Raw genomic sequence first — 114,675 nt, 5'->3', positions numbered from 1 at the left:
CATTGTTAACGAATTTAGCCATTTTTCTACATTTTCAAAAACTTTAAAGGCCCAAATTTCTCACATGTATTTGATTATCTGGCAGCATCGATAGCAGAATGTTCTCTGGATGTCCAAAATATGCTTTTCTCTGCAGTGTTCTATCTACTATGTTCTTGAGCTCATCAGGCAGAAATCCAGATTCTTTTATAATGTAAAAGTATTGACTACCATATCGGCATGATGATTCAGATTTAATATCAAACCACACACATGCATATACTCTCATAATGTATTGTGTTAAAATTTTCAAACTCTCCGATGGGTGTCTTTTGGAAATGTACAACCTCAAAATTCTATTTGCTATCGTTAACCATCTAGAATAACTCATTTTTCCTGGATTCTTTCATGACATGTAAAATGAAATTTTTCTGTTTGAAATTCCAGTACAAATTTCGTTGATCTGTACTAAATTCATTAAACGCAATCTCAGGCAACATTACTTCTACTTTTTCAAAGTTAACTACAGTCATCTTTTCATGCAATTCCAGTTTTTTCCAATTTTTCCACAATACCCTTCAGTGCCTGTAGTTTTCCTGTCTAAATGTTGCAGTAAATGGTGTAGTGATAATTCATTAGTTATGTAATAAGCAAATAAACCACTCCAAAGGACGTCCAACAGAACTGACTCAATTCGTCTTATAACTCCATTTTTAAATTCTGCATTGACTACTGTTCTGTCACAGCCAATAGCTTGTAACTTAGAAATGTCAACATTTTTCTCTGAACAAATTAATATGCTTGTTTTAATGTCATTATAACTTCTAGAAACGGGAGTAACATGGTCTTTGTTACTCCCTGTTAACAGAACTTTGACTCAGGTTCTGAAACTAAAGCAATATGCTCCTCTGTTATTGTCCTTCTGACTGTCGCTTTTCCTTCCTTAATTTGAATTAAAGTCTTGCCGTTTTGATCATCAAAGTGTATTCCATATTCTCCTGATGAGGATAGCTCAACATCTTTCCTTTTCAAGTCCATGCTGTTTTTATTTCTTTTTATTTTAGTAGGATCGGCTACGTTAGAAGGATCTTCTTTCGTAATTATTCCTATTTCTTTTAAAGCAGCATTTATAAGAATGACAATAACCTATCAGACACACCTGTTTTTTCACAAGCCTCTGCTACATTTAGGAGTCTAGTTCTCATTTGAGAAGTTGAAGGAGGAATCTTAACTTATAATTTTGCTTTTCTTTTTGAGGTGTTTACAGTCAAAAACCGTATCTTCATTTTCATGTGAAGAACTTGAAGAATCCAAAATATGTTCCATATTAGAAAAGAAAAGTCTACTACTTGCGCTTTCCTCAGTTGAGTTTTTTTAGCCCTTTCTGCTGCTTTTTCTTTCCATTTCAATCTCTTTTAAATAATTTTGCTTGCTTTAATACCAACATTACCATTCTACGAAATGTTCTTGGATGAGTTAAAAATGCTCTTTCAGCTATAGGCACTTTAAATTTGCGATTACAGATTAAAAAGTCCTTGCATTTACATGGTGAAATATCAAACAGATTTTCTTCACCTAATTTTCTAAAGGACACAGTAATTTTTGAAGAATTTAGTACACCTTCTCTTTTTAAATGTCTCATAACATTCACATGGTACTCTCTTACCTCATGATTTGTTTGTTGATCCGTTACAGTAGGAAGGGAACATTCCCCCCCCCCCATAAGCATTTAAGTTCTTCCATGAAATGGGAATACATATCAGCAAAAGGAGGTTCCTTTCTAATTTCTTTTTAAAAATTCCCAAGGTATATATAAGTAATGTCTTATAACACCTGTATACGTAGGTAGAATATTATCTTTAAAGATTTCAAGAGCTCCAAACACTGGACAAAAATCTTGTGATCGAGTGTCAGGCATTTTGAAATGCTAAGGGACACGTAATAACTTGAAGTACTCACTAAACATGAACAAGAAAAAATAGCAATCATATATTCAATGATTGCCAATCAAGTCAATTCATATAAACTCAATAGAACTCTCTGACGATAGGAAGACAACTTGAAATAAAAAACGCAATTGATTGTAGTGAACTAAGTTAACTTAAAGCAGGCATCGCAGCGTTCCTATATTCCTATATTTTCCTATATTTCTGAAAAAGTTCCTATAATTCCTATAATTCCTATATTTTCCTATATTTTCAGTTTCCGATTCCTTTTTTTTTTTTTTTACTTTTCCCCTCGACTTTTGGCTACCGCCTTTTCCGCGATCCACGTGCAGCCGCCATTTTATCTTTCCTACTGTGCAGGGCTCCCAAATGGTTCGCTTTTCCCGCCAAAGTCCGTGTTTTATGGTAAAGTCCGCTTTAGACTTTTGACATTATGGTCTGATTAGTTCGCTTTTATATTGTTTTTACTTAAATATCAGATTTTAAAAGTTTTTCATTTCGTTAAAAGTTACTGTTCTCCCAAGCACGCCGCCGCAGCGCGTGTTAAACAAAGTTCGTACGCCCATGAAAAACCTTGAAAAGTTCTTGGGGGGGGGGGGGGAAAGGTCACACACACACATTTTCTAGTGTTTGAAAACCTTGAAAAAGTATAAAAAGTTTCTTTATTGCTTGAATTTATTTATTGTTTGGATTGTGCTTGTAATTCTTTTAAAAATATTTCATTAGTGCAATTTTCTGAACATATATATTCGATATGATTTATCGCGAAAAATTGCTTTCGTGTTTGAGGTTTCAATCCTTTTGCATCTTGTTAATATTTTGATTCTTTTTACAATCCAAAGTGATTTTGACATGTGCTTACCTTAGCTTGGCTTATTTTTCGTTTAATTTCAATAATTAATGAAGGAATTATTTTGGAAACCATGGCAACATTGAACTTACTCGGCTCGGACGCGGAAAAATGCTTCTCGCTTTTGAAATTTCAATCCTTTTGCATCTTGTAAATATGTTGATGTTTTCCACAATTAGAAGGTTTTTTAGTATATGCTACTTTAGTTTAGCTTATTTTTCGTTTGATTTTAATAACTAACGAAGGAAATATTTTGGAAACCATAACAATAACATTGAGCTTATTCGGACTTCGCTGAAAATTGCATCTCGCGTTTGAAATTTCAATCCTTTTGCATCTTGTGAACATTTTGATGTTTTTGGCAATTTGAAGTTATTTTGACGTATGTTTCTATAGATTGGCTTATTTTTCGTTTTATTTCAATAGTTAACCAAGGAAATATTTTGGAAACCATAACAATAACATTGAGCTTATTCGGACTTCGCGGAAAATTGCATCTCGCGTTTGAAATTTCAATCCTTTTGCATCTTGTGAACATTTTGATGTTTTGACAATTGGAAGTTATTTTGACATATGTTTTTATAGATTAGCTTATTTTTCGTTTAATTTCAATAATTAACGAAGGAAATATTTTGAAAACCATAACAACATTGAGCTTATTCGGAATTCGCGGAAAATAGTTTCAATCCTTTTGCACCTTGTAAACATTTTGATGTTTTTGACAATTGGGAGTTATTTTGACATATGCTACTATAGATTAGCTTACTTTTCGTTTAATTTCAATAATTAACGAAGGAATTATTTTGGAAGCCATGGCAACATTGAACTTAATCGGATTTCGCGGAAAAATGCTTCTCGCGTTGGAAATTTCAATCCTTTTGCATCTTGTAAATATTTTGATGTTTTCCACAATTGGAAGTTATTTTGACATATGCTACCTTAGTTTAGCTTATTTTTCGTTCAATTTCAATAATTAACGAAGGAAATATTTTGAAAATAATAACAACATTGAGCTTATTCGGACTTCGCGGAAAATAATTTCAATCCTTTTGCATCTTGTAAACATTTAGATGTTTTTGACAATTGGAAGTTATTTTGACATATACTACTTTAGATTAGCTTATTTTTCATTTAATTTCAATAATTAACGTAGGAATTGTTTTGGAAACCATGGTAACATTAAACTTACTCGGACTTCGCGGAAAATTGCATTTAATGTTTGAAATTTCAATCTTTTTGAATCATGTAAATATTAAAATATTTTGCCCAATCGAATGTTATTTTCCCATATTCCAACTTAGATTAGCATGTTTTAGGTTTAATTTAGTAGAAAATAAATAAATTTATTTTATAGGAAGCATGCCAACATTGAACTTGGTTCGTGAAAATTTGCTTCTCTGAGCTTTCAATCGTTTTGCATCTTATAAATATTTTTATATTTATGGCAATTAGAAGTTATTTTGACATGCTACGTCAGATTAACTCGATTAAATTTTTACTTAAATAACTAAAAAATTAATATTTTTTGTGTTGTTTAATTCAAGCTTATTTAGTTTTCCAAACATAATTTTGATTATCATTAGCTTATTTTCGGTTATTACTGTTTTTTTGTGTGGGAGGGGGAGGGGTATTAAATTTAAACAATTGAGCACATAACATTTTAAAGTAGCGTCTGTATATGAAACAAAGTTAAATTATGTAATTATATGAAGTTGAATTTGTACATCATTTCATTGTCATGATGCCTGCTGCTGTTGTTGTCGTGTGCCAAGTAGGCTGGCAATTTGAGGTGCACTGCTTCACTTTTCCAACTGTAGAGTAATTTGGTGTGAAGTCCGACTTCTACAGTACACACATGCCATAAGGACCCGTTTATAGGGGACAAGGACAGGAGAGAGAAAGTACGTCCATGCCCGAGCCGGGATTCGAACCCGGACCTTCCTATCGCAGTCAGACTTCTCTGACCACTAGACAAGGCAGGCGGCATGATGCCTGCTAAAGGGGGGAATTTGTCCCCCCCCCCATAAAAGTTCAAAGCACTCATGGCCCTGCAATCATGGATTATTTTTTTTAATGTAAGCTTTATGATTCTTGAAAATATACTTTGAATATGAAAATTGCAAAACTATGCCTCATGTGATCTGCTTCTCTTTGTGATTGAGAATTTCAGACATTTTTAGGGAAACTTTCAATACAGTAGATCTGTTTGGTGTGTGATGGATTCATATCGGTGGAGAAGGGATATAAATGCTATTAAAGAAGCATTACAATACAGAAAAACACAAAAATAATTTTAAACTATAGAAAGATGAAGCACAGCTTCATCTATCCTTCAGTGAGACTACCAGCATCCCTGATTCAATTCAAAATGTATCATTACGCCCATTTAGTTCTATGGAGGCTGCCTTAAGTGCTGCGCTAAGTGCCTCCCCCCCCCCTCCCATCCAAATGTTTGTGTAAATAATATTATTCAATGGATAAAAAGATCAGTTGTGCAGAAGGTGATAAAGGAATTGTATCATTAAAAATCAGTATTATGGTTAATTAACAAATTATTTTCAGGGATTTAGCAGCAGGCAGCTAATTTGCCTTTTGATGCTTCCTTGTGTTTAAATGAATGGTCCTCTCAAGATCCTCTTTTTAATCCTAACTGGTCCTCTTTAGTCCTCTTTTTGATTGAAATTGGTCCTCTTTTACCCTTTTCTAAAACTAAAATGTGTTGGGAGCCCTGCATTAGTTTCTAGAAAAGTGAAATTTTATCTGCACAATTGCATTCGATCCTCATTGATTTGGAGGCTTTGGTATGAACTTAAAGAAACGGTTTTGATTACTAAAATGCAGTTTCCTAACGACTTCTCATTTATTTATTTTGAAGTAATTTAAAAACCTATTTTAACTTAAATTTTCCAAAATGCATGTTTTTGTAAACAAGTGCAAGGTTCTATTTATTAATTTTTTTATGAAAGTAGTAAAAACTAACCCCCCCCCCTCACTTTTTGTACTTTAAAACTTTGGGACAGTGGTGGCCACCAAGTTTTTTAGGTCTGGATTATTTTGCTTTAATGACCAAATATTTCTAAATCAAATATATATTTTACTGGGTGTCCTTCAAAGTCATGGGAAATCGTGGATTTCAACTATGATCGAATTTGGTACTGAAAAGTCAGGATTTTCAGGGGGGGAAAATGGTCAAAAAGTATCATATCAGAGATTTTTCTGAAAAAAAAAACACAGTATACATTTAAATTTTTAATTTCCATACATTTAAATTTTTACCTGAACACTTTTTTCTAGAAAAGAAAAGGAAATTCACAATAATTTCTTTTTCACAAAAATAAAGAAAATTCACAAAAAATATTTTGCTTTTTCGCATAACGGGGACTTAAAAAATGAAACCTGGATTGACCCCTGATATTACTGTGACATGTGACTTTGATTTCAGCATAGCACATGTTTCAACAACTTATAAAACTTTAAGTTTGGCTTTTACTGCATTGTCAAGTGATAACATAAATTAGAACAGAACTTCACGAATTTCATTCTACTGTACAGCTTGCCCATCGCAGTATCGGATCATGCAAAATCTTTCATTAAAAATTAGATTAGTGACACAACTATTTTAAGAAAGATTTGTGTTCATCTACAAAAAGTTTGGTCTATTTTTTTTTATTTTTAAAGAAGTATGCCTTAATATGTTTAGTACAAATTACAGTTTTACGCTCTTTTACTGTTTGTAAAATTGATTTTGTGTGTATTTTTAGACTTATTTATGCGTATGTATTGCACTTATGTCAGGTAGTGTAATTACATGTTTTTAATCGAATAGTAGTATTGCATTTTGAAAAAAAATGTCATACTGGCGAGCTTTGTTATCGAAATTCCTGTATATCCTTTTTTTTTCAAAATATTCCTATATTATTTCGAAAAATTCCTATATTGTTTGCAGAAAATTCCTATATTTTCCATCGAATTCCTATATTTTTTTCAGAAAATTCCTATATTTTCCTATATTTTTGTTGGCAAATGTCACTTCTATCCCTGGACTGAGTCGCTGTTCTATGCTGATGATCTTGTTATTTGGTCCACTGGCTCTGACATCTCTATGTTGGAGAAAACATTAAATTTGGCTTTAGAGACTCTGACAACCTGGACCCTGGACAATGAGTTCAAAGTAAACCCGGAAAAGACAAATTTCGAACTCTTTACACTTAGTACCAAAACGTTTACTGTTGACCTGGCGTACAAAAACAGTGCATTAACTCGGACTGATTGTGCTACCTACCTAGGCATAATCTTGATACCAGACTAACTTGGAATAAGTACATTGAACAAGTGACTGACAGAGTGGTGGACCGCCTTTGCCTATTGAAACGTCTTGCTGGAATAAAGTGGGGTTCTTCTCAAAGTGTTCTTACATCCACCTGTACATCTTACATTAAGCCTGTATTGGTTTATGGCTCAGAGGTCCTTATTACTGCCTCTGACAGCACACTTTCAAAACTCGACCTCGTTTAATATAAAGCACTAAGACTCATCACTGGTGCTGCGGTGTCCACCACTATTCCTGCCATGCAGCTACAGACAAAAAATTTTAATTTAACTGACAGGCGGCAGATTCTCGTCAGACTGAGATGTACTCCATTGCTTTGGCCACAATACACGAGAGGTACCCCAATCAGGATTGGTTTAGGGTTTATACTGACGGATCGGCCACTCCTTCAGCTGGTAGAGCAGGTGCCGGTGCCTACTTCAAACATTTTAGTCTTCAGGAGCCTCTCCCCATTAAGCAAAATATCTTGCCTCAGTATTGCATAAAGGTTGACATGCAAGAAAAATCATCTTGCATTAATGCTGCCTCAATGTTGTTATGTTACTCCATTTATGCTGTCAGCAGGTTGCCACAATATTGACTGACAAGGTGTATGCAGAATAATATCAGGAAAATATCAAGGTAGGCTGCTTTTGTAATATTGCATACGTATTGATATGATAGGATAATATCAAGATGTTGTCGTGACAGCATGAAATCAAGGTCTAGGCAAGATGATCTTGCTTTTGTAATATTGCATACGTATTGATATGACAGGAAAATGTCAGGATACATTGACAGTATGAAATCAGCACGTTTGCAAGGTGTTTTATCTATTTGTTTATTTGTATTATTTTCACTTTAAACTCGAGAATTAAATTTCATTCTTTAATTATTTCTTTTATTCTTCAAGATAGTTTTCTAGCCTAAGAATATTTCCTTAAAGCTGACATCTGATCGGAAATTCATATAAAGGTATTAATAGTACTCGCAATTTAATTTAAAAAATGAAAGTTTCTTCGTTTTGCGTAATACTTGACTTATTTTTTAAATTCATGCTTTTAATTGTATTATAAAGACGTAAAATGCCTAGTTAGGAATAATTGCGGAAGTTTTTATAACACATTTAAGAGTAAAGAAAGCAAAATAATAAATAAGTAAATAAATACAATAAAGTACATTTCCAAACGGATGTCAGCATTGAAAATATCCCATGGACAAAACACATGAATTTATCTTAAAGAATAACATAAATAACCATTGAATAAAATTAATCTTATACTCATGAGATTGAAGTGATAATACGAAATTCTGGGCTTCATGTCCTTTGTTTCAAAGTCTAGGGACGAAAAAAGTTATTTTCGGCCATTTCTAACATTGATCGCACATCGTCTGCGATATGACTTGTTTAGTACTACATTAATAAACAAATGCAGTTATCAGTCATTCATAAGTTATTCCTAAAACAATACTATTCCACACTAATAACTAAGCAACCAACTTAACGAAGCCTAAAGAACGCAACGCCAACGCCACGTGCAGCTCCTCTGAACCGACTGAATCGTAGGTCGAAGGAGGAAGATGTGCCAGCAATGCGAGGGACGCTGGGTAGAAAGAACTGTGCGCATGCGCAAGTATCAACGAAGGTCCACCTGTTCTATTGTGTACTAATTACCTTGACGGCGACAGCATGAAATCAATACATCTTGACGGCGTCAACATGTATGCAATGTTGTTATTGTAAGGTAATATCAATATTGATATTTTAAGATGAATGCAATGTTGCATACGTGTTGTTATTGTAATATTGCTTTTTAATCTTTATGCAAGCTTTATGCAGTATGAATCACGTCAATATTGACGCCGTCAGTATAATATCAAGATCTGTCAAGATTGATGCAAGAAATTTTGCTAGTAGGGTCGACACTTGGGCGGATAACTTCGATGGAGAAATGAAAGCAATTTTTATGGCCATCAGATTTATTGGAGAACCAGGTGAACAAAATATTGTTCTCTTTGTTGACTCTCAGGCTGCGATTCAGAACATTACTGATTATCATCTATATCCTTCAGAACTTGAGCTTGAGTCTAAAAAATCCATTGACTCTCTTTTGCGTTCCGGAAGAGAGGTTGTCTTCCACTGGATCCCAGGTCATTGTGGCATCTATCGAAATGAACGAGCGGACATCTTGGCTAAAGAGGCTGCGTCCCAGCATCCACCTTCTCGACCGGTTCCACTTAGAAACAAAGAGTTCTATAATAGGGTAGAGGAACGACTCGTATACTGCTTCCATTGGCCGCCATGACCAAGCACGGAGACCGGTTTGAGAGAGATTAGAGTGGCAAGAACGGTAGTTTCGTTATGAAACGTACTGCGGCGATAAATGTTTTTTACTGCGTCAAATTGCTGATATTTTTCCTCAAATGCAATTTCAAATGGAAATAACGATGGAATCTGTTGGGAATTTTTGTCAAATAATTTGAGGTTAAACTGTATAAAAAGTTTTAATGAATGATGTATAAAAACATAATGCACTGACAGAATACAGTGATTTTCAACAGATAAATCGGGAAATTTTTAATCAGTACTCAAGAACAACAAAAAACTCTACATATTTTATTAAACAGATTATAAAATAGTGTTTAAATTGTTGGATCTTACTTCATAACAGGGTTGATAAAAATCAGGATTTTTAAAAATATATATATAAAAACTCGGATTTTTTTTATTTAAATAGAATTTTTGAAATTTAAATTTATTTAAATATAGTATTTGATATTAACAAGTTAAAATGCCCAAGTTAGATGTTAAATTAGATAATTCTTTTCCTATATATGGTTAAAAATTCATAAAATCTAAGTTTGAGTAATTCAGAAATCAGTAAAAAATAATTACACATCAGAGCTTGATAAAATCTTGCTACAATATAAAGTCCCATATCCATATGGGTGTATTTCCCAGACATTTTTTACAATGAAAATGAATAACACCTTTCTTTTTTATAGGAAATAACACCTTCCTTTTTTCTAAGAAAAAAAAAGGAAATATTATGGAATTACATAAACTGAGAGAGAATAAAAATAGCGCAGAACATTGAATTATTTTCCTTTTTTTTTTTTTTTTTTTTGGAAAAATAACACCTGAAATAAAATGCACGAAGAAAAAAAGGAAACCATATGCTTCTTGTATTTTAAATATTTTAATAAAACTCATCAAGGACTGAAAAGAAGACTGTTTTTTAGAATTTTCATCTTATAAAACGCATGTATATTTTTTTTTTTTCACTGTTTTGACTTACTGCAAGTTGAGAAGGATTTTATGTTTATTTTTTTGGGGAATAATTAAATAGTTTAACTAGGGTGGTTCAAAAATACATGTAAAAAAAAACGTTTCTCCTAGATAACAGGACACCCCTCAATATTTTTACACTTGTTGATAGTAATATACCGGAAGAATTTTGACTTCTTATTTCAACTGAAAGACGGTGCTCAACTCCCTCCCCCAAACATCGTAAATATGGCGATAGGCGTTAAAAATTACATTGAACTGAAAAAACAATGCTACATATTATAATATACGACAATAATATGCATATACATTGCAAGAAAAAAAAATATTTACAAAAACACAGCTAAGGAAATTTAATATTTTTAAATTTGTGACAATTTCCATGATACGACTAATGTTAAATTGAGCGCTCTCTTAAAATTTGAGTAAGAAACTAAAACTTTTACAGCATAATACTTGGACTCTAGCTAAAAAAAGATTTTTTTTTTTTTGACCACTCTAAGCTTAAGTCTTAATAGGTACATAACCAATTTAATTTATTATTTTTAATTTCATTGAAAGGTAATCTTGTTTCATATATATATATGCTTCGCAAGTTCTTTCTCTTTTAATGTTAATTGCTACTATGATTTTTTTTTCTTCAGTTTCAATTAAATTAATTTAATAACAATATGAATTTTTTTTGTTTCTTTTAGTAAGATTACTTATAATTAATATTTGTTTGTTCATTGTTTTTCTAATAAAAATATTCTGAACTTCATGTAAATCAAACTCAGCCTTTTGAACTTTTAAAAATTTTATCTTTAAAAATCATGATTTTTGTGAATCAATGAATTATTTTTAAATCAACTGATTTAAATCACTCAACCCTGCTTCATAAGAAAAAATAAATAAAACTTTTATGCATCATTTTTTATTTACAATGTCACATTTATTTTTAACAAAACAAATTTTGAAAGATGATCCACTAATTTTAATAACATGAAACAAATTTATTTGCACTATTTATTACTTCTGTATATTGTATCCAACTAGAATACTACGTTAATTTTGAGTAAACTTTGGACAGATTTACTAAATCACATCACCAATAAAAAGTTAATTGTACATATTTCACAAGCCATCTGTTATTATAGAGTTCGATAATAGTTTGAAATATATTTTTATCAAATGCAAAATTATTCATTTTTGTAAACGCACTCACAAGCATGAATAAAGTTTTTTTTTTAATTACTCATCTAAAAATTTTTAAACTTTGATTGAGTGCGGCTGCTCTGTTTGTACAACCATATGATGAACAAGATTTCACCATTTTAAAAACATAAACAAAGGCGAAAAGCAGAATTGAAATCATTTAGTCGACTCGAACTCAATACAATGTTCTGTATTCTGCCACTCTAATTTTTCCCCTTACTGGAACATGGAACTGTTGCCAGATTCAGTCTCTACCCTATTATAGAACTCTTTGCTTAGAAACGCTAAGCGACATCTCGCAAGCAAAATCCAACATGCTACAGTCTCTGCCCTGAAACAAAGCTGACGGAAAGCCCTGGGCTTGCCTTCTGGATGATGAACAGCGTACGCGCCTTTTTCTCCTTCCCAGATCCCTGGGAGTTGCCTCTTTCCGAACCACTACTGGACATGACTATCTACAGGCCCATTTACATAAAATCAACCTGGCAGATTCACTTCACCTCTCTGTGAGCTCTGTGAGGGGACTTCTCCAATGACAGGGGAGCATCTTTATAGTTACTCCTCTTTTCATGATATTCAGAATTGTGATGACTTCCAGGCCGTAACACCCTTTGAAGCCACTTCATTGTTATACTGGACAGCAAGACGTCTTATGTTTGAAAGAACGATAGTGAGCGTAATTTTTTTTAAAAAAAGGGGAGATTATCACAGCTCGAGTTTTCGATTATCAATCGCTCAAGTTCTCGATTATCAAAAGTTCTCGATAATGCCCATCACTAGTGAGGGCATCAGTTTCAACATTTGCCACAGCTCAGAAAAATTAAAGATCTGGCACTGCTCGCTTAGCACTATCCCCCCCCCTCCCAAACCAATATTAAATGACTGAATTCGAAATTTGCCTCCCTTGTCGGACTATGTTTTGTACATGCACCTTTGTGTAGTACTGCTACTATTTTGTTCTTCATTGAAAAAAAAAATGTTTCGGGATTTGGACCGTTTTTTTTTCTTTTTTTCATTTTTTTACAGCGAAACGTTTCTGATAATTACGTTTTTAAAAGCATGTATATATGCAGTATATATATGTAACTGTAAAACACCAAAATTAAAGAATGTCGACTTTTACTGGTGATTCACCAGAAATATTAAGTATATTACTGATGTCTTTGGCATATGTATGTTGATATGCACTGACTAATGTCGACAATTACCGATTTCAGACTTTCACAGTTTAACTTTTAATGGGAGTACAATGCATGTCATTGTAGGAACTTATGCAGAGGCCATGTAGCTAAGTTTGATGCATTTTGTTATTGTACCATAATACGCAAATAAATCCAATTTTAGCACATAATTAAAAAATATTAGTGAAATAGTGAACGTTAAACAAATTTACTCATTTTCAACAGTCACTTTTCTTTTTTTTTTTTTCTCAACTAGTATAGTACTAACCAGTAAAATTACAACAGTGAAGAGAATTTAATTATAATTTCTCATCACAGTCGTAATTCAACTTGTAGTGCTGCTTTTCTTCAAAACGAGGAAGTAGTATCATAACTATGCAGAATGTTATAATGCCAACAAATATTAAGTCATAACTAAAATAAGCACAGCAATTGTGGATGAAAACAAAGTAAGTTTGAAGCAAGTATCGCATATTTTGGGAAGATTTCGATAATTGGGAATCTAACGATCATTTTCTATTGGCGTCAAATCATTGGCACCAATGCATGCGCGGGGATAATTTTTCCTTTCCGAAACGTAAACAAAGGGAAAAACGTAGGGTTTTATTTACCAAAACTTGAAATGATTTTAAAGGCTCAACAAGATTTATGCAAAAGAAAGAAAACAAGATAATAATGAATTTCAATGTAATCTAAGCACTTATTATCTATAAAATCATACATCATCATTTTCCCAAGACAATTCAACAAGACGACATCTTCACATTTAAACATTTTTTTTTTAATTTTAAGTTTAAAAAGTTACAACTTTTTAAACAAAGAACATAATGACCACTGTTTACATTGCAGTAGGTCATACGAATTTGTGCTAATAATAAAATGAAAAAAAAAAATATCACCAATATTTTTGGAGAAAAAATATTTCAAATTTGGCACGGATCAAAGTCCGGATCATCATCATCTTCTTCAAAAAAGGGAATGTCTCCCTCCAAATCTTCTGTACCAGAATCTGTCGAAACTCTATATTTCGGCATCAAATTCTCAATTCCTTCAGACTCAGCAGTTAGGGGATCAATATATTGCATTTCTAACCCTTGTTTGCCGTAACCAGGATAGACAGCAGCGATGTCCCTGAGGATTCGATCAAGTCGAGCGCCATTGTTTGCCAAACCCTGAAGACGGAAACGCCGATAATAATGCAGTGCCATATATTGGCGAAGCATTGGCATCGACCTTCGCGACTTCAGGGTTGTTTTTAGGATCCTGTTTTCATTTTCAAGTGGATTGATCGTATTTGTGGGATCTTTTTTGTCTACAAACTGACCCTTGCTATGGTTCGTTTTTTTGTGAACCGCATCGGTAAACAGATTTTTAACGTTAAAATACTGTTTCGCCTCATCAGTACATATGTAGCTGGTATCTGGGTGGCAGTGCTTTTTAATAAGGGGCCACAAATCTCTCTTACTCTTTCCATTTACAAGGAAAAAAAGCCCTTCTTTATCATTCCTAGAAAGATATGGAGAAACGAATAAGCAAAACGTGCACACTACATAAAATGATCGATAGCGGAAACATCTAAAACACATACTTGCAATAGATTCCTAGTACGACCTGAGTCATATTAGGTGTAATTCTTCCTCGATTATATTTCCTAATCGTAAGGAACGTCTCGTCTAAACAAATGGTTTTTCCTACTCCCCTAGAAGTTTGGAATGGTGGGAGGAAAAGACTTCAGCAACCTCTCGCATGTAGCTGAATAAGTTGACGATGGTTTCAGTGGACATCGTAGGATTTTTGGCTTCACTTTCCCACCGAAAATCACGCACCTCCTCCAGAAATTGCGTAAGAGGAAACTTCATTAAAAATGCCACAATAACGACCAAAATCTCCTGAAAAGACAACCGCAGACCATCGAAAAAGGTGTTCTTGGCGGAAGAAATCTAAAACAAGTACACCAAATTTAGCGAGAAATCGTTAGCTACGCATTACCAGGCTTACCACTCATATAAATATTACTATTGTAAGTTTTAAGCATTTCTATAATACAATAATGTTAAAATATTCATTAAACTTTAGCTTTTTAGCGTTATTTTCTGGCAGTCTATTTAACATTAGCCTTTGGCATCCAATCACCTGGCGACAGTTAGAAAAGTCACCAAAAATCTCAGTTACCGATTTTTTTCCCCTAATAACTTGGCTACAATCTGTGTGAGAGTTTGAGATTTATGGTAAGCCCGATGATGAAGAAGTAGCAAAAAATCAAGTAAGGTAACCTACTAAAAGAGGGGAAGAAAAAGAATTACCTTCTTATTACATGGTCGACAGAAATAATAGAATCCAAATTTTCTGTTCTTGTCTTTTCTGGCATGCATTTCCTTTCCACAAGAACAAGGAGGACATTCATTAGGGTCAGGGGCAACCCCCATCTCTGTGAAAAAATTCAGGGCTACATTTTCCGATTCTAGCAGTCCGCTCCAAGAAATAATATTAAAGTGCCTTAATTTAGGATGCAAATCGTCTCGGGAACCACTAGCCATCTAGGGCCAAAATTCGATAATTAAAATAAATTCAGGAAAAATTAAAAATGAACTAAATCAACGAATATAAAAAAGTAAACTTACAAGTATATCCCAACTTCTGCAAAACGATTAAGAATTGTGCAGGAGTAACTAAGTTAAAAACTTTGAATATTAATGCTGTGAAAATTCAGCTAAGGGTAGAATTGCCACGGAAATATAAGTTCGTTGCTTGAGGCACCTGGGGCCCTGCCCCTTATCCTCTGGTGTGGTATGTTGATAGTTCCCCGGTTGGGGCCATGGCTTTATTTTGGCGCAGAAGATGGTTGCGTGGATGTACGAGAGATGTGGCTTCCTCTAACGGGAGTACCATAATGGTTAGCCGAAGGCTCTTCAAAGTAAATTTCAACTAAAAACTTCTTTATTTAAATAAGTTTAATTTTTTTTTCGCTTCCTACATATTTTTTTAAGTTTTATACTTTTTTTCCGCTACGGTAACCGGGTCAGCGGCAACTCCAACGAACTATAGGGGGCACTGCAGTCACTGTCTAATGGCCGACTTAAAAACTAAAACAAACGCATGTGGTAACGAAGAAAATGCTAAAAGTGTTGTGATTTTTGTTGTTATGTATGATTTTTTCGCTTTATTCATTTGAAAAGATTTTTCAAAGTCTTTTGGTTATTCTGACCCATATAGAAAGAGATTAGAAACCAAAAAGTATTACGAAAGTAAACAATTAATGCAGAACACACAGTAAGTTGTTCTGAAGCAGCCATTTTCACGATGTTGAATTCGGAATTCATAAATTTTTGGTTCGCTTCGAACGGCATTTTCATTTTGTACCGTTTTTTCTATACATTAGTACATATTAAGTTCAGTTTCGTGACATTTCCGGCATTTGTTGACATTTTTGTCACATAGTGCACATACGTGGCAGACTGTCAAGAGTAACGTTTAACACTAGATAATTTATTTCTATGACTATATGATTGGATATCCAAAGAAATCATGCATTTAATTCATTCGTCATGGAAATGATTTACCTGATATGCGAAATCTTGTCAAGATACATTATTCTTTCACACAATTTTAAAACCATAACCCTATAAACAGATTTTTGGCGAACTTTTATTTTTTATTGTTCAAATTCTTAACGTTCTTTCTGGATTTTTCAATCTGTTCTGCGATAAATATTTTCAAGAAAATTTATTTGCATACTGTCTATTTCAGTAGGATACTGTAGTAACAAAGGTTATTTAAATCATTTATGTGGAATTAGGTTAAGGAAAAGTGTCCAGTCAATGTTGTTAAGTTCGTTTTTTTTTCATCGAATTGAAAAACTGATATTTATTCAAATTCACTCAGAACAAAATAAATAAAATGTGTACTCACAGTTTATATATGGTGGTAGTTTTCTTTTCAGTTGATTGACCATTATTTCTTTTTACTTATCGAATTCTGTAATCTTACTATCATTTTATTCCACTCATGATAAAAATTAAAAATGGTTTAACTAAAAACGCGAAATCTCGCCAAGGCTACTTTGCTCGCACAATACTAAAACTATAACCCTAAACAAATTTGGCGAAACCTTTCAGCTGAGAATAAAAGGAATAAAGTAAATTCTTTCTCGGTTAAACATTTTTCATTTTGTTCTACGATAATAAATTCAAGAAAATATTTTGCATACTGTCCATTCCAACTAAATGCTGCTGTAAAATATGATTAGTTAAATTAATTTAAGATTAAAAAAAACTCATATTCTTACAAATTCATACAAAACAATAAAAAATTTTACCTGGTATAACGTTATCCAATTTTGTTAATCCAGAGTTTTCTTGTGCTTCCACCATTTAATACTTTTTGAAAGAAATAAGGAAAACTAACATTATTTTGAGAAGCTCTAGAATACTACTAAGGGACGAATTAATTTCTGTAGCTGAAAGCAAACTAAGACACATCGATTGCGTTAATAAATACTCAGAACAAACTGCTTGTGTTTACGTCAACAGACACACGTGGAACGCAACGTGGCAATGTTTTAGTTGCATTCGCATAAATCACCGCAAGGTAGCGTATTCGAGCGCTGGAGTTCCGAATAAATGTTTCAGATCTATAGAATCATTTTTTTAAATATCTGAAAAATGATTTTTTTTCTGAAAATTGGCAACGTAAACTGTCTTTTTTCATATTTTAGATTGTCGAAACATTTTATAAAATTTTACATCGTGGAATGTTTTTCACTCTTAATTGTTGATTTAAAAAGTAGTCATTCATATCTTATTGGATACTTTTTTTTTAGATTTTGCTCGCCGTAAGTACTTTTCTGAATGTTTTATTGTTCCATCTTTAACTTAAAGTTTATTAATTATTGCAATTATTCAGCAAGGTAAAATTAAAATTTGCAGTTATGTATATGATAACGTTCTCTGACTGGATCTTTTCGTGTTGTTTAATTTATCTAATAAATTATTTTCGTTTTACTGTTACACTTTAACTGTACTTAATGGCGTTTTCTGTTTACTTGACGATTTATTTCATACTTTAATGTCGTTTTCGATCCAACTTTTAATGTTGTTAAATTTTGTTAGAATTTATTTTACATTCTTTTCCCTTAGAATTTGTTTCAATGTTTTTCCGGTACAGTAATTTAAATTTTAATGGAGTTGTTGAATCATTTAATTAGAATGTTATTTTACATTTTAACAGAGCTTTAGCGTCATTTTGTAGCACTTTTAATTATTTAGCAATTTTTTTGAATATTAATACAATGTTAATGATACATAATGTTTCGTTTCCTTTTTGCTCATTTCGCTCATTGATAGTTATGTATTTTGTTCGAATAAAATGTGCACGCTACCCAAAAACAGCTTAAGTTATTGTTTTTTTTTTTTTTTTGCATTAAATGTTTTTGAAAACTATCAATTATCTGTTCCAAATATCCACTCCCCCACCCTGTTTTTTTCTTTCAAGTATTTAATTGTTTTCTCTCTTTAAAAAATGCTAGCTATATTCTATGATTTCCTAAATTAGGTTTAATAATGTGTTTCTATGTACATTTTGTTACATTATCATCATTTAAAAGAGGAAAAGGAATTTTAATATTTTTTTTCTTTGCGATTACGTTTAGGGAAAGAAAATAGTTAACAGGCTCTTTGTTGCCAAGGTGACAGCTTGAGTCATCGAGAGCTCCGCCCATTTTTTATTCGGGGGGGGGGGGAGTCTATTCTTATTGGTAGATTTCCTTTGTTTACATTGAAGTACTTTGTTTACATTGAGTCGTAGGTGCCAACTTTGGCTGTTTTTGAAAAAATCCGCCAACGCGACCCGGTTACCGTAATTCTACCCAGCTAAGATCAAATTAAAATAATTCTCGCTCAAAACGTAATTTATTTCACGAGTTTAATTACTCGCGACATTTACAAAAATTTAATCAAATCCTTTAGATTAATAGTAGGGAAAAAAAAGGGAAATATTTGGACTCGTGGGGTTACCATAAAGCAACAGATAGAAAGCGGGTTGCCAAAATAAATAAGTATCGCAAAAAATTTGGCGACCGCGCCAGATTCCCAATTATCGAAATATCCCCCATATTTTAAGTAAATAGAACCGATTATACTTTCAATTTAAATTGAAGGCTACTGCACAAATGCTACAGTAAACAAAAACAACAAACGAGTGTTGAATTGAGTTGCCAATTTAGAATTGAAAATTTCTAACAGCAACATTTCATTAATTCTAAAATAAACCATGCATTTAAAACAGACGCCATTGATGTTTTTCTGCACTTGCGAGGGATTTTCCAAACTTATGACAGTTCGAGAGCAATTGCAATTTTTGCGAGGGAATCGGGACTAAGGACAATCGCAATGTTACACTTGAATTCAAATTGGGGAAAGAGCGATCGCAGCGATGCATCGCGATCGGCCGTGTTTCACTTGAATCCCTGTCTATCTATACATAGACGTTATGAGTGCGTTCGACGAGCACGACCGAGAGCGACCGGTTAGTTAATCACGTGACAGCTAATGATCACGTGCTCCAATCAACTGCTTAGAATGGTAACCACTGCGGTAACCGGTTGATCATAGAACGACGCGGTAAGTAACTGGTTACTGGTTACTTACCGGTCGACCGGTGAGGTTCGTCGAACGCAACCTATGTGAACAGCATCCTTGACCGGTTACTTATACGAACACACCCTGGCCAGTATGTAACCATGTGTACCGTGATGGCAACATTGCTACATACATATTTACTGTTACTCCGGAAAGTTAAATAAGGATATATATAACGACTTGAATAAGAGATATGAATACCCAAAATCTGTCTTCGTTATTTAATGTTTTCAAATGTAATGTTAAAAATCTTACGAAAACATGCTATGCAAATTCTTACTTGTCAAAGAGCAAGGTAATATCTTAGTTGGAACACTTGTATTGAAGTTGTGTAATGTTGTCAGCGTTGCCAAATGTCCCAGCTTTTAAGGGACAGTCCCGTATTTTGAGACATTGTCCCGCGTCCCGGTGAACTTCGAGACGGGCAAAGTCTTGTATTCTGGCCAAGAGTAACTGATACTGTTGTGGAAACAGTTTGAGTATAAATGCTATGTTCTGTGTGTCTATATCATAATGTCTTTCGTAGTGAAGAGGCACGCGCATACATCTTGGTACTGGAGGATTGCAACGAGCCCTGTCGCTTTGTTGAACATTAACCGCATCCCAGAGCATCAAAAATAAGTTTAACTATTCACAGGCCGAATAGCCTTATATTGCCCTTGATTGTGGCAGATTAACGACTATCCGGTATTCGGCGAAATCAGTATTTGTTGCATCGCTACTTCATGTACATTGTCGCTAGGGTCCCAGAGCGTTCTGAGCCCTCTACCGTTAATATTAGAAGCCTGTCCCGTATCCGCAGCTTTTTAAATTCGGCAACCGCGATTATTGTGCTCACTTGCTTTGTCAAAAAATCATATTTTTGAAACTACTGCACATAGTACAATTACTGACACATGAATGTAAAGTGAAATTATAAATATTAAAGTGTTTTTTCAATTACAAATGCTATTTTCAATTGCAATTGTGAGCCGATTGTTGCAGGTCAAATGTGTAATCGTCGCATATTTATCGGCATTATTATAACGGACGGAGCTCAAGGACTGTCCCCGATCGATTTTTCTTTAATAGGTTAAATTCAATTCCTCCACCCCCTTTGCATTCGACATTGAAGTTTCAAAAACGCAATTTTAGACAAATGTTGAACATTTTATGGGAAGGAGGTTCTGAAGCTCTTCCCTGTTAAAGTTTTCAAAACTATATGGTGCTACGAACTACAGCGATGTTTTATATTCAGGGGCTATTTCACTTAAAATTTTTGTAAGTGTAGTTTAAAAAACCTAATTGCTTATGATGTTGGAGGACGGCAATATAGTGACCCTTGTCCAAATATTTTCTGAAATTCAAGTCTTAAAAACACAATATTTTGTAACATTAAGGCCAGTAATTTTTCGAAATTAAAGCTCCAAAAACACAGTTTTAAGCGATTTTCGATGTTGTTCAGTACAGTCGACTTCCGCTACAACGCGATCCGACTTACGCGAAATGGCTACAACGCGAATTTTTCCCGAGTAACGAATTTTAGAGCTAACGCGAAATTTTCGTCCAAAACACGAATTTTCTTGGAAGGAAGTATCTGTTTCGTTATTGGCTACAAAATATTTATTTCGTAAATGTTATTACATCCCTTTAAGCATCACTGACAGCGAAAGTTCTCACACCAAACTAATCTACGCATCCCGTTGTTAGTACATCAAAAAAGCACTCAGCATCTTTCATTTATTCATTTTTTTCATTCTAAATATTAAAGTGTATGAAATTTTTGGAACCTCAGTGGCACCTTTATCTAAAGCTTGTGAAGATGAGAAGAAAAAGAAAGTTTCTGATTTAAAAAAAAAGCCTTAGATTCTCGATATGCTTGAACAACTACAAAACGTCGACGGTAGCACGACATTAATCTGAGTGAATCTTCCATACGTAAAATTGAAAGTCAAAACAAAAAGATATCCGTAAAAGTTCAGAACTTAGTTTCAACATTTACGCTTGCAGAGCAGTCTAGCAAAGTAAATATTATTGAAATAGAAGCTGCTCTTGTATTGTGGATTAAAGATATAAGAAAGAGAGGGGCTGTTGCCCCAAATTGAAGCATTATAAAAGAAAAGGCGAAGGTGGATTTTTTTGGTTTAAACCAATTGGTTTTTTTGAAAAAACCATGCGGTTTTTTTAAAAAATGGTTTTTTTTTTTAAAAAAGCCAAAAAAAGAAATCCATTTTACAGGTTTACATTGATTTCCCCACACATATTGAAAAATGTAAAATTCCATTGATGCTAAGTTCCCAGCTAAGTTGCAGAAATAAATACTAAAATTGCAAAGTTGCTTCTTCAAAATGTATTACAAGCTTTAATCGAAAAAAAATATTAATATATTTTTTCTTTTATATATGTGCCATAAAGCAGGTTTCAGTCAACTTCCATCATTATGTTTAATTTGCATGATTAGTTAAGATTTACTAAGGATTGAATCTTTTATTGTAGATGCAATCCATTACATTGCTCACTCCTGTTGCAGTGGTGTGGCATTTTTGCCCATTTATTTGCATTTTCCTGGAATTTTAACTTTGACTTGTAAGGTAATCAACAGTCTAACTTAATTGTTTGCACCTAAAAATTGAGATTTGTTCTGCAGGTGAACACATATAATATTTTTTGAATCAAATTAAAAAAAAAATTATACTTCATATTATGATACATAATAGTTCCTTATATTATAATGTAAGAAGATTAAAAAACAAATTTTTAAATTCCCAGAATAATATATATGTTATTTAGTACTTTCAACAAAAAGCAAGTTTTGAAGCTTTTCCAGAGCCTAATCAATTTTTGAGTTATGAATTATATCTAAATGACGAAAATATATGCACTGCACTTTTCTGAAGCTGGTTTTAGTAATGTTGAAGACTTTTAAAGATGGTTGCATTGCATTTTTCAAATTCTTTTTCCTGGCTTTTCCACCACTCAGTCACTGTTGCAGAAGATATAATGTTTTTGGCAAAAAAAATTTCTTGAAATAGAATTTGCTACACATTTATTTGTTCTAAAGAGTTTGCATTTAATATTTTTTAAACTTCAATGCTGGATGCAACATGTATGCCAGTAAATAAGCTGTAATTTAAGCCATGTTACACCAATTTTTGTATTTTTGATTTGGTTCTTTGTTTTAGCGATAGTCGATATCTTTTCCAAGTCTTTCCAAAATAAGAACGGAGTCGAATATAGAGCAGCACTTTTTTTTAAAACTTTGTCAGTACAACAGCAATCGATTTTTTGACTGTTCAATCATGTACTGTTGTACATTTTGCTTTACTTCAATATTTGCGACATTGTGTATATAAAAATTAGCATTATGTAAGATCAGAAAGAAAAAATATGAAAATTGTTCTTTTGAAAAGATTATGCTTAAAAATATAACTTTTACCTTTATTCGATAATTATTCATATTATGTTGGTTTTATAAAGTTTTTTTTCTTGGATCTTCATTATATTTTATCTTAACCCGCATCACAACCACTTCTTGAAGTATTTCGTATCATAAAGGGTCTATATATACATGCATACTAATATGTTAATCAAGTCAAACATTTCAATCAATATTTCCCCGCAGAAAGCTATTTTAATTATTTAATTTAGTTACAAGATTTTGTTCTTATCTCTTTAATTAATCAAGAAATTAGGTATAATGTGACTATTGAATAACTGTTAATTACATGGAACCTTAATTACCTTCCGAAAATTAATTGTTTTTCTCGCAAATAGTATTTAAACCAAAAACCTTAAACCAAAAAAACCTGGTTTAAACCAAAAAAAACGTTTTTTTTTTTGGGTTTTTTGAAAAAACAGGTTTTTTTACCAACACTGCAATCTGATCATGGAGCATAAATCATCATTATCTTTATTTTTTAACTCATGAATGTACAATACCTATTATAGTTCAGCATTTTATTATTAATACATACTTTGCTTACCGTGTTGTTTTATTTTATGCCTATATCTCCCATTCATTTTGAGCATTTAAAATATTTCATGTTGAATAAAAAATTTTTTTATTTTTTAAATACGGTAAAAGTTCAGTTCTTTATTTAAGAAATTATGGTGTATAGTTAAGGAATTTTTTTTAAGCAGTTTGCGGGGTGTTTATAAGTGTCTAAAAGAATTTGGTATGCTTTAAAAAATTGTTTTACGCATATTTTTCCACAACGTGAAATTTCAACTTACGTGAGGAGTCTTGGAACGCATCCTTCACGTAAGTCGGGACTCAACTGTAATTGGGGGTATTTAACTTGGAAAATTCGCGAAATTGAAATTTAAGATGCTCCATAATGTTTCCGGTGTGTGATGGGGGGAGGCGGGGGGCTTCCGATGAGTAGTATTTGGAACACTTTCTTATTTTCAGACGAACTAAAAAAGAGAAGAAATAGGGAGGGGGGGGGGGAGGAATTAGCTGATCAACAAGCAGGTTACTTTTGGAAATTTTTAATTCAAAGATTTATTTTTAAACAAAATCAAGATCTTCCCCCAACATTACTATTAATTTCCAAAAATCACTTTTTTTTTCCAAAGACCTGTTCTTTTCTGGTTTATTCTATTTTGACACGCCTATTATATGGTTGGTTGTTCATTCATGTGAGCGCCAGTTAAAGGATTAAAAGTAAATTTTTTCCCGTCCGAGAGATTTGAGATATCGAGGTTGTACTGTAATATGTATACAACTTAAAAAGCTAGTACATTGTTGAACACCATATACACTACAGATGTATTTATCCCTTAGTAATAATTCAGTGATTTATAGAATCCTTTAAAAATAGGAATTAATAGGAAAAAACAGGATATTTTTCAAAAATTTTTAAAAAGTAGGAAAATAGGAGGTCTGCAGGATTTTTATAGGGTCCCCTGCAGGGGTCTGCCCAGGATTTTTATAAGGTCCGTTTTCTGTGAAAAATCAAATAATTTAGTGAAAAATCAATGAATTTTATGAAAAACCAATTAGTTTTGTGAAAAATTAAATAATTTTGAAAAAAAAAAAAACGAAATTTAAAGATTTGAGATCATGCAAACTGCATCGTTGAAATTCTTATTTGGGTGTTTTCCTATTTTCTGTAGAAAATATCATTCTTGAGAGTTTTCCTAGTATTTGTGTGTGGGTGGGGGGGGGGGGACCAACATTATTCTCCAGATAGGCGCCCCTCAAAGGCTTCAAGTATCAATATATACCATTCTACATTATGTTAAATTTTCAGTTAGTGCTTAACGATTAAAGTGAGATAGCAATTCCCTTCACTTTCTTGATTTTATACCTCCTCCCTCAACTGGTTCCTACAGCCCCTCAAAGAGCTCACCTTACTTAAAAGACATACTTTGTTCTTCTTTTGTAGTAAAAAGTTTACGAGCGCATAAAAGGTTAATTACTATATTTAGGGAAAAAAAAAACTAGAAAAACCGTGATGTTGTGAAGCCAAAAAGTCGAGCCAAGTAGCGAGGCGACTGTATCACATTACATTTTATTATTGTTTGAAAATAAGGTATGGATCATTTGACAAACAATTAAATAAAAATCCGGAACAAATCTGATATACCCCCCTCTTGGCGACTTTTTCCTGTTGGCGCCAAAAAAGCGTCGCCAAGAAAACTATGTATGACGTCATATGTCATACATCGTTCTTAGCGATGCTTTTTTAGCGCCAACAGGAAAAATTCAAATTATGTCATTAATTATTTAATGAAATTAATGCATTAATTTTTTTCCGTTGTTTCTCCGGGATACGAGCCCTCGGTCTCATAGTACTTTCGTAATGAGACCTCGGCTCGCCGGCCCTGCCTCGGTCTCATTACGAAAGTACTATGAGACCTCGGGCTCGCCAGGACCTCGCTGCCGCTCGGTCCGTTATCCCTCCGACTTTTAATATACATCACAGTCGGATATAAGTCACAGATCTCCTCCGTTCAGTATACAATAAAGTCACAGATTTTATGTGAAATTAACACCATTTTTGTGCTACAAAAATGCCAACCAGACCAAAATACAAACTACCAGAAACACACTAAAAACACAATAATTCAAAATATGTTCACTTACCTTTTTACTTTTCTTTTACTTCCTCACGTGAGGCAGTGCACATATGTTCCGCTCTTAGGAATATTTGTTCGGATTTTAATTCAATGTAATTTAATATTTCTTCATTAATATAATTTCGCCAATCGGCTAAAGTTTGTGATGAAAAAAAATATTGACTTTCAATATCAGCAGTTTTGGTCCCAATTAAAATCTCATATGTTATCAAAAAAATCTCCTCTATTTTCAACTTGCTAGAACTAAACCATGACCCACTCCTGATCGTTGCTTCTTTTCCACAAACAACACCCCCAATAACCTTTCTACAAAAAAAAATTAACCCATCTGAACATTTTTTAGTTTTTTTAATTTTCATAACAGAATTACATCTAGAACATAACATTTCATTCTTAAGTAAACCAATTTCCCTTAAAAATTCTAAAAAAACCTCTTTATTTTCAATTAGTTTAAATATAAAAATCTATTTAGGACTCCGGTACGTCCAAACGTTGGACGACCTGACGAAAAAGAAAAAGAAGATTCATTCAAAAATTTCAATTGATACATTTGGACAACATCACAAACCGAACTCATAATTAAAATAGAAAATTCAACTAAATTAACATTAAAAAACAACAAGAAAAAGAATACTCTAAAATAAAGTTTGAATTGAAACTTTATTTTAGAGTATTCAACTTAAAATCTCCCTAAGAGCGAACATATGAGCACCTACCTCCTACCACACATACACGTGCAAAAAGACAAACTTCGAGAAACTACTTTCCAGCGTTCAAGTTGCAAAACCAGGGTTGCCAAGTTATCGCCTTATTGGCGATTTTCGTATCGAGCGAAAAATTAAAATCTCGCCAAGAGGGGGGCATATCAGAGGAGGCCAAAAACATTTGCTTAAAAACTAGGGGGACAAAATAATAACTCTGCCCATGACTAAAAAAGTAGGGGGCGCTTCCCCCCTATGCTCTCCCCCCTAGTTAATGCCAATGATATTAGTGAAATGAACTTAAACTGCAAGTAGATAAGGGGGAAAATGTGATCGCTTCAGATAGAAATACCAGCTTTAAGATTATCACCATTCAACAGCCTCTGGCTTTAAACTATTATAGTAACTCATTTAGAAAATACTCCCATCATTTTACTAGCTTGGCAGTGTTTATGTTTTTAACGATGTTTGAATGTTAACATGGGGGAAAATGATATGGATTTGAATTTTCAATGCTAACAAGGATGATTAACTTTAATAAACTTTTTTATTTACCATTTTTATACTTTTGATGCCTTCATTTTGAAAAATGTTATCTTTTTACATCTGATAGGCGAATCATATTTTATTCTTTTTTCAAGCCAACTTCACTTTATTAGTATGCAAATAAATGAAAATCCTATTTATTTCTGACAACGCTTATTTCAAGTTTTTTAAGCAAAATTCCATTTTTTTTTACGAGTCAAAAATTAAAATACTGTATTGATAGTTTAATTTTATTTTTGCTTCAACTGTTTCGATAGATATTAATGATACGTTTATCATGATCCTCTAAAATGTAATTCAAAATTAATTTCATAAAAATAAACTCTTTTACAAGTCGTAGGCCTTCACTTTCAGGATTGCGATCTCTTTGCATTCCGCTATCTATGGGATTCAGATTTTCTATGTTTAATACGCTTTTTTAAGAAGTAAACAAAAAATATTTATTTTATTAAAATTTCAAAATTTATAAATTTTAAATGAAATTCTGAGCTCTTTAGAAGTGTTTTGGCTCACACCTGACATAATTTAATTTTAGTTTTTGTTTCTATTATTTTAAATACTATTCGCAACTCCAGCGCTCGAATACGCTACCTTGCAGTGATTTACAAAACTGCCGGAAAAGCTAAAACATTGCCACATTGCGTTTCACGTAAGTCTGTTGACTTAAACATAGGCAGTTTGTTCTGAGTATTTATTAACGCAATCGATGTGTCTTGGATTGCTTTCAGCAACAGAAAGTGTTCGAGCTTCTCAAAATAATGTTAGTTTTCATTATTTCCCTCTAAAAAGTGATTTGATTGAGAAATGGTGAAAGCGCGTTAACACCAGAAAACTCTGGATTAACAAACTTGGATAACGTTATACCAGGTAAAAATTTTATTGTTTTGTGTGAATTTGTAAGAATATGGGTTTTTTTAATCTTAAATTAATTTAACAAACCATATTTTACAGCAGCATTTAGTTGGAATAGACAGTATGCAAAATTTTTTCGTGAATATATTATCGTAGAACGAAATGAAAAATGTTTAACCGAGAAAGAATTTATTTTGTTGCTTTTATTCTCAGCTGAAAGGTTTCGCCAAATTTGTTTAGGGTTATAGTTTTAGTATTGTGCGAGCTAAGTATCCTTGGCGAGATTTCGCGTTTTTAGTTAAACCATTTTTAATTTTTATCATGAGTGGAATAAAATGGTAGTAAGATTACAGAATTCGATAAGTAAAAAGAAATAATGGTCAATCAACTGAAAAGAAAACTACCACCATATATCCGTGAGAATTTCGTTGATGATTCGCATAACATGACACAATTGAATCTAAGCTCAGAAATTAAAAAAATCAAAACAGAAAAATTTTAAATTAACCGATTCAGGAATTCGAGAGAAATAACTCAGCTACAAATGCAAAACAATAAGCGCTAACCAAGCAAGTCAAAAAAGTATCTTCTTTTGATTATAATTTGTAATGTCATATTGAATTTTCTAGCATTAATTGTTATTCTTCTCAGGCTACAATTATTATTTAGTTTTATCAAGAATTGATAAATATCGAATTCAACAACGTGGAAATAGCTGCTTAGAACTAAGAACCTCTGTAGTTTGCATTAATGTTTGACATTTAGTAATGCTTCTTGAATTCTCATTTCTTTCTACGTGGGCCAGAATATCCACAAGACTTTGAAAATTAATTTAAAAAGAATAAAGCGAAAAAATCATGCATATAAACAAAATTTACTAGACTTATTACCATTTTCATTGTTGCCACATGCGTTTGTTTTAGTTTTTTCGTTCGCCATTAGTCAGTGACTGCAGTGCCCCCTATAGTTCGTTGGAGTTGCGAATACACTTATAGAAAATTTAACAATGTAGAATGGTATATATTGATACTTGAAGCCTTTGAGGGGCGCCCATCTGGAGTACAATGTTGGTTCCCCCCCCCCCTCAAATACTAGGGAAACTCTCAAGAATGATATTCTCTACAGAAAATAGGAAAACACCCAACTAAAAATTTCAACAATGCAGTTTGCACCATCTCAAATCTTTAAATTTTGTTTTTACAATTTTTTTTTTGCAAAATTATTTAATTTTTCACAAAACTAATTGGTTTTTCACAAAATTCATTCATTTTTCACAGAAAACGGACCCTATAAAAATCCTGGGCAGACCCCTGCAGGGTCCGCAGACCTCCTATTTTCCCAATTTTTTAAAATTTTTGAAAAATATCCTGTTGTTTCCTATTAATTCCTATTTTTTTCAATGCATAATCTTGCTTCCGGCTTTTTACCCTGATTACTGTATTTTTGAGCACTTTATCTACAGGTTATCTGCTATGAAAGTGCAAAATTAATGATGCACCGATTATCTGTGCTTTTTTCCCCTCAAAGTTAAAACTATCAAACCTCAATTTACAGCAAAAAAAAAAAAAAAAGACAATGCCTGAAGGTTTTTTTTTACACAGATTTCCTTTTACTCTATTGATTGAAGATGTGTTAATTAAACAACCTTACAGATAAAAAAAAAGCTGTCTCTGTTTGCCCCACCCCCAGTAGTACAGTAAAATAAGCAAAAGGCAAACCACAAACATTCCCCCAAAAGGGTTTTAAATGTGCAAATAACTTCTTACCTTTCCAACAAGAAGGGGTAAAAGCTCCAGCATTTTGTGTGTTAGGTTTGAGGAAAGGGGGGTAAAAAAATCCTTTCTTTTTAAAATTTTATTAGTTAAAAAAGTTACTCAAAAATCGCAGAATCCACTCCATAACAGTAAAATAATAAAATCTAATAAACAAAAATGCTAATTAACCGGGGGCCGGGCGGGGAGGAGGGAAAGGGAGTTCCATGGCGCAGATTGTGCCATTGGAATTTTTAAAGAAGTTTTTTGGTAGTTTTTTTTTTTTTTTTTTTGAGGGCTTTTATTCTGGAAGGATATTTTGTAACGCTTGAGGGGTGCTCCATCGCTTTTTTTTGGGAGCGGGGGAGGTAGTTTGCATTTTAAAATCAAGTGAAGTACACAAACAAATTTCACTGATTTTTAACTTTCCTGAAATAGGTTACAATGCCTCACAAGCTCAATGACAGCTGGCGTAGCTACAGTTTCTGCTCTGCGCGGGCGATTCCCCTATTTGCCGCCCTTTCAATAAGACATATCTAATACATTAATCCGTCAAAAAATATTGAACTTAAAATTCAAAACTTTATTTAAGGAAGTGAAGAGGAAATATTTTAATCTATATTCTTCCTCCAAGACAAAAGGTTCAAGGGGGGGGGGGGGGTCAGGTGCCAATCTTAGAGAAATATTCTAAATTTACATCAAAAATTGCAGTTAAAAGTAGCATTTGGGGGGATGCGGTTCTCTCTTGAATCTTCATCAAAATTGAAGTCAGTTTTAGCCCTTGACGACTTTAGGAACTCAGGATCTTTTTTTAAATATTTTTCAAATTTAAGTTTTAAAAGTATAATTAAGTCTGTCTTAGAAGACTGTTAAGAGAATGAAGAAGGTTTAGAGGCTCATTACTTAAATATTTAAACTTTGAACGCTAAAAGCGCAATTGTATAGTCATATCAAAACCTTATATTTCGAAGGTTTTTTTTTTTTATTTTCTTCCAGTAATAAATAGATTTAAAGTATGATTCCTTTATTTAAATTTTTTCACATCAAAGGAGCTGAATTGTCGCCCCCAAAGATATGCCTCCGCCCCGCCCTAGCTACTGAGTATATAAAATCAGAAGGCTCATCCTAAAATGATCTAAGTGAGCTTAGAAACCAATTTAGTTGTGACTGGAGTTATTTAACTATTAAGAGCGCTGGAATGAGATGTCAAAAACTAAATCCCTGTGAAGCCCCCCCCCCCCAAAAAAAAGTCCAAATTAACTCCAATTTCATTTGTCCTTAATTAATTTACTTCAACTTTTGGATTGAACAAATTTGGATCTACTGGTTTTAATCCGGAATTCCCTCATTACAATCTAAATCATAGTATCGTCTTATTGTACCAGTATAGTATAGTGATGGAAGATGAAAGACATAAATATAAAAATTATTATATTTTACAAAAAGGGGGAAAGGGCGAGATTGGGTAAAACTTAAAAAGTAAGTAACATAGTCCATCCTCGACTACACTACTGTCTAAAGCTAATTTAAATCAAAATTTATCTAATTTACTTGATTAAAATGCTAGAAAAAACACAAGTAAGTTCTTTAATTCGATAGTATTGGTTTCAGAAAATGATGGTCACGGACGCAATGAAGGTCACTGCGCTCCCACCTCCCCCTAATAAATCTCCCACTGAAGCTTTTTGCTAATATATTAGTTAAACATTCTCTCAAAGCAAAACAATTTCCTGTTATTTTTATCTTGAATATAATTTCTAATTGTTTTCATTGATTGTCATATCTTTAATAAACATGGAATAGTTTTGTAGCTCTTTTTTCATAGTTACTTTTGTAATTATGATATTTCATAGTTGAAATTTTCTTCCTTTTTTAGAATATTATTTTCCTTTTTTTTTCCTATTTTTTAAAGCATAATTTTCCTATTTTTTCCTATTTATGAAATTTTTGCTCCTAGTTTTCCTATTATTTTGTTCCAAAAACTGTCTGCGGAGCCTGCCCCTTGAACTGTTTAAGAGGTGTTTCCCCCCCCCCCCTTATTTAGTAACACAATATAATGTCATAGTGTTTATAAAGAAATCTATGAATGAAAACAAGTTAATAACAAGCATTATAATAATTAAATTAGTTTAAAGTTGAAAGGACAATATTTTTTTCATAGACATTAAACTGCATACCTATAATTCATTTTTGTTTTCTAATTTAGTCAAAATTCATCTTTTGTTCTCTAGGCTATGGGCAGTTTTATCACATGATAATTGAGAAGGGCACAGTAACCTATGAACCACTTTTACACGAAACAAAGTTTACCACTTAATTCACTCCATCATTGTTCATAATACAGGGTTTCCTCCCCCCTAAGAGCGAGGGCGCATCCCTTAATATCGCAAAAAAGCAAGAGCCCTTCCAAATGACAAAAATACCCCTCATAACAACCCCCCTAAAAATTTCAATGGCGCAGTCTGCACCATGCCCCCCCCCCAGTTTTGCACCCCTGCGTAATAGTGAATGCTGTAATTTTTTTAGCCAAATATAACTGCATAAGAGGATTGATTGGTTGGGATACAACATGGGATGCACTGAATCAGGTTTTAAAATCATGATATTCCCAGCCTATTTGTGTTTTGGCCAAAGTAAATATAAAACATTCATTACCAATTGTTCCAAAAATTTCCAAACCTTTCCAAAAATACAGTCGTTTTTCTTACAATTATGGTTTATACCAAATAAACCCAGTTTTAACCAAAAAAACCTGGTTGAAACCAACCCAGCTTTTTGTCATTGCATGTTTTTTATCGTAAACCTACCAGTAGATTTCTCAGCGCATTGTAATTTATTCCAGTTTCTTAGATGCTATTAAATTTCAACGCATTCAAATGCAAAAGTAATATATTGCTGTTGTTTTTCTATGCAAAAATATGTATAATATCTGCTTCATCAACATTGTTTTTAGTATTCATTTTTTAATGCATAGTTTTATCAATTCTAGGGAACTCGCAAAGTAGAGAAAGCAAGAAAGTACAAACGACCAGAAGATTTAGAAGATCCACAGTATTATGGTATTGGACCAAAAGAAGAAGTTAAAGCTCTCTTTAAGTCACTACTTAATAAAGGGTAAACTCTTCTATAAATATATAGTATGTATAAATCCCCCCTTTTCTCCCTGTAAGCTTTTATCGTATGTTTAGTTTTCAAAATTTCAAATTTGATTTCGATAAAGTTAAATTTAATTGCGACAAAGTTACCTATTAGATCTTTTCATATCGACCCCTTTTAGTTAACTCTCATATTTGCACTGCTTGAATCACACAGTGTGCAGTTTTGAACTTTTAGCAAATTTAAGTTGCTAATTGTTAACAAATTTCTGGTATTGCACTGAAAAATTATCGCTCTTATTTTAAAAAATGTCATTGCTTGTATACCCCGAAGCAGAATGTTTTGCCATGTTCTACAACGTACTTAAAAAAGTGAAAAATGTGATAACTTACGTTGTTTAAACGGAAAGCCGGAAGGCTTAGTTTGGTAAGTCAGTCAACAATATTACGTGCTTATATAAGCAGAGATGATACCACGCAGTAGAAGATACAGAATTAATGTCAATGTGAAGAAATGAACTATGTAAACTTGTTTAAAAGTTCTCCAAAAATTTATTGGTCCATCAAAACTAAAATAAATAAATTAGTAAAAAATAAACCCTGGCCATAAGCGGAGGCAGAGTTCACAACTCCCCAACACCTACTGGACCTAACACCTAAGAGGCTGACGAAAGAAAAAGAGAAAGAACGATTGGAATCATTCACTATTTATACTTGCAAGCCTTGTTTGCATGTGATTATGCATCAAAGGATGCCAACCTTAAACTGAAACTTTACATGTGCCCGAAGGGTTGAGAAGTTAATCTCATTTTAATAAAGACGATTTTACATTACATTAGAAATGAGAACGCTGTTGAATATCGTTTACTGATGTCTATCACATCCCTCTTCTCATTCAGTAATAATATTAAACTTTAAATTTTATACAATTTTAACAGATTCAAAAATAACCCCAAAAAAATCCACAAAAGGCCTGCCCTTATCTTTTACAAAAAAAAAAAAAAAACAATAAACAAATATGGATCTAGTATCCAACAATTTTATGCAGCATTCATCAGCAGCTGCAGCTCAAAGCTCATCACTAAGAAGTTCCTATAAGTCCTTTTTTCTTTCAGGTGTCAAAAGTCTGAGATGCTATAAGTCCAGACGAACATTTCCACATCAACAATTGTCTTGTCAAACTAATTCAACGATACTCGAAACAGTATACAGTCAATTCGCGATAACTCGATGTGGGATAACTCGAATATTACCATAACTCGAACTTTTTATCAAGTCCTGACCTCTTTGTCTTTAATTAGATGCTAATTAATCTCTTCTGTTGTACTGTACTGTTTACACTTTGACATGTTGCTAGACTACGAATTTGCTTTTAAGCTGTCAAGTTATTGAGTCAACTAATTGTACCTTTATTCAAAGGCTGATCTAAGTTCAGATGCATTCCCCTTCATTCTTTAGTTTGATCAGTTGCTGATAAGTTCCTGAGAGAAAGAGTGAGTTTTCTTTACTGTTAGAGATGTCTAAGCAAATACTTTTTCAATGATATTAAAGGAAAAAGAGAAATTTCTAAAGCGGTAGAATTCATGAATTTGAATTTGAAACAAATGGAGATGTGCACCTTTCCTGAAGTAGAATCAGCTCTATTTAAGTGGTTTCAGCAGTATTGAAATCAAAACCATGCTTTTGATTTTTTTTCTCTCAGTATTTTTGATTAAACTGAGCATTTTGTGCTTAAAACTTTTAGGTTCAGTAATTTTGTCTGTTATATGTACATATTAATTAAGATATTCGATGGTTTTTAATATTAAAATGTCGAAAATCAAAACTAGGGTAAGTCGAACTTCCGATAAGTCGAAGTTTTTTGTCGGTCCGTTCAGATTCAAATTATTGTGAATTGACTGCATTTGAAAAAAAAAATGTGCACAGCAATTTAACATGAAAAAAACTTTTTTCCTCAATGACAAAATCATTTTTAACACTAAGTTTCAAACATAAAATCATTTTTTATTTAATCGAATTCCTCCATTTTAAAGATCAAACTAGTGAGAAATTTGAAAAGAAAATTTGAACTGTTACAAAAATATTTATACTTTAATGCCCCAAAATATTATGCTAAACAATTTGATACTAAAAAAATTGATGAAATATTTGTTCACAAAAACAATTCAATTCAAAACGGGTCAGCGGCTTCGTAAAAATATCGGCCCTGTTGGATTTCCTGCCTACGTGTTTTAGGGAAAAAATGTCCTGCTGAATCAAATCACAATAAAAAATAATTTTACATCGATATGTTTTGTACAGTGATTCTCAATTGGAGATTTAACAAAGTCAATGGCAGATTGATTATCAATGTACATTACAGATTTTATTTTGCTTTTTCTAACAATTCCTCAGCGTAAACATTCATTTAATACACGGTCGAACCACATAAGCTCTTTTGAAGCTTCACAAAGAAAGGACTATAAACTCGCTTTCCATAGTGGATTGGCTAATGCAACGTTCTTTGAAGGTTCGGCATTCAATCAGTGCATTATCCAACAAAATTAGCCCCCCCCCCCAAGTGAAGTTTGGTCATCCCGATCAGCTGCGTAATCGGCGTCAGAAAAAGCTATTAATTGAGTTCTATTACAATTTAAACTAAACTTTAGCTCTTTTGTTCGAAAAACATAATCCAAGAGTTTCCATAGACTGTTTCAATGAATAACATCAGGATTGCTCTGGAATTGACTTAATGTATGGACCGCATAACGAATGTCCGGTCTCATTCTGCTCGTAATGAAAGATAGACAACCTATTTAATTACCATAAAGAATCTTTGACATTTCAAAATTTTCATCTTCAGAACTAGGACAGTTGGGTTTAAAAAAAAACAGTACCTTTACAAATCAGCAATGATGAAACCAGAAAATTAAAATGTTTGAACTTTTCAAAAACTTCAATAATTTATCTAGGTTTGAAACAAATTTAAACCATTTTCAGTTTTTTCAAATTCAACACCTACAGTTTTTAGTTTTTTGAAAACTTTTAAGTCAAAATCTTTCTGAAGAAAATGTAGAACATGATTTAAATTTTCTTCTTTCTGTGCAAGCAAAACAATATCGTCAACATACAACAATATAACACATGAATTATAAATATAAACACAATTACATTCTTCAAATTTACATTCTTCAAACCAATTTTTAATAAAACACTATTTAGCTGAAAGAAACACATACGGCTACTCTGGTGCAAACTGTAAATTGCTTTATTAAGCTTACAAACTAGATTTTCTTTGCCTTTTATAGCAAAACCCGGTGGTTGCTTCATGAAAATGCATTCTTTTAGAGGTGCATATAAATAAGCTTTTTTTTACATCGCACTGCAAATCGAACCAACCCTTTGATATTTTCAAGGAAAAAAAAAATTGAACCAATGAAAAAGAAATTATCAATATGATTCAGGGGATTGTGCATATCCATGAGCTACAAGGCTCCCACGATACCGAACAGTTTTTCCAGATTCATCTCTTTTTACATTGAATGCCCATCTTGATCCGATTGGTTTTTAATTGCAGGCGAAGATGTTAAATCCCACACTTTTCTAGAAGGCATAACCTCTAATTCTTCCCTCATTGAATCTAACCACTGGTCCTTTTGCTTAGATTTAGGAACCTGCTTGTAGTTCTTAGGAATTATATTTTCACCATCTAGTCATAAGTTACATACGTTTGAATGAACAGTTTGATAAGAAATTTCACCTTGATATAAATTTTTACCATTAAAATCAAATAAATGTGGTTGAAACAAAATAGAATTTTTTGAACAATATTTTTCAACATCAATTAAAAAATGCAATCTTTCAGAAGAATGTTTTCTCATAGAAATAAGTATCAGTACAAGATTTATCTGACCTTGGGATTGCTTTTCTTACCCATTCAGTTTCACGAAGCTGGGCGTGTGGTGGGATTTCCCCGCTATCACTCAAGTCAGAATTTTAATCTGATTCATCCCCAACCATCTCACTTTCACTCTCAGAAGATGAGAATTTAGACAGCGTACTCTGGCTTTCACTTCCATGATCTGATTCAGAATTTGATTCATTTTCCAAGTTTTCTGAATGATTGAATATTTGACCATTTAAAGACAGGGACCCAGCACAGTTCCACTAGAATCGCTTTCTGATACATTTTTTAAAACTTCTTTGTAATAAACATTTTCATTAAAATTTAAATTTATACTTTCAAAAATTTTGTCATTTTCTCGAATCCAGATACGAAAACCCTTAGTGTTAAACGCATAGCCAAAAAATCCTTTTTTTGGCTTCAAGATCAAGTTTATGTCTATGTTGACAGGGTGTTCCAAGATAACACAAAATACCGACAGGTTTGACTTGCCTAGCACTTGGCCTATGTCCACCATACAACTCAAAGGGTGTTTTAGTTTGCCCCGAGTGACAAATTCTATTCAAGTATAACTGAAATAAATTATTGCATCCAGCCAAAATCTTTTACTTAGCCTTCTTTCTTCCAATAATACTGTAGCAGCAGTAACAGCTGAGCGATTGTACTCTTTGGCCAAACCATTCATCTCAGGAAGGAAAATGTTGGTTAACTCATATGTTTTATACCGTTATCCAGACAATAATTGTCAAAAACTTTATTTATAAATTCTCCCTAGTTGTCAGTTTGAAAAGCTTTTACTTTAAGGTTTAAAAACCTTTCAGCACGCTTTATGTGCCTTATGAAAATTTCTGGTACTTTGCTCTTTCATTATTTGGGTACAAAGCAGATTTACGTGAAAAATCATCAATAATTGATAAATAAAAACGTTCCCCTTTATTTCCCTTAATATTTCATGGACCCCACACATCTCCATGAAGTAATTCAAGGGGACACTTGGACCGTATTTTACCTATTGGTTTAAATGAAACGCGTTTAAATTTACCAATTCTACAATTTTCACATTCTATCTGAATTTAGTCAGGCCGTAGACACACTCAAATTCACTGCTCTTTCTTTAACTATCAGTGTTAAAATGTGCCAGCCTTCTATGCCACAATTCTAATTTTTCTACACTCGAACATTCAATTTTCTCATTTTCGAAACAATCATTCATTTGATTTTAGACTTTGTTGATACACTTTATTATATTTAAAATTTGAGGTTTTTACAAAATAAATGCCATTTCTTAAAATTGCCTTGCAAATGAACCCATTTCGACCAGATATCGTTACGGAACCGTTTCCCCCTTCAAACTTAGCACCCCCCTTATCAAACTTAGTACCCGATAACAAATTTTGACACAAGTTAGCAGAGTACATTACATCTTTTAAAACAATGATAGTATCATCAAACTTTAATTTCACAGTTCCCAACCCCAGAATGGGGAAAGTTTCATTTCTAACGGCCACAGCCATTTCTTTGTTTCGCAGTGGTTTGAAGTCATCAAAAGCACTTCCAATATTACAGAAATGTCGGGCAGAACCAATATCGAAAATAAGTTCATCTGATACTTCATTTAGATGTACTTTGGAAATGAAAAAGTTCTGGTATGTACACTCTTCCTTTTTCACATATGGGGAACTGCACCTTGCAGTTTTCTTGCTCGCTCTCTTCTTATTCCGGGCTAGAGATCTTAATTTCCTGTCTTTTCTTTCAGGAACTATGTCATCTACTTAATTTTAATTTTTACACATATTTGCTTTATGGCCAGGTTTCTTACAATTGAAACAAAGTAGTTTCCTATTTGCCCCTTTCTTGTCAAAATTACCCAGTTTCCTTACAAAGTTAGTCCCATTAATTTTATCCTCTTAATCTTTTAGTCGAATTCGTGATTCCTCGGCAATAAGTTTGCTGACTATTTTATTAAATACGAACTCCTGTGCAGTAGTGCTACGAATAGCTTAACAAATATTGTCAAATTCTGAGGGTAAATGGCGCAAAATTTGAAAAATCAAATAATTTTCAGAAAAATTTGTGTCTATATCCTTAACTCTTTCGAAAATTTGCCAAGCACGAGCAGCAAAAAGATTTATTGACTCCCCCTCTTTTATACAACATCGGGACAACTCAGAACACAAGGTCATATGCTGACATCTGTTGTCAGGAAAAAAAGTTCTTTTAAAGCCCTCCAGGCAACAGCAGCGTTGACATGATTTTCGATTATTTTTGACATTTTTCTCCAAATTTAAATAAATTATGGATAAAGCTGCATCCTGTCAATTTTGAAAATTTCAAATCTCTTGCTCAGTATCTTTTTTTTCATCAATAGGAAAAGGCCCCTTTTCGTTGCTGTTAACAATATTTCACAGACCGTGTTCCATTATGACGAACTTATGTCAGATGACCAACTAACATAGTTGTCTGACCTTAATATTTCTGTCGGAACACTCTATGATGCCATGATTGATAAAAAGACACAAAAAACGCCAAAAAAGAAAAAACCCCTGAATTCACAAAAAAAAAAAAAAATCTCAAAATATCCCTGAGAGAAAAAAAAAATCTAAATAGTGCAACTGTTACAACTTCCCCCCTGGAACAAGGCCAGGTCTTCCGCTGAATTTAGCAGCCACTATTAATGCCCCCATAAAATGCAAACGAAACTTCTGAGAAAAAATTTACACTACACCTGGATTAAAGATTCAATACTAATTTCCAAAAAGTCCAAGAAAAACTTCTATCTTCAGTTTTCAATCAATGCTGATGCTGGGAAAATAATTTCAAAACATTTAAAACCATGTGTCATCTACCGATTCATTATAAAGACAAGTTAATTACGACGTTCCATTTCATCACATAAACACGAAGCCCAATACTCTGCTCTGCTGAAACCTCAAAAACATCTTGATACATTTTTAATACTTATGATACTAAGCTTGTAGTTATTATGATACAATTTGGTATTGCTGCACCCATAACCCTTATGTTAACTTACGTTGTTTAAACGGAAAGCCGAAAAGCAAAGTTTCGTAAGTCAGTCGGCAATATTACCTGCCTATATATGCAGAGATGATACTACGCAGTAGAAGATACAGAATTAATATCAATGTGAAGAAATGAACATTGGAAACTTGTTTAAAAGCTTTCCAAAAATCTATTGGTCCATCAAAACTAAAATAAATAACCGAACAAAATGAATTAATAAAAATAAACCCTGGCCATAAGTGGAGGCGAAGTTCACAACTCCTCAATACCTACCGGACCCAGGGCCCAGTTGGCAGAGTAGGCAGCTGCCTAGGGCGGCAGATATTTCAGGGGCAGCAAATTTTGCTTTAACAACACAATTTTTAAATGAATTTTTTATAAATTAGAAATTGTGTGTTTTTGAGCTTTTGCTTCTTTTACGGGGCGGCAGATTTCAAATCTGCCTAGGAGTATCATGGAGCTAAATTGGGCCCTGACCGGACCTAATGCTTAAGAGACTGAGCAAAAAAAAAAAGAACGATTGAAATCGTTCACTATTTATTATACTTGCATGCCTCGTTTGCATATGATTGGGCATCAAAGGATGCCAACCTAAAGCTGAAACTTTACATGTGTTAGGAAATAAATATGAATCAGAATGTTTCTAAAATTATTTTCTCTTACCTGCTTGTTTGTTGTATTAGTAGAATTCATATGCGGGAAGCCATCTCAATCTTGAACTCTGAAAATCTAATAATTGAAAAGTAAATTGCACTACAATTAGAAAAGACGGCCTCACTCCTTGATATTAGAACTTACCCTTTTTTTTTAAATTTTATTAGAGAGTTACACGCTTGCGCAGCGCCATCTGTGGACTGTATACGAAACATACCGCTCCCCTTGAAACACGGAGGGGTTTCAAAATTAATAAATTAAGTTAAACATACTAAATTAATTTAATTTAACAATAAATCATACTTCTAAATAAATGAAATTAAGTAATTAGCGTTACAGATGAATAGACGACCTTAACCTTCTACAATATTAGAAAGAAAAATTAGGCATAGTTCAAGAATGCTCAAGTGTCTATAGGAAGGGGACACAGTTTTGCAATTGGTCTAACAAGTTCACCAGTGTCAGTTTTTACCTTGACCACACGAACTTTATTGTCTTTACCAGGGAACGTTTCCGTGACCTTCCCTAATTTCCACTGTAGTGGAGGTAAGTTGTCGTGTTTGATTAAAACAAGATCTCCAATGTCAAGGTTCTTTTGAGAATTGCGCCACTTCACTCTTGATTGTAGCAATGTCAAATACTCGGACGACCATCTATTCCAAAAATGTTGGATCATTCTTATAAGCAATCGCCAACGATCGCAATGACTGATGTCGTCTGGAACCGTAGGTTGAGGAACAGCTGTTAATGCTTTTCCTGTTAGAAAATGTCCTGGAGTCAGAACAGACGGATCATCTGGACTGCTAGATAATGCACATAGTGGTCTAGAATTAAGGCATGCCTCAATTTGACTTGATAGCGTGGCTAATTCTTCGAATGTGAAACTGGTGGCTCCAACAACTCTTTTCAAATGAAACTTGAACGATTTCACGGTAGCCTCCCAAATGCCTCCGAAGTGGGGAGCAGATGGAGGATTGAAGTGAAAGGTGATGTTGTCTGTTACCAGAAATTGATGTACGTCGTTTTCCTTCATTAACTGATGAAACTCCTTCCTGAGCTCTCTGCTCGCTCCATAAAAATTACTTCCTTGATCGCAGAAGAGGTCAGATGGCCTACCTCTGCGTGCCACGAATCTTTTTAAACAAGCGATAAAGGCTTTTGATGACAAGTCGTTGACGACTTCAAGATGAACTGCCTTCGTTGCGAGGCAGACGAAGACGCAGATGTAGCTTTTAGTATTGCGGCTTCCTCTTCCCTTGGAGTTCCGTATTAAGAATGGGCCTGCAAAGTCAATACCAGTTTGTTGGAAGACAGAAGAGGGGCAAACTCTGGACATTGGAAGATCTCCCATGATTTGACCAGCGAGCCTTGGACGATTTCTGAAGCACGGGATACATTTTCTTACAACTCTTCTAACTGCATCTCTGGCTGAAAGAATCCAAAATTTTTCTCCGAGAGCTGCTTGGAGAAGTTGTGGACCGGCATGAAGAAGTTTTAGATGATAATCGGCGATAATTAAATTCACAACATGGTCGGTTTTAGGAAGCAAGATGGGATGCTTCTGCGATTCTGAAAGCATTGAATTTTTTAGTCTCCCACTGACACGAATTATTCCGGAATCGTAGAACGGAGTCAAGGGATTAATCTTGTTGTTCGAAGGAAGCTGCTTTCCCGCTGACAGATAGGAGACCTCCGTCAAAAAATTATCCTGCTGGATAAATCTTACAATCCTTTTCTCGGCTTCGTGCAATTCTGTCGTTGTTAAAAAAGACTTATTTCTTTTATCCGCAGCCAGAGAACAGTTCTTCCCAAATCTTAAACAATAGGCTACAACTCTCTTCAACTTGTTCCAAGACGAAAATTTCTGAAAAAACTCTGCCTTGAAAGAAGCATCAACCACTTGCAGCATAACCAGCTTGGATGTTCCTTTAGCTTCTACAGACATGTCTTTTTGCAATTCTGGATTATCCTCAAACCCTCCATTAGGAAAAGTAGAACTCCTTAGCCAATCAGGTCCGTTGAACCACAAGTCGCACCTTTCTAGTTTAGTTGGAGGTATCCCTCTTGTTCCGCAATCAGCAGGATTCTCCAGACCGCTCACATGGTTCCAGTGCACATTAGGAGTCAGCTCTTGAATTTGTGCTACTCGATTAGCTACGAACGGTTGCCATCTTCTTGGTTCAGACTTCAGCCATGCCAGTGTGATCTTGGAATCAGACCACGCAAATGTCTCAGAGATTGGCACAGTTAGCATTGGCAGGGTAGCTTGCAACAAATTGGCAATAAGTAAAGCAGAACAGAGTTCCAATCGAGGTAAAGACTGCGGTTTTACTGGAGAGACACGCGTCTTGGATGTTAGCAGTCTGGATGTCACAGCTAGGGTTACATCCTGGGAACGAATGTATATAGCTGCGCAATAGGCCTTCCCTGAAGAGTCGCAGAATCCGTGTACTTGCACGTCTGAAGCCTGGGGAATGAGAATACAGCGTGGAATTTTGATATTTGTAAGTACAGGAAGCTGTTCTTGAAATGTTCTCCACTGCTTTGCCAGAGAATCAGGTAGCTCCTCGTCCCAGCTTAGATGATGACTCCACAGCTCTTGGAGGAAGATTTTGGAAATGATAACTGTAGGTACCAACCAGCCCAAGGGGTCAAAGATTTTAGTGACTTCAGAAAGTACCTTACGTTTAGTCCATACGTCCATCTCATTGACGGTGATGGTAAAGGTGAACTTGTCAACATCTGGAAGCCAAGCTATTCCCAGAATCTTGACAGGTTGGTCATCGTTGATCGTGTGTTTTGAATCAATTGCCTCTAATTCTTTTGAAATGGTTGCCAGTACGTCGGGATCGTTTGACACCCATTTACGTAAAGAAAAGCCTCCCCTTTTCATCATCTCCTGCAGCTCGGATACCAGTTGAATGGCTTCCTTCTTTGTCGCACTCCCACTCAGCAAATCATCTACATAAAAGTGACAACGGGTAGTTCTTGAAGCGGCTGGAAAATTCTCTTGTTCGTCTATGGCAAGCTGTCGTAAGGTTCTCGTGGAGAGGAATGGTGCTGAGGATGTTCCGTAGGTAACAGTAGTTACACGATATTCTTTTATTGGTTCGTTTGGAGACTCCCTCCAAAGAATTCTTTGCCAGTCTACGTCTTCCTCATGAACTTTAATCTGGCGGAACATCTTTTTCACATCAGCGCAAATGGCTACATTGAAAAGTCGAAACTGAATCAGGATAGGGAAAAGTTCTGGCTGTACTCTTGGTCCAACCATGAGCAAATCGTTTAAAGAAAGTCCAGACGAGGTTTTACTTGAAGCGTCGAAGACAACGCGGAGCTTAGTTGTAGAGCTAGTGTTTCTAACAACTCCGTGATGAGGGAGGTACAAACTATTGATGTTATTAATTTCAGAATCTGAAACCAGCTCCATGTGCTTTAGATCAAGGTATTCCTTCATGAATTTGCGATAGAGTTCGTATTTTTTTAGATTAGAAATGAGATGGCGTTCCACGCTGATTAGCCTACGAATTGCATTTTGTTTTGAATCACCTAACCACGTGGGAGGTGTATGAAATGGTAACCTTACTGTATATCTGCCATTCTCATCCCTAGAATGTGTCTTTGCGAAATGATCTTCACACGACTTTTCTAAAGAAGTTAAGGGTTTAGCACATGGTACAGAATCTAATTCCCAAAATTTATTGATTAGATGATCTGACACTAACTGAATATTATTTACATGAAGAAAATTTTGATCACCAAAATTAGCCTTACCGCCAATTATCCAACCCAGTTCTGAACGAATGGCAAATGGTTTATCCTTACCTAACGATTACGTTTGACCCTTTAGCAATGGCAAAGTAAGGTCAATACCGAGAAGTACATCAATCGGACCACTCTTGTAAAATGTTGGATCAGCCAGAGAAATATCCCCAAATAATTCGAAGTTGTGATGTGGTAGCATACCTACAATTTTGTCAACCACATACACGGGCACTTCAAAGGACTTTTGAAATGGAAAATGTGAGGTGAAATGAATCTCAGCAATCCCATTTGTACTTGTATCGGAAGCACCCAAACACGAAATACGAACATTGGCCTTTTTCCTGTGCAAGCCCAATTTTTCAATACACTGATTTGTAATAAGCGAAGCCTTGCTTCCGCTATCCCAAAGACATCTACAGGTTGAATCAGAGCCGTGCAGAGGAGAATTTGAACGTCTGGGCCCACATCAGAAAGACAAGATGTAACATCCACCACTCCAGAATTTTCCCTCAATTCATTAGTACTTGGAACAAGGGCAGGTGAAAACACAGGGGCGTTGATAGAAAGTCCAGTCGAATTTGACACATTTACAGGACCCTGTCTTCCCCTAGCGCTAACATTTTTGATATGAAGTAAACTGTGGTGGGGTTTTTTTTTTGCACGTTCTAAATCTAAACTTTTTTTGCAAGTTTTCACACCGTGAAATTGAACTAAGCAGTTAAAACAGACATTATTCGATTTAACGAAATTTGAATGCTCTTGTACTGACAATTTTAAGAATTTATCACACTTCGACAATGCATGCTCTCTATTAAAGAGAGGACATTGCGACTGGGCGCTAGACGCGACCAAAGTCACCTTTCTTTGAACGTTTCTCTTGGTGGTTAAACTCGGGATGGATCTCGCTTGTGTTGCAAGAAATTGCAATAGTTTGTCCAACTTTGGAATGACATCAGTTGAAAAGATTCTCTCAAACCAAGTTCTTGAATTTGTATCAAGCTTGAACAATATCATATGCATCAAAAGGGTATCTGCAGTTGGATCAATCTCATATTCCAAGGACTCTAACATCCTTACAAATTCCTTAGTAGAATCTATCAAATTCAAAATTTGTGTGGAAGATTCTCCACTTAAGGGTGTTATATTGATAAATATTTTCATTAAGGAGGACACAATTTCTCTTTTATTAAAGTATCTATCCCTTAGCAATCTCCAAGCAATTTCGAAATTATCATTGGTAATCGATAAAGAGTTTACGATTTTTAACGCATCTGACCTTAAACTCCCTTTTAAATATTGCAATTTTTGTGCTCCCGTCAAATTTTGATTGTTGGAAACTGCAGCTTCAAAAAGATCGGAAAAGGTAAACCACTCCTCAGTTGCACCGGAAAATACAGGTAGGGATAACGTAGGCAGTTTTACTTCAGCTGACTGAGCTGGGACTGAAGTTTGGCTTGAATCCTGGGTTTTAACCTGAAACTCGGAATTTACCACAGAAGGTACAAGCTGAGTATCTATAGTGACAAGTACTGCCTCTAAAGTGTCTAAAAGATCGTCCTTTTCCGTACAATAAGTTTCCTCATCTTTTTCTTCGCAAATACTTATAATAGGATACAAAATACCCTTTACCTCAGTTTTAAATTCTATGAATCTTTCCTTCCTAGCTAATAAACCCACCTTATTTAAATTCTCAATTTCCTCTTCTGTTTTCTTTTGGAGTTTTGTAATCGAAGATTTGACACTCTTTTTTTTCTTTAACAAAGCGTCCATATTCATTTGAATATAGCAAATAAAACAATTTTATTAAAGAAAAACAACGTAGCTGTGCGGGAATGAACGAATGTCTAGTCCAAAGAACGAAAGAAAATACTACCTTGGCGCGTCACCGAGACAGTGGGGAAGCGAGGGGAGAAAATCGCAACAAGAATTACCAAGGAATAAACAGTCTAAAGGGCAAAACGAAACTGAAACTTTTGTAAATTATTTGAAAAGGAACGACAATGACAGACTACCAGTAATTTACCAAATAAGAATAATCAACCAATCAAATAAAAAGAAAATAACCACTTAATTAAACAGTTTGAAACTTTTTGAATAATCTCAAATTTGAAATAACGCATTTCGTAAATTTGCATTAAATCCTAGTACGTGCACTTCGTACGCTTTAAAGTTTAACACATTTAACAAAATATACTTTTGAATGTTTCTCTAATTGAATTAAGACAATATAAAGCATTTGTTGAAACAACAAAACAAGCAAGAATTTAGAATAGAACGTTTCTCACTGGTCTCCGGCGAGCGGACCAAAAATGTTAGGAAATAAATATGAATTAGAATGTTTCTAAAATTATTTTCTCTTACCTGCTTGTTTGTTGTATTAGTAGAATTCATATGCGGGAAGCCATCTCAATCTTGAACTCTGAAAACCTAATAATTGAAAAGTAAATTGCACTACAATTAGAAAAGACGGCCTCACTCCTTGATATTAGAACTTACCCTTTTTTTTTTATTTTATTAGAGAGTTACACGCTTGCGCAGCGCCATCTGTGGACTGTATACGAAACAACATGTGCCAAATGAGTTGAGAAGTTAATCTGATTTGAATACAGAGGATTTTGCATTACATTACAAATGAGAACGAGGTTCAATATCGTTTACCGATGTTATCATAAATATCTCCCATTGCAGAGATGAAGCCATTCTCTGTTTTAGAATGTATTTTTACATTTTTAAATAATTTGCGTGCAGCTGGAATGAAGTTGCTTGGATCCTTCTCGATCCCTACTTTGATTCTTGCGACAAATGATTTTAATTCATTTACCTCTTCTGAGGCAAAGGCTAGACAGGCTCAACTCTAGTATTTCCCATCATATTGCTCTGGGATTCTTTTTCTTTAGATCCTGTGTCATGTTGAAATGACATTAGTTCTTTCTGTTACATCTTAATCTTGTAAAGGCAAAACCCAATTATCCATTGGTAGAATACCTTCAGCTACATAAAAGATTATTTCTTTTACTTTTTTGTAAACTACATTATAAGATTTTGGGGTGCTGTCTAGTTGTATTAATACTGTGGATGAGTGCTTGCATAATTCTTTGCTATTGCCTTCATTACAAAAACACATGGGTAGTTCTCAGGAAACATGACATCTTGAAAAAAAATTTTTTTCCAAATTTAAAGTCGTCAAAATAACTTATATATTTTTTTGTATATTCATTTAGTTACCTTTATTAATACCTTGCAGAGAGCAGTGAAGTTTATTGACATTTGCAGAAGAAAATAACTGAAGTAAAAATTCACCAAATTTTAAATGCCAGGAAAATGACACAGATGCCAGGAAAATGACAAAATTAACTAAGAAGTCCAGAAAACAGTTATTTTCAGCTCATGTGCCTTAAAAAAGTTAAAGATGAAAAGTAAAATTTAACGTTTTGTGTAAATAAATTTATCTCATGGCTTTGTAAAAATATATACACATCAAATAATTCATAACATAAATATTGTGAATAATTTGAACAAATTATGTCATAAAAGTTAGAGTGACACATATAATAATGAAATACTATTTAATCTGACTACTTTATAGTTTACAAAAAAACATTATACAATAAAAACAAATCATTCTTCTAAGATTTTATTAATCTTGAAGCTTTCAGAAAAAGCAAAATGTCTGGAAGAGATTGGGTAGGGAGCACACATTTTTGAAATTATGTTACTCATAGGAATTTTGACGCAATCTTTCTTTACTGGCCACTTAAAATGATTAACACTTTTTTTGCCTGCACGAGCCATGAAATTAACTACAATATCATCATTAATAACTTCAACAACTTCTCCTGGAAACCATTCATCTTCGAATTGAACTGCCACCCAACTATTAATTTGAATTGTCTCAGAATCATTAGCTTCAGTAGTGTCTGCCTCAGTTGAATATGATGCATTACCAAAATTAAGAGCTGGTACTCCGACTATGGTATATTCAGAGTAGTCTAACAAGCCAATGTCAAAATCACATTTAATGTTACTGTGGCAGTTACAGCTCATTTTACGAAAAAAGAGGCTGGTTGAATCCTTTATCCAAAACACCTGGTGTACATTCATAGATCCCTTAAAAGGAATGATTTTCTTTCCTTCAATGAATTTATCAATTTCTTCTATATCAGAAGTTTTTACTTCTTTAATTATCATATTACACTCTTTTTCTACAACAGAAATGAAAGTGTTCATATCTGGTATGTCTCCACCAAAAGCTACATATTTATCAGCAGAACGTTTTACAACGGCACCAACACCATCTGGTGCACCCTTTCCATGCCCGGCTTCTGTAAAATGCCAATGCGCAGATGTCGCATTGGGCAAAATTTGATGCAAAAAAAATTTCAAAAGATAAAATTTGTTTTATTTCTGTATTGTGTGGAAGGCGAATCACTCACAAAATGTACTTCTTTTATCTTCTCTCTTTTTGGAACACTGATTAAAATTTTCTTTATATGTGTCCAAATAGCACATGAGTCATGTCTTCGGGATTCTGATAAAGTTGCGAATGAAGAACTTATGGTTTTTTCTGCTGGTTTTTGATATAACACTCCTGTGTGTACAGTAAATTGTGTTCTTGAAGCTCCAAAGTGTACTGCCTGTGGTTCTGATGCAAACTTGATATTGTAGTTCTCACTGAAATCAATGTGAACTAAAATTGATGCTTCAGAAAGTTCTTCTTTTAATTTATTGATCATTTGAAATTGATGTTTTATTCTGGCAATATGACTCAGATGATTTTTCAATATACTTTCTAATTTTAAAGTAACACTCTCAATTCTATCTGACAAAGTCTCTTTCTTGTATTTTACTACTTTTTTTTTCCTTTTCCTTCTATTACAATATTTTCAGGTTTCCTGTTCCATTGTTGATATGATATTATTTCGTCAGAAATAATATTAAATTGTAACTCTTGACTTTCGCAGTTTTTGCACTTTCGGAAAAAGCAATCTTCTGTTACATTTGTGCAGCACATAATATTAAATATTTCATCACAATTCCTTTCTTTTATTACTTTGAGACTATGAAGTTTCTTTACTAATAAATCAACATTTTCACATTTAATGCATAAGCATGTATTACGGGCATCGATATTTGGCTGCAGAATCCAGAATGGCTTGTATCTGCAAAAAGTACTGTAACTTATTGCGTAAGGGTGCTCCTTGTTAAATTTCGGATGTAAAGTTTTTAAAGAACTGCTCAATAGTCTTCTTTGCATCTTAATCTTATTAACAGTGACAGTATCTTTTTTTCCGGGGCATAGGCGAGAATTTTCATCTTTTTCCAAAAAAATCTGTACATCACTTTTAATTTTAAAACCCTTTAAATTCATTTTTCTTTCATAAATTAAATCTGACCTTATGCGATTAGCTAAGTAAGCTTTGCGCTTCATAAACATCTTACTTTCTCTCAGCATTTTATATTTTTTTAGAATTTTGCCTCTTACAACTTTATCAAATAACTGCTTTTCCTTGTAAGTTTTCATTTTCTTATAATTTTTCTCTAATTGAAAGGATAATGTTTCTGCAAATAATAATTTCTGTTTTATCTGATGTGAGATCCTGCTACCTCCAATAATTTTTTTCACTCTTTTCCTAGGAGTATCTTCCTTGTTCTTGCTGGAACTGTTTTTCAACCTGTAATACCTCTGTCGATATTTCTGGTATTTTCTTTCTGCATTTCTCAGTTTAATTGATTGTTCTTTTAATACTCGATATGCTTTTGCTCTGTCTCTACGAACTTTTTTTCTACCTGAAGATATTCTTTCATCTGTATATGGGGTACATAAACTATCAATGGACTCTGAATCTGAAGTCCTTTCTTTTTCAGAAAGGGCATTCTTTTTCAAGCGTGCTCTGTAATTAGTAGTATTTGCTCTCCACTTCTTACGCTGCTTTCGTTTTTCTCTTTCACCCATATTTGCAATTGGTTTTACAACTCCTTTTTTTTCTGTTCAGCATACTTCAATTTTCTTTTAGATTTTTCTTTTTCACAGAGCTCTCTATCATTTTTAATTTTCTCGTACCGTTTCTTTTCAGCTTCTCGTTTTTTTCTCAGTATTTCTTCCCTTGACTGTTTTTTAGGGCCCATTTTTTGGAACAACCTAAAAATTTAATTTTATTAAAAATATATCTTACAATTTTTATTATATTTAAATTAAAAATGTTTTATAAATTTTTTATTACATTAGAATTAAAAATATTTTAAACTATTCTACTTCACATCTTCATTAGTCTTCTATTTCTTTACTCAACAGCAGATTTTAAAGATTTAATTATTTAACTATATATATACTTGATATTTATAGATTTTTCTTTATATTTTATCTACCTCGACTTTGTACAAACATACTAATTTAAAGCTTTTTATCAACTGAAGCCTTTTTATCAGAAATATGAGTAAAATATTGCAAAATTATTAACACTTCAATTGGGGACACATATTTACTATCAGCAATAAAATGATTGATGTACATTCAAAAAACAAACATACAACTCAAAATTATAAGCAAATATACAAATTCCCTCACCTAACTGTTTTGTTCCTATAATCACTGTTGTGTTGTAAAGTTTAAAAAATCTGAAACAAAATGATTTCTGTTTTTGTCATTTTCCTGGCATTTGTAAGCCAGGAAAATGACAGCCAGGATAATGACAATTTGTTATTTTATTGCATTTCACATTACTTTTCTTCAACTTTTAGGCCTAACACTTTTACTTTGTGCTGAAAACAACAGGGTTTCTAATAATAACTCAGGCTGAATTTTATAGTTTTATGTTATTAATGATTTCAAGAAGACAGGAAAATGACAGCATAAAAACCTACTCACCTTGTAAAATTTCTTTAAATAGATTTTTCTTTAGAAAATTTGCTCTTGAGCCATGCAAGAAGACATGTTCTAACAAGATGGCATTCCAATCAATCTTTTAACATAAGATGTTAAGTGCTAGCGCCATCTGTATACGTTACAGGTAACTAAAACTAAGTGGCCAGGAAATGACGTTATTTTGATGTGACAAACAAATTATTGGCACAAAACATAATTTTTAATGGTTATTTTTTAAATATTACCTTTTGCATTTTCTTTAGAAGTGCTTTCATCAGTTGAGATAAAAAAAATTAGACAGAGAAAAATGTATAGTGAATTTTGAAGCTAGTTACTACTGAAAATATTGTTTGCGACATACCAGGAAAATGACATTTTGAAATTTAATTTAATTTTTAAAATATAAATAACTGGTAATATCAGTACCAAGTCATTTTAAAATGTTAACAATAATGCTATTAATTAAAAGAAACAAAAAAAAATTTTTTTTTGTAAATATAGTATTAGATTTTGGAGTCAAAGACTGTAAATTGTCATGTTTCGTGAGAATGACCCACATATCTTGTTGAATGTCAACCAAAAAAACTTTAATTTTTTTTGAGTGGTAACAACAAACCATCCAAAATCCTTTGTTTCTCTAACGAAGTTTTCACTGATGTTTTGTGGCATCATTTTCTTTAATAATATGTTTGAATACCTTTCATTGCAGTCATGAAGCCATTCTCTGTTTTGGAATGTATTTTTACATTTTAAAAAAAATTGCATGCAGGTGGAATGAAGTTGCTTGAATCCTTCTCGATCCCTACTTTGATTCTTGTGACAAATTATTTTAATTCATTTACCTCTTCTGAGGACAAAGGCTGGACAGGTTCAACGCTAGTATTTCCCATCATATTGCTCCAGGATTCTTTTTTTTTAGATCCTGTGTCATGTTGAAATGACATTAGTTCTTACTTTTCTGTTACATATTAATCTTATAAAGGCAAAATCCAATTATCCGTTGGTAGAATACCTTCAGCTACATAAAAGATTATTTCTTTTACTTTTTTATAAACTACATTATAAGATTTGGGGGTGCTGTCTAGTTGTATTAATACTGTGGATGAGTGCTTGCATAATTCTTTGCTATTGCCTTCATTACAAGAACACATATCTTGTTGAATGTCAACCAAAAAAACTTTAATTTTTTTGAGTGGTAACAACAAACCATCCAAAATCCTTTGTTTCTCTAACGAAGTTTTCACTGATGTTTTGTGGCATCATTTTCTTTAATAATATGTTAGAATACCTCCCATTGCAAAAGTCAACTAATTTTTTCTTGCAGTACATTTCATACTGCAAAATAATGTAATCAACCAGCTGAATAACACTGAAAGTCATTACTCTCTTTTGTACAGTCTTTCAGGAGGCGAAAGATCACTTTGACATAAGTAATAGTATTATTTCCTCTCATTGGTGAATTTTCCCTGTTAATGTTCATCCACATATTTTTTTGCTTCATCAGCTTTATAACATACCAAAATAAAGTTTATGCAATTAAGCTCCATAGAAGGGTTAGTTAAATTACTCAAGTTCTGCTTTGCCTTATCTTGGTCATGGGAGTACATATTACAGTCTTCTGAAACGAAAGTATAATTTTTGTCTACCTTTTTGCGTTACTTAGTGATTTGCATCCAAGAGCCACCTCCAAACAGCTTTAAGAACATGAAAATGGCACAACAATGTAATTGAGTCAAGAAATGTTTTTTCAAGCCCAAAAGTTCTTTTAGATCATTATCAGTCAGGAAAATACAAAGGTATTCTTGTTAGGGCTGCATAATATCCGGATTGTTTCAATACTAAAAAATTACCAGGAAGGGGACATCAAACCTTTTATCCCCCTAACATCACCAGAGATTGTCTAAAACTGCGGATTTAAAACTACGATTTCGAAAATTTTCCGGGGAGAAAGCCCCGGCCCCCCTACTTAAGTGACAAAAAAAAATAAATAAATTCATATTATATAGATTTATAGTGTATAATTTTAGTAATTGCTCCATCTCAAGACAGAAAGTTGAATCCCCTCTCCCTGTAATTATTCATACGTTTGAAAAAAAAAATAATAAGGCGTAGCAAAATTTAGGGGTACCCAAAACTTGTTTATTCAAGGTCCACGTTGTAAAATTTGGGAAAGCAAGGCGGGTCAACAATCCAACAGTAATCAAATGGTATTTGATAACGCTCCCCCCCCCCTCTGTGAATTTGACAGGAAATTAAACACTCTAAAAACTATTTAACCCGATTCGAAAGCGAGAAAATTTTTGGGGGGGAATTTGCGCCATTGAGCTTGGGGGGATGGGCACCCCTGAAGAGGAGAAGGTAGAAGTACAAATATTTTTGATTTACACCAATTATTACACCAATTTGAATTCCTCTAGCAGCTGCACAAGGTGTCACAAAAAAGTAAAACCTGTTTCGATCTTTATCAACACCTCCAGAAGCATCCAGCATAGCCAACTGGCTAGTTTGAACCAATTTTTCATGTGCTCTAAGTATTTCATGGTTAGTACTACGTTTAAATTGTGCAACAGCACCCGTATCTTCAGCGTACTTGATTAAAAATTTGTCCAGAGATTCAAATATGCTTTTTTCTTTTGCAAAATGTCCATACAGGCTTGTTTAAACTCACATTCAAATAATTTATTAACTACTGAAGATGATAGCAAGTACTTATCATCTACTGCAATTTTGAAAAAGTTTTCCCCATGTTCTATCAGCAAATCAGTTTTATGACAATGCAGTGCAGATCAGGAACTGCGTCCTTGTCTAAATAATTTTAGAAATTCCATTTCTGTTTCTGAAGAAAGGTCTCGATATTTTAAGGCAGCCGTTGTCGCCAAAGTGTGATTGTACTTGTTTTTCAACACCACAATTGTTAGATGTTCTTTAATTAGTTGATTGTTGTTTCTGCTTTTAAGATTTTCACTGAATCATAAATTAAAAATGATGACTTTAAAAAATTCAGACATTATAAGTCACCTTAATTTTGATTTGTAATTTAGAATTTTGTTAAATTATTTTCCATTGTTTAAAATGCCCTTGGAAAATAAACATAATAAAACAGTTTGTAAGATTTTATTTTTGCATTTGTGTAGCTCATCTAATGTCCACTAAGCAGTTGTTTTATTCAATACTTTTCTTGCATAATTGAATGATCTTCATACATTATGATTTGTTTTTTCAACCAAACTTGAAAGACAAACTCTCTAACTGAACTTTTGTGTACAGAAGTAACTACCCTGTTGTGATTAATCTGGACGGATATAAAATTGGTTTCTTGTATAAATTCCATTATCTTTCCTTTCAATAATGAACTTGTTTGATAATCTTTAAAGTCCTCTCGCCATTGGCGGCAAGTCTCGGATGGATATGAGTTGGGATCAAATGCTGCTATTGCTAGAAGATTTCTGACCTTTTCCCCTCACATTTATCAAATGTAAAGACTCATCTATGTCAAAAAAGTTCATTTTTTTAAATTAAAGAATATGATTCCAAAAGCTTGATTTTATAAAATGGTGATAGTGATTTTATTAAAGGATGATTTTAACATGTTTTGGTAGTATAATGATTCTGTTCTTCCTGGACTGTTTTTAAAAAGTGGCTGATGTTATAATCCATTGATTTTATAAGTGGCAGATTCTGTAATAGGTAAAAATCTTCTCAACAATATCCTTTAATGTTGAACCAATCCCATAAATTAAGTTGCCCAACTGTTGCATCAAAAATATTTGTGTCTCATAATTGGCATTTAAAGTAAAGCTAACTACAAAAAATCATGATATTTTAAAAATAAAATAATTCCTATTATTTTTAGATTTGCTAAAGAACAAGTTTCATACAGCCCTCCTAAAGAACTCGAGCCAGAACTTCTTAAGATATGTAAAAAGGTATTTGGAACAGAGCTAGGTTCTGATTGGAAAAATCAAAGTTTAACTGATCCAGTAATAAAATATAAGGTATGTACTGATTTTGCATGTTTTTATTTATCATAAACTCTACTTTTTTTGTTATTATGGTTTCTATTATTGGTAGTAGTTTATAACTACTTAAATTATAAAACATAACATTAAATAGTTTCAACTATTAAATTTATTCCTAATGATCAGTCTATATAAATAAAACAGAATATATATGTGTATGTATGTTCTCTTTACAAATCCACGGCTTATGTTGGATTTTGACCAAATTTGGCAGGGAGGTACTTAGGCACCCGAGAAGGAACAAAGGGCCAAAATAAAAACTAAACCATTCAAATTTTAACTTTAGAACCTGAAAATGGTATTTTTCTAATTTGAGGGTAAAAAAATGCTAACTAAAATTAGAGTAAATATCCATGGAAACCCCAGATTTTTCTGCATCCGATAAAGTTTATTTCAATGTTTCAAGGCGATTAGAATGTGAATTATAACTGTTTTTAACTAATTAAATGCTAAAATGTAGGCAAGCCTTCAATTAGAAATTCATTGTTGATTATAGTCATTTGTTGAACAATGCTTTTATTAAAATTTGTAGCAATAAAGAAAATCAATTTATCCCATAGAGTAAAGAAATTACATAGAGGCCTCGCTATACTAAGAAATTTAAGCCAGAAGTTGCACTGATGTATCCCAAGATCCTTAGCTTCTCGCAAAATAACTTGAGATACATTTTGATTCAAAACATTCCATTACTGGATCTCAATTGGTAGTTAATTTAAACTTAGATATTGTTGCAAGTTTATGAAGCACAATTTTGAATTTGCATCAAAATGTGAATTAAAATGTAAGCCAGCTACTTTATTCAGTTTTTTCTCGAGATTGGTGATAATCATCCTTGTGAAGCGAGTACATTATCATTCCTCTGCCCATCATTGCACCGATGTATCCCATAATTTCGGCTTCAATATTATCTCCTTTCTTTACTTTATGGTGTAACTCAAGTTTCACCGACATTTAAAATTTCCTGACGGCAAAACTGGGGAGATACCAAAAAATCATAGAGAAGAAATATTCGTTGCCATTTTTTTTTCGAATATGAGCAAATAAAATTCTGGCTTTTGTTTTGAGACTTTTCTTGTACTCGGAGTAAAAAATTTTCCTTTTTGGTTATTTTCCACAATCTTTCGAGGAATTTTACTGATTTTTTTATCAAGCCTGATTGTTTTATGCGTGTCACTTGACATATCTTGTATATTTACGAGGTAGACCATGCAAATCCAGGGGACCAGCTAGTTATAAATAAAATGTAACATAGATTCTTTTTTTAGTAAGCAAAAGTTAATGAAAATCCTTTTTTTATTCATAACAATTTATTTAAAAATACAGTAGAATCTTGCAAATCCTGAACTAATTGAAATCAATGTCTGTTTGAATAGCGAAAATTTGGAATACATGAAATTTAAATACAAAAGAGAAAAATGTGAGCTTAAAAAAAGTTCAGTACTACTATCTCTTGAATTCTTTCATTTAGAAGCAATAGAAATAAGTCATGTTGATGTTTATAAACTAGTGTCGATAAAGGAAGTAACGAATGTACTTTAATGTCTAAGCAAGCAAATCAAGTAATATTCAACCCATAAAGGTATTTGGTTAAGAAAATATCTTGACATGCTTTTTTTTTTCTTTTTGACAAAATATAGAATTCTACACAAAGTAGAATGCAGTGGCGGCGCTAGGCGTCGGCGACTGCCGACGTCCTCGCTCAGATACGACCTTGCAAAATTCTCAGAAGTAAATTCTCAAAAGCTTTAAGAAATTTCCATGTTTTCAATTCGCAACTCCAACGAACTATAGAGGGCACTGTAGCCACTTTCTAATGGCGGACAAAAAAGGTAAAACAAACGCACGTGGTAACGAAGAAAATGCTAATAAGCCTAGTAAATTTTGTTTTTATGCATGACTTTTCGCTTTATTCTTTTTAAATTAATTTTCAAAGTCTTGTTGATATTCTGGCCCACGTAGAAAGAAATCAGAACCCAAGAAGCATTACTAAACTACGTAGTTCATTGTTCTAAGCAAACATTTCCAAGATGCTGAATTCGATATTTATCAATTCTTAATAAAACCAAATAATAATTTTGGCCTGACAAGAATAACAATTAATGCTAGATAATTGAATTATATGACATTAAAAATTATTATCAAAAGAAGGTGATACTGCTTTGCCTTGCTTGGGCTAGCGCTAATTGTTTTGCATTTGTAGCTGAGTTATTTTTCTCAAATTCCCGAATCGGTTACTTTAAAATTTTTCTGTTTCGAATGTTTCTAATTTCTGAGTTATGAATAAATTATGTCATGCTATGCAAATCATCAACAAAATTCTCATGGATATGTAGTGGTATTCTTTTCAGTTGATCTACCATTATTTCTTTTTACTTATCGAATTCTGTAATCTTTCTACCATTTTATTCCACTCAGGGGCGGCAAATAGGGGGTGCGAGAGGGGGCGGTTGCACCCCCAAATTTTTCACTAAGAATAATATAAAATGGTAAAATTCAATTTAGATAACTTAGAAAATCATTTGCCTGAATTTTCAGAACAGAAAAAACTGATGGAGGGTAAGTGTTTGCCTTAACTAAAGAAGTAATCTCTTCATATGGGTTAAATATTTCAAAATTGAGTGATGGAGCATCTTGTATGAGATACCCGTACAGTGTAGACTCTGTGCAATTTTTACGCGTAAATTCCATGTCATTTTACATAAATTTTTATGCTCATATTATAACTTAATGTTCAGCTAGTAAGTGTTCATTGACGCCATGTACTAGAAACACATTTTAGCAACTCGGTGTATCATATGCTTTCATGGGAACTTTTTGTAAAGATATGCTATTTTTGAAAAACATCTCACATCAAAAAATACTTTCACATCAACAAATGTATCTTGAGGCTTTTACTTGACAATCTCTGAGTGACACAAGATGTTCTTCAAGAGTTATAAAAGCCCCCTGGAAGAATTACTGGAAAGCGACCTTTTCTTTGATAAAAAATTTGATGTCATTTTAATATGTATGCCTTTGTCTGAATTTTTTGTTTACTTTATTTATACTGCGGTGCGTTTTTTTGATAAATGCTACACTGTATCATAAAAATTTTAATTCGCTAATCTTAATTCTTGGATTGACAATTGAAACTCTTAGTAATTTTCGCATTAATGCATACTTGAACCAGGTGTGGAACTTTGTGACAGAACTTTTCGTAAGTTTTTAATGTATGCCAATGTGGAAGAGGTGACAAAACCCAGATGAAGTTTAAGCCAAATTTTAAATCAATATTTTGAATAAACTGATCAATTCAGTTTCTCAAGAAATTGAGACAGGATTTAATGAGATATATTTATTATTGGTCTTAACTTCAATATTATGTAGGTCAGTTATAGAAAGTGAAAAAGAAAATATTACACTTATAAGTAATAGCATGAGGGAAGAGGAATTGTTTTGTGAATTGTGATTATACTTTTTAAAGACACAAAATAAATACTAGCCTATTTAAAAAGCTTTCTTGGTTATTTTAAAGAGAGGAATCTAAAGGAAATGTGCTTTTTTGACATAACTTTCTTGCTTCCATTGTTTTTTGACTGTTTCAATCAGGTCAGTCATTCGAAAGATGACTTCCGTGATTAAATTGAAAAACCGATGTAAATAAAGCACAAATTTACACGAAAATACAGCATATAGCTATTTCAAGGCTACAATAATGGAGCCTCTTCATCGGTGTAAAAAACTACGCACACAACCAGAAAGTTGTAGGAGAACTGAACGTCAACCAATTTTGACTTTCGTGTTTCAGGAGGTTAGAGAATTGCCTTTGAAGCACAATGAGGCAAAGCAAGACCTTCCTCTTTAGCTATTCTGGCAATAAATTAAGTCATTGGATATTGATTAACTATAGTTACAAAATTTTCTGTTCTTCCTGACTCCAAAAATAGCAGATTAAAACTTTATTAAAAAATAAAAACTAGTACCGAGATATTTTGTGAGATAACTTATAACAAAATTAATTTAAAGCTTCGGTCGAAAAAATTTTAATTGTTCTTTACAAACCTAATTATTCTTAACATTAAAACCATTTAATTATCAGTTCTTGTTAAACAATATGTATTTTATACCGTTCTGAGGAAATACATGTTCAAGAAACTCGCCTCCCCCCCCCCCAAACGAGATGCTGAAATGCCGCCCCTGATTCCACTCATGACAAAAATTAAAAATGGTTTTTAACTAACATGCGGAATCTCGCCAAGGATACTTTGCTCGCACAATACTAAAACTATAACCCTAAACAAATTTGGCGAAACCTTTCAGCTGAGAATAAAAGCAATAAAGTAAATTCTTTCTCGGTTAAACATTTTTACTTTCTTCTATATCTAATATATAGAAGAAAGTATTGGATTCGTGCAAATTTTCGAATTTCAAATTTTGATGGATTCGAACGATTTGAGGTGTGCTGAGTTCATTTCGACTATTTTTGGAAAATGTCTGTCTGTCTGTGTCCGTGTGTCACATCTGTGTGTGACCAGTTTTTTGTGACCGCTCTACAGCAAAAACTACCGCATGAAATCGAATGAAATTTGGTACACATATGTGCCCCTATGTGAACTTGTGCCCATTGGTTTTTGGCGCAAATTCCTCCAAGGGAAGTGGAGCAATGGGACGTTTTTTGAGTTACGCGTGCTTGCTATTCCTCAGGAAGTAACTGGCAGAATCAAACAAAATTTGGTCCATATGTTGCCATTAACAGGAACAGGTGCTGATTCAATTTTGGTGTCAATAACTCAAACGGGGGTTGAGCTGTAGAACGTTTTTTGTCGTCAATTGTGACTGCTGTATCTCAAAAAATAATGGACGAAATGAAAGGAAAATTTATCGGCAAGTAGCCCTTAGTGGGTATAAGTGCTGATTTTATTTTGGTGTCAACAGCTAAAAAGGGGGTAGCGCAATCGCCCGTTCTTTTTTTCCATTGTGAGTGCCTAATGCTACGTTCTGGTTGAAATTTGGAAAACATGTGAATCCATATGTAAACAGGCTTTGGTTCAATTTTGACGCCAATCGCTCCAAGAGGTGTTGATTTTTTTTTTGCGAATAAAAATAGCTTTATTAATGCAACAGTAAGAAAGATAAATCGTAATAGATTATCGTCTGCGTATTTCTCGTGATTTTAGTTGTATGGAAATGATCGGAAATATTATCTCAATGATTTCAAATTTTTAACTGTTGCCATCTTATGTTTGTTAACAAATAAAATATTTGTAATTAAATTCAAGCAAGGCTTTTAAAATAACTTTCAATTTTCGCTCTTTGCTTTGCTTTTGCAATAAGTCAGACATTGGGATGGTCATCAAGTTTTTGCGTGTAATTTTGTTTTTGTTGGGAATATTGCTTCCTCGTCAAGCATGGGGAAGGATCAGAAAAAAAAAGAAAGAAAAATATAGAAGAAAGTTTCGTGATGGCCACAACATAATAGTTTATTTTTGTTCTACGACAATATATTCAGGAAAATATTTTGCATACTGTCCATTCCAACTAAATGCTGCTGTAAAATATGGTTAGTTAAATTAATTTAAGATTTAAAAAAAAAACATATTCTTACAAATTCACACAAAACAATAAAATTTTTTTACCTGGTATAACTTTATCCAAGTTTGTTAATCCAGAGTTTTCTTGTGTTAACGCTATCACCATTTCTCAATCAACTCACTTTTTAGAAGGAAATAAGGAAAACTAACATTATTTTTAGAAGCTCGAGAATACTACTAAGGAATGAAACAATTTCTGCAGCTGAAAGCAATCTAAGACACATCGATTGCATTAATAAATACTCAGAACCAGGGCCCGATTAACCTCTGAAGTTAGGGGAAGCTCATACTCGTTTCAGGGCCCCCCTTGCTCATCGGCCGCCCCCCCACACACTTTTGCTCCATAAATTTTCCAAAATTATACACACTAAAGCAAAACTGATCAACGACACAAATATTATTCTCACTATGCACCCCGAGAAACCCATTACACATTATTTACAACAGTGCTCAGGCAAAATTCATAATTAAATCAATCTCCAGTGAAATAATGGGTTAAGCTTTTAGCAGTCTGGTTCATTTGTTTTAAAAAATTAATGCATACAAAAAATATTTCCACTAATTAACCGCAAAGAAAATTTAAAGAGTTGGAAATGATCAGCCTTCTGCATTTCAGTTTAAACCTTCAACAACATTAATATTGCCATATTTATTGCTTTAAAGATCTTTGTTTATACTTATATAAATAAACAATAAATATTGTATATATAATGCAAAAAAACTCACAGATTACATAGGTTTTTTTCTTGTTTTTCGATTTGCAAAATCTTCAATAATGTCGTCAAAATTTAATCTATTGGTGACATCACTTTCGATACCTAAAAGAGCAAGACCACTTAATTTGCTTTGTGAAAGTGATGACCTTAAACGATTCTTTATTCGCTTTAAGGCCGAAAAGGAACGCTCACCAGAGCAGTTTGTTATGGGTATTGATAGAATTATTCGTAAAGCAGTCTCTACATTTGGAAACGTATGTTCAATATTTAAGGATCTGATTATTTTAAGCTTATCAGCAAGTTTTAAATGACTCGTAAACTTGTGAAACTGCAGGAATTCATCAGCAAACTCTTCTTCAATGTCATCTGAATATGTACTTTAAAAAGCTGTGGCCCGTTCTCGAATTGTGTCTTCAGTCATAGACTTACTAAACATAAATCCAAATCTTGAGTCCAAGAAAGCATAAGCAGATTTTCTTTTATTTAATTCTGTAATGATAGAGTCACAAATTACATTGTGAACTTGATATAAAAAGCGTTCTCTATCAGAAAAAACAGCAGCAGCACTTGAACTTTCATCAAGCATTTTGCTTCTGGCAATTTTTCTCGCACGAAAAACTGTATACTCTCTTGTGCCAACTAAAATTTCTGCTTCATTTTCATATTCTGCAAAATTATTTCTCACCGTGCTCATGAAATCTATCAAGGATGAATACAATGACAAAATAGCAGTCATTTCGCAATCAACAGACTGAAGTGATTTGCTAACACTATGCATTCGCTGCAAGATGCTATTCCAAATGATCGTCATCAGTGCAGATTCAAATTTTTTTAAATTCAACATTAATGAGCTAGCTTCATGTCTAGTAGCAGCACTTTCATTATCATTCTCTGAGAGAAGAGATAAAGTACTCAAAATACTGTTGTAATTTTTTTTTAATGCTTTTACTGCATCTGCATTTGCAGACCATCTTGTGCCAGAGAGAGATTTTAAAGTTAAATTACCAGATATAGCAGTAAAGTTCTCTATCAGCATTTCCCAGCGATGAGCAGACGCAGAAAAAAAATTAAATAAAGTTTGCAGCAGTCCAAAGAAAGATACTGCTTGAGAGTTACACTCTGCCGCACTGGTCCCAACAAGATTTAAGGAGTGTGCAGAGCACGGCACAAAGTCTATCAAGGGAAAATCATTTTTCAAACGTGCTTGAAGGCCGAAATATTTGCCAGACATATTAGATGCATTATCATAGGACTGTCCCCGGCAATACTTCAACTCAATTTGGGCATTCTGCAGAAAATCAACAATAACTTCGTGCAAATGTTCAGATCTATGGCCATGAATTGGGATAAATTTTAAAAATCGCTCTACACATTCACCATCCTTATCCACATAGCGCAAGACTATGGCAAGTTGATCAACATGACTAATGTCAGGTGTTGAATCAACAATAATACCGAAGTATCTAGCTTTCTTTACTTCAGATATTATTTCTGCAAATACTTTATGTGACATAATTTCTATCAGTTCTGTCACAATGGTTGAAGATAAATAGTTAACACTACCTTTGCCTTTGTTCCCATGTGATTGTATATGCTCCGCTAAAAACGGATCATAAGAGCTTATTAATTCCACGAGTCCAAGAAAATTTCCATTCTGCAATGAGCCAAAAGTCTCATTGTCTCCAAAACATGCGAGTCCACGTTGAGAAATGAACTTAATAATGGAAACTACTCTGTGCAAAACTTTTTTCCAATAGTCACATTCAGACTTATACTGATTTACTAGATTACTGTCAATGCGATTTGCTGTAATGGATCGCTGAGAAAAGCAATGCACAGACTTCCTATGAAAATCGGAATTTTCATGAGATGATAATCTTTTTGCAATGTTTCTCCAGTCCGAATATCCATCTCTACATAAGGCTTGCTCACTTGAATTGACTTGGGCAACACCATAAAGTTTGCAAATGTAACAAAACACTGCTTTGCTGCTAGTAGAATAAACTAACCAGTCTCTTTTGACTACTTCTCCATTTTTCTTTTTGCGAAAAAAATTAGACGCATTGCACATTCTCTCATTTTTTCCAAAAATTCTTTTAGAGTTCTGCAGAGAATTCATATTTTGCTTTGCTTCATTGTACACAAAGTACTCTCTAAAATCATCAGTTATTGGCAAGGGCCACAATGCAGGATCGCTGTAATCAAATTCATGATTGTTGAATGTAGAACTTATATCAAGTTTGAAATCCATATTTTGTGATGGAATTGTACTATTTCTGATTGATTCAGTATCATAACTCTCCCTTGAATTTTCAGACATCGATTCGGAATTTTCTTCGTCAATTATCGAGCTAACATTTACTTCATTTGAAGATGTTGATTCAACATTCACTATGTTCGATATCGATCTGGAATTTTCTTCATTGTTCGATTCAAAACTTAATTTTGATCTGTCATTTTCACTGATCGATGTCGCTTCAGAATTTTCACTGGTTGATATCGATCCAGTATTTTCTTCATTGTTTGATACTTCATCCGATTTTTCAGAACTTAATTTTGATCTGTACTTTTCACTGGTTGATATCGATCCAGAATTTTCATCTTTTGAGTTTGATGCTAACTCACAATTTTCTTTTTGTATTTTAACGCTTTCATTTTGAATGATAAAGCTCTTCATCGCAAGAGAAAGCTTTTTATTGCTTTGCTCTAGTAAGGCTTTGCGTTTTCGCTTTTTGGAACCTGAGGGTTGAGCAGACATTGCTTTTTTCCCTCTCTGGACACGAAAGGAACAACTAATGTTTAGAAAGAAAACTCCGATAAATAAAGCAACATCTAACGTTTGTCACGTGCGGCCGACCTGCGACGATGACGAGTTTATCAAAACATAAGTTCATGCAAAGTTGAAGTTGAAGTTTCTTTTTTTGCCGCATGTCAAAAAATGGATTGCTAGGTTTAACTTGTGTTCGACGATTACGACTGGTACAAACCGGTGCTTAACCGTGAATGCAATGACTTCAGCTAATGCTAAAGCATTGGGGGGTGACGTCATTATTTTAACCGGTAAGCTACCGATAACTCTTCGCATATTGTATTGCACAAATTTTTCTAATAAAAAAATATAAATAGAGCAAAATGCATTTATAAACAAACTGGAATTTTTAATCAGTTTTTTAGTCATTTTCAGGCCCCTGAAAATTTGGAGGGGAAGCTCAAGCTTCCCGAGCCTTTCGGGTAATTAGGCCCTGCTCAGAACAAACTGCCTGTGTTTACGTCAACAGACACATGTGGAGCGCAATGTGGCAATGTTTTAGGTTTTTCGGCAGTTTTGTAAATCACCGCAAGGTAGCGTATTCGAGCGCTGGAGTTGCGACTTAAAGCTCTTATTAAATGCAACAGACACAAAAGTAATCAAAATAGTTCGTGCAGCGGAGACAGCACAGAGCCAGCCTTAGCAAATTCGGGGCCCAATTCTGTCGGGGCCTGAATTTAAAATGTTCAGTAGCTACAGCTTATTGATCAGCTAACTCTATTCCCCCACCTGCGTCCTATTTCTTTTATTTTTCTCGTTTCCTAAGTTCGTCTAAAAATAAGAAAATATTCAAAATGCTACTCCTGAACACACACCCCTCCATACACACATACACCGAAAGCATTATGGATCATCTGAAATTTCGTTTCCAGATTGTAAATTTCGCGATATTTCCAGCTTAAAGCCCCCAAATACTAAAAAACATCGAAAATTGCTTAAAGTTGTTTTCGCAGCTTGAATTTCAAAAATTACCGAGCCTAATGTTACAAAATATGGCCTTACAATCACATTTTTAAGGCTTGAATTTCAGAAAATATTCGGACAAGGGTCCCCATAACGCCTTTCTTTTATATCATTAGCAATTAGGTTTTTTAAACTACATTAACAAAAAGTTTAAGTGGACTGGCTCCTGAATATAAAATATTGCTAAAGTTTTTAGGACCATAATTTTCAAAATTTTTCGAGTGAAGAACTCCCTTCCTTCCCGTAAAATCTTCAAAGTTTGTGTAAAATTCTGTTTTTGAAACTTTAATTTTAAAGAATTTGCAGGGGATTGATTTTGACCTATTATTTTAAACAAAGAATCGATCTGGGACAGTCTCTGACCCTAAAGTCAATAAATATGGCCTATAATTGTGTTTTTAAGGCTTCAATTTCTAGAAATTTCCACTGAGACCTCTGCAAATTTTTTCCCCTAACATCAGCAAATAAAGCCTAAAATGGCGTTTTAAAACTACAAATTTTAAAATTTTTCCGGGGGAGGACCCCCCTTTCTATCAGGTCATTTTTACCCCTTCAATGTGCCACCCCCTCCCTCCACCACCAAAAGAACTTTTGGATTGCACTACTAGTCACGAAATGTTTTTTTCCTACCAATTATGTGAATTGGGGACTCTAAGTGCCAATAGTTAGTACAAAAAATAATTCCATGAATTCAATGATTTGTCTGAAAGTATTTTATGATTAATTAGGGCCTCGCAAAACTGCATCGCCGACGTCTACTTTTACTCTCGCGCCGCTACTGGTAGAATGTCACTGAAAAGGAAAAGGATAACCAAACTTGATAACATAGCAGAATGTTCTTGTAACTTTTTTTTTGAATTCATTCCACCCCCCCCCCCCTCCCTTCCCATTCATTTAGATAAAATAATTTTATTTGTTTTTTTGTTGTGAAAATAATTCAGGGGCCAGAAAGAGAAATGTCTTTTTTTCCCCTCCTTCAAACAAATATTTTTTTAACCAAGATTTAGTTTTTAATCAATGAGGTAATTAACTAATTACCAACATTTTTTTCTTCCTAATGGGCAAATGCCCAATCCCAGTTTGATAAAAATCAACTGGTTTTGGAACAAAATATCTAGAGATGGCATTTTGGATATCAGCCAAATTTTCAAGTTTTTGTCATTAGAAAGTGTGATAACATGGGAAAAATAATAAATGTAGGTGGGTTCCCTCTCTCAGCTGATGTTGCGTAACAGTTTCTTTATTCCAATCCCAGGATTGGTATGTGACAAAAATAATATAGCAAATATCTAGATATTTTGCTCCAAAACTGATTTTTACTGACATAAGTTTGAATATTTGTGTACTATGTGGCAAAAGGTAATTGACAATAAGGGAAAATATGTTTAAAATTTTTTTGAAAAAAACATTATTTTTTAGTTTTAATAATATATATATTTTTTATTTTAGAAATAGTGATTTTTCTGATGCAAGAAAATTATCATATATGCTGCATTGCTTTATCTTGTTCATTTTCAATTAAATAATACTCAACTTAGAATTTTCTTTATCCTTCAGCTTTTAACAAAAGCCATCCAACAATTTAAAAAAGATGTTCCAAACTCTGAACTTCATAAAATGAAGGAAGTTGGGGACCTCCTTTCCTTCTTAAGTATGCCTGTTGACGGATGTTACCACTATGACCGTTTGGCTCGAGACAGTGAGCAGTTGCCTCCAAATCTCCATATAATGCCTGATACTCCAGAATTTAATCCTGAAACTGACACTTTCTTTAACGGCATTACTGCCTATCCTGGGCGTAAAAGGTTAATTCATACAAAACTTGGAGAAAAGTTTGAAAAAACAATAGAGTGGCCTCACATATAACGAAAAAGTATTTTCATTACTATAGTTTGGATTGGATCATTCTTATGTTTCCAATGTACATTATGTAAGTCATTTTTTGTATTTCATTCTTTTGAAAAATGTATAAATAAAATATTTACTTGCTATGTTTTAACTATTTCTTTTTATTTCAACAATGAAGGTTCCATAGTAGATTTTCTACAAAAAAAAAATGCAATAAAAAAATTGCTCTTTTTTCCTTCCAAGGTAAAAATAATTCCAACTTGTCCTACGTCTAAAAAATTCAAGTTGCTTAAACATAGAAGAGATTCAAAATAGGTTCTTAAAACATTAACATTTTTGTGAAAAAAAAAATTTTTTTTTCACATTAAAATATAGCACACTTGTGAAATGCGTTTTTTAAAGATAGAAATAATTGCAGTTAGATTGCCAAATATTAAGTATGCAATAAATAAACTATAGTGATTCAGTAAGCTTTAGTCAAAATTGCACAAAATATTGTGATATAATGACAAGTAAAACAGCTAATTCAGATGCTGAAAAAAGTTTTATTTGTTTAAATTCCATTTAAAACAATCAAGATATTTTAAAGTAAAAGTAAATCAACTACTACATTCATAAGCCCCAGTAAACATTTCAAAATCAACTATAATATAAGCAATTCAAAAAATACTAAGAACAATTCTACACAAGAAAAATTAGAAGCACAATATAATTAAGTGCTTAAACTTTAAAAGTTCAGCACAAAAGAGTGGTTAATGTAATAAGAACAAAATTCATACCACAAAAAACGATTTGTACCATTTAAACAAGTTTTATTACACTTGAAATATAACTTACAATTTCACAAAATTGAAAAATTATCAGAGGAAGGGGCTTTAATTCATTTAAATGTCTTCATTCAAAAATAGAAGTATTTCAATTCATCAAAAAGTTTTAAAAAGAAAGAAAATTCCTAAATTGAATATTTAAGAAAAGATATCAATTTTTCATAGTAAAGTTAATAAATAACAATAAAATACAAAGAATAATTTGTCAACACAAAATAATAAGTTTATATTTTAAATATCACAGATACAAACTGGCATTGAAGAAATCCAAGAAGAAGCATTGCTTTGTCAAAACTGTCTAACATGCATCTATACAATGGATAAGTAGAATTTTAGCATGAATATAGATCACAGAAAAGTTAATACTTTTGAAATTTGCAAGCTTAAAAGTCAAAACAAAATTTGATGAGAAGAAAACAATTTTCAATAAAAAGTCAATAATTTAGATCACAAATAACCTATGTATTTTATGGCATTTAAAATTTTAAGTAAGAATCAAATACATTTCCTTTTAATAATATTTAAATGCATTCTTAAAATGAAACTTACATTTGCATGTGTAATTTACTTTATGATACTCAACTTACTTGAGGAAATAAAAATTAACTGCTTTAAAAATGCAAACTGTCAAATTCAGCAGGAATTAGAAAAAATGGCTATACCTGCATTTATAATGATTGCAAACAGCTGTTTTAAAGCGCTGGAACCCTTTGTTCAGCGAGACCTTATAACTCTCAAAGACTTCAATACAGCTTTATGTAGATTAAAAATTTCTACTTAAAAGACATGTGTTATGAAAGTGTCAAATACAACAGTGACTGATCTTACTCTAATTTGTTATTTTCGTGTGGTTCATTTAAACTTAATTTATAGGAAAAAAACTCAAGAAATGAAATTAAGTACATTATACACAAACAAACTCACCAGAAACAAACATGCATCACCACTGATGCTGCTAGTCATAAATTAATCGATCCCAGTTTACAGATGTTAATTTATATTAAAAAAAAAAAAATTAACGAACGGTAAAACTTCTAGTAATTGAGTAACAGTAACTCAACACTATAAGTATTTTTTAAATGATTTTGAAGAGCATTTTTATGATTCAGTTAATGAAGAACAGATACCTGAATTGCACTCAAAAATATTGTTTAATATAGTGTAAATAAAGTAATGCATAAGATGTGAAATTAAAAATTCATTGGTTTCTATGTATTAAATGATTATGCAAGAAGAAATCCACTGAATATTTAAGTGAAAACAAAAATTTAATTTTTACTGAGTAAAATGTTATCCAATTTTTATATATTTTTTTCAAAACAGAATATTATTTTTAAGATTAAAGGTAGAACAACTAGTGATTGGACACCTTCCAGTGGATGAACAGCCCATCTGGGGGTGTGCATTTACATTTTAACGAATTGGAGCACTTTTTTAAATCCCCTAAAAACCCTGAAGCAGAATCATATAAGATCTTTAGGCTTTTCTTAACAGTTGCACATCTCAATAAAATATTTGTTATGTCATGTACCAAATACTAATTTTAACAACATTAAAAAATTCTAAAAATGGCATAGTGTTTTAGTAGAGTACTCTATTTTACTTCCTGGGAGATAAGTTGCATCTTATATGAGTAGTATATCAAACCCTTGATTTTTGCATTAATTGTGAAAGTTATTACAGTTGAGGGACAAGAATATGATACTTATGTTCTTAATTATATTTCAACTCATACTGCGAGTGCCAAGTGTCAAGAGATGCACTTTTTAGTAACTTTCACCCACATATCTCATTAGGTTAGAACAATATCAATCTTAAGTGTTTGAGATGCTTTATGCTACATTGATATACATAAATACACAGTGATTTTCTGCTGAAGCTAATGCGGCCACATTCTGATGAGCACATTATGGAAAAAAATATTCTTTTCAATTTTGGCAAGTGCAGTATATACTCTAGTGTGACTTATCTCCCAGAAAATATGGAAATATTCATTTTAAAATGGGACAAAAAATACTGCCTTCTTAAGAGACTTCAAATTGAGCAGTTTCAACAGAAAAACATAGTAAAAAACTTCATAAAATAATTTTTACAGCCAAATTGTCCGTCAATGGAAATCACAATCCATAACATTACAGAACAGCAATTCTCAACTGGCGGACTGGCACAAGTCCATTTTTGCTCGTTCACGTTTAAAAAGTTTCCTTACTCAAAAAAAGAAAAGAAAAAGAAAACACACAAAAAAGTAATCATATTATTTTCATATCACATCTTTTACTACTTATGTATTATTATCATAATAACTACTTATCTTATTCTTAACATATAACTTTTTTATAGCAGTTCTTCTACACCAAGTAAAGTTTTATTTATATATATTTATATATATATATCACTTATTATCATCATTATTTTGTAAAAAAGAAGACAAATTTCTTTTCTTATTTTTTCTTAAGTATTTACCAATCCTAAAGTCGCAGGTGTTTTTTGAGCAATCACGATTGCTATTGTTCTGATTTGACTGTTTTTGGCGCTACGCTGATTTTATTTTCCCACCACCTCCCTTTGCAGCACCACCGTCGCATCGACCGGCTCCTCACGATGCTGCTCCTATAACGAAAACCGTCTCCAGGTTGCGTCCACATCCTACACACACATGCATACATACACACGCATATACACACACAACTACAAACACACCTACACATACATGCCTGCACACAGACACACATGCCTACATACACACACACGGGGGTACACGCACAGCACTGCATACACAACACTCACACACATGCATACAAACACTCACACACACACCACACCGTGCGCCTACACAACACACGCGCATACATACACACACACACACGCTCCTTATTGCGAAAAACATAATTTGAATTCAAGATGCCGAAATTCAAATTAATATATGTATATACAGTGGCTCCCAAAAGTGTACGTACACTTTGAAATTTTTTAGTAAAACTAAAATAACTCAAAACTGAATTCGAATATGAAGTCCAATATTTTTTCACATCATTCCTCTATCATTCTAAATACAACCTATTAATTTTTCCAAAATATTGACGGATCTTCTTTTTGAAATGGGTCAGAAAACGAAGATACAGAGAAATAACAAGCCACAAAAGTCATCGTACATTCAAATATTTTCTTCATTGTGTTGACCCTTTTAAGTCATTTGGCTTTAATTTTTTGTTTATTTATTCCTTAATATTGTGCTTATTAGTGTAAAATGGCTGGTATTCGTAAAAACCGCAAACACAATTCAAAAATTTGAACTTTTACCCCACAGTAGTGGTAAATTGGTTTGAAATGTCTCTAAATTAGTTAATTTATTTGTTTGTATAGTAAAGTGCTTGATAAAATGCTTTAAAGAAAGGAATCGGACCGAAAACAAGGTAAGAAAAGGTCAACCGGCAAAGTTGACAAAACGTGATCGGAGATTTAAAGTTAAAAAATTTATGAAAAATACACATTTGAGTGCTGTAAACGTTTCTGCAGAGTTAAATGAAACATATTACATTTTATTTTCACCTAAAATTGTTCGCCAAGTTCTCTGATTTAGCTGGATTAAATGGCACCTCTTCCCGCAGAAATTTTCTTGGTCATGCGAAAAACTGAAAGCTTACGCTTTTCATCGCAAAATCAATTATAAATAAGCTAAAAACGTTTTAGAATCACGTCTTACTTACAGATACAAATTAATTCAACATTTTTGGTTAAATTGTTGTATAACTGTAAGTAGAAGAAAAAATTAGGCACTTAATCTTAAGAACTTATTTGGATCAGTTAACCAGGATGGTGGAGGTGTTCTAGTGTGAGGGTGCATATGAGCATCAGGACTTGGTAGTTTGTAATTTTTTGATGAAATAATGAATAATGCTGTTCCTTTAAATATTTTAAAAACCAATTTTGAACTCTCAGTCAAAAATTTGGTTATTGGAAACAACTTTGTTTTTTATCAAAATAACGATAAGAAGCACACGGTTTTCAACATTTGCGTCTAGTGCCACGAAAATTGTCCTAAAGTTTAGAAAATACCCCCTAAATCACCAGATTTTAACTTAATGTAACGTATTTAGAGATATCTGAAGGCTAGATTACGAAAGTAGGGCTTTAAAACGAAAATAGAGCTAGAAACAGTAAGACTCGAAGTGTGGTTAGAACACTCAGAAATTACGCAAAAAAAAAGTAAGAAAAAGAATGAAATCTATTCCCAGACGTTTAAAAGGTGTTAGGAATACAGTATGATATTCTACTAGTTAATAACTTAATCAAAAGTTAGGTTATTCAATAATATATAGACATTTTATAAAGTGTACGAAAACTTTTGTAAGATAAAATTTCCGGCACTTTTTGGTTTTTGATTCTTAAAAAATTAAGTTTTAATATTTTTTAAAAACTATTCAAGTAGTTTTGTTAAAAATTGATCATAGATCTTATAATTTAATACCTATTCTGAAATATTAATTCTAACCAATAGATTGGGGACTATTTCGTTGAAAGTCGTAGGTGTACGAAGACTTGGGAGTCACAGTATATATATATATTATATATATATATATTTAATTTTTTTTTAAAGAATAGAAAAAGGAAGAAGGAAAGAAAAAGAAAAAAGAAGAAAAACATTACCTGACTGTGAACTGTTTTCAAAAGCTCTCGCTGGTTCGCAGGTCAAAAAAAGTTGAGAAACGCTGTTCTAGAAGACTATACTTGCTTTGTAAACCTCAATTTTATTTAGATTGTATATATTTTAACAGAGCTAAACTCTTCAGTTAATCTAAAAGCATGAGTATCATTTAAAAATGTGGCACAGATTATGTATAATCTTATGGTAAGCTTCATCAGAAGAAGACGCAAAATACAACTGGCCTTATATTCTCAACATGTTAAGATGAAAATACACTTGCAAATGTTCATGAAAAACAATACCAATTTGCAGTCATCTCTCCTCAAAATTAAAATTGTTTTAAAAACTTAATAAGAGCGACTTAGTGATCTTAACTGAAAGTCAAGCCATTTGAGTAGTTTTCTTTTCAGACTAACCACATGATTGTAAATCACGTGGATAATCTGAGCGAAAGCACTAAAACAATAAAACGTTGATAACTTTACATAAATATTTGAATCAAAAGCAAGGCAAATGCAAGTTATTGTCACATTAGCAAATATGATTATCAACAATGTGTATTTAGCATATTTCAGTTAATATCTCAATGTAATATACAGTTATCTCTTAGTTACATGACACAGCTTTTATGTGTCTTATTTTTTAAAAAATTCTGTTCAGAAGTACATACAAGCATAATGTAATGCAACTTTTATTTGAAAGTCATCTTTTTTCACAACTGTTTTGCATTATCTTAAGAGAAAATATAAAGAGGCCCAAGGTGATTTGTACATTCTGTGGAATTAAAAGCATTTTGACGAATTCTAATTTTCGCTATTTTTCCCTCGTAGGTTTGATCTTGGAAAATATTTTAGTTAAAAGACTTGAGACTGAAAGATAAATGGACTTCATTGTTCTGATGCCTTTAACATAGCATGAAAGGTTGGGAGATTTAATAGTCCATTTTATTGTTTAAAAAGTACGATCCTTTACTTTCAAATATCGGCAAGATTTAGGAGAAATGATTATGTGGCATTTTAAAGTCTACGACTCTCTCCTCGCTTATGCCTTTTTTTTTGGGGGGGGGGGGGGGGGGGGGGGGTAAATCCCTTGTGCCACTGCATCATTAACGGGTTACTCTGTTTTCGTTGCTCTATGTTTAAAACAATTTCATGCATGCTTTACATTCAACTTGATGTGTATATTTGAGTATAAAATTTAAATTTCCTTTCACTTATTAAAAAGTAATAATAATAACTTAGTTTGATTAAGAAGCATAAACATCTAATTTAATTATTGCACACAATTTATATACATATAAATTGCAATAGAAACAGAGATTATGTTTTAGATGCACAAAAACCCTAACAAATACAACAAAGCAGTTACTTTCAAATCACCTAATTTAACAGTTTAAAAAGTCTTCAGTAGAAAATGTTGCACAGCTAAAATTTCAGTCCTCTTCAGATTTCTTAAAATCTAATGCTGCTGAATTTATGCAGTAACGTTTTCCGGTAGGTTTTGGCCCATCATCAAATACATGTCCCAAATGAGCTCCACATTTCGAACAGCATACTTCAGTCCGCTTCATGTCTGTTTTCATAGTGAGGAGAAGAAGATTACAACTCACTGGAAGAAATTACACCGCAAAAGAAAATATGTCACCCTATGATCACTTTTGCATGTTTGTTAGTCTACTCTACTATTTTTAGGAGAAAATTAAAATGTAGCAAAGAAAGGTTATTCCTGCATAAATAATATAACCTCCTCAGACCCAAGACCAACTTTGAATGCTAAATTATATATTTATTTATTGCATTAATTGTGTGTGTATGGTTAAAAACATTAAAATATATATATATATTAGAGAAATTTAAAAAAAAAAGTCATCTTAAGTTTTATTTTTGAGAAATTTACTGTCACCTGCGGGAGAGTTACACCTAAAGAACAGTGTTCTAAATCAGAAAAAGGATGATTTGAGTAGAAATTTAGCAGCATTTCCAATAATATTCTGCTTTTAAGAAAAGATTTAAATGGGGAAAATTCTCAATGAGCATGCATGTAATTTTCTTACCTTTTCCCCCCCCCCTCTATATAGGGCCCTTTCACAGTATTTTGTCTAAATGCAGTGTCCACAACATGACACTTTTTCTTGCAATAACTATTTAAGTTACTGTTTGATTAGCACATTGTTTTAGTTTGAGTTTTTATGTCAGTAGGATTAACTCAGAATTTTTTTTTTTATGCTAATCAAACAGTAAATTAATTAGTTATGGCAAAAAAGTGTCACGTTGTGGACTCGACATTTGGACAAAATATTGTGAAATGGCCCTATATTAAAAACTAAAAAGGTAACGTCAAAGGAATTGTGAAAGGATGTCTGTGGCAAGCTTGCATCCAGATGATCCCATTGACCTACCGCCGTGAAATTTGATACAAAATTATTTTAAGCCATGGTAGTTTGTACCTCAGAGCATTTTTTTTTTAATTTCAAATTAATTTGTTCGGTAATTAGTTTTTTAAGCTGGAATTTCACATCAATTGCGTATGAAAGGAATGAAATATTTCGCACACACCTCAACATTCTTTGTCATTCAAAAGAGCTTTTTTTTTTTCTGCATCAGACTTAGTTTCTTCCAGTTTTCTCAATTAATTAGAACAACAGATATAAGGATTTCTATTTTAGCCTAAGTCCAAGGCTAAACTCATTAAAGAGCAAAATGTTACTGCAGAGTACGAATCAATTTGGATGCGAATTTTCAAGATTAAAAAAAAGGCTGTTTTGCTATATTTTCAAAAATCCCTGAGCAGTGAAATTTGGTACAAGCTTGGACCTTGGTAAATGAGTGCTCTTTGAAGAGCCCTCCCCCCCCCCCCCCCCAAATCTTATATAGCTCCTCTCATCTGGATCAAGCCTAAAAACAGATTTAACAGTTCTACAGGACTTCTGGCTCCTTCAGATGATATATATTTTATGGCTTAGTTTATTTATTTATTTATTTTTTTCATTTTAATGTAACTTTTAGTCTTATTTAATGGTTTGCTTTGTTTAAATATGAAATATTAAATTTCAAACTTCAGCAATATTGATTTAGGTAAGAAAATGCAAGTTTAGCAGTCTTTTCTCCCCCAAATTTATTTCCTTCTCTGCTGTGTACAAACCAGAGGTTGAAAACCTCCTTTTAACCCCAACAGATATGGGAAAGTGAAGATAAGCCCTAGGGACACATTCACAAATGCAGCAAAGAAAGGTTGCGCTGACTAAGAAAAGCAGAGTTGACAAGATTCAGATTTCTAGAATTAAAGATAAAAAGTAATTTAAATCAAAGATTAAAAGTTCAAAAAATCAATTGATATAAATTACTTTCACCAAGAAGAAGGGGAGAGTATAAAAGGCAGGGGTCTGTCCAGGATTTTTCACAGGTCCATTTTTTTGTAAAAAATCAAATTTTGCAAAAATAATTTTTTTTTTTTTTTGTAAAACGAAATTTTTGAATTTTGAGATGCCGCAAACTGCATCATTGACACTTTAAGTTGAGTGTTTTCCCTCTTTTCTGTTGAGAATATCCTCCTTGAGTGTTTTTTGAGTATTTGGGTACGGGAGGGCGGCATCGCTCTCTGGGAGATGGGCACCTCTCAAGTATCAATATTTATTTACCATTCTACATTATGTTAAATTATACTAGAAATTTTATATGCATAGTATTTAAAATAATTGTAACAAAGAAATTCAGGCAGGGGTTCAGCATTTAACTTTTTGAACCAAGACATTGTTAAAGAGCACAGGCTTTCATTTAAACTTAAGAACTCCGTGATTTTTACAAAAAAAAAAATTTTTATTTGTTTACCTCTTAACAAAGTGTACTAAACATTGAAAATTCAAAAAATCAGATTTCCATAGGGTATGCAAAGAGATTACATCAAAAGTTTAAAAACGGCTTGTAAAATAAATATTTTTGATAAAATTATTTTAGAATTGCATTTTAGAGTCCTTTATCATTACTATCTGGACACAGTTGAATCAAAAAAATAAAAAATAAAATAAAATAAAAAATGAACCATCGATTTAGCATTTAAATTTTTGACTCATAAAAGAAAATGGAATTCCGCTTTAAAAACTTGAAATAAGTGTTGTTACAAAAATAGAGAGACTTTTCATTTGTTTGCATCCTACTAAAGCGAAGTTAGCTTGAAAAGAGAATAAAATATGATTCTCATATTGAATGTTAAAAGATTGCGCTTTTCAAAATGTAGGCTTGTAAAGAAAAAAACGATAAATAAAAGAGTTTATTTAAAATTAATTATCCTTTTTAGCATCAAAAAATCAAACCCATACAACTTGCTCCCAAAATAACAATTAAACATCGTCCCGCCAGGAGAAAAGTGCTTACAACTGACTGAACTGAAGGTTGCTGCATAAAACAAACAAGCAAAATTATAAACCAAACTGACTTTCAGCTGTTAATTTCTTTCAAAGAAACCAACAACAAGTATTATATTTATTTAGCCTTAGTAGTTATTTATCGCTTACAGGAGCATCACAAGCTTTTTTTTTCTTTTGCAAAATTAGCAGATTTTGTATAAGTTGATCCCTCTAATTTAACTTTAAAAAAAGTTCCAAACATTATCATTTTTATGAACGGAAATATGCTGTGTTATTTTGATTTGAGATTTGCTTTTCCAATAAACAATTTGTGAAGGGTCCGTTAACGGACCCAAATTTCCTCTGGCCAGACCCCTGAAAGGTTTTATTTATATCAAGAATGGACGTATTTTAATTACAAAGACTGATAGCTAATTAACACAAAAAGTACTTTTCATGAATTTATTGACTGTTACTCATTTATTATTCAAAATATTTAAAAAAAAAGAATTAAAAAAAAGAAATCACTGACTAAGAAAAGACTGAGCGAGTGAGATTCAACGTTTTTTGAAAAGAATCACTAGGATTTCAGTTTTAATGATTTGAATCAGTAAAGAATATCAATTGATATAAATCATTATTAAAATCACTGATTCAAATCACCGACGCTTTCAACTTTGTGGTGACCAAAATGGATATTTTGGTTGACTATATACATACAACATAAATACATACAATAAATTAAAAAAAAACTCTCCTTCATATAAAAAAGCAATTATTCATCATAGTTAATGAGCACATTACTTTTGACTTGTCATATTAAAACTTATTTTTAAGACCAGAAAATTCTATAGCAAAAATGTACTTTTTTCCAAAGAATACAACATACTGTTAGAAAAATTCGAGAAAATATATTTAAGTTCTTAAACGTAGAAGAGAAAAGAAATTTTTTAAATAAAGTCTTATATTATCACCGAATGAGTCATGTCAGTCATGCAGTTACAATAATTATTAAAAAAACAAGTATGAAAAAGTAGCAAAATGATTCAAAATAAGGATGTTTCTTCACAGTAATTTCTAAGCAGGACCTGATTTAAGTATAAACCCGAGAAGCACAGGCTGTGGGGCCCAATAGCTTAGGGCGGGGGGAGGGAGGGGGGCAATAATTACAAGAACAAATTTCATAATCAATGCTTTCATTAATTTTACACTATAAAATTTTTCTAAATATTATTTATACTTGTGTAAGTTTAAAAATTAAATTGTTATTGCTGGCACTGTTTTAATAAGGTTTTTGAGTTAAGTGGAAAAACTTTCTCACATGGAGTGAAAAAACTATCTGAAGTGACATCTAGCATAGAATGAGACCCCTCAGATGTAACTCCCAGTCGTTACAGAGCTCACTATTACTGCTTCAAGCATTTATTTTATTTCTGTTGATTTACAATATTTCAAGATGTTAGAATCTTCTGTAATTGTTCATTTAAGTAAGTTTCAAATTACAAATACAAAGCTGTTAATCTTTATTAGGAGCTGGTAAATTGACTAGCACCTGATTAGCTGGGCCCAGAGTCTCTTATCACTTTTGTATCCGTAATATCAAAACAACATTTTATAACTGTCTAGTATTTGACTAAGCATTCCTGAATGGCTTGGTAATCTTGACTGAAGGTGATTAACTAATTTTTGTGCAGGTGCACCCCCCCCCCTCCCAAAAAAAAAAAAGCACTTTTTTTTTGCAAGCAATTGGAGACCATTTTGGGGAAGGAAAGACTTTGAGGTATTCAGTGACATTTTAAAACATACATATATGTATGTATATATTTATTTACATCCTCAGTTTACTACAGCCTATAGCCATGTAAATATCAATGGAGTCAACCTAAAAAAAAATCAATAGTGCACATTGCACCGCTGTTTTTTTTGGGGGGGGAAGGGGGGGATATCAGTTTTTTTTTGGATGGTATGCCATTTTTTTGGGTTGATGAGAACCTCTGCAGTGACAAAAAGATGCGCAATTGAGCACATTCTTCGGTTCTGCAAGTCAAGGTGGGCCTCCACAGGTTTGTTTTGCTTACAGTCCTAAAATTTCTAAATCAGGCCCTGATTGTAAGCAATCAATTAATTATTACAACATGTTGATTTATATTTTCTGGTAACTACCATGCATAAGGCAGAAAAACATTTATGGATTTTAAGCAGAGATGTTAAAAGAAATGTTACTTACCATGAGACAAATCATTCTTAAGTTTAACATGGCTGCTATTTATAACATCAAAAAATGCTGGCCAACCACACTTAGAATCATATTTAGCTTCTGATGAAAAAAGGTTTTGACTACACACAATACAATTGTAAATTCCTTTCTCAAAATGCTTGCAGTATTTTCCACTATATGGCCTGGAAAAATAAAGAAAACTTGATCTTTTAAACCTGAAACCAAATAAGTTGCAAAACTACAGTTATCCTTCACCACTTAGCACTTAGACTTACGCAGCTTCGCTCTGTCGAGTCCCCCCCCCCTTCAAATTTATTTATTAGCCTTTATAATGGTCTTGTGTTAACTCTATAATCAAAAACAAATAAAAGTGTCAAGTATTGCTATTTGCATTCAACCGTTAAACATTTACTGGGGAGTGTATATCACTGAAGGTGGATAAATGTATTTGAAAATAGCGTCCAACTTCCTGCTTTTCCAACAATGAGCATTATCTTCAACAGGGAAACAATACAGTGGCCAGGTGGGAAAAATATTTCACTCATTTCATCATCAAACACGTTGCTTATTTCATTGTCAAACATGTTTTATAGACTTGTGATAGTGCACAACTCTGTCTGTCTCTATACTAAAAATATGAAAATGTGATATCTATAATAACATCTATAGGGTACTGTTATCATATTTTGTGTAATATATTGGATAATATGAGTGTAAGAAATGTAATTTCATGTCTAAAGGGCTCTAGTTATTAAAAAAAGTGAATTTACAAGGTTATAAGTTTTTTATGCTCTAACTGGGAAAACATTCCTTTTATATAAATAAAAAACCCTATTTTCCAGAAAATCACGTATCGCGGTAGAAGCTGCAATGGACTAACAGCAAGAAATGAGTTGACTGTAACACAAATGAAGTCTTATAACAGGGCTAGAAAAATCTTTAAAATTTTACATATCCTACTGGGCATGTTTGTCTAGAAGGTACATGCCCGAATAAACTTTTACATGCACAGGTTTTTTTTAATTGTATAATAATAAAAATATTTGAGTTTGTTGTATATCATTAATCACACAAAAAAATAATTTCACAGCTTTATATCTGAATCAAGAATTATTTCAATATACAACACAGAACTAAAATTAATCTTTAAAATTAAAAATACTTACGAGGGATGTTTTTTTTTCAACTTCCAATCGTGCCACTAGACGGCACGGCGAGCGGCATCGGAAAGCAATGCGCGGCAGTCGACTGCGCACCTCTCCCACTACAACCTCACTCGTTTTCGGGGGTCCGACGCCATTACCAGTTTATCTAGCGACCCATAAACATGGCTATCATGATAGAATCTCCCACCAAATGTGAGTTGTGAAGTGTCATTCGCTTATTGCAAGCTGAAGGGTTATCCGCAACAGAAATTCACCGTAGAATGAAACGAGTATACGGTGAAAGCTTTTGACAGTGTAGTGCGTGATTGGTGTAGGAAATTTAAAGATGGACGAGGTGACATTCATGATGAAGGCAGCCAAGGTCGAAAGTCGGTCGTAAACGAAGACCTCGTTGATCGAGTTGACCTAACTGTAAGAAGCAATCGGAGGTTTACGATTACGGACCTATCCGATCAGTTTCCTGAGATTTCAAGGTCAGCCCTATACACTATCGCAACTGACAAGTTAGGCTACAAAAAAAACCGTGAAAACCCATCTCAAATCACTGGCAGCAAACTTCTGTGAAGAAAGTATTAAGAAGCTTGTACCCAGGTATGAAAAATACCTCAATTTAAATGGCGATTATGTTGAAAAGTAACTAATAATGTACCTAACTTTTGGTAATAAATTAATTTAATTACTCTCACTAGTTTTTTTTTATACCCCATTGGAAGTTGATAAAAAAAAAACAGCCCTCGTAATTTAAAAATTGTAATAATTACATGTCCAGCTAGGCATGAAAGGGTAAAAGATTCATGACCAATCGGAATTTTCACATGCCCGGGCATGTTGGGCAACATAATTTTCGAGACCTGTCTTATAAAATCTGCATATTATAAGAGTTCAGATCTAATTACCATATATTTAGTTTAAAAAAATTACTATTTGAAAGTACTATAAAATAAACACAAAAGTTCTAAGAATAGATTTTAAATGTGCTGTTTTAAAAAGTCCAAGGGCAGTAATTACTTTGATACATTAAAAAAAAAAAAATCATTCCAGCAATACTGTTACACAATACTGGGCAGATAGATTAAATTTAAATTTAGCAATCAATGTGTTAACCAAGCCCATAACTAGTCTTTCACCTTACCAACCTCAATTTAAAATATAATTGAAAACATTTCTTAATTTAACATGGTATCTAACTTCAGTTCTGCAGATGTCAAGCACTAAAAAAATTATGAAACTCGAAGATCAATACCTTTAAGCCATATTTAACTACCACTTAAATATACATTGAAATTGCTTCGAAAGTTAACACTGTGGGGTACCTAAAAAGCAGCATTTTTGGAATTCGACACCATCTTTCATTGACGTAAAAGAGTTGCAAATGGGGCATTCCACGGTATTTTTGACATTATGTAGAGTCCGTAACATGACCTTTTTTTTGTCATAACTTTAATTTACCGTTTGATTTGCAAATTATTTTAATTTGAGCTGGTGTGTTGGTAGGAAAAGATCAAAATAAAATATGCTAATCAAACAGTAAATTAAAAAGTTATGGCAAAAAAGGGCACGTTACGGACAGTGTTGCCAGATTTGGGGAAATTTCCCCATTTTGGGGAAATCTGGTGCTCTCTGGGGAAATTTTGGGGAAATGCGTTTTGAGGGGAATTTTTTGGGAAAAAAATTTTTTCTTCGGGAAAACCTAGGTAAAAAATTTTTCGGGAAAAAAAGAATTTTTTTCGTATTTAGATTCGCGTCAAGAAGTAGTAGTTACATTGTTTGTATCAAACAGTGTTGATTTAGCTTTGTTCAACTTTATGGAATTCACATTTTGCATTATGTGGAATATTATGCTACGGAATTCGCAATAATGTTCTGCATGAATAACTAGCTGATACGTGAAACAGGTAAAAATAAGTGTGATAAAGAATGTTCTTCGATAAATATATACAAAAATCATAGTTTAAATGTACATACAGAAGCAGAGTAGTAAATGCAAGTCAAAAAAAAAAAAAAAAACCATTTGGCTATTTCTTATCTTTCGGTCAGGCGCTTGTATTTATGACTAGAGGCACCTGCACGGCTTTGCCCGTAGTAGAAAATCAAAAGGTCTTTTTGTTCCCTTGTACATTTACAAATAATGCATGATGAATTTCTTGCCAATTGGCTTGCCCACGTTACTGTTCCGCGTTATGATAGCTTGGTAATTTACTCGTCCATCTTATGATAATTTTGCTCAGGAAAATGCTCAGGATTCTTAAAATTGGAACAGAAAAAGAACAAAATCGAATTTACAAAAAATCGCTTAAAGGTGCACACCTTAATGCTACAAACTAATTTTTTGCCTAATTTTATGAAAATCGGTCTAGGCGCTATGCGCGTCACCGAGATACTGACAGACAGAGAGATATCCAGACAGAGAGACTTTCAGCTTTATTATTAGTAAAGATAAAGGAAAAAAAGCAAAAATGGGAAGAAAAAAAAAGTTGGGGAATTTTATAAGAAAATTCGACTATTTGGGGGAAAAATTTTTTTTCAAGAGACAAAAATATTAGAGGAAGTCTATTCATTTTATGAAAATATTAGTTTAAAAATAATTTTTGAATTTGGGGAATTTTGATAGAAAACATCGCTTTTTGGGGAAAAGTTGGAAGGGAATTGGGGAAATCTGGATTTGACCATCTGGCAACACTGGTTACGGACCCTACATAAATGTCAAAAATACCATGGAATGCCCCAAATACTAATTGAAATTTCAAAACATACAATTTGTTAACAAATACAAACCTTTCCGTGTCCTTTTCTTGGGTAACCTGGTACTGTTGTGGCGTCAACCTTTGCTTTAATGTTTCCTTTGCAAAATCTGTTCCACAACTATTTCCACAGCATTCCATTTTATGAAACCCTAAAGTAACAAAATGAAAACTCATCAATAAAAAGTGAAAAATATCTTTTTTTAAGACACAAATTAAGAGTTTACAACATAAAACTAGTATTTTAACATTTTAATATAAATAACTATGTTATTCATGACAACCAATATTCGTAATAGCATTGATTCAACATGTTTATAAATTTGTTTAACTAATGAGAATCCTCTTATTTGAATTAACAGCAGAAGAAAAAATTGCAATAACAGAAATTAGAAAACAAATTCAAAAATTTAAGAAAAATACTTTAAATATGATCTTAACATTACTGGTTGATTTGTTAGCAGAATACAAACACAGAAGTATAGAAATGCATACGATAGCCCATAAAAGCTAAATAAATGTTACTATTATACATATAAAACCAAAATATTATTTTTTGAATTTCACCAAAATACAAAAGGAAAAAAAGATAATGAATTGAGTTTTCCGAAAGAGGATATTGCCCCTTCCTACTACCACTTGTTCTAGCTGATGAAACATAGCCTGGCTGAGCAGCAGTTCCATTCCTATGAAGATGCTGAAAATTGGGTCAACTCTTGGATAGCCCTAAAAGACCTGTTGTTTTTCCAATTTGGGAATTAAATGCTGGGGGAAAGCAATGGCTATCGTTGGACAATATTTTAAGTCATGTTTTTCAATGTTTTTTTTTTTTTTTTAAATAAAGCATTAATTTTCACCAAAAAAAAAAGTAGAACTAATTTAACGTCCCAACATGTACTTTTTAATATATATATTTTTTAATTATGAGAAATTATTTTCAGTACATGCATGAAAATTCAACAAGGGGTACTGGTGCATAATGTGGATAGTCTTTTAATTATATATGCAGGGGTGGCTCCAAGGGACTAAGGGTGGCAATTTTTGGTTAATTCTAAATTTGATCAGCAAAATGCAAAAAAAAAAAAAAAAAAAGAAAGAAATTGAAAATTTTTAATTTTAGAAGTAGTTTATTAAAAGAGACATTTTTAAACTCATACAAAAATCATAAAAACGGTTGATTTAATCTATTTTAAAATTATCTTAAATGAAATAATAGTTTTAAATTAACCTACTATACATGTTTACCATTCTACAGAGTAATATTCCTATATAGGGCAACCACGTCCAAGGAAAAAATCCAGTACATTTTTTATTTTTCATTTAAGAACAATCATATGGAAGTTAACGACTTCATGTATGCATAAAAATGTTAAAACATGAAATGGAAGAATGGAACTGTATAGTTAAACAAATGTTTAATATACAGTTCAAGCTTGTTTTTGGTCAAACTTAATAAGTATTGATAATGTTGCTGGATGTAAATGTGCTAAAGCTTAAACTTTAACAGGAAGCTTTCAAACCATGGAGCACATACGTCTAGACTATCTTAACAAACAATTTTACAGGGGTGACTTTTGTCACCATAAGGCCTTTAAATGGCTGGACCGATTTTGATCAATTTTTTTTGTGTGTAATTAAGTTGTGGCAAGCATGGTTTTGAAGCGCAATGGATTGAATCAAAAATGTTTTTGTTAATTAATTAATTAATCTAAACATTGGATGGTTATATCTCCTAAATGATTAATATTTATTTTAACCTATTGTTGAGCGAGAACTGAAATAAATATTTAACCTGTTGCCAAAGGACAATAAGAAAGCCAGCGCTGCTATTTGTAATGAAATTTCCTACTGTGATATGTCAACTGAGAATAGATAAAACGTAAAGAGAGAAAAGACTTCATTTCTTGAAAGCAACAAATTTACAGGGTTCGTACGGGTCATGGAAATCCTGGAAAGTCATGGAAAAAAGAGAAGCAAATTTCAGATCTGGAAAAGTCATGGAAAATTGAAATTTTCATTCAAAGTCATGGAAATTTATTTGAAGTCATGGAAAAATGTCCTGGGCAAAGAGAAAGTAACAGTTGCTAAAAGAGCATTAAAAATTTTGAGTGATTTAGCAGTATTGCACATAAAAGCTATTAAAACTGAAAAATTGTGTGATCTCAAAAACAAAACCAAATTTTGAAATCGCATTGCATCCACTTCAGTAGAAGCCGCTCGTCTTTTTTCCCAATATGATTTTACTGATTAAACATCACTCATTTTGAATTTATCATTATTTCCAACACTTCTTTTATTTTATATTGTGTAGTAATGAACTTGTATGTTCTTCATTTTGCCACGCCTACTCAAAAAACGCAATTCAATTGCATCTAATTTCTTTTTCCATCACTCTTAAAAACTTTATTATTAAATATAACAGAGTTTATATTAATTTGTTGAAGGTTTTAGAAAACAAAGATCTTTAGTCAGGCGATAGAATCGAGAAATAAGGGAATTCTAAGTACTCTAAAACAGTATGTGCCCAACATATACGCCCCACTGCTATGTTCAATGTCATGGATCAAGCACTATGTTCTGGAATTACAGAACCTATTTATATACATTTGAAAATGCAAATAAGTTAACAAGTACATTTGAATCAGAAGATTTATTCACTAGTGAAGGTTTAAAAAAAAATACGTTGTTTAGAAACAGGAATTTAGTAAAGAATGTCGCTTTACTTTAAAGAACCAAAACACTGTCATTGTCAAGTTATCTGGAAGATTATATGAACTGTTGACACTAAATGGCATTTTTGAAGTGAATTTATAGAAACTTAGTAATGACTCATTCAACCTTTGTCCCATTCATTATCATTCTGCCTGTTTATAGAAAAATTATTAGACATTTTAGCATCATTATATTCCATTCACTGTATTTTCACTTTATTTAAATTTATATGATGAAGACAAGTAAGAATAGTGGTGTATACTAATATTTTTTCAACCACAAGTGATTCGATGAGGAAGTGGCATTCAAACAGAAGTTTTGCCAATGCTCATTTCCAAAAATTGGCAAGTTTGATATTAAATTGTACTATTCTCTTCGTGTAACAAGGTCATGAAAATTTTTATGAAGTCATGAAAAAGTCCTGGAAAAGTCATGAAATTTTTTCATCCAAATAGAGTATGAACCCTGAATTTAGGACCTGTGATATATTTCAAACTAAAGTACTGGAAGAAATCGGGTAAACGCGTCTCCTTTCGTCGTAGTTAATCATGTGGCCGGATCGGTGCTTTAGGTTTTCCTAACCAAATGATCAGAAAGTACCGTACCTAGCACTGTTTGTTTCTCGGCTCAAATCCATCTGAGTTTCGGCACCAATGGTAACAAGCAAAACAGCTGCAAGAGGATCTAGATCATATTATGGAGTGGGCTGATAAATGGGGTATGGCTGTTAATGTTGGGAAATGTCAAGTGCTACATTTAGGGCATGGAAATAAGTGTACAAGTTATTATTTGTAAGGTTCAGTCATTAGTCAGGCAGACAAAGTTACTGATCTGGGGGTCCTAATAAGTCAGGATTTAAAGTTTAGCCAACAGTGCAGCATTGCTAGCAACAAAGCCAATAAGATGCTTGGGTTCATCAATAGATCTATTTCAAATAAATCTAAAGAAGTTCTTCTGCCCTTATATAGAAGTTTAGTAAGACCCCATTTGGAGTATGCTGTTCAGTTTTGGTCTCCTTATCTTAAGAAAGACATTAATGTATTGGAAAGGGTTCAAAGGCGAGCTACAAGGCTAATAAATGGACTTTCTCACTTAGACAATGATTTTAGGCTTAGAAGGCTAAAAATGTACAGTCTTGAGCAAAGAAGAAACTGAGGGGACATGATTCAGTTGTTTAAATTTATGAAAATGAAAGATTTTATGGGGCTGAAGTTTAGCACTGAAAACAGGACAAGGGGTTATTGTTTTAAGCTATTTAAATCTCAGGCTAACATGGATGTTAGGAAAAATTATTATTTTAGCAGGGTAGTGGAACCATGGAACAGTTAACCGGAAGAGGTGGTAATGAGCAAGGGAGTAGATAGTTTTAAGAGGGCCATTGATCTTCACTGAGGATTGTAAGTTGACTAAGACCAGTCTAGCTGGGCCCAGAGCCTGTTGCTGGTTGCCACTTTTATATTTTGTATTTAACACTTTAAGGATTATCAAACTAATCAGTACATAATTAAGGGAAAAGATAGTAGAGTTTAAAGACGAAACAAATTTTATTTTAGTCCAACAGGGTAGCTCTGTGCACAAGATCAGTGCAGTGGAAGATTTTTATCTTTGGTGAAAAGAACAAATTGAGCAATATATGAAGATTATCCAAGTACGCAAGGAAAGAATGCAAGTGAGACAAATGCTCAGTGAGAGAGCAGAATTTTAAAGTTTTCGTTCAAAAGATCGGACTGTTAATCGGTTGAAGTTTGCTTCGTTTTATGATCGGCTAGATTACAGTAACATGTTGGCTTGGCGACTTTGGCCATAAACAATAGATTTACGTGATTATTTTTTACATTTTAAAGCCACTGTTAATGTAATTTATTGTAGTTTTTGTTTATTTGGCGAAATATTTTAAACTGCAAAGAATTGTTCTTGGTTTTTATAGAGTGTTTAGTCTTTTAGTTGAAGAGTGTGTTTATTTTACATCAGGAGAGGGGGGGGGGGGTATTTTTGCTAATTCAGGGAACTGCTTTTACTTTTATCATTTTTTTAAATGATATCCTTTCGATTGTTTTATTCTTTTTCATATGGGGGACGTTGCAGCAGGATTTCCCGTTTGTTCTAGATGGGTAGTTAATTTTTTACACTTAATATCTGAGAACAATTTTTATCTTTGAGTATGACTGAAGGAACAAACCATACAATCTATGAAGATCTTTCAAATACCGTAAAACGGGGTGAAGTGGATTGGGTGGGGTGAAAAGTATCACAGGTTTTATGTTTGAGGTAACACGTGCTGCCGTCTATACAGGAGTAGTTGAACAATTCAAAATGACGTTACGCCTTTATACAGGTTCCAATAATTGCATTGTTGTGTTATAACCCCAAAATTTGTTGTATTACAAGATTTGTGACAGCAGTGAACAAATCACGGTTTTTTGGACGATTTCAACTACATCTGAATCGAATTATTGTCAACAAAAAGGTAAGTGAGTTATATACATGAAAGAGTTAAAGTCTGTTGAAAAGTTAAGAGAGTTAAAGTTGAGAGTCTGAAAAACCATCCTTATTAACTATTGTTTTTTAAATCTGACTTTCAGTGGGGTTGAGTGGATCATGCCGCGCAAGTATGTTAAGAAGCTTAGCCCAGCGACAAAACGTAACTACAATCTTCAATACCTAGAGAATGCAGTTTCTGCAGTGAAATCTAAAAAGATGTCACTGACAGGCGTCAGAGACATAAAAAAGACGGAATTCCCTCATTTATTGAAGAAAACTTTCGAAGAAGTTGGGCTGCATTCGGAGGAAAATGTGAAAGTAGGTTTCAAAGCATGCGGTATTTTGCCCTTAAATCCAGAAAGAGTTCTTCATGAAATTCCACACACAAACCAGAATAAAGAAATTGGACAATCCTGGACCGCTTCTTTCACAGAACTACTAGAACAGTCTCGATGAGGTGATAGTAGTCATGGTGCGAAACGTTCTCGCGGGAAAAAAATGGACGTAGCACCAGGGAAAAGCACTGTCGCGGAATATTTAGAAACAGATATGAAGGAAGAAAGTGAATCAGAAGAAGAATCAGAAAGTGTTGATAAAAAGATAAATTCACGAAAAGCCCAAAATCCTGATGAATATGAAATTGGTGAGCCATCTACCAATAAAGACATTTCCAGCCATACAAAACAAGATCAGGAATATAATGTAGACTGTTTCGTTAAAATCACTTTTAAAACCAACAAGGCAAATTGTTTTTTCATTGGTAAGATTGAAAAAAAACTTTCAGACCAAAACTTCGTTATCAGATTCCTTCAGAAAAAACTATCCATGAAGACTGATTATTTTGTATATCCCGATGTGGAAGATGTCCGAGATGTTGATGCTAACTCTATTATTAGTAAAAAGTTAAAGAAAAGAACATCGGCAGAGGTCATCTCCGTTTCCCAACTATCGATATTTCCAAAGTGGAGTGATGACGATGATTATTGTTGTATTATTGTTGGTTTTTTTTTTGAAAATAAAGTTTTATCTTTCGTTTTTGTATATTACTGAAGACCCACCCATGCAAATATACCTACAAAAACAAAGTATGTTTTTTAAAAACGGAATTCACTGTTTCGCTTAACCCCTGTATAAAGGTGAAGTCGTATTATGGAAATCATATGGTGATCCGCTTCACCCCATAGCATGGGGTGAAGTGGATCACTCTTTAACATTAAATAAAAAATGTTATTATTCATGTAGAATAATTTCCGTTGGATAGTACTATTTAGGAAAAATGTAAGAATTTATATATTTTTCCCCAGATTTTTTCATGCTTATGTTTGCGAGTAAATTTAAAAAAACCCTGAAAAAGTGATCCGCTTCAACCCGTTTTACGGTACGCGAAGAAAACTTTTAATAAAGCAACTGCTCAGTGGGCATTAGATAAATCAAGTTGTAATAAATACACGTATTCTGACAGCAAGCACCTTAAAAACATTTTTTTCTTTTCACATATTTTTTTCAACACAATGGTCCAAACACTTGATAGTTTATTGAAATATTTTAACTTTTCAATTTACAAAGGTTGAACAGAACAACGTCAGTCGGATCCTCTAGTTCCCTATTTAAAGAGATTTCCCCAAAGATTTATAAATCCAATAGATTTTCAATAAAAATCGAGAAATGCTCAAAACCCAGAAAACTACTAGAAAAACCAGTAGAGTTAGCAGGAATGCATTCCCAAAACATTAGTGACATTTCAACTAATATTAAGATATTGTGCACATACCTATGTGCTGCATTCCTGATGCATGTTATCATAAAGTTAACAAAACAAAAGCATCTAAAAATTGTTACAGTTTTAGTAAGCTTTGACAATCCATGAAAAAGAAATATATGTACTTTTAATGAACAATACTGTATTTCCCCCTATTAAATTTTCTTCTATAAGTTGTATTCTTGTCTTGACAGACAAAGGAGCAACTGGAAGAGCACTAAATTTCCCTTTCCTCAGTGGTGATTTTAGTGCTTGAAGAAAAACGGAGTGGCAGCGGAAAGTTGAAAACATGAGACTCCTGATTAAGGAAGGAAAAAAACATTAATATTTAACAAGATATATGCAAAAACAGAATCATAGCAAGAAATACTTAAATGCACAAACGATTCATTCTCACAGAAACAGTTTTTTTTTTTTGTCCTCGTCGTACTTTTTGAATATTTTACAAGCAAAATAATACTCGTATTAATTTATGAATACATGTTTTCATGGGTTTAAATGCTTTTCAGAGCAAAAGGGTACTTAGGGGCCATTCATTAATTACATAAGGATTTTGACAATTTTTTTGGTGCTGCAAATCTGTGAAACATCAAACTTTTAACTCGAGCAAAAAATTCATGAACACAGCACAGGCTCCAGTAGGAAAAAAATGTTGGCAAATCGTTGGATAGTCTTTTGTCATCTTGCATTCTACCTACAGCTATAGGGATCTCTTCTTTCCGCCTGCTGATAGGACATGACCTCCTTCAGGATCATCTACATTGTTTTAGACTGGCGGACTCTCCTAACTATATTTTGTGTGACGAAGGCGGGCACCTCCTCGACTGCTCTGCACTCCCGAAGGACTGCGATTCCTCCTTTTTTAAGATGCTCTCCCCTCCTGGAGATTTTTCATTTTTATACTGGACTGCAAGACTTTGTATGCTCAAAAGAACAAATCGTTATATGTTTTACCCTTTTAACTATTTGAAGAACATAATTTAAAAAAAAAAAAAAAATTTGGTTGCCATCTTTCGTTGTCAAAACAAAAGGAAATAAGTAATCCAAAAAATAACTGCGCTTGGGAGCAAACAACAAATTTGCCAAATGATTGCTTTTTATTAGCGCATTAGCACAACTTCTACTGCGGTGGGGTTAACAGGTAAGTACCAAATAAAGATTTTAATGTTAATTTAAAATTAAAAAAAAATTCATATCTCTCAAATAATAAGATGTACATTTATTCTAGCACATGCTAAAAAATTCATTATGCTAAAAAATGAAGTTTTGTGCTGCATGATATGCAAATACTTAGTCCAAATAAATATTTCAGTACATGTTCAAGCTATAAAAAACATTATTACTTCTCCCACTTCAATTTTAAAAATTCACACTTAAAATTTTGGTCAGAGAGGGAGATCCCACCTTTCTTTTTTCCTTTAAGTGAACCCTGGTTCCCACAATGTAATATAAACAATGACATTCATATTATCAACAAAATGCAAATTCCTAGTAGATATAACGACAGCCCGGTTACAACATCCAGATTAGTTTTGTCCTTATCAGAATTTGCCGATATATATCATAATATATGTGACAATTTCAATATTATTCTTCAAAGAGTTGTCAGACTCTGAATTAATGCTCTACCTACGGAAAGTTTTGGCAACTTGACAGGTGAAAGATTATACTGCCCAACTTTGATTATTTTCTTTCAGTATCTTTGCTTACACATTTCCCCCCTCGCTTGAGATTTCATGTTAGCAAGATCTGACAGTGTGAAGAAATATTTCTATAGTTTTGCTGAATTATAGAATGATTTCTGTTTATGATTCTCTCATGTAAATTAAACTTAACACAAAAGAAATAAATAAAATTACAATAAGAAATAATTAAAAAAAAAAGAACTTCAAAGTTATCTGAACTCTGAAGAGGATATAAAATGATACAGGGTTAAAATTTTACAGAAGATAAGAGTAACACATTCATAGTGAACATTTATGAATGTGATGGAAATCTATATTTAGAACAAATACTCCTACGCATATGTGACAATAACAATAAAATATAACTTTGAGTTCAGGCGCACAAACAAATTTGAAACAACGTATTCGTTGTAAGAAGAACAATCAGAAAAAATTATTACAGCAAATTTAATTTCATACTAACACTAGGGTGTAAAACTTTACGCTTCTGCTAAATTCATTTTGTATTTATTTCTGCATTACAGCTGTTGCCAAATATTTATCTCTATTACAGTTCAATGGTGAATATTTCAGAGGAAAAAATCCTTTAACCATTAAATCACTCTTAAATAAGTATTTTTTGTGCATTTCACAGAGATTTCATTTTTGTGAATCGAATAACTTTCATTAAAACCTTTATTGGTGCTTTTCAATTCAAAAAACCTTGCTCATTTATTTATTTATACATGTTGTGAAGTGAAGTAAACTGTCAAAACAAATACACAAATTTTCTCATGTTTTTCACTTTTTTCCTAAACAATTCAAATTTAAATATGTTCTTTAGCAAAAAATGCCATAATTCAGTGAAAAGATTAATTATTGAGTTTAAACACGTACGTTTTAAGTCTTCTGTATCTTCAATGAGCTGTAATACCAATGCTAAAGAGGCATTAACCATTCGTATTCACAAACTGTCTGAAAATCTTGGTTGTACAGCTCTTACCGCGAGAAAGATAGTATCAAAAAACAATCAGATTCTAGCCTTACCATCTGCAGATTTTTTGCGCAATACGAAATTTTGCCGCGAATATTTTAAACTTAGTGACATTGTTGAAATTCCATTTATTTTGTCGATGAATACCAGTTTACTGCAACACCGGTATTTCTCATTGATTGAACTGGGATGCACGAATGTAACTGCTATTCATATTATGAGGTTGGTTGTGCTTAAAAGATTTCAGAAAAGATACTATAGTCTTTTCTCCTTTTTATTTCAGTTTTTGTAGAGAAAAAGAATTGCTTCAAAGAAAAATTGTATGATCCTCCCCGGTGGTTGGAAACACTACTTTTTTTTTTTTTTTTTTTGTAGCGAACTACAATTACAGTTGAACCTCGATTAACCGAGATTTCTATTAACCGAGCCGATAACTAAGTCTATTAAAATGAAAAACTTTAATATTAAATGAAGAGATTTAAATTTAAGAATAAGAATATTTTCTAGAAGTTTATTTCTTTAAACGCATCTTACAATATTTAAATCGGCATCGTAAAAAAAAAGTATGTTTTAAAGATTTACAAGTTATATTCTGTTTTAGTTTTTTAACTGTAAAACATTTCTTTTTACATGGTCCATTTTTATATTTTAAAAATATTCTATTGTATTTTAATTAATACTTTTTAAAAGTCAGAGATCCTAATAGGTTTTATGCAAAGTTTCTATTAACCGAGATTTCCGACATCCTAGGCACTAGCGGTCCCAATTAGCTTGGATAATCGAGTTTCTACTGTACTTTTTTCAAAATGTAGCAACTACAAACTACTTTTGGAAAGTAGCCGCTACTTCGCTACTTTTTAAAAAATGAACAAATGAAAAGCATACACATGCACACCGTTTGAGGATTGAATGAAAAAATTCAAAAAGTGGTTTAGATTAATAAATTGGCTCGTTTGAACTTTGTATATTACAAAGAATTACTTATTCTTTCCTTCCTTTACTGAGCCAATTTGTCATTCCAAACATTTTTTACAAATATTCGCTGAAAGAAAGGAATTAAAACATTGAAGGAATTTAACCTTTAAGTTTTTAATCCTATTGAAGAAGTACAACTTGGCGACTTGAAAATATAAATGCATATAAATAGAACTTTTATTTTGTTGGAACTAGTTGATTTTGAACATCAAACTACTGTTTTGGACCTGGATACCATCTCGGTTCTTACGCTACTGATTAAATGAAGTAAAAGTTTTTTTTTTTTTTCAATTTTACCGAATGACCGCGAAAACTTACAATATATTTAATAATTGACTTTTATTTTGTTGATGTATTAACACTCAATCAGTAAAAAAGAAAAAAATATATAGAAATAGGGAAAATAAAAACCAAATGGGATACTAGTATTTGTAATCAAAAATTTATAAATATCCGAAATATGAAACATAACTAAGAATGAATAAAATATGACAACGTATATAAAGTACAAATTAAGAATGGAAAAAGGTTAAAAAACCAGCAAACAGCTGTTTCGGCACTCTAAAATACAAGTGCCATCATCAGTGCATTAAAAACGAAGACAGGTTCACCCGACTAAAACACAGTCGAGGCGAACAATGGAATGAGAGACGAGTTGTAAAAGATATGAGAGCAGTACCGGAAACGATGACGTCAAGGTTACGTGAGAACTCAGAGGACAGTTGCACTCAGGAGAAAACGTCACGGACAAAAAATAAATCAAAAAACAGACTTCCAACCTTAAGGAAAGGGGGAGTGCTAGACAAATCATTGACGATTAAATTAGCATTTTTCCATATGTAATATGACTTCCAAAAATCTAAATCATGAATAGACGAACACTCGTGAATAACTTTGGCGGAAGAAAAAATAAAATTATGATCGCAGGACCAACAATGTTGAGCAATAGAGGAGCGTTTGAGATCCTGTTTTTTGACGTAATTTTCGTGTTCTTTTATCCGAAATTTGAGGGATTGTCGAGTCTGCCCAATGTAGGCCAATTTGCACTGGCAGGAAAGACTGTAAATGCCCCATTTGTCAAGGTTGTGAACAGGGTGTTTAAGCTGTGAAAATTTTAATTTATTAACAGGAGAAAAAGTGACGGAAAAATGAAACTTTTTTAAGATTTTGGCAATTTGTAGACTGATTTTAGGAAAAAACGGAACTCGAATGGTTCACAGGAGCAAGTGTTTGATTTTTGTTAGTTGAGCTACATAGCTTCTTATAAATGGTATCAATATCTGATGTGAATCCCCGATCCACCGCAATACTTCGTAGGTAATTCAGTATAATTTTATTTTTTCTTCTGCCAAAGTTCAAGCATCACGAAGACTCTGAAAAACGTCAAGAGGATCCTTCTCAAGCTCTGTTTGTTCTTAACACAAGTGCTAAAGGGTATACGCCCAAAATGTCGCGGCCAAAATGTCGCCAGTCCAAAATGTCGCCGGCCCGAAATGTCGCCGGTCCAAAATGTCGCCGGTCCAAAATGTCGGCAGTACAAAATGTCGCCGGTATAAAATGTCGCCGGTCCACAATGTCGCCGGCCCAAAATGTCGCCAGTCCAAAATGTCGCCGGCCCAAAATGTCGCCAGTCCAAAATGTCGCCGGTCCACAATGTCGCCGGTCCAAAATGTCGCCGGTCCAAAATGTCGCCGGCCCAAAATGTCGCCGGCCCAAAATGTCGCCGGCCCAAAATGTCGCCGGCCTAAAATTCGCTAGTTCAATTTGTACGAAAAATTTAAATGTACGTCGATGCTTTCCAGCATAAAAGTTGCGAAAGCATATTAATTGCCTTTCAAAGTAAGTTCCTTCAAAAATTCCAAACGTTTTCTCCTGTCTTAATTCGTAAACATCAGATTAATTCCAGAAAATTAATAGTTTTCAGAAAAACATACGTTTTTCTGTATACTATTACAAACGTAAACATGTGAAAGGCTGCTGCAACGGAATTCTCTTTCTCGTTTAATCTGATTAATAATAATACTCAAGATGTAACATAAAGGATCAAGATGTAACGCAAGGATTCAGACAAAAAATTGGTATGGAAGTAAAACTAAACTGTTCTAAACGCGAATGAAAGAATAGTGAGGCGCAATTTGAATATGGCTAGAGAATAGGAGGTTTGTATTTTTTGGCGTAATGAAGTAAAAACAAATAACTCCTTCACTCTAACATATTATTACGGTGGCGACAGGTCAGTCATTTAGGGGATCAGGCGGAATGGCCCTCGACTTTGAATTTTTTTTTATATACAAGTGGGAGTGGTTTTTATAGCAATCCTATGAAATTTGCATTAGTTATACATACGCCCGTTATCCTCCCTCTCCCCTTTCACTGGAAAAATTCGAAATCACGGGCCAGGGTGGAAATAAAGTAGAAAAGTATCTTAATGAAATTTAATTTTCTCATAGATTTATCAACATTACCCTAAGAACTGTTTAAAAAAAAAAAAAACTACGTTTTCAGTGAGATATACGTTGGTTAAAGTAAGATCAAAACTGCCGTGGGAACTCCCATCTCTTATGAGTAAAATTCTGAAATTACGTCGAAATGTTCACCGTCAAATCTTTTGAAATCAATGAAACCCATAACTGCTGAAACAGGTGTCTTTCACTCAGATTTTTGAAAAACGACTCTACGCGATGACAAATATTTTCAATTCTCAACATTCATGAAATTTATATATTCGATAGAACATCAAGGGACAATTTCAGAACAGCTATTTTATTGAAGGTTTTCAAGAGAATACTTTCATGCATGCGAAGTAGCGCTTGTCAGCTAATCACATTTTCCAATTTTAAATAGAAAAGAAAAAATTTCATAATGTAGGGTGAAATAACTGATATCAATGAGATTATTCAGATCAATTTTGACCTAGACTTATTTTTAAAATGAGTTTCAAAAAGTAATAGTTCCACCTCAATATAGCTTGGTAATTCAGAAAGAAAAGAATATTGATAATAATAATAATAAACAAATAAGTTTTTCTCTCTCAGAAAAAATTGCTGTTTTAATTAGTGAATTTTTACTACGCAAATTATATAAGAATGCAAACTCAGTTTTTATTTAACACTCACGCTAGTTAAAGTGCTACAAAAATGAGAGGAATACACGACTAATTTAGATTTTATTGATATCATGCTCAACCTCTCATATATAAATTCAGTATATTTTTCATTGTTTATTTAATTACACTGACTCGCGTAAACGATTACGAAACTCAACTTAAAACGAAAATAAGGCTTGTTTTCGTTTAATTTCACTTGTATACTACATTTTTGTATGAATCCTCGCATTACTTCTTGAGATGTAGCAGTCACATAAAACGATAAAAATTATTCTGTGATCCATCCTTTTGGGATGACTGAAGCCAAAAATAAATGAGCAACTCGCATTTTAAGATATACCTGTAGACCAAATTTTGTCTTAACCCTTGTACAGTAGACCCTCGTTTTACGCGGGGGTTATGTTCCACGGAAATGCTGCGTAAATCGAAACCGCGTAAATTGAGACCTAATATTAGTGTCAAATAGGAATTAGGTTCCGTAGATTAAAAAAATACTTCATTCTAGTGATGACTAATTGTATAAAAAGTTTAATGTGTACTTATATCAATTTTTATGCACAATATGCATAAAGAAAACAAACTAATTTCGTGTTCTGTTTATGAAGAAGAGCTGACTATGATAGTTTTTTGGTAGTCATTAAGAATTTTTCCTCCAATTCTTTGCTTAACATTAACTCATCCATGATCACTTGCGTCATTTCCATGATAGAATCTTCTTTCACTAACAAATCAGAAAAATCATTCCTATTGTCTACAGATGGTTCGAAAATTTTCAATGTGAGCGTTTTTGGTTGTGTGTCACCGGAGTCGGTATCCGCGTTGGTTTTGACCTCCTTTGTCACTCCTAAAAGCTCTTCTTCCAGTGAGTTCTGAACTGTGTGAGTTTAATCACTTTACTTCTGATGGAAAACGCTCTGGAACCAATCGCATAAAATGTCTCCAAGGACCCAAGTTCGATTATTAGCACGCCAAAATGCAGTTAGTTACGTGTAATCTGCAATCTTTAGGAGCTTGGGTTTTGAAAGAGAGGAAAATGTTACCTGTTTGCATTGCCGCATCTGCGTAAAACCGAAACTCATCTGCGTAAATAAAATAAAGGTGTCAAATCTTCAACCCCGTATAATCGAAACCGCGTAAAATAAACCCGCTGAAAACGAGGATCTACTGTATTACTTTTTGAGATATATCAATCACAGATAATAAAAAAGAAAGGAAAAAACATTCGATTGCTCCACCCTCTGGTGTTATTGAGCCCAAAATCTGTCCCCCTGCTGCTTCCTAACATTTTATTTGATTCCCTTCATCATTTTTTGAGCAATGACAGTCACGCATATCGATGAAAACGTTCAGTTACTCCACTATCTTGAACGAATTGACGCAAAAAACCACGCAGCCCTAAATCATATATGGGTACTTGCGGGTATCGTTCGAATTCTTACTACAAGTTTTGACGTAGAATGTCCCCAAAAAATCGGTCACATACAAACGCACACTATTCTTGAAGAAAAGTTTAAAATAATTTAGCGAACGTCAGAACTGAACGCCGTCAGAACGTTTTACAGTTGGTAGATAGCGAGTCACAAGAAATAAGATAACGTAACGCTTGTATTCTATTTGTTTGCTGAAAAACAGAAGAGAGTTGCGAATCTAAACGGAATAATCTTTTTAGAATTTATCATGAAACTCAGTTAGTCCAGTCCTATTTTTAACGGAGACATTCATTAAAGGCAGTAACCATTTATTCTGCAAATTTGGTGTTAAACATCATTTTTGTACATTTTAATTTTTCTTACCAACTGAATAAACGAATTTTGGATCTACAACATTTTGGACAGGCGACATTTTGGCCCGGCGACATTTTGGAACGACGACATTTTGGACAGGCGACGTTTTAGCCCGGCGACATTTTGGATCGGCAATATTTTGGCCCGGCGACATTTTGGACTGGCGACATTTTGGACCGGCGACATTTTGGACAGGCGACATTTTGGACAGGCGACATTTTGGATCGGCGATATTTTGGACCGGCGACATTTTGGACCGGCGACATTTTGGATCGGCGACATTTTGGACAGGCGACATTTTGGACAGGCGACATTTTGGATCGGCGATATTTTGGACCGGCGACATTTTGGACCGGCGACATTTTGGACCGGCGACATTTTGGCCCGGCGACATTTTGGCCGCGACATTTTGTCCCGCGACATTTCGGTGGCGACATTTTGACCCCAAACCGTGCTAAAGGGTTCAGTTTAGATATAAAATCAAATAACAGTGAAATTAGTACTTGGATCATGAGTGAGGAAGAAAAATAAAAACTTTCTTTGCTCAAATTTTATTTAATTATTTCGTCTATAAAGTACACTATTTTTTTTTTTTCAAAAATTATTCCTTGAACTACAGGAAAGTCATTTCAGATGTAAGGAATAATTTTATTTGAGGTTTTTTTTAAAACAAAATCATTGATAAGAATAAATAAATAATATATGGTATGTATTATTTCTTTTTTCATAGCAAAAATATTCATATAATGTGTCCTATATTTGTCCTATATTTTTTGTGGAAAATGTCCTATATGTGACAAGTCGGTCACTTCTACCCCTGGTGTTCGTCCATTCATGATTTAGATTTTTGGGAGTCATATTACATCATGGGTGCAAGACCTTCCGTCTCAGGACGGATTTCCGTCTTGGACAAATTTCCGAGACGGAGGTCGGGACGGAAAGAAATTCGATGACTTTCTTTCAGTTTTTACTTAAAAAAGAATAATTATGTGTTTGGAAAATATGCTTTAATTACTGGACCGTTCCATAACAACGAATTTACATCGACATTCTCTCGATTTTCCACCATGGGCTTGTTTTGTTCGCAACGTTCTTTTGGAGGAATGGCTTTTCGACTCGCGCCGTTTGACTTTTTTTAGGTACAGCTCCGTTATTTCCAATTCACTGCATTGCAGACCGAGGAGTTGCTCGCTATTCTCCCTGATTTTTCGAAATAATCGGCTCTAATTGAAAATTTAGCTTTTTCTCATGCTATTTTCGATCATTCTTTCGTTTTTTTCATTTGCGTTTTTTTTTTTTTCAAACTTTACACGCATAAATGAAAATGATGTACGCTCTTAAAATGTCTTAAGAGTTGAATCTGAATCACCGATTGAGAGTGAATGCTGACGAGTTGAAATAATTACGTCACAGCAAACGGCGTCCACCATACCAGGTAAAACGGAAACTATCGGGGATTTCAATGAAAATGTGAATTTTGGAAATAAACGAGGGGAAATTTCAAGCTGGTTGGAAACACCGATGAACAACCGTTACTGCATTCTTGACAAAGACTTTAGGAATCACTAAATTCCAATGTCATTAAATCTAGCACTCGCTAGAATCGAAATATGGGAGGGGGAGGGAGAGAAAGGAAAGGAGAAAAATAACGGCAGCATGAATTTGCGAAAAAACGCTGCTGTCGCAAAGAGGGTAATCAGTTCGCAAATTAACCCGTGATACTGAGGTCTTAAAACGTTGATATTTTGGACAATCTAAGAGGGGGGGGGGAGGTGTTACTCAAGGGTTACAGTATAAAATATCAAAAAACTGAATTGAAAGTCATTTTTGAAACTAAGAGTGGTTTGATACATCTCTTCTGCTAGCTCTTAAAAATTTAAAAGTCAAAGTTTTAGGCTGTCCTTAATGATGTAAAAGGGGGAAGGGGGAGGTTTTAAAAAAAATCAAAAATTGGAGTCTTAAAGACATTAATTTAGGCAATCTTTGGTGAATTTATGAGAGATGGTTTTGGTGTTTTAACATGAAAATGTTTTGTAGCTGAGTATTAAAAACTATTTGAGGCTATAATTAAATGGACTTGAGTGAAACGGCATTTGGGACCCTCTCCCGAAAAGTGTTTGTAATTGAAATCTTAAAACTTTTAGGCTGTCTTTGGCAATGTCAAGAGGAAGGGGCTCTCTTTAGGCAAAATTCCGACACTGGAGTCTTAAAAGAGCAACTTTAGACCGTCTTGGGGTTCAGGGTTCCCCTTTCCCAAAAAATATTCAAAGCTGAAGTATTCAGAACTCAATTTTAGGTAATCTTTAAAAGACTTAAGAAGAGGGAATTCGAAGGCTTTCTCTCAATAAGTTTTAGAATTTAAATTCTTAAATCTTCGGTGATTAAAAGGGAAAACAGCAAATTTAAGTCAAATTTAATGAACTTAGGGGAAGGAGTTCGGAGGGGGGGGGGTCCCTCTCTACGAAAATTTCTCCACGCTGAAGTATTGAAATGCTATTTTGACTATTTTTGAGTGAGTTAAGAGTTAGGGAATTCAGGGGTCTTTCTCGAAACATTTTCGAAATTGTAGTCTTAAAACTTTGGGTTGTCTTTGGCGATGTGTGGATGGGAGTTGCTCTCTCAATAGAAAAATAAATCTTAAACAAAAACTTACACTGAGTTTAGTAAACACAATTAGAGGGGGGGGGGGTATTCCGCACCCTCGCCCGAAATATTTTCGTTTCTGAAATTTTAAGAGCTTTGTTTTTGACTATCTTTGGATGACTTAAGGGGGAAGGGTGTAGGAAGGTTCTTTCAAAAAGTTCCCAAAATTAAAGTATTAAAACTTTTAGGCTGTCATAAGTCATGTTTATAGGTAAGAGGGGTACTATTCCTACAAAACAATTTAGAAACTGAAGCCTTAAAAATTGATATTTAGGACATTTGTGGTGAACTCAGAGGAAGGGTTTCGGGAGTTCTCTTCCGAAAGTGTTTTGATGCTGAAAATTTAAAGCGCTACTTTAGGCTATATTTGAGTGCCTGAAGAGGGATGTGATTCGGGAACCCTGCCTGGGGTTAGGATTCAGTTCCCCTATTTCTTTTTTTAATTAATGAATATTGGAAAGGATACCTTGTTTAAAAAATATATCTACTTCACTGAAGCGATTTTTTATTGCTGATTTTACCACCTGCTATCTTATGAAAGAATTCTTTTTCAAATGAAGACTGAGTGGGGGAATATCATTAGTCGGCCATACCCTTCATTTCCTTCATTTCTGGTTTGTTGGCTCTACCTTATGTAGACATTCCGATCAGAATTGATTTATGTTGCAAAATAACTACCTTATGTCCTAAGCGATTTTATTGCTACAATAAAAATGTTTACGATCGGCAAAAACTAATGGTGCGGCGCTGCCAACGCTTTTACCCCTAACATTATCCAACATCGTCTAAAATTGCGTTTCTGGAACTTCAATTTCGAAATATGTTTGAAGACTGGAGGAGGGTTCCTGAACTCCATCCCTTCCATAATGCATTCAAAAAGTGTATAAACATTATGAAAGATGGAGTACAATTTCATTTTTAAAACTTTGGTTTCTGGGAGGGCCCAGAGCACCGTCTCCCCTTTCTCTAATATTATTGAAAGCTGCTCAATATTGTTATTTTGGAACTAACAGTTTGAAATAATTGATGTAAGAGTCCCTGAACCCCTCCTTTCCCAAAACTTTACAGAAATTGCATACCATGGCGTTTTTTGAACTTCAATTTCAAAACATTTCTGAGGAGAGTCCCCCAGACCCCCCCCCTCCCTCCACTTATTGCCGGATTTTAGATTTTTTGGAATTATGATGTCAAAACGCTTAAATATTACAATTTAAAGGCTTAAAATTTAAATCAAACACAGATTCCAAAACTAGCATTGTTAAAATCTACAACATTAATACACATAAATTTTTCCTTAAGCCTGCATGCGGGCGGGGGGGGGGGGGGGAGCTGAAAATGTTTTCCGTCTTGAACGCATCACCAAACTTGCACCCATGTATTACATATGGAAAAATGCTAATTTAATCGTCTATGATTTGTCTAGCACTCCCCCTTTTCCTAATGTTTGGAAGTCTGTTATTTGATTTATTTTTTGTCCGTGACGTTTTCTCCTGAGTGCAACTGTCCTCTGAGTTCTGACGTAACCTTGACGTCATCGTTTCCGGTACTGCTCTCATATCTTTTACAACTCGTCTCGCATTCCATTGTTCGCCTCGACTGTGTTTTAGTCGGGTGAACCTGTCTTCGTTTTTAATGCACTGATGATGGCACTTGTATTTTAGAGTGCCGAAACAGCTGTTTGCTGGTTTTTTAACCTTTTTCCATTCTCAATTTGTACTTTATATACGTTGTCATATTTTATTCACTATGCAGTACAAAGTTTTCGATTACTTTTTATGTATAACTAAGAATGCTTACTTTATTTCAATGTGCAATTTTAAACTACAGTGTGCTCGCGCTACAACGTTTTTCGATTTGCGCGAAATGAATAATAGAGAGCTTTCTTCGAGTAACAAATTTCAGAGCTAAACCTGATTCCTCACCCTGCAACACAAAAATTTTTGGAATGCAATCGCATGGCTTGAGTATCACCTTCTTTATTGGGTACTAAATATTAGTTTCGTGAATGATTTTTCCCTTTAGCATCACTGAAAGCAAAAGTATCCCGCACTGTACTAGTTGAAGTATCGCTTCCTTAATTTACAAATAGCCACTCTGCACTTTTTCGATGTAAATATGAAGTTGATGAAACATAATTTCACACAGGCTAGGTTTACCTAACGTTTTAAAATAGAAGAAAAAATAGAAAGTTTCTGACAACTAAAGAAATTTAAAGATTTTCGATATGCTTGAACAACTAAAAAGGGCGCCGAATATAATTACTTTATTTACTGTACAGTTCTATTGCAGCGCTGCATTTTATTATTGCTACATACTGTACGTATCGTACTGTGTCATTTTATGCCATTCTTTCCCATTGATTTCGTGCATCCTAACCGTATTTTTTTTTCAATAACACCGCTTTTTTTTTACTACAGTAAAATTTCAGTTCTCTATGTTTAATTCAGTACTATGACGTTAAAAAATGAGTTAAAATAGTTTGAAGGATGTTTTCAAATCTCTAAAATAATTGGTATGTTCATAAAAAGTCGTATAGATACCTTTTTCCACAACACGAAATTTCAACCTATGCGAGAAGTCTTGGAACGCATCACTTGCGTAAGTTAAGATTTGACTGCATATGCGGATGGCATTGATACAGGGTTGGCCGAATCGGACCCAATTGGGTTGGACCCAATGGGTTTTTTTGAAAAAACCCATTTAAAAAAACCCATTATTTAGCCCACTTTTGGGTTTTTTAAAATTTTCTGAAAACTTTTTTTTAAAAAATAATTAATTTAAATACTTTTACAATTTAAACTTCTTTTTTCTTTCTTCTTCACAATAGGCAATGGACATAAAAAATGAATTTTGAACTTTAATAGTATTTCTTAACTCTTAAGGGCATTAAAAAATGCTTCAAAGATTTTAAATAAATATATTTAACTTTTTTCCTTCAACGGGTCAATAAGGAACTCAAATTATCTTGACTAAGTCCTGTCACGTCTGATTTTCTCAATATTTGTAGATTGTATAGAGGAAACTAATCTAGTTAAAAGGCTTTCATGTAAATTATTTTCTGCTAACCAACACGTCACAAATCTCGAATAAACACAAGGTAATTTTTTTAGAAATAAACAGATTTTTCAAACGGTCTACAGAAAACAGAACAGGTACAGTATTTTCATTATTTTACAAAAAAGTTTAATATTTCTTACCCTGTACACAGAAATAGAAAAACAGGCAACATAAAATTCAAAGAAATGTCTTGATTAAGCTGGAATTCAGTAAAAAGGGATTTAAACGACTTGAGGTTCTATAGTTGCATAACAAAATGCATATTTGCATAACAAAATAAAATACTATAAAGTAAAATGCAAAAAAAAAAAAAAAATGTAGTAATTAAAAACGAACAATAGATTTTATCACTCGAGAAGTAACTTTGCCTTAACTGTTGGTAATAATGAAAATTAAAAAAATCTGAAACTTTAACATTCTTGGGTTTTTTCGTCTCTTATACTTTTCTTCAGAAAACTCTGAATTTTAACTAGTTTTCGAGCTTTTTACCCGAAGATAATTTTTACACTTTGTCCATATACTTATGCTACAATATGCTACAAGTACCCCACATTTTCCCTAAAAAAAGACAAAAAAACCCACATTTCTTTTAAAGAAACCCAACTTTAGTTGGGTTTTTTTGGGTTTTATTTAAAAAAACCCAAAAAACCCTGGGTCCATGGGCTTTTTTTAAAAAACCCGGGTTTTTGCCAACCCTGCATTGATAGAAAAGCTTTTTGCTGAAAACAAAAAATTTCCGTTATCATACATTTCAATAACACTAATATTTGTTGTTAGCCAAGGAGTTCGATATCATCCTCTTCCATAACATTTACAGTAGCTTCTATTTTAGGAGGATATTGGCACAATAATTTCATTGATTTCTAAAATGTTCATCCACGGGACATTCGCTGCTGCCAGAAAACACAAATGCGGTACTACATTGGCAGTTATCGTTTGTTCTTTTCTTTCTAAGCCATACTCTATCCAAGGCAAATATTTGGGAAATGTGAAAATTTCGATGCCAAACAAACTAATGGCGTCAATCTGAGGTCAGCTCGTATTTTTCCTTTTTCAGTCTTTTGAATCTGATTGGTGCAAGTTTTAATCCCGTAAGACTTGCACCAGTCAGATACGTTTAAAACCTCATTTTTTTAAAATCTTTATTTAAAAGTAGTTTTTTGAAATCGCTACAAACTACTTTTTTCTTTTTTGTAGCGAACTACGCTACTCTACATTTTTTTAAAGTAGTGCGCTACACTACAAACTACTAAAAAATGTAGCTACTACAGTAGCGTCGCTACTTCCAACCACTGATCCTCCTACATTATAGGTCTGAAGTTTGTGTTCTTCAAAAACATCATGCGATAGAGCAGCTTATCTCAACCTGTAGACTGGCACCGGTTTGCAGAAAAATTTTAAATTGAGATTTTTGCTCATTCACGTTAAAAAAAAATTCTATCGCTAAAAAGGAAGCACCCTGATGATAGAAAACAAATGTATCCTATTTGACATCTCTTACTTGAATTTTGTGATAAGTTTTTGTACTTTTCTATGATTTTTCAGCAACGCACAGTTGAATATCGATAACTCGAAGCTTATAACTGGAATATTCTTTTATCTCGAAGTTTTCATCGAGTCCCAAACTCTTGAGACTGTTGTGGAAACTTCCTATAACTTGAACGTTTTAGCTGTTCCCTTGAGATTTTGAGTTATTGAGAGTTGACTGTATATTGCTTTTGGGTCATTCTCCAGAAAACCTAACTTTTGAACGTAAATATTTTTCAATTTCATAACCTTTTGTTTTCTTTTATTTTCATTGTTACATAAAAGTGTTACCTACTAGAAGTGACCATAAGCACTGGCCCAGCTAAGTTCCAATTATTTTACTCATAAATTAAAAAATGCTGCAGAAATTAAAAAAAAAAAGAAAAATCTTTTAATATTTAAAAATTAAGGCAAATTTAGTATCAAAGTAGTAATTTTGTTAATTGTGCAAACAATCAGATATTTTAATGATTAGTGGGAATATAATATTAAGCTCTCTTCATTAAAGTACGACTTAATTAGTAGTTTCAACAGTATGTTAAAAAAGAGTATTTAGTAAATTTGAGGATATACTGGCAATTTATAATTTTGGTGAATGCCTATTATTGATGTATTTCCTCTCCATCAGTTATTTTCACCTCAGAAATAATGACATTGAAAAGGTCTGTCACGGAGGTGAGATTCACAGAGGTGAGGATTTTTCCATTAATATAGGCCTAATAAATACATTTTTCACGGAATTTTTTTTTTATTCGTTGCTGCAATCAGCACATGTTAAGCATATGAAAACATGTTTACTTCTTTTTTTATGTTAATTTACATTCCTGAAATTCAAGTTTACGCAGGTGAGAAGTCGGAATGACCACACTAAGTTTTTAAAGCAAAATCTTCTTGTTTTTACACAAAAATCTTACAAGTTCAACTATGGCAGAAAATAAACAAGGGGGCTCCCCTGTATCATGGAAAATAAAATTTGATGTCATTACTGCCGTGTTTTCATGAGGAATGGCATTTTGTGTTTTAGTAACGAAGGTGAGAATTTATTGTGGGATATTGACCCTTCTGTATAATTTTTACAATAATTACTTGTCAATTCTTAACATTTAACTATTTTTCCAATAATTCTTTAGCACTAAGTAAAGTTTTATTTATATTATTATAATATTTTGTAAACACAGAAGAAAAAAACCTCAGTTGTTTGCAAAAACATTTCACAAGTATTTAACAGTCTTCAGATCAAAAGTTTTTTTCTTCTTTTTTTTGTGGAAAAAAAGAAAGATTATTGGGAAAACCTCTCACCAGTGGTCTATAAAAAAAACCATGTGTTTTTAACAATGAGCAAAGTAGGAGTTTTTTTTTTTCTTTTGAAACCCCCCATTACCAGTCTGCAAATTTTTTTTCAATAGCCAGTCCGTAGGTTAAAAGAGATTGAGAAACACTGCAATTGAGACATCTCGATAAGTTCCCTTTGAAATCAGGAGTTCCATAGAACCTGTAAAAATTATCAGTAGGAAATTTTGAAATTTTTTAATGGTAATAAATGTGAAGTGCGATGTGGAAAAAAATAAATATGAAATGTTTGATTGAACTCATGTTTAATGAAAAGTTTGAAAGAACTGCATAACTATCAATATGAACTGAAATCGAACTGCCTAATCCCAAAAGTCACGCCCATCATTTCATAGTTTTCCTTGAGATGTGTACTTTATGCTTGCATAGCCATAACATGACCCTGTAAAATAGGGAGACAAAGTGAATTCTTTTTAAAGAAAATGGGGATTTCATGACTAAATTCAAAATGAAAGTTAATTTTTGGTGTTAGATGTTAGCGTCTGGGGTGCTTTTTTGGAAATTAAAGTTTTGAAAATGCAATTTTTTTCAATCTTTGGTGACGTTAAAGAAATGTTTTTTTTTGACATTTATTGTTTTAAAATAGGAATTACTGGATATCTTTGTGGTACTAGGGGAAGAATGGAAGCTTGATCATCTTTGGAAAAAATTCAAAGCTGAACTTCAGACTTGATGAAACTAACTTCCAGTGGCTCTCCTCGAGAAATGTTTCGAAATTAAAGTAGGAAAAATGCTATCTAAGACTGTTGGTAGTGATAGAGGAAACATGAGAGTTCCCTCTTTATTTATTTATTTATTTTTTTTCAAGACTGAAGTTAAGCTTTAGGCTGTCATTGAGAAACAGGAGTTTGGGATCTTTCCCTCTAAATTTTTTTAAACAGAAATTTCTGTTTTCTTTCTTGAGATAAAATGAATATGGAAAGTTCAAGAATTTTCTCCAGAATTTTTTTGCTTCGATGTCTTAAAACGAAATTTTTTTAAGGCTGTCTTTGCTGTGACTTTGAGGGAATGAGGAATGTTTGACAGCTCGCTGGAAAGTTTTCAAAATGAAATCTAAAATATTCATATCAGCTTCATCCGAAAGTGACTTCGAACATATGTCTTCCGGTTAGAATGAAAAGGTTCAGGTTTACCAAAAGTCTTTTTTGAAATTCCAATCATTTTTAGGCTCTTTTTGGCTTTGGGGGTAAGTTTAAAACTTTTCACAAGCTAATAAAAGTAGGAGGACAGTTGCAACCCTTTGCTCCTCTAAATTACATTCATGGTCCCATTGGCAAAAACATCAGATCAAGCACCATTTTCAATATATTCATAGCAGTAGAATGTCAGATATGATTTCTGCATTTTGTTGTGAAATTCAAATTTGATTCTACTAGATTTAAATATTTAAGAAAAAACTACAAAGGCTGGGCAAGGGCATATTAGCAAGTAGCATAATATTGGATATGCGTTGAATCAATATAAAATGTATTCCTAATTTTCTGTTTTCAATTTAAAGAAGATGCCTATGTATTTTATTTTCAGATTTCTGCATATTATGAAAAAATCTCCTGAAGAACTAACTACTGAAAATTTAGCTTGCAACTTTAAACAATCTTTAGAAGATTGTCTGAAGTTCTTTGATCCTGAGTATAGGGATGAAAAGAAATTGCATTTAAATCGTCTTTACACTAATGCAAGTTGTCTTCAAAATATCAAAGAAGCCATGAATGCAGAATTTTTATCAACTAAGTTAAATATCTCTTTAAGCAAGGCATACCAGTTGTTCAAGAGCTATCCTCCAATACGATTGCAAAGTATCGTCAACACCAACCATGTGTTAGATCTTCTCTGTGGAAGATTTGGATTCTCTATTTCAAAGGTTATTTTACTTTATCTTTAACTCACTGTGTTTAGTAACTTGTTGGTTTCTTGATTTTCTTCATGCTTTATGTGTGTGTATATGTTAGAGATAAAGGAAGAACCTAGTTTTAACCAGTTAAAGCGGGGATTAGCGATGCTTTACGGCTAAAGCCCGAAGAGCTCCTGATATTTCCCATTTTAACTGACTAAAACTAGATCTCACCAACCTCGGTTAGTTCAAGTTCGAAGTTACATTGTACATTTTTATAAAGGAATACATTATAATAAGGTAGTATACAAATAAAACTAAACTGTAAATAAAGACATTAAGTTATCAATAAAAATAAAAATTAAAAGTAATGAATATATACAATTAAAACAAAGAATATATGTATGTTTGTGTATATATATGTATGTTCCGTATACAAATCCACAGTTTAAGTCAGATCTTGATCACATTTTGCATGGAGGTTCTTGGGCACCCGAGAAGGAACGTAGGGGATTTTTCGAACAACATTAAATTATTAATAAAAATAAAAATTTTATTAATCAGAGGTATTTTTAACTTCTATTTGTTATTGCAAGATAAACTTGAATGGCCTTTAGAGTTACATAAAATATTTGCAGCTTTGTAAAGACATTTTTGTTCCACATTTTGTTTTATAGTGGTTTTTTTTTAATCCTTGATCACCAGAAGTTGTTTGTAGATTTGCAAGTTGCCAAGTTGCTGTAAGGACTTGTTCTCATCTGAAACATCCCCAATGTTTACAAACTGTGATTCACATACAATAAATTGATTTCTTGAAAACATTTAAGGAACTGTTCCTTTCTCATTGCCCAATTTACACAATCTGTTCTCATTACATTCCTTTTAAAATAATATTTCTGTCTCCTCTATCTATGTCAGAAATTTTTACTCTTACGTTATCACAAACATTACAAGTATTGGACAAAGATATCATTTTTTTTTAGCCTGTTCTGCTCAGTTTGCCTTTGCTTTGTTTCTATCATTAATTATGTTATCTTTTTTTGGAGTATAAAGGACATAAATTCTCATTTCTGTTTTTGCACATTTCACACTTGGCACTTAATGCCATTTCTTTTTCACTTTGAGTTTCTTTTTATGTGTAGAAATGTAAATTAACTGAAGTCTTTCTCCTTTTCCCTGAACTTTTTCTTAGGAAAAAAAAACCTCTGATTTAAATTTTTAAAAATCCGTTTTTTTTCCTTTCAAAAAATTTTAATTCTTTTACACTCTGATCAAAAATCATGTACAGCAGTTAGAGAAGCTAACCGAGCAAATTTTTCATTCTGTGTGTCACACCTTATTCATTCCAAATACCAAAGTGAAAGAGTCAAATTAGAATCATTTCTGCTGTCAGCAAATTGAAAAATATCTTTTGTTTACCACTGTTAGTTTTATTAAAAGATCAATGAATTTTAACTCCTTTTTCCTCCCAATTTTAAGTTTATTTAGTTCCATGCAAATGCAAAAGCAAGAGAAAATAAAAGAACATGCTTTTCCCCTAATTTGATTTGACCCGTATGTTGATGAACAATAGTTCAATGCTGGTATTTCAGTTTTTGGTGCAATTCAGGTTAAAGCTAGAAAATATTTGATTCATATACAGATCTCTCTATTTTGTATTTTTATGTATGAAATTACAATTATTTTATGTTAATTTTAGTTAAAACCTTTAATCTGCTTTATAAAAGCTACATTTCATGTTATATAATCTGAAAAATAATTTAAATGCTTGTTAATTTTCCCATTAATGCATTTATAAGTTGTTTATTCACATAAATTATTTTTATGATGTTTTTTTATGAGTCAAAGTTTTTTAATAAGTAAAAGTGATGTTTTCTTATATGTTTCAGATTTTTCAAGCTCCTAGTTTGCTATCATTGCATCATGAAAATGTAGAACTTTTCCTTGCAGAAGTGCCCAATATTTTAGGTGTAAGAACATCATATGTGGTTTACAAGTTGCCATTACTTCTAAGGCGACCAGTTGAATCAGTTTTAGAAGTTGAACGTATTTTAAAAAAATTCAATATAAGTGAACAGCAATTTATTAACTGCCCAAAAGTTGTGATACTTACACCAACTACACTTCAGCAAAGATTGGAAGTTTTATGCAAATCAGAGGATTTTTCTGTTCTTAAATCATACAAAAAGTTTTTATGGTTGGTTTTCTATTACAAGAATGTTAAAAGTAGGCTTGCATCTCTGAAAGAGTTTGATATTCCTACTGGCATTTCTATGTTTACGCTGTCAAAGCCTAAATTTGAAAAATATTTGTGCTTCCGTGAAAGTCGTTGTCACATTAATGATGTGTGCTTTTACCTTGCTGATGCTCTGAAATGTGATGAAAGCAATATTGAAATGAAACTAAGAGAGTATCCTAATTTTAGTTGTTCATCTTTGCAAAATTGTCGCCAAGTAGTGGAATTTCTTTTTGATTCTGGTGTATCAAAACAGCAGTTATATAATGGTGTTGGAATAATATTTTATGATGCTGATGTTGTTAAAATGTTTTTTGATAACCTAAAACGTCACCCAAGTGTTCAACCTTATTCTGAATGGGTTAACCATTACAATTTAATTCAGTTATTGATATATTCTATTGAAGTAGAAACTGGTTTTATGGCATCTCGACTATGTAGTGCAAGAGCCAGAATAGAAGATGAGCCCCTTATTTCTGCTAATTACTCCCTGTAAAGATATTTGTAAAGCTTTAAAAATTGCAATTTAATGAATGTTAATAATTTTGCTATGTATATAAAGTGTTTTGCATATAAAACTAAATAAAAAGACTTGATAGTCATCATATTTGTATTGAAAATACTAGTATTCGAGTGAAAACTTTTTAAGATACTGTTCCTTCTCACCACTTTGTCCTTGTTTTCCTATTATATTTCACTTTCAATTCCTTTCCAGTTGAAAAGAAAAATCTTATTTTTTTTTTTTTTTTTTTGTTTTTTCCTTTCAGCGTATAATCTCTTGCAAGTTTGTTGATTATGTTTAATTTATATGTCAAACTCATACATCATTAACTCTGGTAACTTGACTAGCGGATAACTTTACGGTAAGTCAGCATTAATAATTCCAATGGCTGGTCCAAAGCTCATTGCAATTGGAAAAAACCTTTCTTACTTGACACACATTTACAAGCACCCATACAAGTCCACATCAACTTGCCATTTTAGTCTTTGCTACAGAATTTTCTTTCTATTGACCATTTCTTAGAATTTGCTGTTTCTTGGTCAGTCAATCAATTTTTTTTTGTTCTTATAGAGAATTCCCCCTTTTTGGGCGAAGAGTCAGCCACCGCAGTCAACTGTTGGTGCAATCTCAAGGCAAGGAATAGGTCGGAAAAATGTACTTGGGTTCTTCAAAGTCCCTAAGAGAAAAGCCACCACCACTCATTTTTTCAAACTTGATAGAGCTGGACTTTTCTCTTTAATAGACAGACAAGAAACTCTTACCTCATTTCAAATACTATGGATTTATTCCTCATAAGTTAGTAAAAATAATTCTATATATTTTTTTTTATTTGCTTTAAAAAAAAAGAAAAATGATTTTCCTGGCATTGATTTTTCTTTTGTAACGTTAATGGTAAGCACTAGTAAATAAGCAATTCAGAAAATTCTTCAAGAATTGAAATTATGGAACCTCGGTATGTTGACGCTTGTTGAGCTCCATATTTTTGTGTTCCCTTGCAGTGTTCAGGTATCGAGCTTCTGCAGCATTTTTTCAATTTGAATTTTACTGAGCAGCTCTAATGAATGTTTTCTCTCATTTTAAGTAGAAAAAATATTTCTTGTGTGTTTAAAATGTCTTCTGAATACCATTTTCCTAGTCCATCCCTGCATCCCACCTTTTTTTCACCCCTGTTTGTCAGAGTGTGCAGACCATAGGCGGAGTTAGGCCGAAAATTTTGGGGGTGCAACAATAACAAGGATCTGGGAAAGGGGGGGGGGCGGTATTCCCGAAACAACAAAGCATCAGAGGCGTAATCAGAAAATATTTTAGGGCGGGGTGCACTTTTGTGTCTAAAAAACGCGATGTAAACCATACTTAGTAACATTAGGGGATTGGCAATTCTTAATATTTCAAACTGCAGAAAAAGTCTTAAACGAAAGTCGATGTTGTTAGAAGCAAAGAGTGAATAAAGCTTCTGGTTTGGAAAGGGATTCACGTCCCAGAAAAAATTTGCAATAGCAGTTTTGAAGACGCAGTTTTACAGTTCTTGGTGATATTTTAGTGGAAAGAAAGGTACGTGGGGCTGGCTCCAAGGCTATTTTTAGAAATTTAAGTCTTATAAATGTGATTATAGTCCATATTTATAGTTTGGGTTAGGAATGAGACTTTTGGGCTGTCCCCAATTTTGAAAAACAGATAGAAATATGTACCACCCCTCCCACACTACCTCTAATTGTTCATAATTGAAGTTCCAAAAACGCTATGGTGGCAAATATTGATACTGTTACCGGACGGGGTGTTCTGGAGCTCTCTCCTGGAAAATTTTGGAAATTGAAGTCCTAAAAATGAAGTTCTTATGCAATGCTCCATGATATTATAAAGAGAATTTCAAAGGCTGCTGTCCCAAAAGATACCCCACACTTAAATATTACGAAATAATAGTTTTCAAAACAAAAATATTAACAATCTTTGATGATATTATAGAAAGGGGGTCGGAGGCCTTTATTCGAATATTTTCCAAAATTAAAGTCTTAAACACATGAGTGTAAATAAGACAATATTTGGCAACGTTAGAGACACTGCAGTTTTTCAAAACTGAATCACCAAAAACGCAATTTTAAACGATTTTCGATGTTTTTAGGCGATTAGAGGATCTTGGAAATTTGGCGAAAGTGAAGCCCAAGAAACGAAATTTGAGATACTCTGTAATAACTTTGGCTGGAGAGAGGACTTCGGAGAAGAAAAATTTTGAGGGCTAATAGAAAAAATGAAAAGGAAATAGAAAAAATGAAAAAAAAAGAGGAGGTCGGATATGAAAGAAAGGATTGTGTAAGGAGGGGGGGGGCACACAATTCTCCACCGATAATCTGAAGCTGTTAAAAAATTTAATTGTCAATATTTTCTTTAAAAAAAAAAAATTAAGGTTTTTTCCCCAACATAATGTATATTTCTCTTCATAAAATAATTGCGTTTTCCCAAAATGAGATCTTTTCTTCCCTTCAATAATAAAGAACATTTTTTTAAAAACATCAACTCGGCATTTTGAGGGGAGGGTCACCAGTATTGTGCCCCCTCCCCTTCTGAATGCACCACTGCAGCAAGAAGTCCGGGAGTCCTCCTTCAAAAACTTTTGAAAATTTACCTTAAAAATGTTGGTTTTTAGTTGATTTCGGAGTAGATTTTATTGATACAGTTTGTTGCAAGAGTCATGTTTTTTTTTTTTTGGACTTGATTAGCCATAGTTGGTTCAAAATAGAAGAACTTGCATTGATATACGAATAAATACCGGATTACAGAACATAAAATTATTCCATACAATAACACAGCACTGAACAATAAATTGTTTGAGAAATTTCTTTATTTGCATGACATTTTTTTTTACTTATTTCTTTTCAAATGGATAAAATTACTTCAATTCTTAGTATGAGGACAGCTATATTTTTCTCGCACTAGCGACGTGTGGTGATACACTGGATTTGTTTCAAGTAAATTTACTAGTATAGCAGCTATGAAAAAAAATTTTCCCCTCTGCATTTATGGGTGAAACATACTAAAATAATTTTTTTCAAAACACAAAACATTTTGGGGGTGCGGCGCACCCCCGTAAATCCGCCTATGGTGCAGACTTTTGTTCAGTGCTAAAATTGAATGTAGCCTAAGATATACTATACAACTCCTGTTTTTACCAATTTAGAAAATAGGAACTTTATTTGGTTCAAAAAAAAAATATCTTTCTTTCAACATAAAATAAGTGTTGGATTTTTGAGTAGTCACGATTTGCTTATAAAACTCACTTGACTGAGGTTGATGTTGCTCTGTATTTTCAGATTACCATTTTTGTCGCCATGGTTACAAATTGTTAGTACTTATTGAAGGCAATAAGCTGATTTTACTTTTAAAAGCGAGGGGGGGGGATGTAAAATCACGACCTCTGCAAGCTGGACCATGGGTTTATCAATAGATCTATTACAAACAAATCTAAAGAAGTTCTTCTGCTCTTATATAGAAGTTTGGCAAGACCTCATTTGGAGTATGCTGTTTAGTTTTGGTCTCCTTATCTTAAGAAAGATATTAATGTATTGGAAAGAGTTCAAAGGCGGGCTACAAGGCTAATAAATGGACTTTCTCACTTAGAC

General features: G+C 33.0%; 3 protein-coding genes across 6 annotated transcripts; 2 read left to right on the top strand and 1 right to left on the bottom strand.

Moving 5' to 3' along the window:
- Window positions 1-19,508: 19,508 nt before the first annotated feature.
- On the top strand, window positions 19,509-66,645 carry LOC129229387 (uncharacterized). Its single transcript, XM_054863683.1, has 4 exons — window positions 19,509-19,678; window positions 32,286-32,410; window positions 54,430-54,571; window positions 66,211-66,645. The coding sequence occupies exons 1-4, from the start codon at window positions 19,577-19,579 to the stop codon at window positions 66,517-66,519; spliced, it is 678 nt and encodes a 225-aa protein (XP_054719658.1). The 5' UTR covers window positions 19,509-19,576; the 3' UTR covers window positions 66,520-66,645.
- Window positions 66,646-73,041: 6,396 nt separating this feature from the next.
- On the bottom strand, window positions 73,042-91,605 carry LOC129229436 (methionine-R-sulfoxide reductase B1-like). 4 transcript variants are annotated; one of them, XM_054863743.1, is made up of 5 exons: window positions 91,541-91,605; window positions 89,518-89,690; window positions 82,475-82,592; window positions 78,543-78,715; window positions 73,042-73,581 (listed from the first exon to the last, which is right to left on the bottom strand). In XM_054863743.1, exons 2-5 carry the CDS (start codon window positions 89,681-89,683, stop codon window positions 73,406-73,408), a joined length of 633 nt encoding a protein of 210 aa, XP_054719718.1. In that variant the 5' UTR covers window positions 89,684-89,690; window positions 91,541-91,605; the 3' UTR covers window positions 73,042-73,405. The 4 variants fall into 4 exon arrangements, with proteins under 4 accessions (XP_054719718.1, XP_054719719.1, XP_054719721.1 ...); XM_054863744.1 differs by having other exon boundaries at window positions 73,042-73,545; XM_054863745.1 differs by lacking the exon at window positions 73,042-73,581 and adding an exon at window positions 75,015-75,246.
- A 238-nt stretch (window positions 91,606-91,843) lies between these two features.
- LOC129229894 (uncharacterized) lies at window positions 91,844-111,141 on the top strand. The gene is made up of 3 exons (XM_054864275.1): window positions 91,844-92,272; window positions 108,017-108,353; window positions 110,213-111,141. The coding sequence occupies exons 1-3, from the start codon at window positions 91,851-91,853 to the stop codon at window positions 111,053-111,055; spliced, it is 1,602 nt and encodes a 533-aa protein (XP_054720250.1). The 5' UTR covers window positions 91,844-91,850; the 3' UTR covers window positions 111,056-111,141.
- The last annotated feature ends 3,534 nt before the right edge of the window (window positions 111,142-114,675 follow it).

The sequence above is a fragment of the Uloborus diversus genome, chromosome 9, assembly GCF_026930045.1.
Source record: "Uloborus diversus isolate 005 chromosome 9, Udiv.v.3.1, whole genome shotgun sequence".
Lineage (NCBI taxonomy): Eukaryota > Metazoa > Arthropoda > Arachnida > Araneae > Uloboridae > Uloborus > Uloborus diversus.
The sequence above is the reverse complement of the archived record's forward strand: the minus strand, read 5'-3'. Positions and strand labels throughout refer to the sequence as shown.

Excerpts from the sequence above, each read along its gene's own strand:
- LOC129229436 (XM_054863743.1), bottom strand. The coding sequence starts at position 89,683 with ATGTTTTCAACTTTCCGCTGCCACTCCGTTTTTCTTCAAGCACTAAAA. Across the intron at positions 82,593-89,517 it reads TACAGTATTGTTCATTAAAA|GGTTTCATAAAATGGAATGC; the intron begins GTACATATATTT and ends TTGTTACTTTAG. Across the intron at positions 73,582-78,542 it reads TAAGAATGATTTGTCTCATG|TGAGTTGTAATCTTCTTCTC; the intron begins GTAAGTAACATT and ends AATTTCTTCCAG.
- LOC129229387 (XM_054863683.1), top strand. The coding sequence starts at position 19,577 with ATGAATACCCAAAATCTGTCTTCGTTATTTAATGTTTTCAAATGTAAT. Across the intron at positions 32,411-54,429 it reads AAGTCACTACTTAATAAAGG|ATTTGCTAAAGAACAAGTTT; the intron begins GTAAACTCTTCT and ends TATTATTTTTAG. Across the intron at positions 54,572-66,210 it reads ATCCAGTAATAAAATATAAG|CTTTTAACAAAAGCCATCCA; the intron begins GTATGTACTGAT and ends TTTATCCTTCAG.
- LOC129229894 (XM_054864275.1), top strand. The coding sequence starts at position 91,851 with ATGTTTTTCACTTTTTTCCTAAACAATTCAAATTTAAATATGTTCTTT. Across the intron at positions 92,273-108,016 it reads ACTGCTATTCATATTATGAG|ATTTCTGCATATTATGAAAA; the intron begins GTTGGTTGTGCT and ends TTTTATTTTCAG. Across the intron at positions 108,354-110,212 it reads TTGGATTCTCTATTTCAAAG|ATTTTTCAAGCTCCTAGTTT; the intron begins GTTATTTTACTT and ends TATATGTTTCAG.